This window comes from Urocitellus parryii, chromosome 3, assembly GCF_045843805.1.
Source record: "Urocitellus parryii isolate mUroPar1 chromosome 3, mUroPar1.hap1, whole genome shotgun sequence".
Taxonomy (NCBI): domain Eukaryota; kingdom Metazoa; phylum Chordata; class Mammalia; order Rodentia; family Sciuridae; genus Urocitellus; species Urocitellus parryii.
The window spans coordinates 83,216,817-83,360,995 of NC_135533.1; the positions used below are offsets into that span (position 1 = coordinate 83,216,817).

The 144,179-nt window shown below is 40.5% G+C and overlaps 1 pseudogene; it reads right to left on the bottom strand.

Moving 5' to 3' along the window:
* Positions 1-16,529: 16,529 nt before the first annotated feature.
* Positions 16,530-17,404, bottom strand: LOC113190715 (developmental pluripotency-associated protein 2 pseudogene; annotated as a pseudogene).
* Between the last annotated feature and the right edge of the window lie 126,775 nt (positions 17,405-144,179).

Below are 144,179 nucleotides of genomic sequence, written 5' to 3' on the forward strand. Positions count from 1 at the left end.
GGGGGAACGTATAGCATTCTCCTAATGAGATGCTTGCTATAAATTTAGTTTCAGCTTGCTCATGTATTTGTTCAAATGACCAACTTCTTGGTCAAACATGCGCTTTGCAGGTGCTTCTGCTTAAAAACACTTTTCCACCAAGAGAATGACAGAATATTCAGTTGAATAAGTCAATTACCATCATCTCAATTGCATCTCTGCAGCCTTTCCTGGAATAATAGTCTGTTACAATAACAAACGTGTTGACTCTCTGGAAATGTACGAAATACTTGACAGGTAACTTTTTTTAAATCGGCATGTCTCTGGGAAGGGGAATATATCAGAATCACCTGTGTTTTTTCTTAACCTACACACCCTGCCTCCCAGATACCTGGCCAGAATCTCTGGGTGGAGTGGTAGGATGAGGTATGTGAATAATTCCCCCAGTGGTGCTCCCTCATTGACCACCAAGTCATGTGTTTGAACTTATAAACAAAACAATAAAAAGGCTCTCTCCTCCCATGTGCTCTCACTTAACTTTTAGTGGCCAGATTATCCAGTTTTCTTAATGAAGAATTAACAGAAAACATACTAACTTTTAAAGTAGTACAAAAATAAAATGTATTAAACCTTTCATGATATTTAGAAGTATTTATCACTGATTAGTAAATCTGGACTTTGTCAGTCTTCATTCTCATAATTGCTGTAGATACCTGTTTATTCCTGTAAATATCAATTGAACTTAGACTTAAAACATTCTGGAGTGTAGAAGACACTAAATCTTATCTCATACCAGCTTGGTGTTAAAAGCTTTTGAAGATGATCTCCAGATATCTTTTGATCCTTGTTCTAGCCACAAATACTCTTATTCAGACTTAAGACAAATTTATTCTCTCGAATTCTTGGTCATCCTGCTTTCTAACTGAAAGATTGAAACTTTTTTGTTCTCTTATACCCTGATAAATAAAAGGAAGAAGTCTCTAGTTTTTAGGCCCTCAGGATTATAATTCAGTTTCTTCTAACATTTTACTAAGATTTAACTTGCATCATAAATGCAATACAAACATTATTTTATAATTACAAGCTTAATCTATACTAGGATCTGAGTTTCATTTTAAGTCTTAAACTGATTATAATAGGATTTTAAAGACAGTTTCTGGGTGAAACTGAACTTAATAGTTTATTCTGGCTTTTTCTCTAATGTAGCATCATTACTATAAAGAACTTGTAATTGAGTTCCAAATATATACTTGGGACAACACTAGATGCTTCATGTTCACATTTATCTAATAATCCTATTGAATGCTATGATAACTACTAGTCACTATTCATGGAATACTTCCTAGATATTAAAGACGCAGGCATACTTCATACAGGCAAAAGTAACATCCACATCTTGCCAGTGAAGATATAGAAAATTGCCAAGGTTGCACATCTGATAATGGCAGCATTTGTTCTTTTCATCACTGTAATGCGATACATTCTTGTTTCATAAATGATCCCTTTGTTTTTATCCAGTGCAGTATTAGAATAAGTGACCCACTTTCATGGTGACCTTGAGGACAACAGTTCTCATACACTAAGCTATAGCATGCCTATTATGTTCAAGTTTCATTGCTTTATAGTTACACATTCTACAGACTTCTGTTGTAACCTATATTGATGGGTGATCTGGCAGTGGGACCTTCCATGGTGATCAAACATGCACATGTCAATACAAAACCAAGGACTTTGTTCATCTGCTTTCCTTCCTGCCTAAATATTGAGCTAAAATTGGGAGTTTATTGAAGTCTATTTCCAAGATTTGTTTAGCCAACTCTAACTACTCTATAAGCATCGGTCAAAATGCATGAGAATCCTAGGAAAGGTGATGCTCTTTTTGCACAGCTGCCCTGCAGAAGGGGATCACATGACCAGGCTCATCTTGGCAGCATGCTGGAAGGAACAGGCCTCTCAAGAGAAGCGTCTCTGTCACCAGCCTGAAGGATGTGGGAATGTCACATTACTCACATTTGATTCTTTTCCTGACTTTCTTTAGGCAAATGCCAGAGCAAAATCAAAGCTGTCGGCACCTTCATCTTGTTCACCTTGTTCTCCTGCCAAGGGTGAGGAATAACAGGCTTAAGTCACCAAGTGCTTGTGTTTGGCTGTAAAATGGCAATGGACGATCATTTAGCCACCCTGCCAGCCCATTTTATGGTTCTAATACAAATCTCAGTGGAACCTTTTCTCAGTTTCCTGGCTCCTAGTGGTATTTGGGTGATGGCCAGAGACCAATGTCCCACCCAGCTGCTCTCTGAATTTGAGAGTTGACGGATCCTTTACTTTCAACAACTGTCAGTGATATAGCATCCAAGCACTCCCTGCTTGATCTTTCTCTTGCAAGCATTAATTTCTTATTCTACATCTCGGTAGCATCCAATTCGTAAGTCAGATTGCCTAAGACCCTGGCAGAGGAAAGCTTCAACACTGTTCTCGTCTGTAAGAAAGGAAAGAACCCAGTGGCCTGGACAGAATCCATACTTAAGCTAATGGGAATCTCCTCACAGATCTGAGGAATGGTGGTAAGAACATTATGTTCTTTGAGTGTGGACTTCATTGGTGACTTGGTAAAGGAAGTCTGAGTTGAAGAATTCAGTAGTATACTAGAAGTATTTCAATTAATAGGGTCCCCCCAATTTGTGACACCTACTCATCCCACTTATCAGACTCCTTAAGCCCCTGCTAGGGAAGCAGGAGTATTGTGGCTTGGCAGGGGAAAACTGACCACCTGGCTTCAAATCTTGGTTCCTCCACTTGAGTTCTGTGATCTTGGACAAGTAATTTAACTTCTGCTTCAATTTGTCCATTTGTAATATGGAAATAACAATGTCCTAAGATTGTTTTGAGAAACAACACAAAGGAAGTTCTTGGTGTGTACAAACCTCTTTAGCCATTGTCTTTACTAGTCAAAGCACACTTTACTGTAGTCACAACTAAGGATAGGTCCTTTCCCTGAAACTGATAATTCACTGAAATAGTCAACTCTGCTTTTGTTTCTCTGTAATTTAAGTAACAGTATGGAATCTCGCTTGACTTATTTTCCATGTTCCTTTCAACTCGGATTCCATTAATACAAGCTGGAGTCTTTTTGGGAAGAGATGACTCTGCCTGTATAGTGGGGGAAAGCTGCTTAAAGAGGCCTCTCTTGACCCAATCTTAATGCTTACCTCTTACCACATTTTGATTGCCTCTCATCATCCACCTTCCAACCACAAACCTCATCTAGTTTCTCAGTAAACATAGGCCCTTTTGCAATTCAGTGCTTCAGTGCACTTGTGTTCCTGCATTGCATTTTATTTTCTTGACTGTAACCATCTGGATTTTATTTTTGAACAGTGGCTCATGTGCCCCTAACATAAGCTGGAACCCACGACACTGGCTTCTCCAGCACACCCTCCTGCAACTGCCACCTCTTTCACTCCTGACCTGCACTTTACTTATCCTGATCACTTTTTACCCTGATCCTCACCCAGAACTTGAGTTTGCATTATGAAATGCATGGTACATTACAAGTAGATCTGAAATTCAATGTGTTTCATAATTTTTACATAACTAGCTGATCAAGCTGGAAATAATCACAATCCTGATACATATTCAACATACATGGGAACATTGATATGGTGAATGTCACCTATCATCTAGAAATGTACCCATATTTTGAAAATGAATACTATATCAAACTGACAACCTTATTTTCCAAAGGTGGAATTAAAGTTCTTTAGGGTCTCAGACAAGTCTAGCTAAATAGCACAGTACCCACTGATTACAATGATTAATTATGCAGGTGTTATTTCTGATTGCACTAACTTGAGCTGGAGGCACTTGACTGATAATAAGCAAAGACCTAGGGAGTCCCTGTGGCTTCAGGGTCCCTATGACACAGCCACTGCATGGACCACATAATTCAAGAAGACAATACTCATGTGGCATTTGGCAATCCTTCACTGAGAAATCACAATCGTGAGTCACTGGGATTATCTCCAGGCTTCCCTAGACCCCCAGGGTGCTCTTAGGCTGACCATGAATTTCTGAGAAGCCCATATGCTGAGCTTTTCTAGAAAAGTGTTCACAATCATTCTTGCCAGAATAACTTTAACATACCACTGCTTCTTATCCACTGTGGTACCCAGGGAGGCCACAATTAACAAATACCCATGACCTTGAGAAAGTCAATGGGCTGAATAATAACCAGGACTCCTTGCAATTCTAAGCTGCCTGGATTTCCCTTCTCATCTTTGTTCCCCCAAAGTCTTTCCTCATTGACTCCTAATAGAAAATTCTTCATATTGTGCTCAACAGCCTGTAAATACCTTAAGGTGTCAATGAGCGAGAACTGAAGATTATGCAGAGCTGCCACCCCAGTTCTTTCCCACTCAGCTGGAGAAGGCTTCTGCCAAGACTCAGATGTTGGGATCTTAGTAAATCCTTTACGGATTAAAACTGAGCCACTATAGTCCGTCTTCAGCTGCAGGATGAAATTGAAACTGAAAGGCAGTCTGGTTTTGACAGACTTGCCAGAAGCCTTTGTAAAATGCTTTCAAATTCAAGACTTCATATAGAAAAGACCTTGACAAAAATGTAGAGAAATGTGCAGTTATACATGATTGAGCTCATGAGATTTGCTGTACCACCTAGTGCCCATCTGAAGATAGTTTTTAAGTGCATGATAACTATCCATCATGGAGCGGGGGGGGAAAAAATCCAGCCTCATTCTGATCCCCCTTCCACCAGGGCCAGAGCAGCTCTCCATAAAACTTGAAGCATGGTCCTGAGGTTGGACCTCTCAGAAACTTTGAAACATCTCAGACATAGCAGATTGCCTAAGTTTGAAGAAATGTCTTACGTCCTGTGTTGGCTTGGGTCTCATTTTTCCATGAGAGAATCAAATCCTTCAAGAGAAACCGGTTCAGGATTTTAGTCAAATACTCATGGAACAGAAGTCATGAAGACGGGAAATGTTACACAATTCCCAAGAGAATCTAAAAGGTCAAATTCGAAAATGAATGACCTAACTGCATCTACACAGGGATTCAGTTTATCTACCACGTGTGGAGTTGGTAGCTTTCTAAGTAGCTCTCCAAGAGCTACATTTGTTTGAGGAGATACTTGGTATGACAGTCAAGCTCACACATTGGGTCAAGTCTTTGTGGCATGACCTTAGAACTACTTAATATTGCCATGTCTCTCACCTGTAACTATGAATGTTGAATGAGTTAATAGATGCAAAGATCTCAAAATGGGATCTGGCCCCTGGGAAGAGCTATGGAAGTCTCTTGGTCAAACTTGGAAGTCTAAATTTGGAGCTTTGACTAAAAAAACAACCCAAGGAAAAGTAAGAACAAAGTCAATCATTTAGAACTTAGTCTGGATTAGTTCTCTGTTCTGAGGTGCCCTGGGAATCATGAGGAACTTGGGAACCTAGAATAAGGGGAGTTCAGAGGAAGATGCAGGTGAGATGAGAAAGCAAATGTTTTCTTGAGTATGATTTGGGGCAGCTTTGCCTGTTTTCTAGCTTCCTCAAGGATTCTGTTGGCAAGCCTGGTGTGGTAGCACATTCCTGTAATTCCAGAGCCTTGGAAGGCCGAGGCAGGAGGATCACAGGTTTGAAGCCAGCCTCAACTTAGTGGGGCTGTAAGCAATCTAGTGAGACCCTGTCCCTAAATAAAAAAATAGAACTGGGGAGATGGCTCAGTGGTTAAGTGCCCTTGGGCTCAATTCCTGGTACCCCCCTCCCCCCAAAAAACAAAAAAAAACCACTGGCAGATTCTTACTCATATTCCTTATTTAGCCAGTGTTGGCTTTTGAAAATATGAATTCTCCTAATTTTATTCACTCAAGGCCCTGTCTTGTTTTCTGTCTTAAAGATACTGTAATTCTACACAAACACAGAAATGATGAGGTGGCCACCAGTGTCCGCATAGGAGAGAGTAATAGGCAGATTAGGCAGATTAACCTAAACAAAGACAATAGTACTTGACTGTGAAAAGCATTACTTTTTGTATTATAAAACAAAGCACAGAAAAATAATATGGAAGTGGTATATGTAGAGTGCTGGTGCTAATCAGTTTAGAATGCTGCCGGACCATCCAGTGGTTTTTGAGACCCTTCAGCCTGGTTGATAAGATACTTTCAGCACCTGTTCCCTCCTGGGCTTCCTAACATTCCGGCAGTCTGGACGTTGTTGGTTTTGTTCTACATGGGGTAGATCCTTGGCTTATCTAGATAGGTAAGATCTTTCTTTTTAATGAAAGATCCCTTATGGTAACTTTCAAAGTTGAACATGCAAGGAACTTACTTGGAGGCTTATGGCAGAGATTGTCCAGCCCTATGCCAGTTTAATTATGGAATTGGGGCTGAGAATGTTAAGTTCTCAGGTGGGGCTGATCCTAGTAGTTCCAGGACCATGCTTTTGAGAATCGCCACTCTAGAATGTGGGTCATTAACTGTACATTGAGTCTTATGGGGGAACTTTAAAAGAGGGAAGAAAAACTAGTGCCTGGGTCCCACCCCCAGAGATTCTAACTTATGCAATTTTAGGGAGGCCTGAGCACTGGAACATATTGTAAAAAGCAATATTTATAGGCATGTTACTTATGACTAAACCAGTTGCGATTTAGGGGGAGAAAACAATTTACTGTATAATCCCAAGATTTTTATCTCGAGGGTATATCATAGAAGGGAGGATAAAAATACTTAGTTGCCCCTACCACAAAAAAAAAAAAAATCCCCAGACTTTTCTGAGGATGCCTGTACTGGACTCGTAAGCAAAAGCTTTTTTTTTTTCTGGCTGCCTTTGGGATCTATAGGAAAAGAAACTGCTGCTTGAAGTAATAGGAATACTTGTGCGCTGTCATGGGTGTAATGGGAAGAATAAGATTTCTATGGGTATTAAAATCTTAGCCATTCAGTGTGAGGTGACACCTCCTCTACCTTCTAACTATAGAATTAGGGGTGCTCATGCCCCTATGAATCGAGGGTTTTGTTCACCCCAGGAAAGTGACTCTGGATCAGCTAGATAGAAGTTGGGCTATAAAACCTGTTAATACACTGCAGAAAAGGCTGATAATCGTGCCTCTTGTCGGACTCTCCGAGGCCATGTGAAAAAAGACACTTAACTAGCTGTGGCCTTTACTTTATTTGATAAAGTGTAGTTTACTTTCTACTTGAGGTTTTTATTGACCATAATAATTCTAATTGAAATAAACATTTTGATTACAGCTCTGTTCCGCAACTGCTTAATAGGGAACTAAAATAACTTTCAATAATCATTTTGTCCAAATGGGATTCATTTAGGCTGACAGTTATTCCAGGCATTTATTGGCATGCGGCAGGCTGGGAGTGTTTCCGAGCATAATTACGGGAACATTTTACACTGGGGTTAACCTTACCAAAATGACAGACTGAAAAGTAGTGTAAAGGAGCAAATAAAACCCATAATCTGCCATAGAAACTCATAAATGAATCCCCTTTCTCCACTGTCTCTGATGCCCAGGGCTCCAGTTAAAATTAAAAGGAGTTTTCTTTTGAAACTGACAGTCTGGCTGCAGGAACACTTTTTAATGAGGGGTACACTGCAAACCTGGTGCACGTCGCAATGGGGAATTTTGTAGCCACTAACTATTTGGATTCAGCTTGGAGACCTGGCTGTAGGTGGCTTGGCTGGGGGAGCAATATCTTCCTTCTGTCCAGCAAGAGTTCCAGGTCTTATCCCTCAGCCAAAAGGAAGAACGGTTCCTTGTCTTATCTCCCTAGATAAAGGGTCAAAGGGGACTGAAAGATCAGCTTGTTTGGGGCATTGACCCTTCTATCTTTTCTTTAGTCTTCAGTTTCTAGCCCGAAATAAATGAACTTGGCTGGCTGAAATCGGAAACCAGCATCCTTGTGGATGGGATTAATAGACAAGACTAGCTTTTCCCAAAGACAGTGAATCATCCCTATTACATCTTGTTGTTCATTGTTGCCAGCAGAGAATGTTCAGTCTAGTGGGCAGTTAAGTTCCAGATCACTTCTGTGCCTGGTGTTTCTTGAGGGATCCAGGCTCTTCTAGACGAAAGATTTCACCCAATCTCCAAGAGGTTCAAGGGTGACCTTAAGTCCAACACAACTTAAGTTCATGTTTATGTGTGCTGCTACTTTTTGTCAAATGCCATCTTGAAGAAAAACTGGAAACCCACTGCTGAAAACAAATGTTTTTGAATGACTTAATGACTCACCAGGTTCTGGATATGGCAACAGAAATTTTTTTTGCTAGTTACTGTTCATTAGAACCAGCTGCTATCCTAAGGCAGTCCTCTGCTTTCCAGCTAAAGTGGGAGAGGGGGACACTTGGCAGGCATGTGGGCCTTGGATGTTGTCTCCAGATTGCCTCATGAGCACATTCTAGGGCAACACTTCTGTCTTCGGGGTACTCTGGGTCACCTGGTGGGCTTTCACCTGTAGCCACCTTTCCTTCATAGATTTTTCACATAACCTGACCAAGGCACCTTCTTGTTCTTTGAGCAGGTTTGGCTGCATTTTACAACTAAAATTAACTAGTAGGTCGACACTTGGTACTTCTACAATGACACCCAAAGGTAATAAGATCAACCAGTCATCTGGATTGGGTGACCAGAAGGACACTGCCTGTGGTTAGCAAGTGATTCCTATTAAGTTCTTCTAGGTACAAGTTGTCATCTACTGGAAATGGATTAGGTTCCAAGCTTGTTAATGTTCTGTATGAAATTGGTGTTATTTCACATGCTCTACAAGGGGTAGCAAGCTATTTCATCTAGACTTACACACCTATAGCTCATTCTAAGCCATTTTATCTCAATAGACAAATTCGGTTAGCATTGCCAGGCCAAGTAATACTTATACTGCATTGTGTTATAACACTTAGTTTTGAAAAGTATTGGATTTCCTCAAAGGCAAAGCCCACTACTAGAATTCCAGATGAAATAAATATTCTTATTCTAACTTCATGCAACTAAAAATAGGATCTAGTATCAGTAAGTGGTTAAGCCACATACCAACATAAAGGAAATATTTCCAGACACTAAATTACTTCTAGGAAGCACCTGGAAGAGTTTGCCTGTGAAGTGACACAGGTCACCCCACTACTCTTAAAATTGTCTATAGGCATTCTTGCTTTTTGTGAACCTGAATGCAAACTCGTCTTGTTTGCATAACAGTCTTTCCTTTGTCATACTAGAAGCTGTCAGGTAGTATACACTTAATCTTTTACAAAAGTCTTTGGGAGGATACCACTTCCATAACCCTCTGTGTATTCCCTATGCCCCTAAAGTAAAACACTATGCTTTCATATTATAAATGAGAAAATCAACATAGTCTCTCCAGGGGAATGAGAATGAAATAGACATTTTTCTACCTGCAAAACCAAGGCTGATTTATTCATGCTAATTAGAATTTGTGTGTTCCTTGGATAATCTTGTCTACCTCTTTGTGGACACAAATTTGACAGAACTAGGGCACACAAGACAGTGGAGTTTATTACATTCAACACTTACTGGAACACATACATTTCTCTGCAGGAAGAATCCTGTCCATAAGTTTATGGAAGACCAAAGGTGTGGGAAGAGCTACCTGTGGAGGGGTGCAGATTCTAATCTAGGTTGTAGAGAATATCAAATGAAAAAAAATTATAGAATTTCAATTGTAGAATGTTTAGGCTGAAGTGACTTTTGTGACTAAGTTTTATATACTTGTATTTTTAACAACTATGCATTCCTGGAAATCTGGAACATCTTCATGAGTGTATCAACTTTGAACTTGCATAATTGTGACTTCTGCAGATGATGACTCCTTTTGTTTGCATTCTTTGTGGTTGTTGGGAAGTCCTCGACTTCCCATTGGCTTGATTCCTATCTTGAGCTTGACCTCAGGTCAAGACTATGTACACTGGAGGGGGAACTGTTGATCAGCAGCCTCATAGTGCCATACTGTGTGTGGTTCTTCATTGCACAAATAGCTTGTCTGTGCTCTATTCTACACTTAGAGAATATAAATTGACCACTGATTGTGATCAGTGTTTTCTCATGGGCCTCTGGTTTTCCCCCCTCCCCACTTTGGAAAGAAAGATGTCTGCCGATCCATCTTTAAAAGAAATGCAACTGCAACTGCAAAATGCCTACATTGTTTAAGAAATATTTAAGAAATGTTCACTGGTATCGGTGCTAGCCACGAGAGAAAGGACAGGTTGACATCCAAGAAGTTATCCATCCTGAGCTAGATCTTGCCTTTTCTCATACTTATTGGACACCTGTTGTCCCTTCTTGCTCAAGGTGTCTGTAGTTCTCATTATCTGAACCATTCCTAATTTCTATTCCTGCTATGAGTTGAATTATGGTGCCCTAAATCCATGTTGAAGTCCTAACCGCCTTTCCTCATTTGTCATTTGGAAACAAGGTTATTGCACACACAATTGGTCCTATTGGAGTAGGGTGGGCCCACTGTTGTCCTAATAAAAGGAAATTTTGGACAAAGAAGGGGGATGCCATGTGAAAATTGGACTCATGTTGCCAGAGCAGAGGAACTCTTCAAGTCGGGAAAGAAACCTGGAAAGAAACCCTTCTCAAGGCCCTTCAGAGGGAACATGGTCCAGCCACCACATAAATTTTGGACCTCTGCCTCCAGAGGAGTAAGGCAATAAATTTGAGCCACCCACTGTACAGTACTTCGTTAACAGGAATCCTAGAAAACGGTCTCACTACCACTCCTCCACTCTTCCTCCCCCTTAAACAAAAACACATTAGCTTTCCTATGTTTCTTCCCATCACCATCTTAATTGACAACAGCTTAAATCTCTAAGCTATGCCTGGACTAGCATAAGGGAAGGATCCTGTGCTATGTTCTGCCGCATCTGAACAAGATGAGCTAAGCACACAGCTGCTTACTAAAGGCAGTTGCCGCTGCTGCCCATGGTCCTGCCTTGGTGTGTGTTGGGAGTCGGCAACTTCTACAAAGTTGGGAATAAAGGGAATCTTTGTTCCCCCACATCCAGCAAGTCGCCTACTCTGGCCACGTTGTTGGCATTGAATCCCAACCTGCTCTTAGATTGTTCTGCAGCAACTACAGCTTTTTATAACTTCCTTTTCTTTCACCCTAGAATTTCCTCAAAATCGGTCTTCAATGACTGGAAAAGAACCTCAACCCATTTATTATCGCTTTCAAACACTTTATTCAAACACGAGAGAATCTGCAGGCCCCTCTGGGAGCCTTGATGTTCCGGAGGAGGAAGAGCAAGAGGGAATGCATTTTTTTCTTTCTTGCTCATGGCAGCACCCTGAGGGGCTTGTGCCCAGAGAGTGACATTTGTCCCTGAGAGTAAACTCTAAATTACATCACAAATTAACATTTTAAAATTAAAGCTGGCATTTCTGACCTGAATGTTGGCAGCCACGATCATGCAGAAAAGTAACATCATTTATGACACTGGAAGTTAAGAAGCCCAGTGTTTGAGGTTGTAAAACAGTTTCCAGGCCTGATTTAATATCGATTTTTGCTGTCAGGCTAACTTTAAACATTAAATATTTGTTTAAATATTAAACAGCTTTTTTTTTTAGTCTTCTGTAGCTTTAATTCAGTGTTTTCTATTGTAACACACCCTCCTACCACCCGGGCTAGAGTCCATATCGGACTGACTGATCTACAGCAATATTCTTTGATTTATTATCCTAAAGTATATCATGCATGCAAACCCTGTCTCTGAGAATGACCATCCTGTTGCTGTATAGATATAATTCCTGTCATGTGTTAGTATATTGTAAAGCTATCATATTGGTACATTGTTAGATCCAAGGAGTTGAAGCCTGTATGGAAACCGGGTGACTTCTCACAAGAATACTTATGTTGTTCATTGTTTGGCCAGTAGCTTTAGGGACAAGCACACTGGACTTAGAAGATGGAATAGGGCAGGCATGCCCAGAGGGTTTTTTTTTAAACTAATGCAACCTCTTTGTTTTATAAGTTTTTTGGTGGGGTGGAAGGGAATGTAGGCGTACTTTGACTTCAATTGTACTAAGATAAGGAGATTCTTGTCAATACTTGATTGATATAATTACAATGGAATCTGCTTGTATCTCTGGGGATGAAATGGTGATCATAGTGGAAATGTATGAATTTCAAAATGAAAGTAAAATTCATGAAGTATGCTGTCAGGAACCACTTTCCAGTTAGTCTAAAAATGGCACTAGAAGGGAGCTAACTCATAAATCACCTAGCAAAATCCAGCAAGAATGGAATAAAACAGGAAAGTTATGATATGCACAGGGCAGAGGGGGCAGTATTTTGTTTTAATGGGGAGTCCTTTCCCCCTTGCATCCTTAACTTAGACATCCTGTCTATTTCTTCTGGGGTTTTTGGAATTTCCCCGCTTTTCCTGCAGAGAGAAGGGCAGCCAATCTATGAACTGTGTACTATGGTGATTATAAATCAGGATAATAAATCAAAGAATATTGCTATTAGATCTCATTTCTTATTTGTATTTTTCAAAACAATTGTCTGAATTTTTTTAAATACCATCTACCAGAGATGGAACTTGAAATTCCAAGGACCAAATGGGCTTTCCGTTTAAGGGATTCCTAATTACTACGTCACACCTGTTCACTCATACATTATAATCAATAGAAGAAAACTCTGGCTTTTGAATAGCCCCCTAAATTATGATTCATCTTTGAGTGCTTTCTATAGAACTACCAAGTCCCAACTCACCAAATCCAAGAATGCTTCATTTGTTAGAATAGGGGAATTGATTTTATGAAACTGGGCTTAATCTATAATTCAATTTTTATGCCACCCTCTATAGGGATCTCCTGTGCCTCATCTTTGACAATGGGGAGTCATTTCTGCATTTTTGTGGAAGTAAAGGTGTATCGTCTTAGCCTGTTATGATAATCCTGCCCCAAAATTGACTTCTAAAAAGCCACAACCAAGGGATGATCTTGACCTTTGAGTTGTAGAACCAAAGCGGATGTGTGCATGTAAGGAGGAGGCAGAAAGGAATAAAGGTGAAGATTCCAACTAAACTGAAATCAACATCGTCTTTGTTCTGTGGCTTACAAAGTGCCACTTCACAACTGAGTAGAGCACCACCTGATGAGAATGGGTGGGGGTTATTAAAATACAGATCCTTAGATCCCCTTCCCCAGTTGGAATTCCTGGGTGAGGCCTATAGTTCTTATAACACTGGAGTTTAAGATCTCCCGTGGTAGATCCTATCATACCTACCCAGGATAGGTGAAAAGGAATGGGGACTTGCTATGAAGGGATCAATACACAGAAGCAGAAGAAAGGAAATCGGAGCAAACTTTGACCATGGCCACAACCTCATCAGAGTAGTGATGAACAGAACAACGTGGAGTCATGTTCCTAGAATGGAATTTATGGTCGACTTGATCTATTAACAGTAGCTGCTGATCTCTGAATAGAGATCCCACATTATTTGTTCCTTCATCTGATTCCTCATTTAACTCGAGTTCTTCACACTGTCCTATTGGGCTTCTATCCTAAGAAACTTCTACCTGGAGAGTTGCACTTTGTGGGGCTCTTTGTTGAAAGGGAGCAGCAGCAGGTATTGCCAGTGTCATAACCCAGTGAGCAATGCAGGTAATGCCCCCGTGTTCACCTGACAACATCCCAAGGAAAAACCACCTGGACAAGTGGTGTGAGGAAAAGACAGAGCAGGTGGAGCAAGAACTAGTTGCAAAGAACAACAAAGTGGGAGAAGATACGAAATTGAAAGTGATTTTTTTTTTTTTGGCTTTGCAACATATTACTTATTCGTGTACATACTCTACCTTTTTGAGGTTTACCTGCTGGAGACAGATGGCCTATGGATGGCAAACAGAGGGGTGCTAGTGAATGAATGCATTATCTGCCCCCTTCTGATAAACCAAATGAAACATCCTGAATTCTTACATTCCTGGCCAAAATAAAAATACTATCTGGTTAACACCGGCTGTCGGACAGTCCTGGAGCTGAGTGCTGATGACAGGCTGGGATTTACTGGTGGCAATAAGGCTCCGTGAGATCGTCAAGCAAGTGAAAATAAAGGTGTAATGATTGAATTATATACTTTCTATGATTGAAAATAATATCAGACAACTGACTCCAGTGCCAGACAGATTACATAAGCACAAGTTAAGTGGAAGAATAAAAATGAGTGATTTTCCTCCTTGATTTAAATACAGCACTAAGTAGTGTGCCCTTGAATTTAGCAGATGGCAATTTCCTCCTCCCCAGTAACAGGGGGCATTGCAAATGCAAATGGAGTTAGCTTTGCATTTTTAATATTCCATATATCCATAACTCACAGCTGAGATTTTAAAGATGTTATTGCCACCACTTGGGCACATTTAAATTATTTTGCACCTCTGAACTCTTGCATTAACTTTGGTGCTTAAGATGTTTTAATCTACAGAGGCCTGTGCGAAAGAAATTCTAGTCATTGTGACTTGTGCTCCCAACAATACAGGACAGACTGTCACTTAGCATGTCATGGTTGCTTTCGAAGGACAGCTATTGAAATAACTCCTGCTAAAAGGAAAAGATAAAAACCTCAACTGCTGGATTACAACGTGTGGCCAGCTCCCGAGAACATCTACCATGTCACCCAGAGCCGTGGCATAAGAAAGAAGCCCTACCGTCTGCAGGGAGAATTTCCTTGGCTGGCGATCAATAGGAACCAAATTCCTTTGTTAAAACCTGCTCCTGTAATATGTAACAGGATTAGGTTCTCCTTCTTGGGAGCAGATGACTGGGAAATGGCAAGAAATGTGGAGCCAGCATGTTTCCTTTTTTGTTTATAGCAGCTTTATTCATAACTGCCAAAACTTGGAAGCAACCAAGTTGACTGAATACATGAACTCTGTGGTATATCTTGAATGGATATACTCGTCACTAAAAAAAAATCCATGAAGACATGAAGAGGCCTTAAGTACATATTTTAAAATAGTATTTTAAAATACATGTGTATGATTCTAAATATAAAGCATCCTAAAAAGGGCAAAGTTACAATGTCAGTAAAAAGATCTGATTTATAGAGGCTTGGTGGGAGGAAAAAACAGAACTGAGGAATGGAGCTTTAGGGCCTAGATAATTATGAATTATCATGCAGAATGTTGGATACACGTCAAACCTTAGTCAGTGGCCAGTGTAATGAGGGCCATAATCCCAACTACTTGGGAGACTGAGGTAGGAGGATTGCAAATCCAAAGCTGGCTTTGGCAACTTTTTTTTTGAGGGGGGAGGGGGGTACCAGGGATGCTTTACCACTGTGCCACACCCCGTCTTTTTATTTTTAGACAGGGTCTTGCTAAGTGTTGAGACTGATCTCAAACTTGCAATCCTCGTGACCTAGCCTCCCAAGTCTCTGGGGGATTACAAATGTGTATCTCCACACCCAACCAGCCTCAGTAATTTACTGAGACCCTATATCAAAATAAAAAAATATAAAGGGCTGTGAATATAGATTAGTAGTGTTTTCCTGGGTTCAATCCCTAGTAAAACACAAACACGAATACAAACACACACACATCAAAATCAACAAAAAGCATGAAACCAAATATACAAATGGGGTTGTAGCTCAGTGGTAGAGGCCCTGGGTTTGATCCTCAGTGCCACATAAAGATAATTCATTATAACTAGTAATAATAGGTAGTTAATAATTAATAGGCCAGGCTTGGTAGCACATGCCTGTAATCACAGTGGCTCTGGAGATAGAGGCAGGAGGATCTCAAGTTCAAAGTCAGCCTCAGCAACTTAACAAGGTGCTAAGCAACTCATGAGACCCTGTCTCTAAGTAAAATACAAAAATAGGGCTGGGGATGTGGCTTTGTGGTTGAGTGCTCCTGAGTTCAATCCCTGGTACCCCACCCACCGCCAAAATAATATACCAATATTGACTCATCAATTAAGGAATGTACAACACTAATAGGACATGTTAATATTAAAGCCAGGTGAGATAATGCACACCTATATCTCAGCTACTTAGAGGAGGCTGAGACAGGATTGCAAGATCAAGGGCAGTCTCGGCAATTTAGTGAGACCCTAAGCAACCTTGGAAGAACTTGTCTCAAATTAAAAGGGCTGGGGATGTGATTCAGTGGTTAAATTCCCAATACCAAAAAATAAACAAAAAAGAGGTAGGGGGTTGGGGTTATAGCCCAGTGGTTGAGTGTCCCTGGGTTCAATCTTAGTACACACACAACAAAATTAATATTAAAGAGAAGCATAAAAGAACTCTTGCTCAGTTTCCCCATAAACCTAGCAGCTCTCTATGTAGTTAATACTTGAGTCTGACACAAATGATCAGGAGACACTGAAAATGAAAGACAGTCAGAAACCAGCCCAGCATTCATCAGGCTGTGTGATTTACCTATGGGCTCTCCACCACTTGTCCTGGGAGGGAAGAGGAATATCTGCAAATTTATGTCCTATTTTGGGGCCAATAGTGGGAAAGCAGAACTTTTTGTCTTAATTGCCTTCAGATCAAAATAGTACTTCAACATTGCTTAAGGTGGCATCTTTTGGTATCCTACAGTGCATTGCTTTTTCTCTCTTGTAATAATTAATCCTTTCATCATCTTATTCCTTTTTACACATTCAGGGCATAACATATTATCTTCTAGTCCCGAGGGTGGAAAATACAGGCAGGTAACAGGAAGAGGGAAATCATCCTCTTGGGAGTGTCAGGGACCCAGGTCTGACCTGCATGGAACTGCAGGCGAACCCAGCCTGCTGTTTCTGCAGAAAGAAATTGTCCATGGACCACACACCACCTGACACCAGAGGTTTGCAGCAAAAAGGCCTCCACAGAAGTAGGGATGGGACACGAATTCACAGCCTTGCGCTGATTGGCTCTGGCAGCGATCCTTGCCCAAGATGCCAATATGGACTCCTGAGCTGAATTTACCACTTCAATCATGTTAGTCTCTTCCTCTTTTAACCTTATTATGCCTTTCCTGAAGCCCTGTTGCATTGGCCACTGCCTTCCATTTCCTGGAAACTGGCTTCAATCTGGCCTCCTGAGATGTTTCAGGAATATCATATTTTTGTTTGGGATATGCATGCTTCTGTAGCCTCCAATAAACCTCTATTTTCTGGCCATCAGTACTCAAATTAAATTGTTGGCACCAGTTTCGCAAAGTATCCCGAGAAACCTTATTAATTGGAGGCAAAATGGTCGGCAAGGGAAGGGGTGGTATTTTACATTTAGGTTTTGTTTCAGGAAAGCAGACTTCCTGTTTTTTTCTGCAGTTGAAGAAACACTCGTTTCCATTGGATATTCTTGTTCCTCTGTAACTGGGACCAGTTTTAAAATCACATTTTCCTCATTGAATTGTTCCTCAAGGAAGTTCTCAGTGACCCTGTCATTTGCGCCTGACATTTCCAGGAACACCGGGAGACGGCAAAGACAGCAGGGCAGCTATGCTGTGTGCTCCTCCTGTTTCCTTTCCTTAATAAAAGGAAATATCAATCCCATGTCCATCTAGTGGGATCATTTTTTTTCTGACCTGAGGACAGCAGTTAAATAACTACTAGAGTCAGTCTGTGAATCTTGCTGAATTACCCTGATAGGAAGAATACCTATCTGATAACATTAGGTATGTTGATTCCTTATGAATCTTCTAATTCAGGCTGTGACGGGGGCCAAGTGGCTGCAGAAGTACTTTCATGCTACAGGGGGAGCTGATGAAGGGAGGTTATTTCAGCTGAAAAGTAATGTTTCTACTTTGAGTGTCGTGTTTTTTCCTCCTTTCCCTCCTTTCTCTCCTCCATTCCTCTGGGAAGCTTAATAGGATGCTTAGGAAATAGATTGGGCTTCGAGGGAACTATATGAAGTTAACACACACCTTAGAGACCATGAGGGACTCGATTTCTTTTTACAAGGTTATGCTTACATATTAGATCAAAGCAGACTCAAGTCGCACTTGGACTCATCTACATGGACATTATAACTTAGATTGCTGAAAAGCACTGTTTTGTGGCTATTCACAAAGGTTACAAGGGTCCAGATAGACTTGATGAATATCCAATTCTGTTTAGAATGAATTATAAAAGGAAATAACCAAACATACACAACCTTTGCAAGTCCTGTGGGATTAAATACATATTAATGAGCTAAGCCCAAAGCTACTTACCATGAACCCTTGTGTCTGGTAAGTTCTCCTTCTCCCATCCTTTACTGTATTGGGGTGAGTATGACCCCTGGAATGGCGACTGCTATGGTTTGGGAATGCTGAGTGTGTCCCTAAAACTTCATGTACTGGATCTTGGTCTCTAGTGTGATAATCAGAGGTGATGGGCCCAGTAGGAGGTAACTGGGTCATTAGGGGTGCTACCTTCAGAAGGGATTAATGCTGTTCTTACGGAACTCTTGCAAGAGTAAGTTGGATCACCTCCAAGTTGGCCTTTTCTGCATGTGGCTCTTGACCTTCCTGGTTCTGCATGTTGTGATGCACCAAAGTGGGCCTTCACCAGAGGCCAAAGAGAAGTCCACTTGATCTTGAATTTCCATCTTCCGAATTGTGAGCTTCATTTTTTTAATGAAAAATATTCTGCCTCAGGTATTTTGTGATAGCAATGAAAAATGAACTAATACAGCAGCCATGAGGGAATTTCTTCTACCCTAGTTCTTACACTACTTAGGATGCTTTTGGGCTCTTGTTCATTTGCTCTACTCTCTCCAAGAATCCATACTCTTCTGAGAAGTCTTCAGAGTGTTACACCTCCATCCTCACTTTTTTTTTTTTGCCAATTGGTCTCAAAGAACAAAACCACTTCCAACTTACTCTTTCCCATTACCGTTTTTATTTTCTGTCCCACTGTCTTTTATCACCAGATGATTTTTGCAGTCTCCCCAGAGGCCTTTCCAGGTAAGTCTCTAAAGTTCCACCTTACACAGGGCAACTTTAGCATTCTTTCACTCAAAATAATTGAGTACCTACCAGGGACTATCCTGATGCTGGGGTGAGGAGCAAATAGTACCAATAAAAAAAATTTTGCCTCTTGGAGCTTACATTCTACCGGGGGTGGGGGGGGGTGGGGATTAATTCAGCTGGGTAATCCCATCTAGTATGTGACAAATGCTACAAAACAAAACTAAGGGTTAACAGAGGATAGGAGGGAGAGCTGCAAATTTAACTCATGTGATCACAGTAGGCCTGGTGAAGGGGGTTTAGACTTGAGGGAAGGGAAGTATTCAGCCAAGCAGGTGTCCATGGGCGGAGTCCTTTAAAGAGGAAACAATCCGTGTTAAGACCACCTGGTCAAGGGGCAAAAAGGAAGCCAGTGTGGCTGGACTTATGGAAGAAAATTCCAGGGCATTTAAGGGGTGTACTGTGTAAGCTCTTAAGACCACTGTAAAGACTGATTATATTTTCCTGAAATATTTTTTTAGTTGTCGATGGACACAATCTTATGTAGTGGTGAGGATTGAATCCAGTGCCTCACAAGTGAGGCAGGTCCTCTCCCACTGAGCTACAGCCCCAGCCCTATAATACCTTACTACTTTTTCCTTAATCAAGGACGAATTGTACCAAACACTAGGTCCTTAAGCAATCTGCTTTATCTAATATATTCAAATGACTTATAATTTGTATGTTTTTTTAAAAACTCTGGAAGACACAATTTGTTCCATTTGGCAGTATAGTTTTCAGTTTTTTTCTCTTGTTTTGTAGCCTTTAACCTGACTTGGAATACATTCATCCCAAATCATGTCTAAATGTAATTTCTGTATGAAGTATCAGGCGAAATTTTCTTAATGTGAAGTTCATAAGACATACCTGGAAAGAATCGCCTACAATCATTTGGCAGGTTCAAGTTAGCACTTAAATATTGAGTAAAGGAATAAAGGAGTTAAACGGCTTGATCTAAAGTTAAAAGTTAAACCAAAATTATCTCTTTAAACTATTGGTTTAAAATCACAACTAGAAGGCACAAGATCTGGACTCCTGATTTTGACTACAAATGATACATCTGTTTCGCAATATCCTTTTGCATGCCTTACCTCCGTGGATGCTTGTAATTCTGTAAATGGATCGGATAGGTGATGCTGTCCCCATATTTCAGAGGATGCAAGACTTGCCCACTGTCATATAGTAATGAGTGGAGACAAGGTTTCAACCTGAGGCTTGGACCTTAGGAAGCAGTTCCCTGTGAGTTTCTGTTGCACATGTAGGGTAAAATTAAGGGTTGAGAACTACCTTTCTAAACTAGATGAAAATACTACATTTTATGGCATGGACTAAATATACTATAGAAATAAAAAATGGAAAAACTCCTGGGGCTTAGGTTAACCTGCAGGTGGAGTCCTGGAGGAAGAGGGTGTGAGCTGCACCTTGAAAGCAAGTGTATGAGAGCTGGCAGAACAAGGGAAGAAGGCCAAACCATGCTCAGCACACAAAAGGCTCAGGTCACAAAGCACCCTTTGCTGCATGATGGGACAGCAGATCTTGCTGAGAACCAAAGTGCCACAATTGGAGCATGTGACTGCCAAGTCCACTTTCCTGCCTATGCAACTGAGTCTTAATCCCATGCAACAACCATCTTTTCTCCTTTTCCCAACTACTTTTACCCTCCGATCAGAGCAACTTTCTTTGACTCCCATCTGGAAACTGCATGCTTGGATTTTTGGCAGGTGGGGGCAGGCAGCCCAAGTTGCAGGGCCCAAATAAAAGTGGGACCGTGGGTCTCTCTGGGCAGAAAATACTGAAGACATGGGGGTTAGAACAAAAGTTGTTGTCACTTGGAGAAGTTGAATGTCTATGTGCCAAATGCCAATGTCTCGGCTTGGCACAGAATCACGAGCCACCACACAGCTTTGTAGGTTCAAACAGCAATTCTTTATTCCCGATCTCACACCAGCCTCCACACACGTTCAGGGGCAATCCCAATCTCCCACACAATTCACGTCCTAAATACTTTCTCTCCACGGGAACTCAGCGGGAACTCAGGCAGCAGGCATGCCCTATTCCTAGCAGGAATAATCTTCAACCTCCAAGCATTCTTCTACCACTGAAGCGCATCCCCAGCCCATCTACTTTACTTGTGTCCTTAAATTACCTGCATATTGCTAGATCTAGGTATTAAACAGTCTTACAAATAAAAGTACCAGAAATATCTGACTAAACATCTTACTCTCTTGCTCGGCCCTGGCTCTTGATCACCCTGATCCTGTTCACGGATGCTATAAGCACCTGAAGGCCTCCATATTTCACTAAAATACCAGGTGTAATGTAGCCCAGTGGGGAAGATTAGGAACTCTGCAAATCCATAGGGATAAAAAGTAGATTGGCTTCCAAGAATTGGGGAGGAAAGAGTGTGGGTACAGGGTTTCTTAAGATGATAATGTTTTGGATATGGCTCATGGTAACAAGTGTACACATGAGTGTACTGAATGTCACCAAGTCATACTCTTAACGAGTTCTTGATGTTAACTGTTATGTGAATTTTGCCACAATTAAAGAATAGGGCTGCTTGATTCAAAAGTTGTCAGGTACCAATTTCAACTCAATTCCTCATGAATCGAATAATCCCATCTTCCTGGTGGAATTGCTCTAAAGATCACATGAGACGATGTATGAATAGTGCCTACCACCCATTATGTTATAAATGTTCTTTGTCACCCTTTAAGACAATACAGTGCAAATGGCAGGGTGCTCCCTCTTTGGTGTGAAGATAGGATCTCAGAACAGATTTCATGACTAGAAGAAACCACAGGAATAATGCTTGGGTTTGGGCAAGTGTGGTAGTAGGGGCCAGCAATCTATTTTGACCTGGAAGGAGGATTCAGTCACCTCGCTTTCTTTTGCAAGAAACCCAATCAAATCAAACATCATGTGACATGACTTTTCTAGACTGCACTGATTGGGCAATGTCACCTCACCTTAGAGCATCCAATGTGAGGCGCTAGCCATGCTCTTCCCCTCCCCCTTTTCAGAGCCTCTCCTCCTCTTGTGGTAACACTTCCTTTTATCATATCTGGGGTAACTTTTCTCTGAACCTCAGGTGCTAGAACTTCCCTTCTCAAAATGGTTTCATCACCAGAGTAGATGGATCTCCAGGACAGTGCTCAGAGTGATGCTCCCTACCACCCAACAGAATTTAAAGGTTGGCCCTGCCCTGCACTGAGCCCTTTGTGTTTGATTCCAACTTGGCCACTGTTGAATCCTAGATGAGCACTGGGTGCCATCTGGTAGCACTGTCCTGGAACTGTGCAGCTCTCTAGCATATGGACAGCCATTCTGCTATGACATCTTCTATGAAGGCAAAATTAAGGTAGCTCTTCCTGAGATTACCCTACATCTAGTACACTTATAAATACAAGGGGTGCCACTAGTCTGTATGGTACTATGACCCATTCTTCTAGTCGAGGCAGCCCATCTCCCAGGCTGAGGATCGTCAATCAAAAGCTATACTTCCACCCATGCTGCATCCTCAACTTGGCCCCTTGAAGTATGAACAACCTCCTTAATTATTCATGAAAGTTCCTTAAGAACATGTCACTTAAGGTAAAAACCAGTACTCCTTTAACTCACATTCTCAGTGATGAACTGAATTATTAGACAATAAATCAAAACAATAAATCAAAATAGTGATTGGAATAGAAATAGCACATCTAGAAGTAAAGATTTAATCTACAAACTAATCAGAGATCATACTAAACCTGTATTTTTTCCATCTTAAGGTCCCACTACTAGTCATTACAAAGAAGGTTACTTTTCTAATTTTTCAAGATGGGGAAAAACAAATTTTGCATCCTCTTCTAATTGAGTGGTGTGTGAACTAATCAAACTTGTGCTGTGGCTTCCATTAAGGTTCCAGATGTATTTGGCTGAGGAGAGATTTGTTGAATAGCTTCACCCTTTAAGTGCAGAGGATAAATGGATGGTGACATCATTATACCTTGACAAATAGAAATTATATCGGGCACTTTTCCCCTTTTCATTACCAGGGATGATTTATTTGAGTGGCTTTCAATTCATAAACCTATGGATTGTCTGTAAAGTTTAAAACCTTTTAAATTTGTAACAAGCAATACGGATATTTAATAGCATTCTCAAACTGTGCTATATAACCTTCTTGGAGCTGCTTTCTCAGTGAAGGTGCATTATAAACAGGTGCTCAGAATTTATAGCAAGCAAATTTGTGAGCCACATATGCCTGGTCTGGTTTCCCAACCAACCATAATGCTAAGTTATCATAAGTGACAAGACATGTGACCCTGTCCCATTTCATCTTCATCAAATACAGAATGATTATCAGAAGGTCTTGGAATGAAAACATAGTCAATAGACTTGTATCATGAAAAATAAGTACAGCCTCTCCTGTAACCTTTGTTCTCCCAATGAATCCTGTGATGTTGCTCTAGTTGATTATTTCTAGTGTGGCTCTCTGGCAATGCCTGGAGATTTTCATAAAATTGTTATTACCCAAAATACCATCTCCTTTGCCTGCCCCATTCACTGAAGACTGAATTGGAATGCATGTGTTTAGAGAATCTATTCCTCAGTCTAGAGACCAAAGTGATGAATCCTGGATATTCAGGGATAAGATCTGAATGGATTGCAACAGGAGGTTAAAATCAAAGTAGATTTTGCTTATCTGGGACCAAGTCGGGAAATTAAATGATTTCATGAGGAAGGAGAATGTTCTCGACATGTGCTTGGATTGGTGGAATGTGTGACGATGAGAATGGGGGTGGGAGATGGGAAGAAATTTGGAGAATAAATTGGCAGTAACTTAAACATAAAAGTAGGCTTAAAGGACATTTTTTTTTTTTACCATGATTCCTTTTGTAGTGAGGATGGGAGCAAATTGGACTAAATGGAGGGAAGACAGAATGGGAAATGAGGAAGGAATACACCAGGGTCAGTCAAGATAAGCAGAATCTTAGCAAGTTCTTTGAGTGGGCAATGAAGGGTTGGGGAGGAAAAGAGGTAGAATTGGGCTCATTGGTGCTTTGAGAAAGGAGAAAATGGTCCCCACCTGTGGAAGCCCTTGCTGAATGATTTGCATACCCCTTTTCATGATCGGAGACTGTCCCTATTGTAGTGACCTGGATATTGCCCTGATCCTCGAAGTAACAGAATGTCTTCAGATGTAGGCATGCCTTCCTGCAGCCCCTTGGGTAGAATTACTCTCCTGTCCTTGAAACTCTCTCCTGACCTTTTTTGGACGAAAACTCTCTAAGAGCCCCTCTGCCCAACAAAAGCTCACTTCTAAATGGGCTCTTATGCCAGCCTCTGACTTACCTCCATCTCCCATTTGGGGAGCTTGAGGCTGAGCGGAGGAGCCATCTTGAAGCCTGATTTAAACGTAAAGTGTCTGTTTTATTGGTGTCCTAGGAAATTCACATGCGCAACCTTAAGTTCAGCTGCCCGCATGAGTCGGGGGCGGCATCCACTAGACTTGGAGTGCACAGACAAGGCGAGACAAAGAACAGGGGAAAATGGCACGTGGAAGGCTGTGCAGAACTACCAAACGAACATCTCTGAGCAAAGGAGGGAGTGCTCACAGCCTTGCTGCCACTCATTTCTGAGTGGCTTTGGAGAGCTCTCGACAAACCTGTCAAACCTCCCCATGAGCCATATAGCCAACTCGCTGTCGCACAGAAAACATGACTGTTGTAAGTAGAGGCCTGTGAATGAACCTGTCATGCCTCCCACATCCTTCTGGTAAGCTGCCCAAATCTCGAAGATGAGGCTGTTTCTAACAGAACACATCAGCCCCAATATTTCCTGTGCCTTACATCACATGCTCATCTTTCTGGGAAGATGACCATCTAATCAATGCCAGTGCTACTTTGTTTTTTTTCAAGTGTAGTCATACACTGCTACATATACAATATCTTCCATCTCAAAGATTGTCCCCAGCATCTGAGACCACAATATTACCCTTTACAGCATCTTTCACATTTGTTCAACATATATGCTAATACAGCATGTAGTTCTTGACTCAAACTTAAAGAACTTAAGGTCCATGAGAGCAGCAAAAATAACCAGGAGGTTGTAAAATAAGACCAAGGAGAAAAGGCTCAAGAAATTGAGATCATGTAGCTTTGAAAGAATGATTGGTCACCTAATAGCATTCAGTGGAGTTTAAGTTACTTCCTGAAAGGTTATTGGAGAAGAAAAAATCAAACCACCAACTCCTAAAATACTCATTTCACTCAGTCTTGAATTTCCTTCTTGGAAGTATCTGGAATGTTCTCACTTATTTTGGGGGTGGAAAGTATAGAAAATGAAGAGAATGGGACATATAGGGAAAGCGATTCCACCCTGAAACTCTTGGAGCAGACTTTAGCAGGAAAAGTACATCATTAATGACTTGAGGCTGAGCATATGAAAATTCTGGACTCAAATAGCCTAACTCTTATTGCTTCCCTAAAAATGAAAGAACTTATTTTAAAATGGCTCCCTATCTCCTCTACTCTTTCTATTGATTAGAGCTGAGAGTGATTGGGTCAGGAATGACCAGCCATTCTGGGTATGCCTTTCAGCAGTGGCAGATGGCAGGATTGTGGAGTGTGACTAAAGACCCAGCATAACTCCTGGCACAGAGAGGTCTCTGGAGAATTAACTGAATTGGATTCAGTACCCAGACTTCCTGGTTTTTAAGTGAGATTAAGAAAGATAGTAAACTTTTGAGCCAGTACACTTTCATGAAGCACATGCAAAACTGTTTTGTCCAGAGTGGGTAGGGAGAATTACTGGCAATTTATTTTTTAAATTTAAAATAGTCTAGTTATACATGACAGAAAAGTGATTTCATAGTACAGAGTACAGTCTTTTTAGTCTATAAAAGACACTACTGTCTACATACACGTACTTAAAGTTATGATGACTATCTCATTCCACCATTTTTTTTTCCTACCTCTAGCCCCCTCCTTCCCCTTTGCCCTAACTGGGGTTCCTTTGTTCCTCCCATGCTTCCCTCCACTCCCATTATGGATCAGCATCCACCTATCAAAATATTCGGCCTTTGGTGTGTGGGCTTTTTGTTTACAGATTGGTTTATTTCACTTAGCATGATATTCTCCAACTCCACTATCTGCAAATGCTGTGATTTTATTTTAATGCTGAGTGACATTCCATTGTGTATATACCAGTTTCTTTACCCATCTCCTGAAAGGCATCTAGGTTGCTTCCACAGTTTGGCTATTGTGAATTATGCTGCTGCAAACATTGGTGTGGGTGCATCATTGTAATATGCTGTTCTTAAGTCTTGAGTATAGATCGAGGAGTGGGATAACTGGGTCAAACGGTGGTTCTATTCCAAGTTTTCTAAGGAATCTTCATACTGCTTTCTAGATTGCTGGGCCTACTTTTTCTTCTCTTGGGTGCAGGGCCTGGTCTAATTCCTAGGTCCTTGATTCACTTTGAGTTCACTTTGAGTTTTGTGATGGTGAATGAGGGGCTTAATTTCATCTTGTTTTCCCAGCACCATTTGTTGAAGCTCTTTTCTCCAATGTATGTTTTTGGTGCCTTTGTCTGGTATGAGATGACTGTATTTGTGTCCTCTATTCTGTACCATTGGTCTACACATTGTGCCAATACCATGCTGTTGTTTACTATTGCTCTAGTAATTTAAGTTCTGGTATAGTGATGCCACCACCTCCTTGCTTCTTGCTAAAGATTGTTTGGCTATTCTGGGTCTTTTTTGTCCAGATGAACTTCATGACTGCTTTTTCTAATGAGGAATATCATTGGGATTTTGATAAGCATTGTATTAAATATGTATAGTGCCTTTAGTATTATGGTCATCTTGACAATATTAATTCTGTCTACACAAAAACGAGGGAGATCTTCTAAGGTCTTAGCATTCTGTAGTTTTCACTGTACAGGTCTTTCACATCTTGAAGTTCCCCTTTTTTTTTAAGGCTGAACAAGGAAAACTTTCACATCTTTCAGAGGATTTGTCCACTGATACACAGAAATGCCTTTGATTTATGGTATTTTAATATCCTGCTACCTTGCTGAATTCTAGTTCTAGAAATTTTCCAGTGGAACTTTTTGGGTCTTCTAGATATAAAATCATGTCACTGACATACAATGCTAATTTGAGTTCTTTTCCCATCTGTATTCCTTTAACTGGCAGCAATTAAAGAAATACATTAAACAGAAGTGGTAAAAGAGGGCATCCCTGTCTTACTCCAGTTTTTAGAGGGAATACTTCCAATCTTCATCTAGAATGATATTGGCCTGGGGCTTGGCAATGTTTCAACTTAAAGGGTTGCAAACATCCAGAAAACGAGTTAGTAATTCCCTAAAAAATGATAACAATCAAGTTTACTCTCACATAGCTCTAGAGACAAGGTGGAGAAATGATTCTTTGGCTAGGGTTAGCTGGTATTATGGGTTGATTTGTATCCCCAAAAGACACTCAAGTCCTAACCCTCAATGCCTTTGATTGTGGCTCTATATGGAAATGGAGTCCTTATAGATGAACAAGGAAAGTGAGGTCATTAGGGTAGATCCTAATCCAATATGACTTGGGACTTCTATAAAGAGGAAATTTGTACACACTACAAAAACACAATGCCATCTGAAGATTAAATGCTGCCAAGAGTTAATAAACAAATGGCATCAAATTAAATGCTGTGCCTAGGAACCTATTGGGACATTAGAGAACCCTCAGTTTATGAATACTCTTGGCCCCTTTTATTAAACATTAGAAATTGGCATTATCCATGTAGACACTTTCCTATTTCTAGAAATAATCCAAGGGTCTTACACAAATTGCACATTCTGAGTCCTATGACTGTTCCCTCAGTTTCTGAAAGGAACTCCCCTGGGAAGAATGATCTTCTGTAAACCTGCTGATCAGCTCCCACATCTTGAGAGTTAGTGGTAGAAAGTGCCGGAGAGATTCTCCATGCTGAGCTGGGAATGCTTTCTGAGAAATATTTCCCTTCAGCTCCAGAACCTCTGGCTGTCACTTTTTGTCTGAACCTTCTGAAGTCATTATGTCACACTTGGGATTAAATTCATCAAAGTGAACTCTTTCAAATTAGCTGGCTGAAGGGGAACATAATTGAACTCAATGGTTCCATATTTTGAAAGGAATGCATTTTTATCTGGGCATCTTATTGGGAAAGTGACTTCTAAATGCAAACAGATCATTGTGTCCTGGATTACCTTTGTTCCACATTACCTTACACAACTTCAGGTATTCTTTGGAATGGAATAAATGCATTTTTGTACTGATAGGTATATAATAGACATTTATTACTACACATGCTAAAACAATGATTCTAGCAGTGATGAAAATACACCTGTGAGACAAATGTATAATTAAATGACTATCTAATCACTAAACAAACGATCTGCTTCCATATGGCTAACTGGTTTTAGTTGAATTGGGACAAAAACTGCATAAGAGTTAAAACTTGAGTTTTTTGGTCTTCAATCAGTGATTACTTTTCTACTGCTTTGTGTCTTCAGTAAATGATTAGTATCACATACGAATAAAAGTAGGATTAGAACTCTCGGGGGCTGTTGGAGGCCATGACCAAGTCAAGATGGCGCCTGGCAGTTTGCCAGGAGGAGTGGTTTGTGAGGCAATGCCACCGAGCCATTAAGATGGTGAGGACTCCTTATTGGCTGATTGCTGTATCTGGATGATGCTAATTGAGTCAAGCTGTGTGTAATCAGTTAGTATATATACCTCTGCTGTTCCGTAATAAAGCAGTTCCCGATTCAACCTTTAAGTTGCTTGTCACCTCCCGGTTATTTGGCCCAGCTGGACTACGGCACAGGGCCAACATTTCTAGATTGTCTATTATATTCTGAGTTGGAAAAAATTTTTGTAAGCTTTTCATGTAGTATCTCAGAAGATCATTAATCTGCTCACTTAAGAAATGTTAATACCAGGTTAAGACACCTGGTTTTTGTTATACTTCTTGGTTTCTCTTTATGTGCTAATATTCCAATCATAATTTTTAGTGGCAAACTTGCTAAAGACTTTATCTTTAAAGTAGATAAATTATTTCCAGAAAACTGCAAAATGTAGCTTAAGGAAACTTTCTACTAACCTACTCAGTATCCTTTTTATCTAAGTCAGGTCTCCTAAAGAGATGGAAACATTTGCGAATCAATTGAGGCTATTATGTCCAAAAAGTGTCTGAGGATGGAAAGCTACTTAATAGGAACTAACCTTAAGTTCCCTTTTCCTATAGGGAACATTTTCATTCTAAAAAGTATAGAAAAAGCCTGAGCCAAGACCCGTTTCTCGCTCCACCTTTATATCCCCCTTACCTATTGTGATGGTATGGTCCATTGGTGTCTCCAGGTGAACCGCACCTCCTGGTTGACTCTGGGTGTGGCTCATGCTAACTGGCCAAAGCAAGTCATATCTGATGCAAACAGAAGCTTGGTGTAAGCACTTGCCCATTGGAATGCTTCATCTTGGAACCACAGATCACCATGGAGAGACCCTCCAAAGGAGAATTGAGGTCTCAAAAATAGAGACATCATTTGTATCATCCCAGCTGAACTGTAGACATCACGGAGCAGACGAACTGTCCCTACCATTTCCTGTTCTGAGTTCTCGCACAAGAACTGAAGAAATGCAATTGCTGCTATTTGGAGAGGTTTCTGTGCATCAGTAGGATAATAGGAGCCAATACAAGTATAGGGATTCGGAGCATGAAGCCCTCCACTGCCCGAGTCTGAATACTTGCTTTGTCATTAACTTGCTCCGAGACCTTGGGCAAGTTACTTCTCTGCTTGAGTTTTCTTCATTGCAAAAAGAAAGTAAAAAAATAGAACTAAGTACTTTGTAGGCTGTGGTGAGCATTTGACTGGGATAATACACTTAAACTCTTGGAGCTGATGTAGCATGAACTTGGGTGTGTGGCTATTCTGCTTAGTTCAGGCTCCCAGCAAGATCAGTTTAATAGCCCAGATGCAGTAGGGGCAGTTAGAAGCTGAAGTATAAGAGAATGAATATTTATCCCTAAGAACTGGTCACTGTGTGGGATTGCCCGGATTGGTATAGTGGCAGTAGCCTAATAAATACGGCTGTAATTCTTAAAGTCCTCTCTGCTGTAGAGTATTCCCTACCAGACAGGAGACTATTACATGGTTTAGTTAAGGCTGAAAAGAAGCCAGAAAGCCTTGTCAGGTTTAGACTTGCCCTGATGTGCTATTGCCCTCAATTAGTTTCACAATGTTGAATAAGTCACTGAATCCCTGTAGCTTTTTACTGTCATTCCTGTTAAAGGAGGGAGGGTCAAGCTTGCTGACCTTGGCAGTTTTTTATTGAAATATTTCAAATGTCAGGCACTTGAGGGAGATAGTTGGGGGCAGATGAATATCCATACTTTCACAAGTGTCGGACTGAATACAAAGTCCACCCCACTACAGGGCCAGTTCAGGAGTGACAAAGAACTGCCCTCTCATTTCCCACAACTTTTCCCTACCTTAGCTATCTCCAAACTCTACTTTGGCAGGACTGTCACTTCTTTGCCTGAGGTAGCAATTGGGTCCTCTTTATCATTGTACTTACTGAGCTCATCACTTGGGTGCTCATGTAAATATCTTGTAAAAGAACAGATGTAAACCACTCAAGATTCCAGAAAAATTCCTTGACTCTCTCTTCACCCCCTTGTCTGCTTATCTCCTCTCTGGAGGAAAAAGTTCTTAAAGTAGCAGACCTAGAGGAGGTGACAGTGTGACAGTACAGTTGCAATACATTAGAAAACGGGCCTCTGCATCACAATACTTGACTCCAAATACTACAGAAATAAATTAACACACACTAAAGGTACTGACATAAAAACAAACGTAGACCAATGGTACAGAATAGAAGACAAATTCGCACAGTCACCTTGACAAAGGTGCTAAAACATTCTTTGGAGAAAAGACATCGTTTTTTAACAAGGTGCTGGGACAACTTGTTATTCCTATGTAGAACAGTGAAACTAGACCCTTACCTCTCATCCCATACAAATCGGCTAAAAATGGATCAAAGACCTTGAAATTAAGACCTTAAACGATGCAACTCCTAGAATAAAATGTAGGGTCAACACTCAAGGTTTTGCCTATTCCAAAACGCTAATCATCTGGACCTCAAAGCTCAGGAAATAATGCCAAGAGTTAATAAACCAAATGGCATCAAATTAAATAGCTTCTGCAGAGCAGATGATCAAGAATGTGGAGAGAAACCACAGAATAGAAAAGTCTTTGCTAGATCCTCTTCTGACAGGATTACTATCCAGAATATAAAGCTCAAACTTTTTTTTTGTGTGTGGCAAATAGAACTTCATTGACTTCTTTGGGAGCAAGAAACAATCGCTTCATATTAAATACCCACATAACAGCTGGTGATAATGTAAACTTTGATTCTTGAGACTTACCCAACTTTTCACAAATCATCTTCCTTGTCTAGTGAGGAGCCTGGATTTTCAACCCAAATCTGTCCAGCTAACAAGCCCATTTCTTTTTACCACATCACTTGGACAAGTAGATATATGGATGTCTGATCAATTTCCCAGTATCTTTCAGATATTTGCACACAGAACCCAAGAATACCTCATAGTTGACATTTTAAATATGATCAAACTAGAAACAAACAAAATGCTTACCCTAAAGAATGCATAACGAGGGCTCCTTCAGCACTTAAACATCCATATTATGGGATACTTGGCCAAAAAAAGCTCAAACTTTATACCAAAAAACTGAATAAATGTGCAAATAAATGTGCAAATTAACTAAATAAACATTTCTTAAAAGAAACACAAATGGCCAACATGAAGAGAACATTAAAGGCAAATCAAAATTACAGATTTCATCTCACACCTGTCAGAATGGCAGTCATCAAGGATACAAATAGGATGTGTGTGTGTGTGTGGGGGGGGGGGGAGAGAACACTTTTACACTGTTATGGTAAATTGGAACAACCACTATGGAAACTGGTATGGAGGCTCATCAAAATGAGGTCTGGAACCACCGTATGACTAGGCTTTACCACTTCTTGGCATTTATCCCGAAGTACTAGTCATCTTACTACAGTGATACACGCCTACCCACGTTTATAACGGCACAATTCACAATAACCAAACCATGGAACCAGTCTAGGTGTCGATCAACAGATGAATGGGTAAAGAAAATGTGGTAGATATACACAATGGAGTTTCTTTCAGCCAGAAAGAAATGGCACTTGCAGGAAAATGAATAAAACTGGAGACCATTATGTTAAACAACAAATCATGTTAAACTCTGAAGGTCAAGGGTGGTCTTCTCACATGCAGAAGCTAGGAGAGGATAAAGGAAAATAAAGGTGGGGGTGGATCTCCTAAAAGTCAAAGGACCATCAGAAGAATGGGACCAAAGGATAGGAGGTAGGGGGGAGGCAGGGAGATGCTGGAGCATATTGGCCAAGTTATATTGAGTGCATGAACAAACATGTAACAATAAATATGTACCACTATAATGCACCAACTAAAGTGGGAGTGGAGAAAACGGGCTTCTGGAACTTTGAATTAAATGGTTCAAACTCTTCAGTGTCCCAGTCCTCTACAGGATCAAGGAAAAATTCTTGAAGCGCTTAAAATAAGCGGTCAAGTTTGGTTCAAGGTCATCGGCATCTCATAGACATTATCATAGATTTCAAGGTCATAAGACCATAAATACAAGCATCAACCTAACATGGCCTTAAAATGCAGTGTGTGCTTTGCAGCAGGTTCTGACTTCATGAATTGTCCTTTCAGAGCTTCCATTCATAAAGTTCTTAGTACATACCAAGCACCATACCAAGAGACTCATTCATCTACTCATCCATTTCTTACCATCTTGGGAGCTTTGCAGAGTGCCTCTGAAAACATGGTAACTGGCTTATTATAAAATTGTTGTTTTACTGACAGTTTGATTAGTTTTGATCTAAAACTAAGTTTACAGAGAAATTCCTTCTTGATATTCCTGGGATACTTATACTATAATCCCTGGAAATTTGTCTACTATGTCTATTACTTTTCTAAACAGTCAAGGATTGCAAACAAGATGTTTCATGTTCTTAGGGCTTATAAAATCTTGTTGGATCTTTACGTCAGTCCTACAAGTTGGTTCCCATTTTACAGAGGAGGAAATTGAATCGGCACCTATTAACACAGCTGGTGGGTGCTAATAGTCAGATATATCTGACTTCAAATTCCTGATCTAAGGTTTAGTCCATTCTCTTCCATCTTTACCAAAGTTTCAGTTATTTAATGAGATGGATTTTAAGTTATTCAGTGTCTAAAATCTAATTCATAATGAGTCACTTTTCCACGTCATCAATGTGTGGCGATCCATCATCCCCAGTTTCCAAGGCAGTACTAACATCCTCATGAATTTGCTACCCTGCTGGGTCATAGGGCTTTTACTGAGACTTGTTGTAGTGCCAAGCATAAGATTTTTAAATTAATAAAAGGGGGGATATAATGAAGTTTTCTAATCGAATAAGATTGAGAATCTTTCCACTTTTCTCATTGAGGTGCATGCCTTAAAATTCAGGCAACATCAATACTCCAGGATGTTCCACTGGTGCTCTCCTATTTGATTATCTAGTCGATGTATTTTTCCAAGTCCGCCTTTTTTTTTTTTTAAAAAAAAGCATTGTTTATTTTGGCAGTAAAGATTAATTCCTATTGAATAGTTTACATGTAAGACAGTATTATGTATTACAACGGATGAACCATTCCATGGTCAAGGGAATTGACAATGACTTCTGCAAACACTAGTGGTTCAAGATGTAGAGCTTTTCTTTTTTCCTTTAATGTTTTATTGTTGGTTGTTCAAAACATTACGTAGTTCTTGACAAATCATATTTGACACTTTGATTCAAGTGGGTTATGAACTCCCATTTTTACCCCGTATACAGATTGCAGCATCACATCAGTTACACATCCACTGTTTTACATATTGCTATACTAGTGTCTGTTGTATTCTGCCTTTCCTATCCTCTACTATCCCCCATCCCCTCCCCTCCCATCTTCTCTCTACCCCCTCTACTGTAATTCATTTCTCCCCCTTGTTTTTTTCCCCTTTCCCCTCACTTCCTCTTGTATGTAATTTTGTATAACCATGAAGGTCTCCTTCCATTTCCATGCAATTTCCCTTCTCTTTCCCTCCCACCTCTCACCCCTGTTTAATGTTAATCTTATGCTCTTCCTCCCAACTCTGTTCTTAGTTACTTTCCTTATCAAAGAAGACATTTGGCATTTGTTTTTTAGGGATTGGCTAGCTTCACTTAGCATAATCTGTTCTAATGCCATCCATTTCCCTACAAATTCTATGATTTTTGTCATTTTTTTTAATGCAGAGTAGTACTCCATTGTGTATAAATGCCACATTTTTTTTATCCATTCATCTATTGAAGGGCATCTAGGTTGGTTCCACAGTCTTGCTATTGAATTGTGCTGCTATGAACATCGATGTAGCAGTGTCCCTGTAGCATGTTCTTTTTGGGTCTTTAGGGAATAGACCGAGAAGGGGAATAGCTGGGTCAAATGGTGGTTCCATTCCCAGCTTTTCAAGAAATCTCCATACTGCTTTCCAAATTGGCTGCACCAATTTGCAGTCCCACCAGCAATGTACAAGTGTACCCTTTTCCCCACATCCTTGCCAGCACTTGTTGTTGTTTGACTTCCTAATGGCTGCCAGTCTTACTGGAGTGAGATGATATCTTAGAGAAATGCAAATCAAAACCACCCTGACTGCTAGAGATGGTGAGCATTTTTTCATGTACTTATTGATTTGTATGTCCTCCTGAGAAGTGTCTGTTCAGGTCCTTGGCCCATTTGTTGATTGGGTTATTTGTTTTCTTATTGTCTAATTTTTTTGAGTTCTTTGTATACTCTGGATATTAGGGCTCTATCTGAAGTGTGAGGAGTAAAGATTTATTCCCAGGATGTAGGCTCCCTATTTACCTCTCATTGTTTCTTTTGCTGAGAAAAAACTTTTTAGTTTAAGTCCCATTTGTTGACTCTAGTTATTAACTCTTGTGCTATGGGTGTCCTATTGAGGAATTTGGAGGCGACCCCACATTATGTAGATCGTAGCCAACTTTCTCTTGTATCAGACACTGTCACTGATTTGATATCTAGCTCCTTGATCCACTTTGAGTTAACTTTTGTGCATGGCGAGAAAGGGATTCAGTTTCATTTTGTTGCGTATGGATTTCCAGTTTTCCCAGCACCATTTGTTGAAGATGCTATCCTTCCTCCATTGCATGCTTTTAGCCCCTTTATCAAATATAAGATAGTTGTAGTTTTGTGGATTGGTTACTGTGTCCTCTATTCTGTACCATTGGTCCACCTGCATGTTTTGGTACCAGTACCATGCTGTTCTTGTTGCTCTGTAGTACAGTTTGAACTCTGGTATCGCTATACCTCCATATTCACACTTCCTGCTTAGAATTGCTTTTGCTATTCTGGGTCTTTTGTTTTTCCATATGAATTTCATGATTGCTTTATCTATTTCTACAAGAAATGCCGTTGGGATTTTGATTGGCATTGCATTAAACCTATAGAGAACTTTGTTCTGCCTATCCATGAGCAGGGTATATTTTTCCATCTTCTAAGGTCTTCTACTTCTCTCTTTAGGGTTCTGTAGTTTTCATTATATAAATCTTTCACCTCTTTTGTTAGGTTGATTCCCAAGTATTTTATTTTTTTGAGGATATTGTGAATGGAGTGGTTGTCCTCATTTCCATTTCAGAGGATTTGTTGCTGATATACAGGAATGCCTTTGATTTATGCATATTGATTTTTATATCCTGCCACTTTGCTGAATTCATTTATTAGCTCTAACAGTTTCTTTGTAGACCCTTTTGGGTCTGCTAGGTATAGAATCATGTCATCTGCAAATAGTGATAATTTAAGTTCTTCTTTTCCTATCTTTATGCCTTTTAATTTCTTTCTAATTGCTCAGGCCAGTGTTTCCAGAACTATGTTGAACAGAAGTGGTGAGAGAGGGCATCCCTGTCTTGTTTCAGATTTTAGAGGGAATGCCTTCAATTTTCCTCCATTCAGAATGATGCTAGCCTGAGGCTTAGCATAGATTGCTTTTACAATGTTGAGGTATGTTCCTGTTATCCCTAGTTTTTCTAGAGTTTTGAACATAAAGGGATGCTGTACTTTGTTGAATGCTTTTTCTGCATCTATCGATGATCATGGTTATTTTTAGGTCTATTGATGTGGTGAATAACATTGATTTCCATATTGAACCAGCCTTGCATCCCAGGGATGAATCCTACTTGATCATGGTGCACAATTTTTTTGATATGTTTTTGTATCCGATTCGCCAGAATTTTATTGGATTTTTGCATCTAGGTTCATTAGAGATATGGGTCTGTAGTTTACTTTCTTTGAATTCTTTGTCTGGTTTAGGAATCAGGGTGATGTTAGCCTCGTAGAATGAATTGGGAAGTTCTCCCTCTTTTTCTATTTCCTGGAATAGCTTGAAAAGTATTGGCATTAGTTCCTCTTTAAAGGTTTTGTAAAACTCTGCTGTATACCCATCCGGTCCTGGGCTATTCTTAGTTGGTAGTCTTTTGATGATTTCTTCTATTTCCTCAATTGATATTGGTCTGTCTAGGTTGTCTGTATCCTCCTGACTCGATCTGGGCAGATCATATGACTTAGAAGATAGTGAAGGCATCAGTAAATTCACTATTTTATTGGAGTATAAGGATTCAAAATAATTTCTGATTATCTTTATTTCTGAAGTATCTGTTGTGATATTGCCTTTTTCATCCCGTATGCTAGTAATTTGAGTTCTCTCTCTGCTCTTCGTTAGCATGGCTAAAGGTCTGTCAATTTTTTTTTTCAAAGAACCAACTTTTAGCTTTGTCAATTTTTTTCAAGTGTTTGCAATCTCCATAGAGGTGTTTGCAACGTCAGACTGAAAGGAGTTATAAAGCAGTCGAGTTTGCAGGACTTTCCAGTTCTGACTTTCCCTGATCTCCTGAACTGCTTCAGATGGGTTGTTTAATGGTTAGAGACTGAAGTCTCTTTGACCAGGGTTGGCATTTTGAAAGCTGAGCCATTCGTTTCCCCCCTCGCTGCCCCCAGATTTGAGCAGAGGTTAACTTACTCTGGAAGCTTCCAGGGTCCTAGGCACTGGATTCCTGTGGTCCCATCTATATTGGAGTTTTAGGCCCTGACTGGTCACTGATCCCAGACCCCCAGAAAGCTGCTTTACTGAGGTCACCAAAACTTGCAGAGCTAAATCGGCAATTTTTAAACTTTTTCCTCTTCAGCAACAAAACTGGCCCTTTAAAATTCTTCTTGGAATAAACCAGATCTCTTCATAGATGTAAAGCTACTGTAGCAAAGTAGAGGCGAGTTTCATAAGTCCCACCCTAGGGGCTCCTCTTTCTGAGCCCAGGGGTTCCATGAAGCATGGTTTGAATACTGTTGTAGGCCTACCCTTGCTACAATGAGTCTTGTCACCAGGGGTGAGCTGGATACAAGCTAACATCTTAGGTGATTTGGAATCAGGAGATTGGTATCCATAGCAGGTTAATGGGCTGAGGGGCAGAGAGCTTGGGTTAGTCAGTTTTTGTTGCTGTGACCAAAGTACTCAACAAGAACAACTTGGGAGAATTTAAATTTGGCTCATAGTTCTTCAGGTTCACTCCAAGACTGGCTGAGTATAATGTCCTGGGCCCAAGGTAAGGCAGCACATTGGGGTGGGGGTGCAGTGAAGGAGTGTTTCTGCTCATGGAAGCTAGCAAGCTGAGAGGAAATAGTGAAAAAGAATACAATTCCCAAGGGCGTGCTCTCCAGCATCCCACCTGCCTACAGTTCCCACCCACTTAATCCATCCAAACTGGGATGGACTGATTCCACGACAGCTCTCCTAATCGGTTTACCTTTTGAATATTCTTGCAACACAGGAACTTCTGGGGGGACACCTCATATCCAACTACATCAGAGCTGATGGTAATTTTTTAAGAGAAAAGATGGCTAAAGAGCCATTTTCTGGCTCCTGGTAGTTCTGCCCAGCCACCCTTAGAAAATATGGTAAAATGCTATCATGAAACTGTTTTTCTACTGACCTGTTTCTTCTATGAAAACTAATGTTCTGATGTGATAATTCATTCTTGATACTTCTCAAAACTTATGCTTTCCTGAGTCACCAGAAAAACCTGTCAAGAAATTGGGAACAAAGAAAATTACTCCTGTGAGAACAAAAGCTTAACAATCAGCATAGGCACTATTGATTAGAAGGAATCTACTAGCATCAAACGGTGAGTAAGAGCAAGAACCAGTGACCTACTACTGGAAGGTTATGGCTGGCATGTTGATGAACCTGGTTAGAAGCATGGGGGGATGTCATAATCTGAGATAGCTTGCATGTGGCTGAGGTTGTGTTCATGGTCCTGTCTAGTGTCTGTTTCTTGCAAATAAAACAAATTTTAATACATTTGTATGCATAGACTCTCTAAGTCCTGTAAGTGGTTACAAGAATTAATGAGTTTTGGGAGCCTCATAAGATTTTTAAATTGGCAATTTAGACTTTGATTCTGTAAAGTGCTCTCTTTGCTGGGAGATGTGAATGTTATTAGAATACTACCCAATGTTTGCTAAAGCTTTCATTTAAAATAAGTTCCCAAAAGCAAGAAAAAAAAAGAATTAAAGATCTTATGCAAAGAGACCAATAGAGTGGAGGAAGGGTATCAAGAAGGAGGGAAGGAGAATGGTAAGGCTTGGAAGTACTGGGTTTTGAAATCTATCAAGTTATGTTGAATCCATGTACAGATATGACACAATGAATTACATTTATGTGTAATGCTCTAATTAAAATATCAAAGGAGATCAGTAGAATAGAGCAAGCTGATCAGGGGAAGGGACCTATGAAGGAAAAGGGACAGTACTGAGACTGGTCAATTATGATCAAACTTTGTATGTATGAATATGGCATGAATTCTGCTATAGTTATAATGCACCAATAAAAATAGTTGATTCACCTTGGGTATGTAAATTTTTAGCTGTGTGGGTATACAGGTGTGATCACATGCAAAATGAGTAGTCAGCCAGACTTCTTTGTTAAATCAGAAGCAGTGTTGCTTTCCTTCTTGGCTCTGAGTCACAATGTGGGGGTTCAACATGTAAATAGTGCCAGCATTATCTGTTCACCATCTATTAACATTATGATTTAATTATAATGCTCATGATAGCAGCAGAGCATTTATCATTTGTCATTGCTTTGGACTGGTTTTAAACCACAACTTTATTAAAGGCTTTTTATTAAATAGACTTTAGTTAGGTCATAAAATGACTGTTTCATGAAATCTCATTTATCCTGAAGAAACATCACATATTTATACTTAACATTTTGGGGTCAAACAATAGAAGGAAAGTGAATGCTTGAATTATTGCATTACTGAGGCTGGCTATCACTGAATATGGGCTCAAAATATACGGGTGTCTGTTTACAGCTGGGAGAGAAATTGTGCTTAACTTCTGCCTGTGACAGAAGTTATCTTTATCTAAATTGGCATTTGGATTAGATGGTGTTAGTCAAATTTTTATTACTGTAACAAATGAGAATTTATGAAGAAATACTTGTTTTGACTTCTAGTGTTGGTGAATTTGGTAGTTTGTTGGTGGGCTCCATTGCTTTGGGCCTGGCTTGAAGCAGCACATCATGGCAGGGAGCACATGGAGAAAGCCATTTGCCACATAGTTGGGAATCAAAGTCTAGTGTTTCCCCCTGTTCCCTTTAAGGGAATGCCCCCTAGATGACCATTGGGCCTCCTCCATCCCAACTCTCAAATTTTTTACCACCTCCCAATAACATCAAGCTCAGGACCACGCCTTCAAAATGTGGAGATTTAAGATCCAAACTATGGAATTTGGAGGATGTTCTTAAATTAACTGGATCTGTATTTATATTGTTGTAGGGACAAACGAGGCAAGGCACCGAAGATAGCAGGAAAGTTTTATTTGGCTGCAGCCAGGTTTAGAGGGCACAGCTTTTGCTGTAATCAATTAATCCCCTGAATCCTAAGTTTGGAGAGTTTCATACCCAGTGTGTAAGGGGAGGGGCTCAGAAGTTCAGTCTGCAGAAGCTCACATAAAAGCAGCTTTTTCTTTCACTGTTCTGGGCAAGTTAACTCTTCAAGGACAACACCTGAGAAGGGGAGAGCTTCTCCCCTTTCTTCCCCCTGCCAGCTGTTACCATGGAGCCCATTTGTAACTTATATTAAAAATGTAGACATCTGTGAAGCCCAGCTCGAGGCCAGAGGCCTTGTTTGCACATTTATATAAGTACTATACTGGATGTTTGTGGGGAAAAACTAGTAAGGGGGTGTCCAGCACCTGGAATGCTGGTATCTTCTCGGCCAGTGGCCAAGCAAACAGGGTGAAACGAAAATAGAAGTTTATCTACGTTGAACTCTCTTGCAGAGACTTTTCTGCTGACAGTTCTAAAATCAGTCTGGGTGAAGATTCCTGGAGAGGCTCTTAAGAGAAAGGGGGTGCTGCTTCAATATGGCTTCTAATACCATCAGCCCAATGTGCCATCAAAAGTTCTCAATACTTATCTACCAAACATTATCATTCTACAGGCTGACATTTGTTAAAGATTGTTAGTTCCTATATTGTATAAGAGCCAATAACTAGATTTTTTGGAGGATAGTCATAGTTAAGTCAAAGATGTCTCTAGACAAGGGTTTTATGACAGGTGATAGTTTCAACCTTGTTCACTTACAAGGTGATAAAATGATTGTATTTAATTACTGTTAAGATCATTAAGTCAACTCAAACTTTAATATGAACAGTTTAATAATACTTGATAATTTGAAATATACTGCTTATTATCTATTACAACATAGCCTTTAAAATGTTCAATATTGTCTCAAACACTGAACTGGTTGATTGTTGGCAGGGGGTGGGGGGCGGTATGGAGCCAGGAGTAGTGGTTGGAGGTTATTTTCTGAGAAGGATTTTAAATTCCATAGGTAATTATGGTAACGTCTCTGACCATCCCTGAACCAAAGTAGAGAAGCAGAAGAAATCCTTTTCTGCTCCATATTCTTGGATTTGGATGCCATGGACTGAACATAAATTATCTTTTTTTAACATGTTGGGTGATGGGATTATAGTATTATAACAAAGTTTTTAAAACCAGATTTTGGGCTTTTGATCAACCAGTCAGGGGTGGGAGTGGGGATGTTGTATGGTGACACAGGGACAGCTCAGGTTGCAGGCCCAGAAGCCAAAACTGGCAGAGCAAGACCGCAATAGCTGCCTCAAAGCTGACCTCGGGGTGAAGAAAAGACAATTGTGCCATTGCCCTCAAGATGGCACACAGGCACACATTGTGCGACAGCTAAAGCTCAAGAAGGACCTGGAGGTTCTTATGTGGAAGAAGACTGAACACAATGGGTAATAAAGGTGAACTCCAGTCTACCCAAGAGGCTGGCGCTGCTGAAGGCCCCAGGCAAGAGGGGGGGCCACTGCCTCCTCCAAGACTCAATCCTGAATCCTCAGCCCTCAACTGCACACTAGGACCTTGGAGGTGACCCCACAGACTTCACTGTCTCTCAACACTCTCTGGCACATAGAACTTCAATGGGGACCTGTCTCCTGAACAGGTGATGAGCAGATCCCACTGCATTAGCCTCCTAGGGTGCCAAGAAAGGGGTATTAACTGTCCCCTCTCCAGGGCTTGTCTGTATTGGTTTAGCCCAGAGCAATAAACTTGGCTTTGTTCTACTTCCTGCTATTACCCCTACCGACAGGTGGCTCTGAGCAGACCAGTGCCTGGGCCAGGTGATCTCTGGTGTTCACTAGAGACCTGTCCTATTCTGCTCTGCCTCAGATGACTGTTTCTGTGCATCTGGCCAAGAGCTAAGACTTTTCCTTTGAGACCCTGGGTCTCTGCCTAGCCATTCCTCAGCACTGTGGATACAGCCAGGGAGGAGTTACCTCCTAAGGGTCTCGGTGCCTATTAGTCCAGAATGACTCAAACTACTCAGTGTTGCCTCCATAAATCACTGCCTACTGGCCGGGAACCATGTTAGCCTCAACTGCTGGGATGCCCTGGGCTGGTTGAGTCGCTGACTTTCCAAATCAGAATTTGAACCAACCTGACCGATTCCTGGCCCCTGCTCTCTCTTTCTCCCAATCACAATTCTTCCTGTCCATTGTGGGGCTCCTCTAATTCCAAATTTGTACTTGAGTCTGCTAGACAAATTTGTACTTTGGTCTGCCTGTGGGATCTGCAGGGAACTGTGGTCTAGGCACCTCCCTTTACTTCCTGGGGTGGCTGCAGTTGGCCTATGCTGAGCTTTTGTCCTTGGGGAGTAAGGCCTGTGGCACAGATGGCTGGGCCCCCAGGGGCCCACCCTTTCCTGGCTACCTCACTTCCCCAAGGAATCAGAGATTGGGTCACCAGTGGATGTCCCCAAATGCACCCCAAATGTTTTCTTGATCCCACACAGTGGTGAAGATTCTCTTGAACTACCGATGTTTATTTGAAATAGAAAAATGGTTTGGTAGTTCTTGAACAAATTCATCTCAGCATTGCCCTATGCTATGGTTTGAATATCAATGTTATTCCCCACAGGTCATGTGTTATAGGTGTGGTCCCTGGGGTATTGCTGCTGGGAGGTTGTGTGGACCTATGAGGTGAAGCCTACTGGGAGGTCCTTGGGTCACCAGAGATATGCCTTCAAGGGGCTGTGGGACCCCTGCTCCCTGTCTTAAGCAGTTTGCTTTTACATGTGCCCCTTGTCATTGCCATCTGGTGTCCTCACCACAGGCCCAAAGCAATGGGGCCACCTGATCTAACTTCCAGAACCACGGGCTACACAAACCTTCTGTATATAACAATGACAAATGCACATTACCGGACTGGTTAGATAAGACAAAGAGGCACTCCACATTAAAGGGGCATCTACCTTTATTTTGGGTGTTATGAGTGTTATACATCAGAGGGTCAAGTAGACGGGACAGGAGAAAAGTATTTTATTTTCCCATTGGAAGGAATAATTCAATTAGAAATAATGGAATAAGACTTTGAACAAGAGAACAGAAGGCTTTCCTTGTTCTCTGGAGATGCCCTGTAGGGAGATGGTACTTTCCCAGGACAAGGCTAGCTGGATGTGGAAGATGAGACAAAGTGAATACATCTTCTTGGGTTTTTTGTGGGCTCCAGTGTCTTCCCATGTCCACATCATTGTGTGGCAGCTCCTTCATTTTAGGACTGGTCTGAGCATTGACAGGACTGTCCTCAGGCTCCTATGTACCTAGAGAAAAGGTGTCCCCAGAGCCTACTGTTACGGTCTCGTTGTGAGGTGTCCCCTGAAAGCTCACAAGTTGCAAAATATAAGGTTTAGGAGAAAAGATTTGGTTATGAAAATCTTAATCGGTGAATGGATCCCCTGATGGGATTAACAGAGTAGAAACTGAAGGTGGGTAGGGTGTGGCTAGAGGAGGTGGGTCATTGGGTGTGCCTTTGGATACATGTTTTGTATCTGGCAAGTGGAATCTTTCTGCTTCCCGATCATATGAGCTGCTTCCCCCCTGCCACACTCTCACACAGGGATGTCCTGCCTCACCTGGAGCCCCTAGGAATGGAGTCAGCCTTTGGACGCGAGACCTCTGAAACTGAGCCCCCCAAATAAACTTTCCCTCCCTTTAAAAGACCTGACGAACAATTTTATCACAGAAGCGCCCCGCCTCAAAAAAACCCCACAAAACCCAAATTGAAGAAAGTTTCTCCAGAGAAGGCCAGGCAACCAGCTCACAAGTCCCAATCTCCCAATGCAGTTGCCCCTGGATATGCATATAAATGTAAATGCTAGATTGGGAGCTTAACAAAAATATGGACAAAAAGGAAAGGGACCTTGAATTCCCTCTCTCCCAGTATGTCAGAAAGTCTATTACAAACTTCCTTATTAAGGGGGAAAAGGCAGGAGCAGTTTAGAGATCAACATGAAAATATTTTAACAATGTCAAATATGATTTGAATTAATGTCCACTGTAAGGTTTCAGGGTTATGAATAGCTTTTCAGTGAAACACATAGTTCTCATGACTGTTTTTTTCCTTCCGCTTGTTCACATAATTCTTTAGGCATTATAAAAACAGGATGGAAACTTTTTTGAAAAACATTTTTTAGGTAGTAGAAACCTCTAAAACATGCAGCAAATGTCTATGGCTTGCTTTTGTAACATGTACCAGACACCTCCCTGCCTTTTGATCCCAAAACAGTTGACATTTTTCCTCAAACACTGTATGGACTAATCTACAGTTAAATATATCTTGACCAAAATGGCAAGCTGATCTTAGTTTTCTCTCAATGCTCCTAAAAGGCAGGAAAATGTTTGCTCACTGTCTTAAGTTATGGTGACCATGACGGTCTCCAAAGGACAGTGGCTTTAAAAAGAGTGACATGAACCAACACTTTCATGATCTAGGCAGTCACTCAGACTTAGGTGTCTGCCCTTTCACATGCTCCACCCTAATATGGGGACATGAATTTCGTCCACTATATCGAAGCTGGGTCATAGGTATGTGCATATTCCAGCTAACAGAAAAGACGAAAGACAGAAAATCCAAGGCAAGTGTTCTAAGAAAATGAGATCTGTTCAAGCCATTTTTTTTTAATTGGTGAATACTTGGTCTCTTGAGTTCAGCAGACACCTGGCTACAAATCAGGTTGGGAAATCGTCTGTACTGGGTAATCAAGTGCTCAGGAAGTGAAGAGTAGGTCACAATCACTGAGACTTGGTCATTATTCTCAATGAGAGGTGTCTTAGGAAAAATGTTTTTCCTGTATTGGTAATAAAACTACAATTACATTCAGGAGTGATTGTTAATTATGCTCTGAAGATCCCAATGAACTCTATTTCTATAGCTTCTTTGATAACCAAAGGCAAATATCCCAAAGGCTAGATCTATCTCTTTATAGCACAGTTAAACTGATCTCATTTTCCCCAACTTTTACTCTTCTGAAATTTCTCCTTGAGATCAACAAAGTTTTGGTTGCTGTTTATTTCACTTCTTACCTTTGGTCCACATCAAATCTTGGAACAATTTCTGCCTTTGTGAGTTGGTCAATGTGGTCATTATTTTTTGTCAAATCTAATTTTTAAGGGTCAAGTTTTTGTAGATCCTAATTCTAGGAGGAAATTTTTTTCTTCCATCAAAAGAGCAAATTTAAAATCATGTTCATGTTTGGCCTTCCTTAGAAAGGAATCTAGTACAAAGAGTCCTTGACGTACAACCAGGAATAAGAATATTTAGGTTCAGCCCAGTTATTAATTCTGTAAGTGATCCTGGGTGAATCTTCACTTACCTGTTCCTTAAATGTAAAGTCAATATGCTTTGAAGACCTCATTTAATCTTAAGAGGTCAGGCATTCCCCCACTATAATTGAGCTTTTTAGAATTGGTTGATACTCAGTTTTTGAGTAAATACCACAACTCAGTAGCACTCTTAAGTTGTAAAATACATACTACTTGTTTACTCAACAGATAACATTAGATGGGCATTTAGTTTTAAAGATCTGTGGCTCCAGGCTGGGAAGAGCAGCAGCTGAGCTTTCAAAGAGGTTAGGATGCTTTACAGGTCGTTTTGAGATCACCTTCATGAAAGGTAGAGGCGCAATGCCAAGGAAAGGGTGAGGGAGCTGTATGAAGGGCACGGGTGATAGTCAGTGGCTCTGCCCTAGGACTCTCGTAAGTGGGACAGCCTTGCCACACAGCCTTGCTATGAACCTTCAGAGTGCACTTTAGGTGCCTAATTCTGTGTAGTGTGGAGAGGAAGAGAAGCCATCCTACTCAATGTGAAATCTCTTCAGTGGAGTCCACTGATAAGATGATATTCCTTAATTCTTCATAGCACAGTTAAACTGATCTCATTTTCCCCAACTTTTACTCTTCTGAAATTTCTCCTTGAGATCAACAAAGTTTTGATTGCCGTTTATTTCATCTCTTCCCTTCCCTTTGGTCCACATCAAATCTTAGAACAATTTCTGCCTTTGAGTTAGTCAATGTAGTCATTATTTTTTGTCAAATATAATTTTAAGGGTCAAGTTTTGCAGATCCTAATTCTAGGAGGAAATTTATTTCTTCCAACAATTTAGATCCTTATGCATAACTTACAAAGTGTACAAGATATAAATAAGTTAATAAAGTATTCAAAGAACTGAATACACTTAATATGCAGGATATAAGGAGTCTGGACACAACACATGATACCTCACCATAATCAAGATGATCGATATATCCGACACTTTGCTGTACTTGCATTCCTTTGTTTTTGGTCATAGTGGTATGTGTGGTCATCAACATGCAATCTACTCTTTCTTTTGGTGGGGTTACTGGGGATTGAACTTGGAGCTGGGGATGTGGCTCAGTGGTCGAGTGCCCATTTTGTATTATTTCAGGATCTCACTGTTGCTTAGTGTCTTGCTTTTGCTGGGCTCGCTTTGAAGTCATGATCCTGTCTCGGCCTCCTGAGCCTCTGGGATTGCAGGCATAATCCACCATGCCTGGCTACCCTGTTAAGTATTTTTTTGGTAATATTTACTTATAATGGTGTATTAAGAATTGTAATGCAAAAATATCATAACTTATCATATTTGATTATATATAAGGTATGTTGAAACCAAATTCACATCTTCATACATATATTTTGCATAATGATGAGGGACTCCTTTCACCATCCATGCTATTCCCCTTCTCCCTTCCTTTCCCTCCCACCCCTATTCCCTATCTAGAGATAATCTTCCTCCCTTGCTCTCCCTCCCAAGCCCATCTTGAGTCACCCCCCTTATAACAGAAGTCATTCGGCATTTGTGTTTTTGGGATTGGCTAACTTCACTTAGCATAATCTGCTCTAATGCCATCCATTTCCCTGCAAATGCCATGATCTTTTTTTTTTACTGCTGAGTAATATTCTGTTTATAAATGCCACTTTTTATCCATTCATCCACTGAAGGACATCTAGGTTGGCTCCACAGTCTAGCTTTTGTGAATTGTGCTGCTATAAACATTGATGTAGCTGTGTCCCTGTAGTTTGCTGTCTTTAGGTCTTTTGAGTATAGTCCGAGAAGAGGAATAGCTGGGTCAAATGGTGGTTCCATTCCCAGCTTTCCAAAGAATCTCCATACTGCATTCCAAATTGGCTGCACCAATTTGCAGTCCCACCAGCAGTGTATGAGTGCACCTTTTCCCTCGAATCCTTGCCAGCACTTGTTTTTGTCATCATAGTGGCAGCCACTCTCAATGGAGTGAGGAGGTATCTTAGTAGTTCTAATTTGCATTTCTCTGATTGCTAGAGATGAGCATTTTTTCATATTTGACTGATTGTATATCCTCTTCTGAGAAATGTCTGTTCAGGTCCTTGGCCCATTTAATGATTGGATTACTATTTTTGGTGCTTGTCTTGAGCTCTTTATATTCCCTAGAGATTAGAGCTCTGAGGGATAAAAATTTGTTCCCAGGATGTAGGCTCCCTATTCACCTCACAAATTTCTTTTGCTTAGGAAGAACTTTTTAGTTTGAATCCATCGCATTTGTTTATTTTTTAATTCTTGTGCTATAGGCGTCTTATTAAGGAAGTTGGAGTTTAGCCCCACCTAAAGGAGATTAGGGCCTTTTTCTTCTATTAGATGCGGAGTCTCTGGTTTAATCCCTAGATCCTTGTTCCATTTTGAGTTAACTTTTGTGCATGGTAAGAGATAGGTATTCAATTTTCTTGTGGCATATGGATTTCCAGTTTTCCCAGCACCATTTGTTGAAGATGCTATCCTTTCTCCAGTGCATGCTTTTGGCACCTTTATAGTTATATATTTGTGGGTTAGTCTCTGTGTCCCCTATTCTGTACCATTGATTTACCAGCCTGTTTTGGTACCAGTACCATACTGTTCTTGTTACTATTGATCTATAGTATAAGGTCTGGTATAGCGATACCACCTGTTTCACTCTTCCTGCTTAGAATTGCTGTAGCTATTCTGGGTCTTTCCAGGTGAGTTTCATTATTGCTTTTTCTATTTCTGAGGAATTCCATTGGGATTTTGATTGGAATTGCACTGAACCTGTATAGTGCTTTTGGTAGTATAGTCATTCTAATATTCTGCCTATCCATGAGCAAGGTAGATCTTTCCATCTTCTAAGGTCATCTTCTATTTCTCGCTAGGGTTCTATAGTTTTCATTGTAAAGATCTTTCACCTCTTTTGTTAGGTTGATTCCCAAGTACTTTATTTTTGAGGATATTGTGAATGGGATAGTTCTCCTTGTTTCCTTTTTAGAGGATTTGTCACTGATATATAGAAATGCCTTTGATTTATGGGTGTTGATTTTTATATCCTGCCACTTGGCTAAATTCATTTACTAGTTCTAGAAGTTTCTTGGTAGTTTTTTGGGTCTTCTAGGTATAGAATCGTATCAGCAAATAGTGCTAATTTAAGTTCTCCTCTTCTTAGTTATTCCTTTAATTTCTTTGCTCTGGACAGTGTTTCAAGAACTATTAGACAATGTTGAATAGAAGTGGTGCGAGGGCATCTCTGTCTTGCAGATTTTAGAGGGAATGCCTTTAGTTTTTCTTTAGAATGATGCTGGCCTGAGGCTTAGCATAGATAGGAACTTACCTCAACATTATAAAAGCTGTTATCAGTAGTTTTTTTAGTGTTTTGAACATAAATGGATACTGTATTTTGTCAAATGCTTTTTCTACATCTCTCAATCATATGGTTATTTAAGTCTATTGATGAATTACATTTATTGATTTCCATATATTGAACCAACCTTGCATCCCGAGGATGAATCCCACTTGATCATGGTGCACGATCTTTTTGATATGTTTTTGTATCTGATTTGCAGAATTTTATTGGATTTTTACATCTATATTCATTAGGGATATTGGTCTGAAGTTTTCTTTGAAGTGTCTTTGTCCGATTTTGGAATTGGTGACATTGGCCTCATAGAATTAATTTGGAAGTACTCCATTTCCTGAAATAGACTGTGAAGTATTGGAATTAGTTCTTAAAGGTCTTATAAAACTCGGCTGTATATCCATCTGGTCCTGGACTTTTCTTGGCTGGTAATCTTTTGATGGCTTCTATTTCCTCACTTGATACTGGTCTGTTTAAGTTGTGTATATCTTCCTGACTCAATCTGGGCAGATCATATGACTTAAGGAATTTATCGATGCCTTCACTATCTTCTATTAGAGTATAAGGTTTCAAAACTTGTAATTATCTTTATCTTTGCAGTGTCTGATATTGCCTTTTTAATCCAGTATGCTAGTAATTTGGGTTCTCTCTTCGGTAGCATGGCTAAGGGTCTGTCAATCTTATTTTTTTCCAAAGAAAAAACTTGTAGTTTGTCAATTTTTTCAATTGTTTCTTTTGATTTCATTGACTTCAGCTCTGATTTTTAATTCTTGCCTTCTACTGCATTTGCTGATTTGTTATTTCTCTAGGGCTTTGAGATGTAGTGTGAGGTCATTTATTTGTTAGCTCTTTCTTTTAAGGAATGATCTCCATGAAATGAATTTTCCTCTTAGTACTGCTTTCATAGTATCCCAGAGATTTCAATAGGTTGTGTCTGAGTTTTCATTTACCTCTAAGAATTTAATTTCCTCGATGTCTTCTGTAACCCATTAATTCAGTAGCATATTGTTCATTCTCCATGTGATATAGGAATTTTTCTTGCTGATCTCCAATTTCATTCCATTATGATCAGATAAAATGCATGGTAGTATCTTTACTCCTTTGATTTTGCTAAGAGTTGCCCTGTGACATATGGTTTATTTTTGAGAAGGATCCATGTGCTACTGAGAAAAGTGTATAGGCTTTGATATTGGTTGATATATTCTATATATGTCAATTAAGTCTAAATTATGGATTGTTATTGAGTTCTATAGTTTCTTTAATCAACTTTTGGAAGATCTGTCCAGTAGTGAGAGGTGTTAAAATCACCCATGATTATTGTGTTGTGATCTATTTGACTCTTGAACTTGAAGAGTTTGTTTGAACATACCTGCCCCATTGTTTGGGCATATATATTAATGATTGTTATGTCTTGTTGGTATAGTTCCCTTGAGCAGTATGTAGTGTCCTTCTTTATCCCTTTTGATTTAACTTTGGCTTGAAGTCCATTTGAGTATGGACACCCTGCTTGCTTCCAAGGTCCATGTGAGTGGTATGATATTTTTTTCCCCAACCTTTCACCTTCAGTCTCTTTGCCTACAGGAGACTCATCTGATAGGAAGCATATTATTGGATTTTTTTTGAAATCCAGTCTACTAGCCTAAGTCTTTTGAGTTTAAGCCATTAACATTTAGGGTTATTATTGAGATTTGGTTTGTATTTTCAGCCATATTTGTTTATTTTTGTTATTGAACTTTTTCATTTAGTTTTTCCTGTACTACCTCCCACTGTCAGTTTTCATTGTTATTTTTCATTTCCTTTTCATGTAATGTTTTGCCAAGGATGTTTTGAAGTTCTGGTTTTCCAGCTGCAAATTCTTTTGTTTATCGTGGAAAATTTTTATTTCATCTTCAAACCTGAAGCTTAATTTTGCTGGATACAAGATTCTTGGTTGGAACCCATTATCTTTCAGCGTTTGAAATATGTTGTTCCAGGATCTTCTAGCTTTCAGTCTCTGTTGAAAGTTCAGCTGTTAACTTAATTGGTTTACCCCTAAATGTAATCTGCTTCCTTTCTTTTGTGGCTTTTAAAATTCTCTCCTTGTTCTGTATGTTGGGCATCTTCATTATAATGTCTTGGTGTGGATCTCTTGTGATTTTGTACACTTGGTGTCCTGTAGGCTTCTAGGATTTGGATTTGTTTCATTCTTCATGTCTGGGAAGTTTTCTAATATTATTTCATTGAACAGATTGCTCATTCCTTTGATTTGGAACTCTATACCTTCCTGTATCCCAATTACTCTTAAATTTGGTCTCTTTATGCTATCCCATATCTCTTGGATGTTCTGCTCATGGTTTCTTATCGGTTTGCTGTGCTGTCTACACTCTTTTAGAGTTGATATTTTGTCTTTGTCTATTCTAAGTGTTCTACTCTGCTGGTGGTAACTCTCATTTGAGTTTTTAATTTGGTTTATTTCCTTCATTTCCAGGATTTGTGGGGTTTTTTTTTTGTATAACCTCTATCTCCCTATAGAGTTGATCTTTTGCTTCTTGGATTTGTTTATGTAATTCATTGTCAAAGTGATCTTTCACTGTCTGCATTTGCTGTCTAATGTCTTCCTTGAGACTCCAGACCATCTGAAGTACGCATATCCTGAAATCTTTGACATTCCTTCTGCTGCTGATATTACCTCTTCTACTGTTGAAGTGTCCTGCACTGTTTGTGGTCCTTTCCTTGTCTTTTCATACTGCTCACATTTCTATCCAGCTCTGTGTAGCTGTTAGTCTTTCCCCTATAAATTTATATTGCTCTTGTATAGTTTCAAAATTTCTTATTGGGAACTGTTAACATTGTCTTTCTCCATCAATAGTACATCATCTATGAGCAAGTTTTCATGATTAATATTTAGAGTTACTCTGTCTACAGATGTTGGCTTCAACTAGTTAGAATACAGTCCTTAGTTTCATAAAAGGCATACCACTTCTGGCATAGAGAACTGAGGGTCAGGTGTAGGATGTTAAGGGGGAACGGAGTGAAGGTATGGGGTTAATCTAATCTAGCAACTTTGGAGAACTCTAATGAATAAATGGGGGTAATTTATGAAAAAAATATATAAATTCAAAATCCTATCTGTATTTAGAAAATTACCCTACGGGGCTGGGAATGTGGCTCAAGCAGTGGCATGCTCGCCTGGCATGCATATGGCCCGGGTTCGATCCTCGGCACAACATACAAAGATGTTGTGTCTGCCAATAACTAAAATATTAAACTCTTTAAAAAATTATCCTACGTATAAATAGTAAGTTAGGTTGAAAGTGGGATAGAGAAAGAAGGAAAAGGAAGGAAAGGAAAAGAGGGAGAAAGAAAATAAGAAAAGGGGAGGTGGGGCATATGCAATTCCTCTATATTCTGATGATTCAGTTCTTAGAGTCCTATTTCATGCAAAGTTCTTGGTTTCACATGTTGAGGTTGTGAGGCCCAGAGGGGGAAGGGTAGAGAATGGATGAGAAGAAAGAAGACAAAAAGGCTCAGAATTGTTTTCTTCCAGTAGGTGGCATTGTCTATTCCTAGCTTGAGTCTCTGCATTCAGGGTGGTGGAGGTAGCCCGTGTGAGCAGGCTTGAGCTTCTACCTGGAGCCTCCCTGCTCTTAGTCTGAGTTAGAAACCAGGTCCCTGTCCAGTTGCTGTTCTGCATTGATAGCTACACCTCCCAAAACTGTTATCACATCTGGGGGTAGGGGTGTTGGAAAACAGGTACCTGAGCAGCTGCAGAACCGTGCTGGTAGCCACACCCACTGAAAGTTGGTGAGTAAGGTTTTCCAAGGTGGATTCCGTCTGTTTCCCATGTAGGGTGTTTGAAGTGCATGGCGTGTGCTGGGGTGAACTTGTGCTTTTTCCAGAGCTTGGTGTGGTGACCCACAAAGTCTCTGTGTTCTGCACTGCATTCCATCTGCGATGAGTGCTGTGTGGCTCCACCTCCCCTGTTAAGTTTTGAAGTTCATAGTTCTTTATTGACTATCGACACTATGTCACACAGCAGAGCTCTAGAGTTTATTTATCTAGTACAACGGAAATTTTATACACACTAGACAAATTCCAAATTCTCCCTTCCCCAAAGCCTCTGACCACCACAGTTGTATTCTTTGCTTTTATGTGTTTGACCATATAGATGCCTCATGTAAGTGGAATCAAGTAGTATTTGTCCTTCTGTGAAGAACTTATCACTTAGCATAGTCAGTCCCTCAGTTTCATCCAGGTTGTCCCAAATGGCAGGATATCCTTCTGTTTTTGATGCTGAATAATATTTCACTATGTACATACCACATATGCTTTTTGCATTTATCTGTTGCTACTTGTGTTATTTCTATATCTTGACTGATGTGAATACTGCTATGATAATCATGGGAATATAGCTATCTCGTCAAGATTCTGACTTAATTTCTTTTATATATACACCCAGATGTGGGATTGCTGGATCCTTTCATGATTCCTGTTTGAAAGCTTGGTTTCAGCTTTAATATCTCTATAAACTCCCTCTTTTCAACTTATCAGTTTTTAATCTTTAACAAGCTGTGATCCTTTACTGAAGGTTTTGTGTATTTGAATGTGTAACTCTTTCCTAACTGTAGTATTCATGAGTTGGATAATTTTGGCATCCAAAGCAAAGATTGTGTGACAGAGGCTCAGGTTCAGGCCAAATGGTAGAATTAACATCCTTCATACAAATGGTTCGGTCTAAATACCAGGAGAGGGCTTCCTTCATAGTTTCACATGATCAAAATTCCTGTCTCAAGCCAACAGGCAATATCTTGCTAAATGGACTACACAGGAGTCAGCCATTAAAGTCATGAAAGATAAAATGATGTTGTTTCATCAGTATCCTTCTAAAAAGGGAAATATGAAGTATGGGATTGATTTAGTGAGACCTTGAGTTTGAAATGCCCATGAGATGTTGACATGGAAGAAGTCTGAGTCTAGAACAGATGTCTTAGACATGGAAAAGATCAGGGATAAAGATGACAACAGGGAATTTAATATAGAAATGGTTATACCCTTAGTGGTCATAGGATAGAGAAAAGGGCATTGAATAGAACCTTCAATATTGATGCTCAGAGGAGACCCAGAGAGGGACTCTGGAAATGGGCAGAAAGGTAGGAATATATTGGGAAAACTTGGCATCAGAGTAAAGGCAAAAGGTTTAGGAAGGAGGTAGTGGTCAATGGTGTCAGAAATTCAAAAATATTCTAAAATGTCCAGTGGATTTAACCTAAGCACTAACATTACTCTTGCTGCTACTGGAAATACATTCTCAAACTAATTCTGGGATGAAAGGATTATGTCCACATGTTTGCTTTTGCTTTGCTTTTTCATTGAAAAAGTTAATAAAAACCTAAATAATCAAATTTATAAGCATTGTAAAATCATCTTATCATAGTAAAAATCAATTTTTGAGAATAATTTAGTGACATTTTAGTGTTCTGAGTTGTATCATAATTGACTTTTTTGCATTTCGTCCTTTATGCTTGTTAAACTTTCATGAGCATATCCCATTTTAGTCAGGGGAAAACATCTTTTTTCCCCTTAAAGTGGCTAGGGGATACGCTTGCTGACCAGGCACAATGGGCTTCCTTAGGTCTGGCAGGATGAAAACTGTCCAAACATCCGAGAAGGACTGAGTCCAAGAAATGACCAACAATTTACACAGCACATAATTTCTAATGCTCGACTCCCAGGGAAAGGCAGCTAGTATCTGTCCTGGTGTTTGTTCTACTTGCTCTTGTCTGTCCCCTCCCTTTGCCCTCTGTCTAGGAGAAGAGTGTTTTGCTAGTACTTCAGGGGGAGAGGGGCAGCTTCAGGCCCCACCAGCTCTCACTTATAACAAATTTCCACTTATTTACCACTCTTTGAAAACATAAGAGAACCCTTTGGGTAACAAATGCACAGTGTAAGTGAACAAAGTAGTATTGGTCAAAGTTGGTGTTTGAAAAGTACAACCGGAGGTTCTCAGGATTGGGGGCAGGCGAGTGGGAAATGAGAAATGTTCTCCTATATTGTTACAGCATAATGATGAATTGCTTTTGCTTTTCCAAAACCCGGCTAGAGCTCCTCTGTTCACCTCTATTATCTGCTGCTGGTCTCCAAAGGCATATTACCATATTAATTCATTGTGTTATACAATTTGGTCAAGTAAATGAGCTTACCTTATGCCCTCTTAATGGCATTGCTTTTAATGTTGGCTTCATGGGATACATTTAACAAAACAGATGCGTCAAGGAAATGTATTTAAACTCAATTTGGTTTTAAAATGTCTAGTGGTCTCTCTAATGAGCCAGGTACACCCCTCCCTGCAAAAAAAAAGTTACAGGCAACAAACACACTGTGATAAATGTAGAATCTAAATGTTAATGTCCCCAATGCCCAGGGTGATCAAATGTGTTCTGGAAAGAAAAGAAAGGCATGCACTACAAATGTGCCATTACTACATCCAAAGCCAAATCCATCCTTTGCAGAAAGGGCATAACACACTATTTAGAGGAGTTGGTCTGCGTGTGAGAGACTGAGATTTAATTGTGTGTCATAAGCACTGCCATCCCACTGACTTTGAGACGGCTCGAAATGTGATAATGGTATGGATGGTGAATGAACTATGGCATTAGTTCATACTTGGCGATCTGAGACTCACAGAAGAGTAGAAATGCTTGTAGAGTCTTACACACCTGGGTTGGAATTTTTGCTTCATCACTTTATTAGCTGAGTAATCATGGGAAAGATTATCTGTCTTCAGACTTTAATTTCCTTTACAGTTGGGACAATATCTATGTAGATAATACTAACTGAAGTACAGCAATTGTGAAGTATAGCAATAATTCAGATAGAGGACAGTGCTTGGCACATAGTAGTGTTCAATGAAATATCTTTTGTGTATATGTATTACACAATCTTTATTAACTTACCTCCTAACAATTATTTGACTTTCTTGGATTATTAAACCAATCATTGAACCAATAACTGAACTTGGGTATTCCATCTATAACATAAATGGCTTGGCTTCACACATTCAAAATGGACTTGCCACTGAAAAGCCAAACTGATTGTTTCCCAACATGGTGATCAGGACTGACTGCTGGCCAGTTAGGCAGCTGTAGCAATCAGCCTGATCTTAAGGGCAGCCAAGAACATTAGTCTAGTCTTAAACAGAATCAGTGGCTACAAATTCACAAAAAAATGGCCAGTGCTTGGAAAAATAGCAGAAATTAATGTCATCTCTTGGATGATGTGATCAATAGTTTCCCATGGAAGACAGTGATATCTAAGATTTCACATTTTTTTCTATTTTGATAACTGGTGCGAGCACACACTACTTTTAGGTGATAACTTGAAAAATATAACTTTTCTGTCTTTGGCCATTCTCCCACTCCATCCCCACTGTGTCCTGCATAATATCCCAGGTTGTTCACCCTACCCTCTGTCAGCCAGTCAGCCTGGGTTTTGTTCTTGGCTCTGAAATGTCATTATGCCATTCAATCATCAAAAATACTTACATATATATTCACTCCAGCATTGTTCTAGGGGCTGGATGACATAATATAGTTGATGTACTCAAGGTGCCTATAGACTAGCAGCGAGGTACTTCTCACAAATTTTGGCCTCTTTTATGCCATCCTTTCTAAAGTAACATAAATTTTTATATTTTCAACGTTGCTGCAAGGGTAAATTGGTCAATCTCTATGGGAGGCAATTAGGCAATTGCTTAAAAGGTACTTACCTGCAGCAGTCTGGCTGGGCACAAAATCACGAGCCACTCGAGCAGGAACAAACTTTATTTTTGAAACTGCCGCCAATACCCCATACACGTCCGGGAAAAAGCCAATCCACCCACGCGGCGTTCTCCCGGAACCCCAGAACAAGTTCCTCCCCCGAAATTCCCTCCTACTGTACTTCCCCAACCAATGGGAACTCTCCAGGAGTCCCGTAGGAGGCCGAGGTGAACAGCAGGAGTCCAATATCCATATGAATGCAAATCTTAACATAATATCATCTCAATGGCTAGCTGGTGTCACATATCAACCAAAAATGCCATGCATCATATTACTTGGCTGTGGCTCTTAGCATCTGCCCCCTTCTGTTTAAGCAACAGGCAATGTGGCTAGGGACCGTGCCTGTTAGGTTTGTCCAATTCAACATATGGTTCTTACCCATCATTGGGAAAACTGACCTCTAGGCGTCAGCCTCCTGTCTTGGGTATGATCCAATTGCAGTGGTATCAACCTGTCACTGACTATGGTCCAGTATATAGCCATACCTGTGGATAGGCCTATGCACCAGTGTGGGGCAGTGAGGTTCTTTGCCTTACCTCTGGCCCCCAAATTTGGCCTTGGTGCTGGTGGGGGGAGTTGAGGTTCTTTGCCTCACCTCAGTTGGCCCCCCAAATTAGACCATCACTAGTAGAAGGGAGAAGGATACAGAAATGCCACGACAGGAAAAATTGCAACACTGACACATCAACAAAGATACGCCAGCACTACCATAATTCGATCTATCAACAAATAGAGCACAATGCATACAAGTGATAATAGTCCAGGCAAGATTTGTAGGCAGTTCAAAGCGGAGGAATCTATCAATATGTCCATTTCCTCCCAAAATAAATCAGCTCAGTGATTGAGCATTACTTGTTGAGTTATTATTCATTGATGCATCAGTTTATACAGTTTGTTATAACCATCGAAGAAACTGTAGTTTGGTTTCATCTTGTCTTTACTGGCACTGGGATGGAGATAGGAATTCTGACAATGATGCTAAAAAAAATTATGTAACATTCCAACAGGTACTAAGAACAATTTTTTGAATGATTTACAGTATCCTGAACAGAATTATTAAATATAATGAAAAGGAAAAGTGAAAGTAAACAAATAGATCTGTTAACCTGCTTATTTGTACACATTTTAAAACAATCCTCAACAGCTGTTTACCCAATTTAAATTAAACCATTAAAATCACGTGAATAATAAAAAAAATTCAGATCCATTTATTCATGAGCACTCATCATATGATATATGGACATACGCACATACATACAACACAAAACAGAAGTGTGCACACATAACATACAACACATAAGACAATAGTAAAGGCCTTGTAGCTTTACCCAGGTGAAATCTCCATTGCAATGTTTAAAAACTCCATAGTCAAAAAATAAAACTGATCAGAAAAACATTAACCTAGGTCTGTATGAGCTCAAAAATAAAGTAGAACTTTATGTGGGGGGAAAAAGTAATAATAAAATAGATATTGAAAAAAGCATCCTGGTTAATCACTGTCGCAGATGTAAGAATAGCCAAGCTGGAGTTCTGGATATCAGCTGTTATGGATTTGAGTCAAATCATCTTCCTTTTGGTCTGTAGAAATTGTTTTGGTTAACCTCTCTGGAATCCAAATTGGCTGCTGTTTTCCTTGTGGAAAAACAGAGCCCCGACTCCAGACAATCACTGGGTCAGGACCTTTCCATTGTCCTGTTAGAATATCCTTCCAAAGTACCTTAGGCTTATGTACGTTTTTTGGACACATATGCCTTTCTGCAGCACTAAGTCCTGATGAATCCAAATTTTAAGTTTAGAGTAAAAAGGGTTATTTTAAGTTTATCTTTGGGGGATATATACCCCTTTCTAATTCCCTCCTTTTGTTTTAATAAGTACATTTTAATAGTTTGAGCTTTTTAAACTGTCTTGTCCTTGTGGATTGTATGAAATTCCTGTTATGTGAGTAATGCCAAATGATGAGCAAAAATCTTTAAAAGAGGTAGAAGCATAACCAGGGGCATTATGTTTTTAACTGTTTTAGAATGCCCACAGTGGCAAAATTTTGTAAGCAATGAGCTATAACATCTTTAGTTTTTTCTCCGGCATGAAGGGAGCCCATCAAAAACCCAGAAGTAGTATCAACTGTAACATGCAAATATTTTAATTTTCCAAATTTTGGCAAGTGTGTGACGACCATCTGCCAAATATGGTTAGGTATCAGTCCTCTAGGATCCACTCCAAGATTAACTTGTGGTAAAAAGGTCACACAATTTTGACATTGTTTTATTATGTCTGGCTTGTTTAGTTATTTTAAAATGCTTTTGTAAAGTATTAGCATTGACATGGAACCTTCTATGAAAATTCATATTTTCTTCTATTGTGGAGAAAATATGTAGGTCATATGTAGTTTTATCTGCTAACTCACTTCCCAAACTAAGGGCTCCAGGCAATCCTATATGTGCCCTGATATGTCCTATAAAGAATGGATCTTCTCTGTCCCAGATTAGACTGTGTATAGTGGAAAGCAAAGAGAAAACAGTAGAGGAAGGGGAAATCCTACCAGCATCTTCAAGGGACACTATAGTATTAACTACATAATATCAGAAAATAAATTACAGAATCTTTAAACATCATAGAAGCTTGTAATACTGCATTAAGCTCTACCTTTTGAGCTGATTGTTTGGGTACTAAAAATGTAAAAGTTTGATCAGGGGTAATTACTGCTGCTGTACCATTATTTGACCCATCAGTGAATATATTTAGAGCATTCATGATAGGGTTTTTTGTCATTTTTGGAAAAACTACAGGATGCAAAGACCAAAAAGACAACAAAGGATTAGATGGTAAGTGATAATCATGTGTAAATCTAATGTTTCATTTGATAACTGCCAAGTATTTAACTCATTAGCTAACTCATCAATTTGATCCATAGTATATGGAGTAATAATTTGTTTGGGAGAAATCCCAAACACTCCCTTTGTTGCTTTTATTCCTTTGAGTATTAATTGTCCTACAGCCTCAGGATATCTAGTAAGAATAGTGTTAGGAGAATAAGATAAATGTATCCACAATAATGGACCTTCTTGCCAAAGTACTCCTGTAGGAAAATTTTTTGTTGGTAGTACAATAAATAATAAAGGCAAACAATATATGGAAAATATGCATTTGGATAGGATATGTTTCAATGATTTTTAATGCTTTTCTTGCTTCAGGCGGGGTAAATTTGGATCTGATGGATCTTTTAGAATATCAAACGTCCCAGCTCTCCTGTTGGTATGCCTAGATAAGGCCTTATCCAATTTATGTCTCCCAATAACTTTTGAAAGTCATTAAGTGATTTGAGTTGAAAACCCAATCCATGTCTATTTATTTCTTGATCTATTTGAATTGGTGCTGTCATACCTTGTTCTTGTTCTCTTAAGGCTTTAGGAAAGAAAAGATTGTCTAGCCCTAGTAGTGGGCGCGTTAGGATTGATATTTGTTAATGTCAAACCTAATTGATCTAGGACATCTCGTCCCCATAAACTTATAGGAAGATGATCCAATACATAGGGCTGTATAGTCCTTCACATCCTTCAGGATCCTTCCAATCTAATACCATTGCACTTCTATGGGGATTAGTTGCCACTCCTAGGCCTCGAAGCCTTTGAGTGGCTTGTTGTAATGGCCAATGTTTTGGCCATTCTTGACGAGATATGATGCTAAGGTCAGCACCTGTGTCCAGTAGCCCATTAAAGTCATGTCCTTGAATATTTAATTTCAGCATGGGGCGAGAATCTAAATTTAAAGACGGCATAGCCCAATATACACCTGTGGAGCCTAATCCCTTGGAACCTCTTTCTACAGTACAACTGGAAAATTTATCATGTAGGCTTGGTATTATTAGTAACTGTGCTATTCTATCTCCTGGTGAAATTACTGATATACCCTTTGGAGAACTAGCTATAATTTTTATTTCACCCTCATAATCAGGATAAATTACCCCAGGACTTATCATAAGTCCTTTTAGTGTAGAAGAACTGCGTCCCAATAATAAGCCTACTGTTCCCTGGGGAAAAAGTCCTTTTACTCCTGTGGGAATGATTTGAACTCCCATCTATGGAGTTAGTACTGCTCTGGCAGAGGTGCAGATGTCCAACCCTGCGCTCCCTCTAGTTTGAGGGATTTAATGGATAATGCGTCCTGGGCACTACCTTGATGGTGCTGCTGGGTTCCTCCATTGCCCCGTATATTTGTGATTTGGGGCCCCGGAGCATTGGGCCCCCCAGTTTGTTTTGGCAATGGAGCCTGATGCCTTTCTCCACGATATCATGGGTAAACACTTGGTCCTTGTCCGTTTTTTGATAACGGAATAACCTCTATGGTGGTTTGAGAACGGCATTCATTAGCCCAATGTCTCCCTCTATGGCATCGTGGGCAAATACCTGGTATTCTATTCCTTTGATACCTAGCTTTGTTAAACCCTCCTCCTATGGGGCAACTCCTTTTAAAATGTCCTGTTTGATCACAATTATAGCATGTTTTTGGCCTGGCATCTAAAGCCTGTTGTACTGCTGCTAAGACTTGCCCTTGTTCATTAATGTCTCTACATAATATGTATTTAAATTTTCATGTCTCCATGGTCTAATGACCTCTCTGCAGCAACGATTTGCTCGGTCATAAGCCAGTTGTTTTATAAATGGCATTGCCTGTTCTATATCTCCAAATATTCTAGAAGCTGTTTGAATAAGCCTATCTACAAATTCAGTGTAAGGTTCATTAGTTCCTTGTATTACCTTAGATAATTGTCCTTGTAAATCTCCATGCCCCTGTAAAGTTTTCCATGCCCTAACCGCATCTATAGCAATTTGTGCGTATACGCCAGGATCATATTCAATTTGTTGCCGTTGACCCTCATAAGGTCCCTTTCCTAATAACATATCTAGATTTCTTTGAGGGTAACCGGCTCCTGCATTTCGCCTAGCTGTCTCCATGCAAAATTCCTCACTGGCAACCTTCCATAACAAATATTGTCCTCCATTTAGCACAGATCCACACATGTTAGCCCAATCTGCTGGCATCATGTCTAAGTTGTTAATGGATTCGACCATGCTCACAGTGAAGGGTGCTTGCGGGCCATAGGGTGTTACAGCCTCCTTTAATTGCTTCACTGTTTTGAAATATAAAGCACGGTGAATTCTTTGTCCTCCTGCCTGCTCAAGTACAGGGCATGCTAATCTTTGGGGTCCTGCCTCAGGATTCCGTCCATCAACTACGGGAGTTGAGGGCCGCTCAGCTGTAGATGGAGCTGTTGGTTGAATTACGCCCTCTGGTGATAGAACGGAGTTAGTAGCAGCCTCCTGTTTTAATTCCCCGCCTGATGGTTGTTTTTCCTCTAAGCTTTCTTCAAATTTTCCTGTCTGACTAGCTCGAGAGACCTTCTCTTTTGCTTGACCTAACATGTTTTCTACCATAGTCTGGACCTCCGACAATTTACTTAACAGTCTTTCAGTTTGTTTTTTACTAGTTTCTAATTTACTATAAAGGTAACGCAACCCAATAAGATAGCATAAAACAAAGCCGAAACAGAAAGAAACAAAAACGGAACAAAGAATAGTTGTATCGGTTTTCTTTCTCGGGGCTGAACAACTTCAAACCTTGAGCCAACCATTTTTCCCAGTTTGCCTGAGAAAATTCTAGGGATAGGCAGCTTGAAACAAAAACAAAATAAATCAAAACAAGAACACATTGTTTTTTGAAATGGTCACTCATTCTATCGCCCTCCCTTAGGGGCGAGCAATTCTACTCACCTGCAACTTCAGGCGTCCCCCACACGGGCCACCAATTGCTGCAGTCTGGCTGGGCACAAAATCATGAGCCACTCGAGCAGGAACAAACTTTATTTTTGAAACTGCCGCCAATACCCCGTACACGTCCGGGAAAAAGCTGATCCACCCACGCGGCATTCTCCCAGAACCCCAGAACAAGTTCCTCCCCCGGAATTCTCTCCTACTGTACTTCCCCAACCAATGGGAACTCTCCAGGAGTCCCGTAGCAGGCCGAGGTGAACAGCAGGAGTCCAATATCCATATGAATGCAAATCTTAACATAATCATATCTCAATGGCTAGCTGGCGTCACATATCAACCAAAAATGCCATGCATCATATTACTTGGCTGTGGCTCTTAGCACTTACCACTGGATTTCAGGGTTTTATTTCAAAGTATTTATCCTATAGGTGTATTGCACACATTTAACAAATCTTTATGGGCATAGTATTTTATAAGATTATCTGCAATAAGAAATTGAAAATCTAAAACTTCATCAATGTTTTATGATATGTATTGGTCATAACTTAGACTATAAAACCAGTATAATGAAGAGTCTGTATTTATTGATCTAGAGATATATTATCAAATATAAAATATCCATGTTTGTAAATGTACAAAACTTCTGGAAAGAGACCACTTCCAGCCACTTTATGGCTGCCTCTAGGATGTGGTGCTGGGCAATTATGGCATAGAGGAGGGAAGAATGACACTTCACTCAAGACCCTCTGAACTTTTTTATACCTCATGTTACCTACTCAAAATAACCCCCTTGAGTCAGAAGTTTTTAAATGGAATTATCTGGGTCTCTTATTTTTGACTTCTTCATTCAAGGGATTGCTTCCTTTTATAGTAGGCATATTGGTACTAGACTGACTAGTGACCTGGTTCAGGAGTTGAGTCCAAAAGACCAACTCGCAATAGAACCATTCATTCTGTTTCCACCTCCTGATATCAAAACCTAAGCTGTTTTAATTCTAAGGTCTGATCTTTAGAGAAATAAAGAGGGTTAGATTCCCAAATAGGCCAGCTCTTTTATAAAAGAGCAAATCAAAACAACCCCTCAAGGGGCCCAGTCAACCTGAGCCAGCATAAGAAAGTCCCCTTTGCTTTAACCCATACAAGAAAAGAAACTTACAATAACCAATGTGAATCCATCTACCTTTTGCACAATGTTTCTTAGTTCCTGCTCAAGGTATTTTGTAAAAACGGACCACTCTGCCATGCCCCAGAGTTTCTTTTTAGACTGAATGCTGCCTAATACATAAATTACTAATAAAAGCCAATTTGATCTTTAAATCTGTAGTTGATATTTTCTTTGGCTGCCCTCTCCACTATTTAGTAGTGTCAATGTGATTCCTCATTGTTGGTGCCTGGGACTCCCTACAAAGTAGTTTCAGGGTGACCCAGGTTCTTGATGAAAGAAAACAGAACTCCTCTTTAGGAAAAGAACTGTTTATTCCTTCACAAACATATGTGTTTAGTCAGGAAAACAGCATGATAAACTGCATCAAGGATGGAAGACAATGTTTCAAAAGCAGAGATTGGAAGGGATTACAGAAATAGCTAAAAGGTCTGCAAATAGACAGCTAATATGAATTTGGAAGTATGAAAAAAAGACAAAGGGACCAAGAAGGGAACAAGGAATACTGGAACTGAGTGGCACTGCAGAGGTGACGGCATAAATGGAAACAACCAACAGAAGTTCTTTGCGCTGCGGTGATTGGAGTACTCTAAAATACAGCAATAGATATTACTACTATTTAAACTATTTCTGTGAGATGCACATCATTTATTATCATCAAATATTCAATATTCAATAATTGCTGTACATAAAATGCCTGTCAGCAGGCTGTGGGGGTGATCTAGGACAAGCAGTTGACTCTATGGCTAGACTGAGGATAGGAGGGTCTTGCAACAGTAGGGTCCTTTGCCTATGTCAGTCTTAGAACCAGGAGGGACCATGAAGACCCAGGCCCTGGGAAGTCAGCGCTATGCAGGAGAGACAATAGGAGACCTGTCATTTTACATTTTCAAAGGATAGAATCTCAGTTGTGCATTTTGCAAATGTATAAACTTCCAGGTAAAAGAAATGCAGACATCAAGAAGCCTATTCAAGACCTGTGGGTATTTAGAAACATCTAGGCAATTGTCTATATTTCTTACTATCTGTGACAGTATCAAGCATGTAAGAAAATAGCCTGGATTCATGTCACTCCCTCTTACTAGATTTCATTCAACAGAATTTTCTGACAGTCTCCATCTTTGACATTTGGCTATTATACAAGCCCTTGTGGGGAATAAGAATACACGGGTTATGAATTGGATCCTGCCATTGCCCAGTGTTTCCACAATACCAGGTTGAAATCCTCAGATGAGTTTACACTATTCCTTGTGGAATGCTGTTTGGTAGACACTGACATCTGTCTACATATTTTGCTGAAATAAGTATTTGGGATGCTAAATGTAGTATAAGATACATCAATAAAGAAATGTTTTTAAGTTCTTCCATTGCTTTCTCTATATTTCCCCAGAGTCTGTTACAGGGTCTTGATATAGCTGCAATCTGTAAGTGCCAACCCTGCCCCCACTTTCAACACTGCCATTCATCCAAGAATCCCAAAGCGTTTTTTAATAACGGACTCATTAATCCTCATAACACTCCTTCATTTGACACATGTAACTCTCACTACATGATATGTTGCTACTTACTCTGGATTTAATTTAACAGGTTTTCCCCCGTTGTGGGTAGTCATTTACACTGACCTCATTTTAGTTGACTTATCGCTCAGATTTGAGCAAGTTTGAATGGCCTCATCCCAAAATAACATCTTCTGGCAGATGGAAGAAAACCATCTGAAGAAGCAATTATTATTTTTTAAGAGGAGGTTTCAGCAACAAATGGCCCTATAAATAAACAACTGGATTTTAATCATGGGTGAAGAGAGTGAGACATTTAGCTACTTTATAAAAATGTAAAGTTGAATGCATTTCAAAATTCATGGGAGGGAAGGAACAAAGACTTTAGCTCAGACTGGGAGAAACTAGGGGTAGCAGGAGTCTAACCACTCATGTTATGGAAGTTCTTTTTCACAGTTCCTTTCTGTACTTGCCCTCTTTGTTCTCTGCCCCTTTTAAAAGTCAGATATCAAGATGGTTTTCCGGAATTGTAGAAGTCCCAGGAAGAAGCAGTAGAGCCTGACATCAGAAGTGGAGTGGGTTCCAAAAAAGTGTGGCCAGTTTAAAAAAAAAAAAAAAAAGCCAGGGAGAAAAACATATGGTCCAGAATGGGAAACAGTCTGAGCTGACAAAGATAGCATTTTGACTAGAGAGTAAGTGTGTGGTGGGGGAGATCTTTGGATCACTTTTTTCAGGAGCAGTGTTCTTATGATGGTCTCTACACAATTGATGTTCATTCCTCCATCCCTTTCAAGGGAATACACTGCAAAACGAGACATCTCACAAGCTGACTCCTAACTTCAGCTTCTTTGTAGATATCGCCTCTCAAATCTTGTGCATCAGCGTCCACTTCCTCCTGAGCAATGTTTCTCAGACCTACTGGCCTTCCTGTAACAAGTATTTTGTCTTATTGTGGAACTAATAAACTATACAAGCTGCCTATATATATAATATATATATATATATATATATACTAACACATCAGTTATATTTATAATACAACATGTATTTCAGGATGTAAACCCTCAGGCACAATTACACAAGCCAAAGTATCATATGCCTGTACCTGATCAAAAAATTCACAGGGCTGAGACGACTATGAAGACAGGACTACATAAACAACTCCAATGACATGACTGTTGATGTTGGTGGTGTGACTTAATGAAGTGATCAACAATTCTTTGACTTGACCATCAGCCATTGACAGACATGGTAGTTCCATTTCTGGAAGCCACTGTACAATATAGAAACAAAATACTTTTATATGTACTAGAAACTTTCAGTTGTAAACCTGATTTTTTTGTACCTTTTTATCAATTCTTTTATTCCCTTAAAGTATTGAGATCCTTTGAGAGCATTTGTTATAGTAAATGTCTAGATATAATCTACATAGAAATTAAAGTTCAAATTTTAATGTTAATATCTATTTTAAAATTCCAAAATAACAATCTTCAGAAAACAGTTACTTTTAACAAACATTATTTGAAGAAAAGAGTGACATTGTTTAACATTTTTAAAGTTTCATATCTGACATGAGAATCTGGTTATCTTCAGTTATATCTGCTTCTGCATTTAATCTGATGTTATGTGGTATGTCGCTAGATGCATTTGAAAAAAATCCAGTCCCAGGTGGGAACCTAGGAAAGGCAACAGTATATAATAGACTTTTCAGGTAAATGGAGATATTTTTTGATAACACCTCAGCAAGTGATTCTTTTTGTTTCTTGCATTGTTGACTCTGGAAATAACATCAGTAAACATTTTGTACCATGCTACATTAAAATCCATTAGGTTATGTTGCATCTTTTTCCATGTATGGTTTTGGAACATCATGCATTGGTTATTTGCAAACACTGAATTACACAGCTCTTCCAAATGTTGAAATTTTCTATTATATAAAATAGACATTTATTATTGCTACTGGACCATTAGAAAGGTCCTCGAGTGTAGAGGAAGACTCTACACTGACGAGCAACTTGTGAAGGTTGATATAGCAGGAGTAGGAGCCCCTTTATTGAAGGACAATAGGGGTATATATACATAATTGAATACACAGCTTGTTCTTAATTAACATAAACTAGATACAGCAGTCAACCAATAAGGAAACCTTATCATCTTAATTATACACAGCTTAACTTAACATAATCTAGACACAGCAGTCAGTCATTAAGGAATTTCCATTATCTTAATGGCTCGCTGGCATTACTTCTCAAACCACTCCTCTTGGCAAAGTGCCAGGTGCCATCTTGACTTATCTGTGGCTCTCGACTTTTCCCCCTTTTTTAAATTAAAACAACAAATATGTGGCTTAGGGACAGTGCCTGTTTTAGGTTGTCCAATACTACATATGGTCCTTATCCATCATTGGATGGTCTGACCTCAAATCATCAGCCTCCTGGCTTAGGTTGGTACCATTGTAATTGGATCTTACCCATCTTTGACTACCAGACCAACACACTCGGCCACACCTGTGGATAATGACCATAGTGGTTTTTACAAACACCATAAATCTACAAGAAGGGGAGGATACAAAATGCCACAATACCAAGCCAATTGATGGCTCCAAGTAAGAAACCCTCGAAAAATTGTACCGCAGATGATGCCATCAGCAAAGATACCCTGGCACCATTACAATTTGTTGTCTTAATAGAAATCACAGTCCAGGTAAATTCAAAGCTTGATAGATTGATTAAATCACAGTCCAGGCAAGTTCACAGTCCAGGCAAGTTCACAGTCCAGGCAAGTTCACAGTCCAGGCAAGTTCACAGTCCAGGCAAGTTCACAGTCCAGGCAAGTTCACAGTCCAGGCAAGTTCACAGTCCAGGCAAGTTCACAGTCCAGGCAAGTTCACAGTCCAGGCAAGTTCACAGTCCAGGCAAGTTCACAGTCCAGGCAAGTTCACAGTCCAGGCAAGTTCACAGTCCAGGCAAGTTCACAGTCCAGGCAAGTTCACAGTCCAGGCAAGTTCACAGTCCAGGCAAGTTCACAGTCCAGGCAAGTTCACAGTCCAGGCAAGTTCACAGTCCAGGCAAGTTCACAGTCCAGGCAAGTTCACAGTCCAGGCAAGTTCACAGTCCAGGCAAGTTCACAGTCCAGGCAAGTTCACAGTCCAGGCAAGTTCACAGTCCAGGCAAGTTCACAGTCCAGGCAAGTTCACAGTCCAGGCAAGTTCACAGTCCAGGCAAGTTCACAGTCCAGGCAAGTTCACAGTCCAGGCAAGTTCACAGTCCAGGCAAGTTCACAGTCCAGGCAAGTTCACAGTCCAGGCAAGTTCACAGTCCAGGCAAGTTCACAGTCCAGGCAAGTTCACAGTCCAGGCAAGTTCACAGTCCAGGCAAGTTCACAGTCCAGGCAAGTTCACAGTCCAGGCAAGTTCACAGTCCAGGCAAGTTCACAGTCCAGGCAAGTTCACAGTCCAGGCAAGTTCACAGTCCAGGCAAGTTCACAGTCCAGGCAAGTTCACAGTCCAGGCAAGTTCACAGTCCAGGCAAGTTCACAGTCCAGGCAAGTTCACAGTCCAGGCAAGTTCACAGTCCAGGCAAGTTCACAGTCCAGGCAAGTTCACAGTCCAGGCAAGTTCACAGTCCAGGCAAGTTCACAGTCCAGGCAAGTTCACAGTCCAGGCAAGTTCACAGTCCAGGCAAGTTCACAGTCCAGGCAAGTTCACAGTCCAGGCAAGTTCACAGTCCAGGCAAGTTCACAGTCCAGGCAAGTTCACAGTCCAGGCAAGTTCACAGTCCAGGCAAGTTCACAGTCCAGGCAAGTTCACAGTCCAGGCAAGTTCACAGTCCAGGCAAGTTCACAGTCCAGGCAAGTTCACAGTCCAGGCAAGTTCACAGTCCAGGCAAGTTCACAGTCCAGGCAAGTTCACAGTCCAGGCAAGTTCTGCAGGCAGCTAGCTTAAGCTGTAGCAACAGAAACGGCATCCGAAGTTTTGCCTGGGTTTTCAGCAACACTGGAAATCCTTCCACCCTCATCCTCACCTGCACTGGGATGAAGGCAGGAACTCCTGCAATGATGACTAAAGAAAATCCTGTAGTATTCCAGCAGGCACTAAGAAAACAACCTTCTGAACAATTTAGTCTCAAGGTTTTTTACATTTGAAATAAGCCTTAATGGTGCTCATTATTCATTAGCCCCCAGGTGTGGGAGAACCATTCTAGTTATTGACATTAGAAATGACCAAACTTCAGGGGCACTGGGCGATCGGCAGGAGCCGGCTTCCCTTTGGTAAGAAAAAGTATTTAGTAGTAGCCTTTTGCAATTCCTTTTTTGATAGTCCTTCCTCCTCTGAACCTTTCCTCTTCCTGACTAGAGTTCCTGGGCCCTTATCAATGTATGCCCTAACTGTTCTTGGTTCCACTGGGGTGCCTCCTTCCCTTAGTAATTTACTTAACACCCCTTCCATACTTTTGTCACAAAGACAATACAATACACCAAGAAAAAACAAGACACAAACATACTGCATCAATCCTCTCCATTTTCTCAAAATGGCCATTCTTCCTCTCACCCTTTCTTCCTCTCTGCTTAGGACGGGAGCAAATCTGCTCATCCCTATATAGGGACGGGCAGCTTTTCCTCGTCACTTACCCCCAAGCGTCCTGAGGCTCCCCATACAGGCCACCATCTGCCACAATCTGGCTGAGCAAACTAAGGGGGGGGGGGGTGTTAAGCAACTTGTGAAGGTTAATACAGCAGAAGTGGGAGCCCCTTTATTGTAGGACAGTAGGGGTATATATACATAATTGAATACACATAATCTAGGCACAGCAGTCAGTCATTAAGGAATCTCCATTATCTTAATGGAGAGATGGCGTTACTTCTCAAACTACTCCTCTTGGCAAAGTGCCAGGTGCCATCTTATCTGTGGCTCTCAACATATAGTATCTGCAAACTGGGTAGAGGCAGGGAACTATATAACTAGATTTGGGGAATTATATTCGAAAGGATAGATGTGTAGAAAAGTCAGTCCCTCAACAGTCTGACTGGTCTTACTGCCCTTGAATCTGCTTCCTATTCTTTCTCGCACCTCACACTGCCCACAGCAAGCTCTATAGGGGAGATAAACTCAAGGGTGTTCGTGATGAAGACTACGCCATGTTTTAAAGAACAGAAAAGTTTATTGGAGAAAATCCACCATAAAATATACTGAAGTTAGAGGCCCTCAAGTTCCACTTTCCTCGATTGCTTGAAAAGAATATTAACTGACCAAGAATGTGACAAACTTTTTCTATTTCCCCTCTTCCTTCCTTTCTTCCTTCACTAATCAGTATTAAGGAATGGAAAGAAAAGTTTACCCTATGGCAGTATAATTCGAATTGAAACTCCAATTATGAAGAAATTGGTACTCGGGTGGAAAGATGTCCCGGTTACTGAGGTCATCTGAGTCCCAGCCCCATACTCCTGTGTGACATCAATTGTCCCAGGGTCAGGGGAGGCCCATCTACAAAGGTCTCAAGATATAAAGTACACTTCCTCTTCAAACCGGCTCCCTGGAAGAGAACACTATGATATAAGGGGAAAATCTGTTCACCCATTTAAGTTACTTTACAATGAATTTACCCTGGAGAAACAAATAACAGATGATACATTCAAGTTGATCCAGCGAATACTCATTGGCCCATGCTTGGGCCTGACCCTATGGTTATAAAATGCAGATGCCTGGGCTCTACTTTCAGAGTTTAAGGTGTAGCGCTCTGTTTCTCAAACTTGCTTGATGAAAGGAATCGCCTAGTGACATTTGGCAAAGTGATTAAGTTCTTTCCTCTGGACATTCTGACTCGGTATGGCTCATTGGTATTTTTATTTTTTAATTTTTATTTACGTTTTTTGGTATTGGGAATTGAACTCGGGAGCACTTGATCACTAAGTCACATCCCCAGCCCTATTTTCTATTTTAGAGGCAGGGTCTCACTGAGTTGCTTAGTGCCTCACCATTGCTGAGGCTGGCTTTGAACTTCAATCCTCCTGTCTCGGCCTCCACCATGCCTGACTCAGGATGGCCCATTTGGGCTGGAGAGTCGGAACCCCAAAATCTCGGGTGATTCTGATGCAAGTAGTCCCAGAGGTTATTTTAAGAAACTATAAATCAACCTCATTTTTAGGCCATTTGATTTCCCCTCTTTAATTGCTTCCTTACCACTGCTAAACAATTCTAAGTATGGAGGCATGGACTCATAACCATCTCTAGATTTTTCTAGAAGATCTTATGTTAAAAGATGAAAAAAGTCCTGGTGGAGTGTGGGGATAAATGTAATCCCCTCTTGGCCTCATTTCAGAAGACTTAAAAAATAAATCTTCAAATGTCCTTTAGAAAGGATGGTTTTTAAGGCCTGAAGGGAAGCAGGAGTTCCTAATTCCAATTTGATTCTTTGAGCTGCAGCTGGAACCCACTCTAGCCCTTAGTTCTGGTTCTGGGACAATGTGGTGTTAGGAATATATAGGATTTATTGCTTGAAAAATGCCAGAAAATCGAGAATTTAAATCCCTACTGATTTATGCCTAGCTTGTCAAAGGCTCCTGAGCTTTAGAAATGCTGAATGTTTTAGCGCAGCTCTGAAGTGTGAGCTGTGTCTTGCTTTTCAGCTGATTATTAACAATGGTGTCACTAGTGCTTTAGTGGCTCTCAGCTGTAACCTTTAAACTTGGTCCATTCCTGCTTTGTGCGGTGCTATAAATTGTGATTTAAAAAAAAATTTATAATAGGAACATTCTCTGACTTTTAGGGTCAGTGTTTGACACCCACTACCTGGGGGATGGAGGCTTAAGCATCCTTTATCTATGTTCACACACTGAGCTGTTTTCTTGCTGAATGCTGAATGCTGAAAGTGTGCAGTAAGTCTTGTCTAAAGAGTAATTCTTTACCAAAGGGACAATATCCGCATGCTCCTTTGCCTGTATTTGTGGCTGCTCATTATAGATCCTGGAACAGCTGGTGCCAAAAGGACCCTCCTCCCCCACATGGTTACTGTAAAAGATTTAAATCATCCCTTTTATGTAGCACCGAGTAAGGAAGCACAATATGCAGCGACTAAGTATGCCATTTAAATTCTTTTCAGGCAAAGGTTAAAAGAGGTGGGGGAAGAAGTGGGGAGAGCAGATTGCCAAGGTAGCTTTATTCAAATGTTTTTGATAGGTTTCTAAGATACATGTCTCTTCTTCGGAAGCGAATGCATTCATGTCTTAAAAAGAAAAACTGGGGAAATGTTAGCTCTTGTGCTGGTGAGCGCGTGAGAAATGCCCAAAGAGTTGTTTGTGCACAGACTCGAATATCAGGGTTTCTTTATTGTTGAGCTTGGAGGCTGGGAATCACGGGGAACGTTTCCATGACAACTAATAGATGGGATGTTTATTTACTGAGTGGCAGGGAATGACGGTGTCAGCAACTGACATTTTAGTTTCTTTCTCCCCTTTTTCTCCCCAGTAAAGACTTTTTTTAGTCAATGAAAATGGCAACAGCATCCTCCATTTTATTCGGCAGAGCTTCTATGGCAAAAGTAAACAAGAATTTAATTTGGCTCAGTTATTCCACAAACCGTACTTTAGACCCGTGGTTTTACAGGCTTTGGAGAGTTTTTACAGCCGGCACTTGCTGGTGAGAAGATGATTTGCGAAGTGAAAAGCAAATTTCAGGTTTTATTCACTTGAAAATGATCTAACGACTGCATTTTGAGCTGTCTAAATTTACGTAGGTCTCATTAATGTCCTTTAAATTCCACATGACCTTGTTTATGGTCCTACTGATATATTCATAAAAAGGGTCTATTAAGACTTACCATGGGACCATAACATCGGCAGAGATGAGATGAGGCTGCAGGGTGGGCTGGGACAATTCCTCACTGGTTATAAATAATGATCTATTCCACTTCGGTTATCTGCCTGTAGCTTGTCTGCCCTCTAAATTATCTGCGGTCAATATTTAATGCTGAACTGGCTTCCTCCTACTACCCAGCTGGTGTGTGCTCAAGGGATCTAAACCAATGTTAGCGTTTGCTTTGAGAACACAATTAGGAAAGCAAGCTGCTGTAGGGGGTGAGGAGTGGATATTCATACGATGCATACTCAAGCAGAGAATTGGCGTTTTTCTTAGTCCTGGTTTTATATTCTCTCTGCTGCCACTCTGATTAATTTGAATAATTGAAATTTGAGACAACTCTGTAGCTTTTCTCAAAAGGCAAAAGTAACTAATGACTATGAGGAGATATAGAATATTGTTACCTGAAAACATCCTTCAATTTCCTATTCTCAGAAATTAGCTTTTCTCAAAACACTTATATTCTGTCACACATTTGTTACAGGCTCATTTCTCACATGAAAACGGAAGCAGTTTGAAGGCAGGGGTTGTTTTACTCATCTTTGTGCAGAGTATAGCAGTTTCTGGTACAGCGGGCATTTGAAAAGTGGATAACATTATTACAATGCAGACTTTGCATCTAGCTCCTGGTTCGAATAGGGCATTTCTTTTCTGGTCCTGTTCCTTTGCTGGTCCTGTTCCTTTGCTGTGCCCCTCCCATGTTATTGCCATGTCTAGGTCTCCGGAATGCATAGATCATCATCTGAGGGTGAAAGACAACGTTTGTCAAGGAGACATTCTTCTGTTTTGCAGTGTATACATTGTTAGCTATTTCTTGCTGTGACTAAAATGCCAACAATAATAACCTGGAGAAGGAAAAGTTGACTTTGGCCTCATGGTTTTAGGTTTAGTCCATCATTGCCGACTCCATTGCTCTGGACCTAGAATGAGGAGGGACATCATGGTGGAAGGGTGTGGTAGTGGGAAGCTTTTAAGCCTATGATAGCCAGGAAGTAGAAAAGGGGTACAAAATACGTAATTCTCAAGGAACGCTCCCAGTTACCTACTTCTTGCAGGTTACCTACTTATTCCAGTCATGCCCCACCTGTCTACAGTTACCCTCAGTAATCTAATCCATTTAATGGGCTAATTTTAATAATGTACTGATTAGGTTAAGGTTCTTGTGATCTAATCACATATCTCCTGCATTAACATAGTTTGGATGTGAGATGCTCACCCCAAAGATTTTATCACACCTCTGTGTGTACACACAACCCGTCCCCCCCAAGTAATACAATGGAAAAAGTAATAGAAAAGAAGCAGATGGAGGCTACATCTAGCCACAAAGACTATGGGAAAGAAGGAAGAACATCGAACTTGGGTTTTCTGTAATTAGTTTAAATATCTTTGGGTCTCAAAAACCTCCCTTCTATGAAGGATTTGGACCAGATTAAACTTTCTCATTCAATGGACATCAATGTCTACAGGGTGTAAATAGCTCTCCTGAAACATAAATAAATAAAAATCATTGTTAAATTTCAATAGGAATTCTTTCAGTCCCATAGTAAGTGTAAGAGGGCTAAGGGGGTTACAAAGTCTAAGAGGACTTGGGAAACGGGTGTTTCTTTCTGCTCATACAATGACAAAGTAGCTGAGACTTTTCACTGTATAAAGAAATTTATTTTTCAGTTCTGGAGGCTGGAAGTCAGAGATCAAGGTGCTAACATTTGGTCTGAGTGCCTTTTGCTGGGTTCGAAGAAGGCAGAAGGACAAGCTAATGGAAACTAGCCCATTGCTTTGGGGCTTTTTTCCTGGCCCTAATCCTATTTACTTGTGATTGAATCATGAAGTTTTCTCCCATCTTTTAAAGATACATTTTTAACTGGTACATTATGATTCTGCATAATCATGGGATTCACTACATCATATTCATGCATATAATATATAATTTGATCAATCTCATTCCCTAGATCTGACCCAGGATCTTCTTGCTATACTCTACTGATCTACCTTCTCTCATTATTATTTTAATTAAGGCATTATATTTACATATACAAGATTACTTGTGGTATTTTTTATACATGGACATAGCACAATTTAGATTTCATTCCCCAGTTCTTTCCCAAGCTCTCCCTTTTCTGTCTTCTCTACCCTAATAGTCTATTTTTGTGAGATTGCCCCCCCCCCCACTTTTTATTTTTTTGTACTGGAGATAAAACTTGGGGCACTTTCCCACATCCCCAGCCTTTTCTTTTTCTTTTTTAATTTTTACTTATTTAATTTTGAGATAGGGCCTCACTAAGTTGCTGAGGCTGGTATTGAATCTTGCAATTCTCCTGCCTTGGCCTCCAGCTTCCCTGGGATTACAGGTGTGCTTCACCGTACGGGGCTACTATTTTCTTTAAAAATACCTTTTTTTCCCCTCTGTAGTTCCTGCATGTAAGGCTACACTTAATACTAACACTGGCAATAACTGAATTTAGAGGGAACACATTCAAACCATAGCAAAGTCCATAAGTAATGGTATCACTTTTTTCCAAAGTTATTTGACAATTAAACACTTTGGTCAGGGAACTCTCTAAACTTCCATGGGACACTGAGGGGTGGTGTTAGATTTCCATTGTTGTGACAAAAAAAAAAAACCAAGATAAACAACTTGGAAGACACAACAGTTCATTTTTGGCTTATGGTCTTGGAGGTTTCAGTCCATCATTATTTGGTTCTGTGATTTTGGGGCCTATGGCAGCACAGTACGTCTTGGTAGGAACTTGTGGCAAAGAAGGATATAACTCTTATGTGCAGGAAGCAAAAGAGGAGACTGGGGTCCCAATATCTTCCTCAAGGGCATACCTCCAGGGACCTAACTTTCTTTAGGCTCTACCTCTTCAAGTTTATCACCTTCTAATGTGCCACAAACTGGGGTCCAAGCCTTTAACACCTGGGCCATTGGGAGGGGCACTCAAGATCCAAATCAAATCCAAAGCAGGGCTCCTGAATTCTGGTAGTTCTTTCCTGAGGTGGGGGATGATGGACATTTGGAGTCGTGCTTGTTTTGTCAAGTGTCAATCACATTTTTGAAAACCTCATATTTCTTCAATATAGTAATTTGCCAGAAAGACCAGAGACTTAGAAAACTGAGGTACTAGTGTAGGTAATAAGAAAAAATCTGCCACTCACTGGTGGTTTGTCTACACTTAACATGTTCACCAATGACAATCGGGTCACCCTTCCCCCATATACAGTGAATAGAGTTTGGAAAAATTAGTGACTTCAGCAATATCTTCTATTTGCTCAATTGGAAATTTTTCCTATGTGAAGCTCCTTTAGGAAAAGGAGAAAGATAGAGTAGTATATTTGACCCCCACCCAGAAGACCCTTGCCATAATTAAGCTTCTCTTATCGGATCTGCAGAGGTTATTGTGGTTGGTAGTTTCCTTTTTCTTGCAAATGGTATGACAATAGTCTGCAAGCTTGTTGTATTTTTTTAAAAAATGCTATTTTCTTGGTTAAAATCTTGTGAAACTTGTTTCTAGTCTAGAGCATGGAACAGAAAGCAATTGTCATGTAAAACCTCCAAGCCCCTCTTCTCACTGGATATTAAGGTCAAAGAATTTCCAAAATCTTGGATGGGAGGAAGAATTCTTAAGGCAAGAGACACCTCTGAACCTGTCGTCTTTAAACCTGCTTCCTGAAAATTCCTCAGGTGTCCAGCCTCTTCTGTCCCACATCATTTGGTGACCCAGATGGCACAGTAGAGATGAAGATGGCTTTTCTCTCTTGGGTTCTGGCTTCCCTGGGATGTTGGAGGACAATGCGTCTCCTTGGTGCACCACAGGCTACTCTTTGCCTGTGGGTGAGGTGACTTATCTGGCACCCTGGAGCTGCCACCCCAGAGCACAATAGAGCCCACAAGAAATAGGAACCAGAATTGGGGTATCTGAAGCACCACCCAACTGAACAGGTAGGACCTGGGTCCGTTTGTGGTAGCCCATCAGACTTCCCCATAGAGACCTAAGCAGGTTAAAGAGAGGCTTGATCAACCTCTGAGGGGGCTGAGTAACCTCCAAGAGGAGTTGGAGCTGAAAAGGACTCAGAGTTGCCTGAATAGTCTGTTCCGAGTCAGTGGGCAGAAGGGAAATTGTGACTCCTTTTTGATTTGAAATTTATGGAACTTTGGGGATTTGGGCAGTAGAGAAATTTTGCCCTGACCATGTGTCGCAGTCCAGCTGGGCAAAGTAACCAAGAGGTGACAAGCAACTGTGAAGGTTGAAGAAGGAACTGCTTTATTTGCGGAACAGCAGAGGTATATATAACTGATTTACAAAAAGCATGACTCAATCAGCATCATCCAATCATAGCATTGCTCCCCTACAGATACAGCAATCAGCCAATAAGGAGTCCCCACCATCTTGATGGCTCGGTGGCATTGCCTCACAAGCCACTCCTCCTGGCAAACTGCCAGGTGCCATCTTGACTTGGTCACAGCCTCCAACACCATGTCTGTGTTAAAGTTTGTGAATGAGATGAACAAGGGACAGGTTCTGATCCAGCACAAGGGCCCAAGTGAGTGTAGAGTCCCAATCCACAGTTCCTTGGTGCCACATACAGTCTGTGGCTTCCATTAACCAACTTCTAGGTGGAAGCTCCAGGCCAGGAGTTGACACAGACCTGCAAGTTAGGAGAGGACCCTAAGTCCTCAAGAGGGGAATGGCCAGAGGCAAAGCAAGTCTTAAGTGTGCAACATGGATGCAGGGCAGAACATACGAGGAACGGAGGAAACTCTCTCAATGTATGTTAGAAAAACTTTAAGAAAGGTTTTTAATGGTAACCTTTATGAAGTGAGTTTCACCCCATAGTTAAAAAAAGGTTAATGGTAACTGGGGGGTAAAGCTTTCTCCACAAAGGTTATATGCCTCACAAATTAGAATGGCCAGCCTGTGAGGTGGGCTGGCCACCTCAGAAGTGTCATTGGCAAGGTACCTTTTAATTTTGGTACCAGGAATTCAACTCGGGGGAACTTGATCACTGAACCACATCCCTGTCGCGACCCCTCGCAAGCAAGGAAAACACGACACAGGATTCTTCTTTCAGCAGTTTACTCAGGACCCTTGAAGCATGACGAGAAAACAGGAAAAGAGAGCAAGAGGTCGGTCTGCCCTAGCTTAAGTACCCAGCCCTGCCAATGAACTAGCACCACGTGGAAAAGTCTAATAGGTACAGCGCAGCGGAAGCAGGCCAGAGCCCAGCCCCACAGCCTTACAAGGAGTTGTTTACCTCTAACAACTCTAACTGCTAAAGAAGCAGAAGCAGGAAACCAGCACCATTTTCAGGGTGCGGTCGCCAGCTCCCAACAGTTCCCCCTTTTCTAATTACAAGCAACAGGTAAAAGTAGAGGTCCTATCTCCATTGTGCAAAAGTGGCCGTAAATAATGGCACACTCCTGAGGGGCGCCTCCCCAGGCGAGTCACCATTCCTACCGATGCCTTTTTCATGGAGGTGGGGCATCAACATCAAACCCACATGCAATAGGACGTGCTTTTCTTGGGACTCAAACCTAGAGCTCCCAAGTGCAGTGCCTTGCCTCACACCCTGTGCTGTGTCGATCACTTGAGCATGGTGAGCCATGCTTGAGGGGACTGTCCTGCCTCCAAAGCAGCAAAGGCTTGTATGAGCATAAGATTCCGCACCCGCTGCCGCCTGCGCATACGAACCAGACACCACAGGCACAATACAATGGCAAGTACCAGGACCACAGCCAGTGCACCCATGCCTGCCCATTGTTTTAAAAAACTAAAAAATTTAGATAACCATGAGATTACATCTTTCATGGGAGCGATGTGGACACGCGTATTATTCACTCTAACAATTTCTTGTCTCAACATCATAGTCAGGTTATCAAACTCTGCTGACCAGACCCCTGTAAGCATAGCTCCCAGTTGTCTAGACAAATTAGCGGCCCTAGTCAAGTTATTGAAAGCTAAGGGAGTAATGCATAGTCCATCCATGGGCAGTAAACACCCATGAGTGAGTACTTGACTCAAAATGTCCACTTGGTCTTGTAGTAGATCTACCCGCTGGTTTAGAAGCACAATGCCATGATGTAGATGTTGATTCATCATAGTCTGAGTTTCCATGGCTGTTGCAGCAGTACCCGCAAGCTTGTTCACAGCATCAGCAGTAGGCACAGCAGTAGCGAGAGCCGCGGCGGCAGTGGCCGCCGCAACAGCAGAAGCTGCAACGGCCGCCACAATGGCTGAAGTTATACCAAAGTCTCTTTTGTTTCTTTGCAATAATACAGGCAAATTATCATCATCAATAGATACAGGTAAAGGCAAGTAGGAGGGCACACGTACTACCACAACAGAGTCCTCCAAAGAGGCATTCCAGCATTGTACAAGTCTACATGTCTGGTTAGAACAATTGAGTAAAGGAGATGAATAATTGAACACCAATAACATGAATGGGGGCCATACACACACAGGTGTTGGTGTAAACCTAAATAGGTCACTGCAATTGACTTTCACTTGCTCTTCGAAACTACCAGCAGAAGTATTGTAAGTGTAGTTACATTTTTGAACACTACCTCCATCAATAAATCCGAGGGCATTAAGTTGTGAGCAGGCGCCCAAACGAGTGCATAATACCCAGGAGTCAAAAGGATTCGAGAAAGTAGCTTGAGTAGGATTATTATAAGTGAAATTGAACCCTAGAAAAGTAGCATTCTTGTAGGTGGTTGTTAAAGAAAAGGTAAAGGTTTTGTTAGAATTAATAAACTGAGGGGTCAATGAGCCCTGACATCCAGTCCAAGCTGGTGAACTAGTTTTTATGGCTTTACTACGGGGCAACAATGCCGGTTGTTGAGGAATAGAAGTATTGGCTCTCAATACTTTAGCAGGAAAAACACCATTGATTACAGTAGCATTACCATTTGAGCCCCGGGAACCATCACTATCAAACCAGCCCAAAGATTGATTGGTTAACATAATACAAGGTATGGAATCGGAGTAATTAACATGTACAGAGAAACACAATGTGTCAAATAATGAAACAGTAGAAAAGTTATCAATAGCTGCTACAGTATCCATAGGCAAGGTGGGCCAATCCATGGTAGCAGAGCCATTAGTAGTGAAGAAAAATGGAAGTACACCAGCCTGAGAAGTAATGGGCAATGGATATGGCCACGTCTTTACCACCGCCCAGAGGAGTCGTTCTGCAGTCCAGACGACCTCGTATCCGATCATCATCAGGAGAAGCATCAAGCACCTCATCTTGTTCATCTTCATTCTTCCTTCCTGACGGAGCTTGAGGAACTTTCCTCACGAGGCGCTCTGGCACCCACAACAGTTCCGTTCGGTCCTGTGGGAAAACACAAACAGAACCTCGTGCCCATGCCAGCACGGGATCAGGCCCATACCATTGTCCAGAAAGTACATCTTTCCACTTAACGTACCCAAAGTTCGGGGCAGAGGGCGAACAGTGCCTAGTCGCAGCAGAGCGCCCTTGGATGTCCAGATTCAAAAAATTAATAGTGAATAGAGCCAAGGAGAGGTGCTCTTTCGGGGTGTGGCCTAAGCCAATTCCCCCTTTTTGTTTTACTTACATCTCTTTTAGAGTCTTATGAGCGCGCTCTACAATACCCTGACCTTGTGGATTGTAGGGTAAACCATGGACAAGCTGGATACCCATCTGGTTGCAAAAGGAAGAAAATTGTCGTCCAGTATATGCTGGACCATTGTCCATCTTAATGGTCTGTGGTAATCCCCAGGCTGCCCAGGCTTCCAAGCAATGCGTGATAACATTTCCAGCCTTTTCACCAGACAAAGCAGAAGCATGGATAATGCCAGAACAAGTATCTACAGACACATGGACATATTTAAGTTTGCCAAAGTCGGGAACATGAGTGACATCCACTTGCCATATAGTTAAAGGCTGCAAGCCAAGAGGATTTACGCCCACAGAAGGGGGATGATGTAAAATGATACAATTAGGACAATCCAATACAATCTGCCGAGCATCAGCATGGGAGATAGTAAAGCGCTTCTGGAGTGCTCGTGCATTAATATGAAATTTACTATGAAAGTTTCTAGCTTGATCTAAGGAGGAAACGGGGAACATCCAAGAAGGACGAGTAGCAAGATCAGCTTGGGCATTGCCAGCAGAAAGAGCACCCGGTAAACCTGTGTGGGCTCGAATATGCAAGGGGTAAAAACAGGCGGAGCGATTCCAAATCAATGTTTGAAGATGGAGAAAAAGGGAAGACATTACTCCTGATGTGTGTATGGGACCCACTGCTTCCAACACCTTTAGAGCTTGAACTACATAAACAGAACCTGAGATTAAATTAAAAGGAAACGGACATTGTTCAAATACTTTTATGACAATTTGCAGCTCCACCCATTGTGGATTGCCAGGAGCAAACTGATGTAGGATAGGAGGTTGATCATTTACCACATAGGCTCCAATACTAGTTTTAGATCCATCTGTAAAGATATTTGCAGCTCCTGGGATAGGCGTAGAAGAAGTGATTTTAGGGAAAATGATAGGATGTTCTTTAACAAATGTAATAAGAGGGTGTGAAGGATAGTGATTATTTCTCCTAGAAAAGAACATCGTAATATAGCCCAATTATCCAGGTTAGCACACAAAACTTGAATTTGTTGACACGTATAAGGGACAATCACAGACATAGGAAGAAAACCAAAAAATTGTATACTTTGTTGTATCCCTAACATAGCTAAAGAAGCAACTGCATCAGGATAATACTCAAGGGATTTTCCAGGGGATATACGTGGATGTATCCACAACAAAGGACCATCTTGCCACAAAACTCCAGTAGGTTGCCGTACAGTGGTGAGCACACATAATTGAAGAGGCTTATCCTCTTGAAGCCTGCAAAGGCTAGCATGTTGTATAGCCTCTTCCACTTTAAGCAACGCTGACCTGGCTTCCTCAGTAAGATGTCGCGGGGAAGTAAGATCTGAATCACCTTTAAGAATTTCATACAAGGGTTTTAATTCAACATTGGGAATATGCAAGTAGCCCCTAATCCAATTTATGTCACCCAATAATTTTTGAAAGTCATTTAACGTATGTAAATTATCAGTCCTAAGAGTTACCTTTTGGGGTGTAATAGTCTCACAAGAGATACTAGCACCAAGATAATCAATAGAGTCTCCTGTCTGTACTTTATCAGGTGAAATAAGCAAACCCTTTAATTGTAGTAAATGTACTAAATCAGTGTAAGCCGCCTCCAACATACATTTGGTTTTGGCTTCCAGCAATATATCATCCATATAATGTATACACTTTAGCAATGGATACTTTTGTCTGAGTGGAGCAATGGTTGCTCTCACAAACATTTGACACATGGTAGGACTATTGGCCATGCCTTGAGGTAGAACCACCCATTCAAACCTCAGATCGGGCTCCTCATGATTGCGCAAAGGCAAAGTAAAGGCAAAACGTTTGGAGTCCTGAGGATGTAACGGAATGGAGAAAAAACAATCTTTAATATCTATGCATATCACTGGCCAATATTTAGGAATGGTTGAAAGTAAAGGCAAACCTCTCTGAATGGGCCCCATAAGCTGCATTTGAGCATTAATGGCCCGTAGATCATGTAATAACCGCCACTTTCCAGATTTTTTTGATAACAAATATGGGTGTATTCCATGGAGAAGTGGAGGGTTTTATATGTCCCAACTTTAATTGTTCTTGTACTAAAGTATGAGCCGCAGTCGATTTCTCAGAGGAGAGCGGCCACTGAGGCACCCACACCGGCTCCCCTGATTTCCAGGTAATGGGCACCTGGTCCTCAGCGGCCCTTAAGAAAAACCCAGCCCATGCCTATTAAATTTTTGTTGAGGTTCTAATGGATGTCTACGTCCTTGCAATTTTTTTCCTAATCCTAAACCTGGTCTATATCCCATGTCTTGCATTATCTTCTGGGCAACTACTGAGTATTCATTACTAAGTTGAAACCCCATGTCCTTCATAAGATCACGTCCCCATAGGGAGATTGGGAGATCAAGCACGTATGGTTGAAAAGTGCCAGAATGTCCTTCAGAATCCTTCCATGATAAATGCCTACAACTGACTTGTGGAGCTTGAGCGTATCCTAAACCTCTTAGGGATTGATCTGAGATTTGCACCGGCCACCCTTTTGACCAGTCCTTTTGTGTTAACTTTAAAGTAGGACGGTCACTCATATCCAAGGACAAATAAACACAATTCCCTCCGGTGGCTCCAATCTCATCACTTGTCCTTAAAAAGGAATCAGCAGGAAAATAGGTATGTAAACTGGGTAAAATTAACAATTGAGCAATCCGGTCTCCTGGGGAAATGGACACAATACCTTTTGGAGCTTCCACCATAACCTTTACTGCTCCCACCGTATCCAGATTAATAAGCCCAGGGAAAATGTGAAGGCCTTGTAAAATAGAGGAAGCACGCCCAATTAACAAACCCACAGTGCCAGGTGGCAAAGGTCCTTTAAAGTCAGTTTCCACCAGTTGGATTCCCATTTTAGGTGTTAATACGAGTCTGGAGGCGGAACAGAGGTCCAATTCCGCGGCACCTGTAGTGGCTCTCCGTGAATTTTGGGATGGCGCAGGGACGGCCATGACTCATTCTCCATTGTCCCATTCTCCATTGCCCCATATATTTGCGGGCCCTGGGGTCGGGGGCCCCCCCGGCCGTTTTTTGACATGTTTCTATCTTGTAAGGGCTGACCATGTATATCTTTGACAGACCTACATTCATTAGCCCAATGCTTTCCCTTTTTACATCTAGGGCACAAGCCGGGTTGACGGCTAGCAGAATTGGACTCAATTTTAGATGCTCCCCTTTTATTAGGACATTCTCGTTTAAAATGTCCTTCTTGACCGCACTTAAAACACTTTCCGGCAACAGGGCTGAACTTACGAGAGAGTTGAAGAACAGCAGCAGCAAGGCCTGCATTAGTTAACGGCCCACCTATCTCTCTACAGACTTTCATCCAAGCCTCTATACCTTTATCTTTATAGGGAGTAATAGCTGCCTTACATTCTTTAGTACATTGCTCAAAAACAAGTTGCTTAATCAAAGGCATGGCTCTATCGGGATCACCAAAGATTTTTCCCGCAGCATCCACCATCCTAGCAACAAAGTCTGAGAAAGGTTCTGTAGGGCCCTGTATAATTTTAGTCACATTGCCAGACACTTGTATCCATGCACGGATACAAATGTTATTAATCTGTTCATATACTTCAGGAGGATATCCCGTTTGTTGATTGGCAAACCTGCCCTGCCCCAAAAGCATATCTTTATCCCAGGCGGGGCGTCCCGCCGCATGATTTTGGGCAGCCTGCTTTACCGCACCCTCTAGCATAAATGCTCTCCAGTCCAAATATTTGCCTGGGGAGACACAAGCGCGCACCAGACTAGCCCAATCTGAGGGGGTCATGCAAAATCTGGTAAGCCCCTCTACCTGAGTAAGAGTGAAAGCAGCATCTACACCATAAGTGCGAACGGATTCTGCCAAGGTTTTAATTATTTTAAAATCTAAAGGCTCATGGTATCTTCCCCTATTAGCATCCTGAAAAACCGGGTACGCTAGTCCCATGTCTGTATTAACTGTTCTCCAAACTTGTGTATGAAAAGTTCTCCCGGAGCTTTGGACTCCCCCCACATATGGGGGCGGTGCAACAGGCACTGCATCTTCTAAATTCTCAACCTCCTCTTCAGAATTAGATTTATCAAAATTAGATTTATCCCCCTTCTCACGGTAGGCTTTCATGCTTTGTGTCTCCCTTTTTTTCTTTTTCATTTTTATCTTACGTAATTGCTGTAACAATATATCAAGGTCCTCAGAACTCTCTGAGCCGCTTGTGTCCTCGGGTGTTTTTAGTTCCGTCAAGTCTGGATAGAGCCTTCTCCTATTTTTATTTTCAGGCTCTTTTGCCTTTTCAGTACTTACTCTTAATACTCTCTGCCACTTCGCTATGTGACCCCTCAGATTTTTCCTCATGTAGTTGTTCAAGAACGGCCTGACCCTCACCCACAGCTTCCTGGCGTTTACTGTCTGCTATACATCCTCTAACCAACTTCCAAAGTGGTATAACGCCACCCTCTAAAGTACCTTGCTCATAAGTGAAATCCAGATCTTTCCCTAATTTGTCCCAGCTAGGAATTGTAAGACTCCCCGAAAAAGCAAACCAAGGAGCCGCTATATCAGCTTCTCTTAAAAACATCTGCAAAGTGCTCTGCTTTACCTTAAGTCCTTTTGAACGTAGCAACCCATCCAGGGCCAACAAAATTGGGCTTGAAGAGGTAGTGCCCATAATGTTTTCAAAGCTATAAAGAAAGTGAAAGTACAAAAGCCCCGCTCTCTTTATCTACAGAGGAGCGCCCCGCTATTTGCTTGTGGATTCCCACTTACCTGGGAAACTTACCGGTGCACCACCCTGGCTGCTGAAAGTTCTGAATCCCGGGTTCGAGGAATATTCATCCCCGTACGGGCCACCAATTGTCCTGACCCCTTGCCAGCAAGGAAAACAAGACACAGGATTCTTCTTTCAGCAGTTTACTCAGGACCCTTGAAGCATGACGAGAAAACAGGAAAAGAGCGAGCGGTCGGTCTGCCCTAGCTTAAGTACCCAGCCCTGCCAATGAACTAGCACCACGTGGAAAAGTCTAATAGGTACAGCGCAGCGGAAGCAGGCCAGAGCCCAGCCCCACAGCCTTACAAGGAGTTGTTTACCTCTAACAACTCTAACTGCTAAAGAAGCAGAAGCAGGAAACCAGCGCCATTTTCAGGGTGCGGTCGCCAGCTCCCAACACATCCCCAATCCTATTTTGTATTTTATTTAGAGGCAGGGTCTCACTGAGTTGCTTAGTGCCTCACTATTGCTGAGGCTGGCTTTGAACTCATGATCCTCCTGTCTCAGCCTTCCGAGCCACTGGGATTATAGACATGCACCACTACACCCGGCTGCAAGGTACCTTTTAATAGTTGTCATAACTCTGGACACCCAGACCAATTCCCTTATATTGTTGGCAAGAGTGCAGAAACCAACCCCCTTAGTTGAGAGTCTATCTGGAAGGACAATCTAAGTTAATGTTAGGTCTTAGAAGCCAGTGTAGTCTGAGCTAACTAAATGGAACTAAACAGAAAAACTTGGCAAAGAAAATACAGAGGAAACCAGTTTTCCCCATGGGCCAGCTGGCCTGGACCATGCTGCCATGGGGCTTCAAAAACTCACCAACCATCTTTGGGAAACCACTATCCTCTGACTTGAAAGCCTTTCCTGCAAAACAGTGTGGTTGCATATTGTTCCAATATGTAGATGATCTGTTGGTGGCCAGAACAACCAGAGGACTGAGTGAAAGGGACACAGCTGCTTCTCTCCCTTCTATATAAGGCTGGTCTACAAAGTTTCAAAGAAAGCCCAAATCTGTCATTAAGTACCTTCATTTTTATTTGACTTGGGCACAACGGCAACTGGGCCCCAAAAGGAAAGGGTGATCTGATCAATTCTGGTCCTTTCAACCCACTATCCAGTTAAAGTTCTTGGAGGCTGCTGGATTCTGCTACAAATGGATCCCAAACTTCTTATGGCAAACTCCTGCTATAAAGCCACAAAAAAGGGAAAATGGGATCCTCTCTGGGGGCCAGCACAACAAAAGGCCTTTGAGGACAATAGGTGCACTGAGTCCTTATGTAGATTAGGACTCCCTGATCTCACAAAGCCTTTCTTTCTGTAGTCCACATACCATCTGAAATAGCTATAAGAGTCCTGACTCAAAGGCTACTGGACAGTGCCATGTCCCCAGCATATGTCTAAACAGCTGAACTTTGTAGTCAAAGGCTGGCCACCTTTGTTTACGGGCTTTGCAGTCATGATCCTTCAGATGTTAGAGGCTGACAAGCTGAATATGGGACGGGAACTAACACTGTTGAAATACAAAGGACAATATTGGCTGACTACTGTGAGGGTAGTCAGATACCAGGGTATGTTTCATGAAAAGCCATGTCCACATTAAAGTTGTCTGAACTCTAAACCCAGCAACTCCACTGCCCACTGGGACTGGGCAAGATGTCACAACTTCACTGAGGTCATAAAGTTTTCGCCAGTAAACTGGACCTGACAGACCAGCCCCTCAAGGACCCTGATGTGGAGGGCTTCAGATGGAAGTGGTTTCACAAAGGATGGGGTACATCTTGCTGGATATGCAATGATCACTCTGGACTCCAAGATTAAGGTGCCGCAGTCTGGCTGGGCACAATTCAGGAGCCACTTGTCAAAAGAAATGAACTTTATTTTTAGAACACACACACCAAACCACACAGCTCCTCAGGAAAAACCTTCAGAGCCCAACTGCAACCACCTGCTTTCCCCAAGCCTCTCAACCTCCCCCACTCCTCCTGCTCTTGAGGCTGATTGGCTGGGTCGCGTGGGCAGAGCCAAAAAAAGTCCCCCAATGAGCAGCTCCATGGTCTGAAAGGGCAGGGAAACAGCCCAATGAGCATCACCGCAGAGGAGTCAATCAGTTGGCAGCTAGAAGTTTGCTGGGGCCACTGTGAGCCAATCACTGGCAGCTGGAAGTTTGCTGGGGCACCTTCGGCTGTGGCTCTCAACATCTCCCCCTCTCTATTTAAACAACAAACATGTGGCTTAGGGACCATGCCTGCCTTAGGTTGTCCAATAGTAGATATGGTCCTTACCTGTCATCTGAGCTGACCTAAAGGCGTCAGCCTCCTGTCTTAGGTTGGTACCATTGCAATTGGATCTTATCCGTCATTGACTACCAGTCCAGCATACAGCCACACCTGTGGATAGGTCTTTGTACCAGTGGGGGGGGGTGAGGTTCTTTGCCTCACCTCTGTTGGCACCCAAATTTTAGCTGAACAACCATGACAAGCAGAAGGAAGATACACCAAGCCAACTGAGGCTCCTTTTGGAAAAATTGTACCACTGATGACATCATCAGCAAAAATACCCCAACACTACCACAAGTCACTGCACCAACAGATAGTTCACAATGCATACAAGTGATACATAGTTCAGACAAGTTCTGCAAGCAGTTCAGTGATGGCTATTGCAGAAGCTGTAGATTGGTTTTATCTTTGTCTTCCTGACACTGGGATGAAGATAGAAATTCTGGCAATAATGGGTAAAGAAAAAATTATGTAACATTCCAGAAGGCACTAAAAGAAAACAATTTTCTTAACAATTTACATTATCTTGAACAGAATTATTAAATATAATGAAAAGGAAAGGTGAAAGTAAACAAACAGATCTGTTAACCTCCTTTTTTGTTCACATATTAAAAAAATCCTCAACAGCTGTTTACGCAATTTAAATTAAACCATTTAAATCGCATGAAAAAAATATTTGGATCCATTTTTTCATGAGTGCTCATCATATATGATATATGGACATACGTACATACAAACATACAACATAAAACACAAGTGTGCACACAACACAAAACATAATAGTAAAGGCCTTATAGCTTTTTACAGGCGAAATCACCATTGCAATGTTTAAAAACTCTATAGTAAAAAAATAGAACTGATCATCAAAACATTAACCTAGGTCTATATGAGCTCAAAAAACAAAATAGAACTTCATGATGTAGGAAAGGGTAATAATAAAATAGATATTGTAAAAAGCATCCTGGTTCTGTCGCAGATGTAAGGATAGCCTAACTGGAGTTTTGGATATCAGTTGTTATGGATTTGAGCCAAATCATCTTTTTGGTCTGTAGAAATCGCTTTAGTTAATCTCTCTGGAATGCAAATCGGCTGCTGTTCTCCCTGTGGAAACACACAAACAGACCCCCAACTCCAGACAATTACTGGGTCAGGACCTTTCCATTGTCCTGTTAGAATATCCTTCCAAAGTACCTTGGGCTTATGTACATTTTTTGGACACATATGCCTTTCCGCAGCACTAAGTCCTGATGAATCCAAATTTAAAAAGTTTAGAGTAAAAAGGGTTATTTAAAGTTTATCTTTAGGAATATATACCCCTTCCCAATTCCTTCTTTTTGCTTTAATAAGTACATTTTAATAGTTTGATGAGCTCTTTCAACTATGCCTTGTCCCTGTGGATTGTATGGGATTCCTGTTATATGAGTAATGCCAAATGATGAGCAAAATTGTTTAAAAGAGGTAGAAGTATAACCAGGGGCATTATCTGTTTTTAACTGTTTTGGAATACCCACAGTGGCAAAATTTTGTAAGCAATGAGCTATAACATCTTTAGTTTTTTCTCTGGCATGAAGGGAGCCCATCAAGAATCCAGAAGAAGTATCAACTGTAACATGCAAATATTTTAATTTTCTAAATTCTGGAAAGTGTGTGACATCCATCTGCCAAATATGGTTAGGTATCATACCTCTAGGATTGACTCCAAGATTAACTTGTGGTAAAAAGGTCACACAATTTTGACATTGTTTTATTTGTCTAGCTTGTTCCTTAGTTATTTTAAAACGCTTTTGTAAAGTATTAGCATTGACATGGAACCTTTTATGAAAACTTGTAGCCTCTTCTAGTGTAGAGAAAATATGTATGTCATGTGTAGTTTTATCTGCTAAATCATTGCTCAAACTAAGGGCTCCAGGCAATCCTGTATGTGCCCTGATATGTCCTATAAAGAATGGATCTTTTCTGTCCCAGAGTAGACTTTGTATAGTGGAAAGCAAAGAGAAAACAGTAGAGGAAGGGGAAATCCTACCAGCATCTTCAAGGGATACTATAGCATTAACTATATACTGACTATCGGAAAATAAATTAAATACAGAATCTTTAAACATCACAAAGGCTTGTAATACTGCATTAAGCTCTACCTTTTGAGCTGATTGTTTGGGTACTAAAAATGTAAGTTTGATCAGGTGTAACTATTGCTGCTGTACCATTATTTGACCCATCAGTGAATATATTTGGAGCATTCATGATAGGTGCTTTTCTTGTCATTTTTGGAAAAATTACAGGATGCGATGACCAAAAAGACAATAAAGGATTAGATGGTAAGTGGTTATCAAATGAAACATTAGATTTGCACATGATTATTGCCCAAGTATTTAACTCATTAGCTAACTCATCAATTTGATTCATAGTATATGGAGTAATAATTTTATTGGGAGAAATCCCAAACACTCCTTTTGCTGCCTTTATTCCTTTGAGTATTAATTGTCCTACAGCCTCAGGATACCTAGTAAGAATAGTGTTAGGAGAATAAGATAAATGTATCCATAATAATGTACCTTCTTGCCAAAATACTCCTGTAGGAATATTTTTTGTTGGTAGTACAATAAATAATAAAGGCAAACTTATATCAATTCTATCCAAATGCATATTTTCCATATGTTTCAATGATTTTTAATGCCTTTCTTGCTTCAGGTGTTAACATGCAGGGTGAATTTGGATCTGATGGACCTTTTAGAATATCGAAGGTCCCAATTCTCCTGTTGGTATGCCTAGATAAGGCCTTATCCAATTTATGTCTCCCAATAACTTTTGAAAGTCGTTAAGTGATTTGAGTTGATCTACTCGTATTTGAATTTTTGGTGGACGGACCATGGTTGAGGATAATAGAACTCCTAAATATTTAATTGTACTTTATCTATTGCTCTCTAGATTATAATTTTAATAAATTTGTAAGTGTGGCATAACATTCTAGCAATGTGTTTTTATCTTTATGTGCCAATAACACACCATCCATATAGTGAAATATTTGTAGTTCAGGATTTTGATTTCTAAGTGGCTGGATTGCTTTGTTAACATAAATTTGACACATAGTTGGACTATTAGCCATCCCTTGAGGGAGTACTTTCCATTCACATCTCTGATCAGGACCTTCATGATTTAGTGCAGGAATAGAAAATGCAAAATGCAGACTATTCTCGGGATGAATTGGAATTGAATAAAACAATCTTTAATATCTATAGCTAAAACATAGCAGGTTTTTGGTAAAGCAGACAATTGGGGAATCCCTGATTGAGCAGGTCCCATAATAACCATCTCATTATTAATGGCTCTTAAATCTTGTAATAATCTCCATTTACCAGATTTCTTTTTAATGACAAAAATGGGAGTATTATGGGGAGATACGGAGGGTTGTATATGTCCTTCTGCTAATTGTTGTTTGACCAGGTCATGGGCTGCTTGTATCTTTTCTTCAGTCAGGGGCCACTGAGGAACCCATATTGGTCTTTCTGATTTCCAAGTAATTTTGATTGTCTCAGTGGCCCTTTCTGAAAATCCAACCCATGTCTGTCTGTTCCTTGATCTATTTGTATTGATGCTGCTATACCTTGTTCTTGTTTTTTCTAATCTTTTTCCTTTCCTAAAACCTTGTCTAGTCATAATAGTGGGTGCACTTAGGTTTGACATTAACAAATAACATCAACCAAATTGATCTAGGACATCTCGTCCCCATAAATTTACGGGAAGATGATCCTATACATATGGCTGTATAATTCCTTCACATCCTTCAGGATCCTTCCAATCTAATACCATTGCACTTCTATGGGGATTAGTTGCCACTCCTAGGCCTCGAAGCATTTGAGTGGCTTGTTGAGAGATGATGCTAAGGTCAGCACCTGTATCAAGTAGCCCATTAAATTCATGTCCTTGAATATTTAGTTTTAGCATGGGGCGAGGATCTAAATTTAAAGAAAGCATAGCCCAATCTACACCTGTGGAGCCTAATCCCTTGGAACCTCTTTCTACAGCACAACTGGAAAATTTATCATGTAGGCTGGGTGTTATTAGTAACTGTGCTATTCTATCTCCTGGTGAAATTACTGATATACTCTTTGGAGAACTGGCTATAATCTTTATTTCACCTTCATAATCGGGATCAATTACCCCAGGACTTATCATAAATCTTTTTAGAGTAGAGGAGCTGCGTCCCAATAATAAGCCTACTGTTCCTTTGGGAAGAGGTCCTTTTACCCCTGTGGGAATGATTTGAACTCCCATCTCTGGAGTTAGTACTGCTCTGGAGGAGGCGCAGATGTCCAACCCTGCGCTCCCTCTAGTTTGTCTGATGAGGGATCTAATGGACAATGTGTCCTGGGCACTACCCTGATGGGGTTGCTGGGTTCCTCCAGTGCTCCGTATATTTGTGGTCTTGGGCCCTGGAGCATTGGGTCCCCCTGTCCATTTTTTTGGCAATGGAGCCCGATGCCTTTCTCCATGATATCGTGGATAAACACCTGGTCCTTGTTCATTTTTTTTGATAATGGAGTACCCTCTATGGTGGTTTGAGAATGGCATTCATTAGCCCAATGTCTCCCTCTATGGCATCGTGGGCAAATACCCGGTATTCTACTCCTTTGATACCTAGTTTTGTTAAACCCTTCTCCTATGGGGCAATTCCTTTTAAAATGTCCTGTTTATTCACAATTGTAGCATGTTCTTGGCCTGGCATCTAAAGCCTGTTTTACTGCAGCTGCCACGACTTGCCCTTGTTCTAAAGCCTGTTTTACTGCAGCTGCCATGACTTGCTCTTGTTCATTAATGTCCCTACATAATGTGTTTAAATATTCATGTTTCCATGGTCTAATGATATCTCTGCACCAACTATTTGCTTGCTCATAAGCCAGTTGTTTTATTAATGGCATTGCTTGTTCTGTATTCCCAAAAACTCTGGTAGCTGTTTGAATAAGCCTATCTACAAATTCAGCATAAGATTCATTAGCTCCTTGTATTACCTTAGATAATTGACCTTGTAAACCTCCATGTCCTTGTAAAATCTTCCATGCCCTAACCACATCTGCAGCAATTTGTGTGTATATGCCAGAATCATATGCAATTTGTTGCTGCTGATCTTCATAAGGTCCCTTTCCTAACAACATATCTAGATTTCTCTGAGGATAACCAGCTGCTGCATTTTTGCCTAGCCGTCTCCTTGCAAAATTCCTCATTGGCAACCTTCCATAACAGGTATTGTCCTCCATTTAGCACAGCTTTACACATATTAGCCCAATCTACTGGCGTCATGTTCAAGTTGTTAATGGATTTGACCATGCTTACAGTGAAGGGTGCTTGAGGACCATAGGTTGTTACAGCCTCTTCTAGCTGCTTCACTGTTTTGAAATTTAAAGCATTGTGAATTCGCTGCCCTCCTGCCTCAAATACAGGGCATGTTAATATTTGAGATCCTGTCTCAGGATCCCAACTATCAACTGCGGGGGTTGGGGGCCTGCCAACATATGGAGGTGGCCTTGCTAGTTGGACACTTACGTCCTCTGGTGATAGAAAGGTGTTAGTAGCAGTCTCCTGTTGTAACTTTCCCCCCCGATGGCTTTTTCTGCTCTACACTTTCTCTGTCTGACTAGCTTGAGAGACCTTCCTTTTACTTGAATATTTCTACTATAACTATAATACAACCCAAGAAGATAATGCCAAACAAAACTGAAACAGAGTGAAACAAAATTGGAACAACAAAAAATCATTATAGCCTTTCTATCCTCCTGAAATGTCCATCCATCCTTTCTCCCTATCTGTTCCTCAAATGTGAGCAGTTTTTCTTCCATCTTACACATCTCCAGGGACAGGCAACTTAAAACAAAAGTGAAGCAAAACAAAAGAAGAATCTTAAAATGGCTACCCATCCTCTCACCCTGCCGTCAGGGGCAAGCAGTTTACCTTATCACTTACCCTCAGTCGTTCCCCGTACAGGCCACCAAATGCCGCAGTCTGGCTGGGCACAATTCAGGAGCCACTTGTCAAAAGAAATGAACTTTATTTTTAGAACACGCACACCAAACCACACAGCTCCTCAGGAAAAACCTTCAGAGCCCAACTGCAACCACAGGCTTCCCCACAATCCTCCTGCTCTTGAGGCTGATTGGCTGGGTCGCATGGGCAAAGCCAAAAAAAGTCCCCCAATGAGCAGCTCCATGGTCTGAAAGGGCAGGGAAACAGCCCAATGAGCATCACCGCAGAGGAGTCAATCAGTTGGCAGCTAGAAGTTTACTGGGGCCACTGTGAGCCAATCATCAGCTGGCAGCTGGAAGTTTGCTGGGGCCCTTTCGGCTGTGGCTCTCAAGATTAAGGCAAAACTTCTACCTCAGGGAACTTCTGCACAAAAGATGGAACTTTTTGCTCTGACCCATGCACTCCAATTGGCAGCAGGAATCTATGTGAATGTCTACAGACTCAAAGTATGCTTTCACCACCCTTCATGGGACCTTATATAAATGGGCTAATTTACTGGGGAGAAAAAGGCATAAAATATGGACAGAATTCTTAATCTTCTAAACATAATATGGGCACTCAAAAAAACCAAAAACCTGCAGATTACATTGCCAGGCAACAAAAAGGGGAACACTGTGGATCTTGGGGCAACCAAAGAAAAGTCAGAAGCAAGGTCATTGCCTGCAGCAGGAAGGAAATCCAGTTCTAGGCTTAAATGCTGTCCTTCTGCCTGACCCTCTAACAGAATGGGACCAAGAATATTCCCAGGATGTCTGTAGAGGTTATTTTGGTTGGTAGTTTCCTTTCTTGCAAATGCCAGGCTTGCATGCAAATGGTGTGACAGAGTCTGCAAGCTTGTGGGTGTTTTTTTTCCCCCCTCTTGTTTTTTTTTTTTTTTTTATTGGTCGTTCATAACATTACATAGTTCTTAATACATCATATTACACGGTTTGATTCAAGTGGATTATGAACTCCCGCTTTTACCCCGTATACAAATTGCTGTATCACATCAGTTACCCTTCCATTGATTGACATATTGCCTTTCTAGTGTCTGATGTATTCTGCTGTCTGTCCTATTGTCTACTATCCCCCCTCCCCTCCCCTCCCCTCCCCTCCCCTCCCCTTTTCTCTCTCTACCCCTTCTACTGTAAATCATGTCTTCCATTTGTATTCTCTTGACTTACCCCTCCTTACCTCTTAAATGACATTTTGTATAACCCTGAGGATCGCCTTCCATTTCCATGCAATTTCCCTTCTCACTCCCTTTCCCTCCCACCTCTCATCCCTGTTTACTGTAAATATTCTTCTCAAGCTCTTCGTCCCTACCCTGTCCTTGTTTACACCCCTTATATCAAAGGAGTCATTTGGTATTTGTTTTTTGGTGGGACTGCAAATTGGTGCAGCCAATTTGGAAAGCAGTATGGAGATTTCTCGGAAAGCTGGGAATGGAACCACCATTTGACCCAGCTATTCCCCTTCTCGGTCTATTCCCTAAAGCCCTAACAAGAGCATGCTACAGGGACACTGCTACATCGATGTTCATAGCAGCTCAATTCACGATAGCAAGACTGTGGAACCAGCCTAGATGCCCTTCAATAGATGAATGGATAAAAAAAATGTGGCATTTATACACTATGGAGTATTACTCTGCATTAAAAAATGACAAAATTATAGAATTTGGAGGGAAATGGATGGCATTAGAGCAGATTATGCTAAGTGAAGCTAGTCAATCTTTAAAAAACAAATACCCCCTCTTGTTTCTTGTGGAAAAACTTGTGAAACCTGTCTGGTCTAGAGAATGGAATAGAAAGCACTTGTCATGTAAAACCTCCAAGTCTCCTCTCACACTGGATACAAAGTTCAAAGAATTTCCAAAATCTTGGTTCAGAGGAAGAATTCTCAGGCAAGTGCCACCTCTGAACCCTGCAGTCAATAAACCTTCTTTCTAAAAATTTCTGAGGGGTCCAGCCTCTTCTGTCCCACTTCATTACATCCTCCAGCCATGCCCCACTTGTTCAGTTACCACTCAGTAATCAATTACGTGGATTAATGTACCAATTAGGTTGATTTTTAATAGATTGTTTCTCATGATCTAATCACTTATCTCCTGCATTAACATAGAATCTTCAGAGGGACACCTCACATCCAAACCATATCACCATTTGTGTGTGTACACATACAAGCAAGTAATAAGATACAAAAAAGAAAAAAAGCAGATGAGGGCCACATATAGCCACAAAGACTGTGGGAAAGTGTTATAGTTAATAAGCTTCATCCCGGGGTTTCATAAACTGACTTCCAGGTATAATCAAATCAAGCCTTTATTGAAGCACACAGGTGGAGGCTGACCAGAACTTAAAGCTGTTCCCCTGATCAGCCCCGAACAATTGCAAGGGCACTCCTTATAAGCCTGAAAACCAAAAAAGGGATGTTCAGGTATCTAGCCAATGCAAGCAAGCCAGGTTACAGAAGCAGGAGAGTGCAGTCAAGAGGCGGGAAGCCTAACCAATCACAGGTAGCCCAGTCACTCCAGTTACAGAAACGGAATCCCATTTCCCTAGTTACAGAAACAATGCCCCATTAGGTAGTTCCATGTACTTAAAGGTTTCTATAGCAAAAGGAAAAGAACATCTTGCCCCAGTCATGACCCTTCTACTTGGCATGGTTGTTTTACAGGATGAAGTAATAAAACAAAATGGAGTCACATTTGCTCCTACTATCACTAAAGGAGGAGGAATTTTTCTGTAAATATTTTTGGGTCTCAAGTTCCCTTCTATGAAGGATTTGGACCAGATTAAACTTTCTCATTCAATGGACACCAATGTCTACAAGGTGTGGATAGCTCTCCTGAAACAAAAACAATAAACTCATTGTGTTTAAATTTCAGTAAGAATTTTCAGTCCCATAGTAAGTGTAGACCAAGTCTAATAGTGCGTAGGAAACACGCGTTCCTGTTCTTCAGTGTCAATCTGACCAGCAAAAGCTTGATGTAGTCCATATCTTCCAATACAACAAAGTAGCTGAGACTGGGTAATGTGTAAGATCAGAAATCTACTTTCCAGTTCTGGAGGCTGGAAGCCTGAGATCAAGGTACTGACATTTGGTGAATGCCTTCTTGCTGGGTTCTCATGGCATAAAGCAGAAGGACAAGCTAATGAAAACTAGCCCATTGCTTTGTGGAGCTTTTTTTTATAAACCTTAATCCCATTTACTTAGAATTCATGATTCAATCACCTTTCAAAGGATACTCCTCTTTTTTTTAATTGGTGGATTATAATCATGCACATCATGGAATTCGTATTCATGCATGTAATATAACTTCATCATTCCTCAGTTCTTTTTTTTCTTCCCTCACCACAATCTTGCTTTACTGACTTACCTTTTATTTTATTAATCAGGACACTATGATTATGTATCCAAGCAGGATTACTTGTGGTATTTTCATACATGGACATAGCGCAACTTGGATTTCATTCCCCAGTTCTTTCCCAAGCCCTCCTTCTGTCTTCTCCATTTACTCTGTCTTCTATTTTTGTGAGATCACCACTTTTTCTTTTGTACTTGGGGTTAAACTTAGGGGCACATGACCACTGAGCCACACTCCCCAGCCTTCTTTTTTTAAATTTAAATTTTGAGATAGGGCCTCGCAAAATTGCTGAAGCTGGTCTTGAATTTTACAATTCTCCTGCCTCGGCCTCCAGCGTCTCTGTGATTACAGGTGTGCTTCACCGTACTGGGCTACTTTTTTCTTTAAAAATTCCTTTATTTCCCCTCTTTAGTTCCTGCATGTAAGGCTGTACTTAATACCAACAATGTCAATAACTGAATTTGGAGGGAACACATCCAAGCCATAGCAAAGCCTATAAGTAATGGTATCATTTTTTCCCAAAGTTATTTGATAATTAAACACTTTGGTCAGGGAACTCTCTAAACCTCCATAGGACACTGAGGGGTGGTGTTGGATTTTTTTGGGTCAGTGATGGAAATCTAAGATAAATAACTTAAGAGGAAAGGTTTGTTTTGGCTTATGGTCTTGAAGATTTCAATCCATCATGGGTTGGTTCTTTCCTTTTGGACCCGTGGCAGTATAGCACATCTTGGATAGGAACTTGTGGCAAATAAGACTATTCCTCTTATGTGCGGAAGCAAAGAAAAGAGGAGGCTGGGGTCCCAATATCCCCCTCAAGGGCATTCCTCCAGTGACCTAACTTCCTTTCCTTAGGTTTTACCTCTTGAAGTTTCTGTTGCCACCCACTACTGCCACAGACTGGAGTCCAAGCCTTTAACATCTGGGTCATTGGGGAACACTCAAGATCCAAGTTATAACAGGGCTCCTGAACTGATAGCTCTTTCCTGAGGGGGAAATAGTTTGAGATGGACACTGAGTCATGCTTATTTTGTCAAGTGTTCCTTAATCACATTTTTGAAAACCTCATATCTAAAAAATATTTGACCTGATAAAGACCAGAGACTTAGAAAATTGAGGCACTATTGTAAAAAGAAAACTGTGCCACTTGTAATTTGTCTACACTTACCATAGTCGCTGACAATTGGGTCACCACTCCCCCATATAGAATGAATCAGGTTTGGAAAAGCAGGTGACTTCAGCAACATCTTCTGTTTACTCAACTGGAAATCTTTCCATGTGAAGCTCTTATAGGAGGAGAAAGTTAAAGAATAGTATACTGATTTTTTTTTTCCCTATTGCCATAGCCTTCCTCTCTCTGCTTCAGCTATGCTATTGATTTGTTATAAACAGTAGAAATTAGTAATTGTCTACAGGGTAAAGTGCCCTGACTACAAATAGATGAAGTTGATCCAGGAAATAAGGAAGTAGATCAGGGCAATTGGTATTTATTGAGTAGCTATTATATGGTAAGCTTTGTTGGGCATTTTGCATCTGCACTGGGGTTTTGGAATATTATCCCCCTTTTATACACAAAAAGCCATCAGGGTTTTGGAGGTCAGGATGAAAATATATAAGTTTTGAGTCCTTTGAAAGAATCAGAAGGATCAAGAGTACAATTGCAATTATGATTAAACAAAAGAGCCACATGACTTCTGATGCTATACAGATCTGTGACCACATGATGAACCGATGAAGTGAGAGGTTGAGGGCCAAGTGTATCTTTATCCCAGACTTCGAGCTCCAGAGGGCATGTCGCAGCCTGTAGAAACTAACAGTCTTTAGGACATAGCAAAATTAGACATTCCTGGGCTCCCTAATATTGCTATAAAGGGCTATTTCTGTTCTTTGTGACAGATTTCATGCTCTGCTCTTTGTAATGGCTCAGATAATGTCATTATACAGTGAGAAAGAAAAATGTGGAGGTTTAATTGGAAAACTGGCAATAAGAGTTACCAAGAATTACTAGTAATCATGCATTTTTCTTCTCTCTGCTTTCTTGCATTAATTGTCTTTTAAACTACTCCAAATGGACAATATCCGTGGCTGGTCTTCCACTTAATGTAGCTAGGAAGGTCTGGTGAATGCTAGGGAACTTTCTCCCCCTTCAGAAACGATGTTGGTTTTATATTTCCATATTACAACGTCAGCAGGTTCTGGTTAAGTCTAATTGCTGTCCCCTCTGCAGCACCTGTTCATTTTTTCTTTAACAATGCTTATGGGCATTCATCTGTGGAATTATTCCAGAGATGGGACTATGATTTGAACAGTGACACATTGAATCTTTAAGCCATTTGGAAACCTGAGTTTTGGATCACAAATATTAAGGCTTTCTAAATTTCGAGCCTTCCTGCTTAAACAGACCTTCCTTCCTTTGCTTTTTGACTGGGTGTGCCTACAGATACTAATTAGTCTTAGAATTTGCAAATCTTTTTTAAAAGAAGAGCATTTGGCATTGCCTCCAGAGTGCAAGCTTGGAAATGAGGAAATCATAAGACATTGGAAGCAGAGGGGATTGTTTAGAGATAGTCTCATCTAGAAGTTTTTGAATCTCATGGATTCTAAAGATTGTCTGGAGCTGCCACAGTGAATATTGGCTCCAGCTGTCCATAACACTATAAATGAGTAGCTCTTCTTTTTATAGGAAGTCCTTATGAGATTCCAGATGAGGAAAAATGTCTAGATAAGGTCTTGGACAAGAAGTTCTAACTTTTAGGTGGAATCTAGTAGCAAACACTGGAGCAAACCTTTCTGCTCAACTTGCCATCACATAATTTTTCCCACTCAACAATAATATTGGTCAAAGTTCAGACTTATTTCAAGTGAGTATGTCAGAGCTATGAGATTTTAAACCCTGAAAGAATCTCTTTCCCTCATGCTGTTGTCCTTAAATGATTTGTTTTTCTCACATTGTGTTGGCATATTAAGCAAGATACACAGAGCAGGCTAAGAAGGGGCAGGAAAGAAAACATGGTCAAATTGGCTGTGACCTTAAATAACTTCTGGGAATTTTAGTGTGTAGGACATTGTTTTTCATTTTCAACATCCTCTCCACCCTTGTCTTCTCTAAACTCTAGGAGTATAAAACCTAGCAACTATGTTTCTGCACTTCCTTGACAGGAGGGTCTTGGTTAGATTCCACCAAAGGGGGGACTTCTTGGATATTTAGCAGGCAGAGAAAAGAGTCGCTGTCTTCCTTTATATGCATAAACAGGCAGCTGATACAGGATTTTGCTGGTGGCTTAGTTAAGAACATCCTAAGAATAATCCATCTCTGGCTGGAGACAGCTGAGATGATGAGCAGTAGCTCCCAACTTTGTTGCAGGTTTTCCTGGGAATTAAATGTTTATGCTGTCAAAGCCAAAACCCTCTATCTTATTTCTGGATTTCTTAAAAGTGGTCTTCCTTTTCTGTGCTTTCTTGATTTACCAATAGCTGTGTCTCCTCTGAGTCCCTGAATCAAACTTCTTGCTACTCAAAATATCAACAGCAATTTCCATCTTCTGGGTTGCAGCCTGATAGTTCCAGTATCTTTAAGGGAAGTGGCATGGAGGGAGGCAGATAGATGGCAAGGAAATTGGTATATCTGAAGCTGGAAGGAGAAAATTGATATCAGGGTAAAGGAACTTCAGGATGCTGAGATTCCTAACTTTACAGAATAAATGTGGGGCATGGGGGGTGGGGGCTGGAGTTGTGGCTTAGTGGTAGAGTGCTTACCTAGCACATGTGTGGCCCTGGGTCAATCCTCAGAACCACATAAAAATAAAATAAAGGTATTTTGTCCAACTACAACTAAAAATTACTTTTAAAAAAATGGGAGCGTGGGTTAAAGGGAAGCAAAGGAATAGTATAAGCCAGCTGAGGTTAATGAAGCCTGCTACAGGTCTGGGAGATAACATTTAAAGGTGCTGCACTTGTCCAAGTTCATAGTCAATACTGAGTCTCCCCAGTCCATAAAACTTCCAGTTGGGGTGTGGATTTATGTTTCGTCTTTCAAAGAACATCACATGCATGTTTTCCTTAATTCCATTAATATTATCAATCTTTAAGTTCATACACAATATTTCAAAACCAAGATCCATGTATGTCCTGTGAAAGTACTTTGCAGTAACTAGAAATGGTTCAAGTTATACTACTGTAAAAAATGAGCCTCAGATCTCATGTGACCTATACTATAACAATAGTTTATTTCTTACTAATGATTCATGCCCATTGTAGGTCAGCTCTGCTCCATCTTTTCATTCCAGGGACCCAAGGTTAAGGAGCAGCCTTTGTTGGGAGCCACCTCCCAGCAGAGATGGAAGAGAACATAGGTCTGCAGTGGCTGTAAATCTTCTGCCTGGAAGTGACACGTGATGCGTTGTTTCTGTTTCTGTTTACGTTTAATTTTGGAAAGCAGTTCATATGGCCAAGCCTAACGAAAATGGGTAAAAGAATATAATACTCCCTCAGGGAGATTCATCAAATATCTCTGAACAATAATACATATCCACTTAGCTAGTCCAATGGTCCATACTCATTTGCAAGTACTAGAATTGTTATAAAATTAATGTGATGGCGTTTCCTCAGTGTGAGCCATTGTGTACATCTCCTAACTCCAGTCCTTCTCATGGCCATGGGAAGGGAATAGTGGAGGGTGGGTCAAAGGCCCTACCACTAGTGGAAATGCATTATAAATAAAGGACAATAGCATCTAAAGGAAAATTCTAGAAACTTATAAATGTAAATCCAAGTAAATTTTCTGTGTTGGCAGCAAAAATCTTAAATTACATTCTAAAGTCAAGAATGACCTTTTCAACAGACATCTTAAGCAAATCTGGTTTTTCCATACCAGGAGAGGGACTGTTTCCTGGCACCATGGCGACACTTTGTTGCAGCTGATTTAAGGGTGAATAAGTCAGATCTTGCATTTCAGGTTCAGATGCCCATATCTACCTGTCTGTCAGCCTCCTACCTTCTGTTCTTAAAGACTCTGCCTCGGGGGTCAGGAAACAGCTTTGTAAATCTGAAATCGCCTGACCATTTCTCAGGACCCAACTGCACTGAAAGGTTTAAGAACAGAAGGAAACTGTACATTCTCCAATCCCCCATGTGCTTCTGGCCCTTGGCTCTTGTGTTGAGGAAGAAATGAGAGTCATCATCCATTGTTTCCTCACCAGAGTTACTATGGGGCACCTCCCAGTGTTGCCCCTCTACCTGACTTTGATTGGCACTGTGAATGTGTGGGCAGCAGAGGTTATCCCTACTTTATATTCATTTTCAGTGTTGTAGAGATCTAATTATTCTGAAATGACGACAAAGCATGCTTTTCCTTATCTTGCAAGTGACTTGTCTTCCCTTGGTTTGGAAGCCAACAGTCAGTTCTGGCTTTGTACCATGTTTTGTCTTTAGTGTGTATCTCATGTTCACTACCCCTGCAGCCTCTTTTCCTAGTCGGTTTTGGGGGTTATTCACTTCTATGTATTATTCAGTAAAGAGCATGTTTTGTATTTCAAAGGCCACTAAACGGCACAGCCCCTTACTAGATGAAGAACACCATGGCATCACTAGATGGACTGACCTTTCCAGAAGGTGATACTGAACCCTCCTGCCTCCTCCTGCTGCCTCTGGACTCTTCCCAAATGAATGCAACTCTAAAGCACAGCAGTGTCCTTTAACATTGTTTTCTGTCCTAGTCCTCTAAAGAGGATAATGTCTTTCCAATTTTTTGTACCTTTTTTCATCTTGCCTCTCATGAATGTCATGGAAGAAAATTCGAATAGCGCCGACTGTAAGGATGGGCACTTCTTGGAAACAGTAAATTTCAGACCAATGGTAAGAATAGATCTGAAATGGTACAAATGGGGTTCAAGGATTAAATGGGGTGAGGCTTGATGCATTTGCTTCTCAACCCTCAGATTTCATAAATTCATGTGTACTGTGTTGCTTAGACAAAATGAGAGGAGGAGAAAGTTACCAGGAAAGCAATTTCTAAGACAAATTGTTCCTTTCGCTCAGTCGGTGCTCTATTTGGATATCTAAAGTGTGGCTTTCTGAATGCCTGGAGTTTTTCTTTGGCGGCAAGACAAGCTAACACTGGGCCTGGAATGGGCAAGGGAGGAGGGGGAATAACAACAAAGAGATTCCTTGCCAAGAGTGTGGAGGAGGAGAGTGGCAGAGCCAGCCTCCTGACTGGCACTGCAGGGCTCTGAAGCCCGGGACAGCTGTGAAGCCTGTCACCTTGGGGGGAGAGGACTTCTCCCCCTGGCTCCTGCCCTCCCTGCACATTCCCTCTTGCCGAGTTTGTTCTTGGCTGATCCTCCCTCAAGGCAAGAAAGCCAGGTGCTGGGGTGGAGCCAGGTTAGACTAGAAGTTCATCCACCATTGTGTATTAAAGTGGAGGGGAAAATGTGACAAGGTAAGCTTAAGGGAGTTTTGATTACATTTTGGGGCTGAAATGTGGAAGGCCAGGCTTTTTAAGGTAATAAGGGAGTTACTCAGAGTTTTTAAAACATTTTTTAGTTGTCAATGGACCTTTATTTTTTAATTAATATGCAGTGCTGAGAATTGAACCCAGTGCCTCACCCATGCTAGGCAAGTGTTCTACCACTGAGCTTACAACCCCAGCCTCAAGAGTGTTTTTTTTGAATGTTGGGGATTTTTCATCTCCCCTAAAGCAGTATACCTATGTATTAGCTCCTTTTCTGCTGTAGATAAATGGATTTTTATTTTTCCCTTGTTTTGCTGTGAAATCACTTAACTTTTGCTTTTGCAAAAGGACTGAACTCCAGGTTTTTGTATGGAGGGTTTATGAAAGAATGGATCTGATCTCTCTAACCCTGGTAGTGTTGCATACACGGAAAATAAAGCCACGTATGAAGCTATCGTGAACTTCGAAAAGCCAAGGAGCTTCCTCATCTCACAGGAGAATTGAAGGGGTAGGGTTTTGACCAGTCTGGAGATCTCTTGGTTCCCAAATTCAATTGGCAACAGACAATGAAGTGGGGAGGGGGGCAAAAGGACAGTCAATGTAGGTAATAAATAATTGGGTCTGATCAAAGATGGAGGCTGATTCAAGAGGAAAGGAAATAAAAGGCTAATATCTCCAAAGCCCTCCCTGCCTCCTCCTTCCACCTATTGCCAAGGCTACCTGCATCCAGGGAATTGGAGAGTTGTTCATGAAGTACTTCCTGGGCAGCTCCTTTCCTGCCTGTTTAGGCAGACACCTGGAGAGGCACCCCTGAATGCCTTCTTGCCCACCTTTTGGTCACTAGTCGGGCAAGATAAGGGGAGAAGGAAGGCATGAGAACAAAGGAAATAGGAAACACATAAGGGACCCCAGAGATGGGTATCCTGCCCCTTTTATCTGCAGAGAAATCTGTTCCACCCTTTATTTTTTGTGGTGCTGGGAAGTGAACCCAGGGCCTTGTGCATGTGAGGCAAGTATTCTACCAACTAAGCTATATCCCCAGCCCTCCATTCTATCTTTTAAATAAAACTTGCTTTCTACATTTGCCTTGGTGTTTCTTCCATGTTCAATCTTCAATATCCGGGGAAACGGGACCCTGCTTTGATTATCATCACTGGCAGCAGCAACACACAAAAGACTGAACTGAAGTTGACACTTCTCTGACCTCCAGTGTCGTCAGGTATAGCTTTCACCTGGCACTAGAGTAGTTATCAGCTCTTTCCAGTACAAAACAGCCTATGATCTCCAGACACTGTATTTGCCCTCTTTACCTCTCAGTACAACTCCAAGCACCCAGCAATCTCTGGAAGGTTGGGTGGGAGATGGTTTATTTTCTAATTTTTCCCCTCTATTTTGAGGGAAATGAGTAGTGGTTTTAAAGCATTAGCCCAGAAAGATTGATGTTAATCCCATATCAACAATTCAATGATGTAAAAAGCCCCAAGAAAATTGAAATCCTCTGAATGTTTATGTGCAATAAGCATAGAACAAAAGGACAAAGCAGACATAATTTGATCAAAGAATAATTTTTGATAACAAACTGTTACAAGATAAAATGGATTGATTTGACTGGTAATGAGCTCACCTTCATTCCATGTATTTAAGCAAAGGTTAGAAAACTATTTGATTAGTTTCAAGGTATAAAAGCAGCAATGAGTATTCTATTTCATTATTTAAGAACTTCTGAATTCATGAACCCCTAAACCTGATTTTAAAACTGTGCATTTTTGTTTTTTTTAATCAAAACCTCTTGTACATGATAAACCAGTAAACTAGCTCCAGTCTTCCATGTGAAGTTTCCAATTAGGACTTTAGGGCTCCACCCTTAAACATGATGGTTCTGTTAAAGATAAACACATTTGAGGATAACTTCTAACATGAAAGACAAGAGTCAAAACAGACGATGTATTAAGAAAAAAATACTAACAGGCAAAAGAAACTCATATCCATAGAATGAAGAGCATATTTTATGAAACAATGAATTGGAGACTATATGAAAGGAATATTCAAGACAACGATTTTTGAAACTTGCAAACATGGAAAAATTCACAAAGATTTAAGACAAAATTGAAGAAACCTAGGAAGTTGAAAGAGAAAAATTAGTAAGAATTAGTTCAGGAGATTTAACATTTGAATATAAAAGAGGTCCAGATAAAATAAAAAGGAAGTCATCACAAATAATTCAAAGAAAAATTCTTCAGAATAAAAGCACACAAATTTCCAGTTAGAATGGGATTATCAACTATGTCCTTTAATACATTTTTAATAGATGAAAATTTACCCATACCAAGTTACAGAAGTATAAAATTTCAGAATACTGGACCAGAGATAGTATACTAAGTTTCCAAAAAGGAAAGCAAACCAAGCAAACCAAAAACAGGTCTTACACAAAACACTGCCACATACACAAAAAAATCAGAAAAATATTACTATTATAGTAATGAATGCACATGGATTTATGAAGTTATTTACCATAAAGGGAAAATTACTTCCAACCCAGAATCTTATATCCAGCCAAATTATCAATTAGATAATGCTAGATGTGGAATAGAAGCAGTAGGGCAGGGACAGGAGAATAAAGACTTTCATATGTTCAAGATGTTTTACAAACAGAAAATGTCTAGGTGGCATACACACCAGGGATGCTAGAGCAATGTTCACTAGAGAAATTCATAGTAACAATCCCAGCAGCAGGTACCAACTTCTCCCGTTGCCTATCATACTATAGGGAAGAGCACAGTCTGGAAGAGTGAGATGTCAAGACTCTGGATGAGACACACACTTCAGCTTTGGGACCTTTTACACTGCATCATTAGGGAAGCAATAATGAGTTCTCTGTGTAATCGGAGATCAGAATATAATGGGGATAGTGCTTGCCAAAACCTTATGTCCAGCTCTTATGCTAAGACAACCATTAGTGGTAAATTTAATGTCACTTGCATTTGTGGTTAGAAAAGCACAATATTTTCCCTGGAATGATTGGAGAACTGAGATTCAAACACTGCCGATTAGAACTGGTGTCTTGAAGCATCAGGAATGTTCTGTTTGAATTGAGCTTTGAAGAAAGCTCTTTTTCTGGGAGGTCAGTTTACAGGATGTTTGGGATTCTAGATTAATATATAAAATTCCAATCACTTATTAGATCTAGTAGCTGTTTCTTGGGATTCTACATAATCGTCTATGGTATAGAATTGTCCATTCTACAGAGTTGATCATGCTACCTGTGACTATTGACTTATTTTATATATGATGTGCCATGTCTTATTTTTATTACTCTAGATGGAAGCTCTAGTACAATGTTAAAACAGGTGTGTTCTTGTTCTGCCTTTATGGGGAAAATCACTTTCACTATTCATTATGTTAGCTAAGGAAAACTACAGGAAGTTCCTTTCTATGCTTTGTTTTGACTTTTTTTTTTAAAAGTGGGAATGAATGCAGAATTTTCTCAAATATTTTTATGCATATATTGAAATGATCACCTAGGTTTTTTCTCTAATAATGGAATTCATCATATTCATAGGCTAATAGATATTAACTATTGATTAATCCTGAAAAGTTCTTACATAATTTTACATCTATAAGTCTTGAATTTATAATCTCAAAATAGTCTAATTGCACTGACTTGTGTATTTTTGTCAACAAAGAATATAAACTAATTCTATATCCCTGAGAAATATTGTTAATAAAGGTACACAGGCAGTGCATAGAGAAAGAATAATTCAAATGGTGCTAAAACAATTGAATGACCATGTGATATTAAACCAGCTTAGCACAAATCTTGGAATAAAACCAACATGGTCATGTTATTCTTTTTAACTTATTGGATTTGTTTTTCTAACTTTTATTTCTGTTCATAAAGAATTTTTGTCCATTGATCTCTTGTATCATCTTTAGTTTTGGTTTCATGTTAATAGTAGCCTCATGGAGCTAGTTGGGAATTATTTCTCCTACTTTAATTTTCTGGAAAACTTATTTAGAATGTTTTCCCGAATGTTTGGTAGGCTTCACTATTGAAATCATCTGGGTCTGGAGTTTAATTTGTAGAAAACTAATTTCCTGAAAAAATCATATTTTTTGATTTCTATACCATTTTTTCTGTTAAATATTCCACAATGAAGTTATTTTGTTATATTAAAATATAAAAAAATTCAAAATCTACGAATTCTATATTAAGATATATCCTACTGGAAGAAGTTCATGAATGTGTAAAATCTATGTGGGTATAAATGTCTTTGAGATATATTATACTACATATGTTTGCATTCTCTTTATATTCTTTTTAGATATACATGACAGAGTGTATTTTTATATTATATATACATAGAATAAGTATAACTTGTTCCAGTTAGGATTCCATTAATGTAGTTTTATATGATGTGGCGTTACATTGGTCTTGTATTCATACACAAGATAGGAAAGATATGTCCAATTCATTCTACAGTCTTTTTTTTATTCCTACCCTCACCCCCTGCCATTCCCTTCATAGCCCTGTCTCATTCAGTGAACTTCTAGTATCCACATATCACAAAGAACATTCTGCCTTCAGTTTTTTTGGGACTGGCTTATTTCACTTAGCATGATATTCTCCAGTTCCATCCATTTACTGACAAATGCCATAATTTCATTCTTTATGACTGACTCATTGTGTGTGTACCACATTTTCTTTATTCATTCATCTGTTATAGGGCACCTAGGTTGGTTCCATAGCTTGGCTATTGTGAATTGAGCTGCTATAAACATTGAAATGGCTATGCCACTGTAGTATTCTGATTTTAAGTCCTTTGGGTATAAACCAAGGAGTGGAATAAGTGGGTCAAACAGTGCTTCCATTCCAAGTTTTCTGAGGATTCTCCATACTGCCTCCTTCATTCCTTAGTCATTAGTCCCTCTTTCCCTGATTAGTCTGGTCAATGATAATTTTATTGATCTCCTCCAAGAACTAGCTTCATTTGCTTTTGGTCTTCTATTTCATCTGTTTCCATTTTGATATTGATTCCCCCATCTCACCCTTCTTTCTGATTGTTTATTTTCTCTTTTTCTTTAGAGGTATACACTGAAGTCATTAATTTGCTACCTTCTCTTTTAACATGGAAATATTTTTTAATACAGGTACCTATTGTCTATGATTATGAACTTTAAGAAAAGTACTACTTTTGTTGCTTGTTGAGAGCCACAGCCAAGTCGGGATGGCGCCTGGCATTTTGCCAGGAGTGGTCGAGAGGTGACGCCAGCGAGCCATTAAGATGATGATAATTAAGTTAAGCTGTGTATAATTGCTGTGACTGGATGATGCTGGATTGAAACAGGCTGTGTATTGTTGTGTATAGACCCCTGCTGTCCGGCAATAGGGCAACTCCTGCCTCGGGTGCCTGCTACTTTGGAGTTCTCGCAGAGGTCCTGTGGGTTGAGTTTTCGCGGAGCCCAGTGGGGGGTGAGAGAGTTCCCGGGAGGTGCTTGTGGAGTGCTAGTGGAGTTTGGGCAATAAAGGAGTTCCTGTTTGAACCTACGAGTGCCTCATGGTGGCTCGGTTATTTTGTGCCCAGCCAGACTGTGGCATTTGGTGGCCCATGCGGGGGACGCCTGAAGCTTGGGGGTAAGTGAAATTGCTCACCCCTGAGGGAGGGCAAGAGAATGGGTGACCATTTCAAAAAACAATGTGTTCTTGTTTAGATTTGTTTTGTTTTTGTTTCAAGCTGCCTGTCCCTAGAACTTTCTCAGGCAAACTGGGGAAAATGGTTGGCTCAGGGTTTGAAGTTGTTGGGCCCTGAGGAAGAGAGAGAGAGAAACCATGGATACACATATCAAGAAAATAGAAAAACTGATACAATGATAAAATGTTCCGTTTTTTTGTTTTCTGTTTTGGTTTTGTTTTGTGTTATCTTGTTGGGTTGCGTTATCCTTGTAGCAGAAATATGGAATTAAAAATTAGTAAAAACCAAACCGAAAAGGTGTTAAGTAAATTGCTAGAGGAAGGAGGCATTCAGGCAGCGAGCACAGAGAGAGCACAGGAGGCGGCAGCCCAGCTTGAGGAAGCAGCAGATAAGTTTTTCTATCCAAAAGGAAAAGATAGCAACTAGGATAACTTTATCAGACATAAATAGGGAATAGCTTTCTAAAATACTGCTTAGCGTTAAGTTCTTAAAGTAATTTTAATGCCATTTTAAGATTTTGAGGAAACTAGGCTTACTTTGAAAGCTTGAGAAAGGAAGAAAGGAGAAAAAGGTGTCTGTACATGGCAGATTGAGGCAAAGCTTCTTAATGGAGTAAAAAAAGATTTAAAGAAGCTGTCTAAAGGATTGCAGAGTCCTTAATAAAAGCTTTTAGTTGAAGGGCAACCATGTAAACTAACATTAAAGCGATTTAAACAGAATCTAAGCCTCATTTAAAAGAGTGAAGCTGTAGGTGGTAAAAAGTCATTTAAAAGTACAGTATAGGTGATAATTGGAAGGCTTTAAAAGGTTAAATTGAAGGTGGTTAAGATGCCTTCATGCCGGAGAAAAAACTAGAGAGATTATAGCTCATTGCTTACAAATTTTGCCACTGTGGGCATTCCAAAATAGTTAAAAACAGATAATGGTCCTGGTTATACCTCTACCTCTTTTAAACAATTTTGCTCATCATTTGGTATTACTCATAACAGGAATCCCATACAATCCACAGGGACAAGGCATAGTTGAAAGAGCTCATCAAACTATTAAAATGTACTTATTACAGCAAAAAGAGGGAATTGGGAAGGGGTATATATCCCCCAAAGATAAACTTAAAATAACCCTTTTTACTCTAAACTTTTTAAATTTGGATTCATCAGGGCTTAGTGCTGCGGAAAAACATGTGTCCAAAAAATGTACATAAGCCCAAGGTACTTTGGAAGGATATTCTAACAGGACAATGGATAGGTCCTGACCCAGAGATTGACTGGAGTCGGTTCTGTTTGTGTGTTTCCACAGGGAGAACAGCAGCCGATTTGGATTCCAGAGAGATTAACTAAAGTGATTTCTACAGACCAAAAAGAAGAGGATTTGGCTCAAATCCATAACGGCTGATATCCAGAGCTCCAGCTTGGCTATTCTTACATCTGCAACAGTGGTTCTCCCACACCTATAGGCTAATGAAACCAGGATGCTTTTTTCAATATCTATTTTATTACTGCCCTTTCCCACATCATGAAGTTCTATTTTAGTTTTTGAGCTCATACAGACCTAGGTTAATGTTTTTCTGATCAGTTCTATTTTTTGACTATGGAGTTTTTAAACATTGCAATGGAGATTTCACCTGTAAAAAGTTACAAGGCCTTTACTATTATGTTATGTGTTGTATGTATTATGTGTGCACACTTGTGTTTTGTGTTGTATGTCTGTATGTGCATATGTCCATATATCATATGAGAAGCGCTCATGAAAAAATGGATCCAAATATTTTTTATTATTCACATTACTTAAATGGTTTAGTTTAAATTGGGTAAACAGCTGTTGAGGGTTGTTTTAAAATGTGAACAAAAAAGGAGGCTTACAGATCTGTTTACTTTCACCTTTCCTTTTCATTATATCTAATTCTATTCAGAATACTAAATTGTTTAGAAAATTCTTTTTTATTGCCTGCTGGAATGTTACATAATTTTTTTTTTTTAGCCATCATTGCCAGAATTCCCATCTTCATCCCAGTGCCGGTGAAGACAAAGATAAAACCAAACTACAGCTTCTGTGATAGCTATCACAACAAACTGTATAAACTGATGTATCAATGAATAATGTAACTCAACAAGTGATGATCAATCAAGGAGTTGATTTACTTTGGGAGGAAATGGACATATTAATGGATTCCTCTGCTTTGAACTGCTTGCAGAACTTGCATGGACTAAGTTCACAATGCATACAAGTGATACAATCTGTTGGTGCAGTGAATTGTGGTAGTGCTGGGGTATCTTTGCTGATGGTGTCATCGGTGGTACAATTTTTCCAAAAAGAGCCGTCATTTGGCTTGGTGTCCTGGCATTTTGCATCCTCCTCCCTTCTGCTTGTGATGGTCTAAACTTTGGGGGCCAACAGAGGTGAGGCAAAGAACCTCACCCCCCCACACTGGTGCAAAGGCCTATCCACAAGTATGGCTGTATGCTGGGCCTGTAATCAATGATGGGTAAGATACAATTGCAATGGTACCAACCTAAGACGGGAGGCTGACGCCTTGAGGTCAGCTTATCTGATGACGGGTAAGGACCATATGTACTATTGGACAACCTAAGGCAGGCATGGTCCCTAAGCCACATGCTTGTTCTTTAATTAAACATAAGGGGGGAGATGTTGGAGCCATAGCTGAGTCAGGATGGCGCCTGGCATTTTGCCAGGAGGAGTGGTTGAGAGGTGATGCCAGTGAGCCATTAAGATGATAATTAAGATAAGCTGTGTATAATTTCTGTGACTGGATGATGCTGGATTGAAACAGGCTGTGTATTGAGTTGTATATAGACCCCTGCTGTCCAGCAATAGGGCAGCTCCTGCTGCCGCCCCCTGCTACTTTTGGAGCCCAGTGGAGGGTGAGAGTTCCTGGGAGGTGCCCGTGGAGTGCTGGTGGAGTTCGGGCAATAAAGGAGTTCCTGTTTGAACCTACAAGTGCCTCATGGCAGCTCGGTTATTTTGTGCCCAGCCAGACTGAGGCAGTTGCTTTCAATAAATTCTGATGTTTTAATTTCCACTCAGGTTGAATTGTTTAATTTCCCTTTTTATTTTTTTCATGAGTTATTTTAGAAATTTTATTCCCAATACTTAGGATTTTTTCAGGTACTTCTGTGCCTTTGATTTCTAATATTCCTTGTGGTCAAAGAACATACTTTGTGACTTGATTTTTTTAAATTTATTGAATTGTTTTATAAATCAGAATACTGTATGTCTTGGTGTTTCATGTGTACTTGAGAATGTATATCTGGCTGTTGAGTGGAATATATAAATATAAATTAAATCAAATTGGCTGACAGTTGCGCTCAAATTTCTTACATCCTTACTGATTTTTATTTATTCTTAGTCCACTCATTCTATTATTGAGAAAGGGATGTATCAATCTTTGGTTAAAACTTTGGATTTGTCTATTTCTTTTTTCATTTTTATAACATGAATTTAAAATAAATTTTCTTCCTCCCTTCTGAATATACCAGGGGCACTCTACCACTGAGCTATACCCTCAGATCTTTATTTATTCTGAGGCAAGGTCTCACTAAGTTGCCCAGCCTGGCCTTCAACTTGCAAAAATCCTGCCTCAGCTTCCTTAGTGGCTGGGATTATAGCCATGCACCACCATGTCTGGCCTTTATAGTCTACCTTAAAGTGAGACAGTATAGAAACTTTGCAATAGTATACTTCCATGTCTCCTCTCTTGTCTTTTGTGCTATTATTGTCATTCATTTTACCTCTCTATATGCAAAGAAGTCGGAGGTGCACTCCTCCTGGCCTGGAAGAAGAACAACAAAAATCCAATGCCCCCACAAAAGAGCAACCATAGTTGAAAGGAGATGAATTCTGCCAACAATTTGAACTTAGATTCTTCCACAGAGCCTCTAAACAAGAACTCAGCAGCTGTGTTGAGTCTTGATTTTATTTTTTGAGGCCCTAAGCAGAGAACCCAGAAATGCTGCTGTGCCAAAATTTCTGACCAATAAAAGTATGGGCTACTAAGGACACTGCTCTAAACTGCTATGTTTGTGGTAATTGTTACATGCAACAGAAAACTAATACATCCATCTACCAAGTTTTTAATGTTACTTACTATACTTTTCAATTCCTGAAATTCCATTTTTGTTCTTTTTCAAGTTAAGCCTTTTCAAGAAAAATCTTAACTTTGGGATATGTAAACATTTCCTATGAAAGATACAAAATTATAAGCCAGAAAAGAGAACATTGGTAAATTGGTCTTATCAAATTTAAAATTCCTACTTTTTGAAAGATATCATTAAAGAAGATTGCCCCCACCGACCTGCTTACCCATGCCCTCCTGACTAGCAGACCCAAGCCAGAACCCAGGCCCCAAACCAGGAATGCCCCCACTGACCTGCCAACCTCCTGGAGCCCAGGCCTAGGACTGCCCCACCAAATTGTGTGGGGGCCCAGGTTAGGCCCAGGACTGCCCTGCCAAATAGCAGACCCACCAGAGTCCAACCCCCACCCAAGGCTGCCCCAGCTGACCAGGTGACCTGCCGTAGCCCAGGGATAGGACTGCCCCTGCTGATGCATGCTGGGGCCCAGGCCCAGTACCACCCCAATGACCCACCCGGGAGCCCAGGCCTAGCACCTCCATCTTCGAGTACTTCAGCCACAGCCATAGCCCTCCCAATGCTGTAGCCTCCACCTTGGGACAACAGACAGGGCCTGGAGGCAGCTGTCAGGCATCCAAAAACCATTGTAAGACCCACCCTTTCAGCCCCATCTCTAAAAGTGGTTGCACTCATCTTGGAACATTCCCCACTGCTAACTTGAGTTACCTTTGCTATTGCAACTACCACCTTTAGTTGCAGTAGCATCCATCATGGGACACCAGCTGTGGAGTATAAACCCAACATCAAGGTAAGGTGCAGGTAATCTACATAGACACTACAGTTTCTACCCTGTAATGTTGTAGTATCTCAGATCTGCACTTCAAGAAAGAAACATAGACAATATGAAAAAACAAGGGAAGAACGTGCTCCAAACAAACCAAGATACTATAATAGAATCCATGGATGGCAGAGTTGATAAAATGTGAGGAGTTCACAATGTACATAATTAAAATGATCTGTGAATTAAAGAATGACTTAAGTGAGCAAATACAGGCAACCATTGATCACACCAATAGAGATAAAGGAGCAAATACAGGTAGCAAAAAGATTCTAGGGAAAAAAAAATCAGAAATCCTTGAAATGAAGAAAATGATAAATGAAATTAAAAATGCAATAGAATGCATCACCAACAGACTAGATCACTTGGAAGACAGATGTCAGATAATGAAGACAAAGTATACAATATAGAAAACAAAGTTAACCACTCAGAGGAAAAATGGTAAGAAACCATGAACAGAACATCCAAGAATTGAGATAACATCAAAAGAACAAATATAAGATTTATTGATAGAGGAAGGCACAGATACTCAAACCAAAGGAATGAATGTACAATCTCTTTAATGAAATATCAGGAAATTTCCCAAACATGAAGAATGAATTGGAAAATCAAATACAAGCAGCTTACAATACATCAAGTGTTTAAAAACAAAACAACTCTACACCAAGATCCATTATAATGAAAATGCCTAGCATAGAGAATAAGGATAGAATCTTAAAGGCTGCAAAAGGGAAATCGGATCACATATGGGGGGGGGAGTGTCACTTTGTGTTAACAGATTATTTTTAACCCAAACCCTGAAATCCAGGAGAATCTGGAACAACATATATACCAAGCTCTGAGAGAAAACGGATGCCAACCAGGAATCTTATACCCAGCAAAATTAAGCTTCAGATTTGATATCAAACCTTTCATGACAAATTTAAAAGTTTACAGTGAGAAAGCCTGCACTACATTCTTAGCAAAATATTCCACAAGGAGGAAATGAAGAACAATGAAAATCGGCAAAAGGAGGAACTAAAGGATAAAGAAAATTACACACACACACACACACAATGGAATATTACTCAGCATTAAAAGATAATAAAATCATGGCCTTTGCAGGTAAATGGATGGAGTTGGAGAATATCATGCTAAGTGAAGTTGGCCAATTCCCAAAGACCAAATGTTCTCTCTGATAAGTGAAGGCTTATTCATAATGGGTGGGGGGCATGGGAAAAATGGAAGAACTTTGGGCAAAGGGGAGGTGAAGAGGGTATGGGGGCAGAAAAGATGGTGGGCTAAGCTGTACATTATTACCCTGGGTACATGCATGGTGTGACGTTACTATAAAAACATGTTCAATATTACTAGTTACCAAATAAATGTCTTAAATTTCTAATTCTGTATTGAAATATTCAGTTGTATCCTCTTTTCAAACAGTTATTTTTAACATCTTTATCTGAAAACTACAATGCCAGAATTTCTATTTTCTATATATATCTTCTGGTTTTCATTCATGTTTTTATTGAGTTCCTGGTTAATTTCAATTAGGTCCCAAATATTATTCTTTAAAAATTGTTTATTGTGGAATTGTTATCTTTTTCCAGGCACTTCAAATTCCCAACAATATTGCCAGATCATCTTAGTCTAATTCCAAGGACTGACACGATTCAAAGATGGGTTTCACTCTGTGGGAGGGACTTTTACAGTGTGGTCTTTTGTGGTTCTAATGCCAACCCTCTCACTAGACTCTGGTTTTCTTGTCTAGTTCTCAGAAGCTGTCAAAAGCATGGCTCACCTTCTCAGCCTTTCAGTCATGTCTTTCCCAAAGTAACACCCCATACACACAAGAAAGCGGCTCTCATAGTTTATGTCTCTGGATTTTTATCTTTTTTCCCAATTTTTAAAAAGAACTACCTAGCTAATTAAAAAAGGGTATTTTATTATTTCACATTTCATTTGACCCTTCCAATTCTGTTAATAAAGGTAAAGCTTTGTTTACACAAAAGATAACAGGTTGGTGCATGAGTAATTACAAGTCCAGAATTGTTATAGTGAAACATTAAAAGGCCATGATTTCAGAAGTTCTGGGGTCTGTTAAGCCCTGTGCTTGGGAATGGTGGTGACTCCTGCAATAGGGAAGGAGGTGGGGTTTAGAATTTGCCTATTTGACCAATCGGGAGGGCAGCCAATGAACATAGTAGTACTACACTTTTTTTACTTTTAAATGTGCATTTTTAATTTTTAAAAATATACTACAAACATTCTTAAGCTTGCTTTCACACTTCTAAAAGATGTCTAAGTTCTGATTTTCTAAAGCTTAAAGAAATTTATAACATTCCATCTTACTAGATTGAAATTTTGTGAGAAGAGTGAAAATTCCCAACCCCAAAGACTGTTAGTTTGTGATCTGAATTATACATCTGATTGGTCTAACATTTTGGAGTTTGAGAGGGCATGGTGTGATGGTGGTGGGGCTGCTAAGCAGTGAAGGTCTTTATTCAAGCTGGACAGACTAGTTTTCTGAACAGCATATCCTCTTAAGAATGTAAGATTCTCATTTTTATTTCCCAGAAAATTCCCTACACCCCAGGAAGCAGAAGACAGATTTTTCTTACATAGGTAAAGTTTTCAAGATGAGGGACACAATGGGTTGGATTGGTGAGATTTCCTTTGTATGTTTGAGCACAAGAATTCCTGGTGCAGGATCCTAACTGTAAGGTCCTTGCTTAGCATCTGGATGGCCATCTTAAGTAACAGCCAACATTTTTAGAAAAATTTCTCTTTCCAGCCCAAGGGCATTTCTGAGAAAGACTCGCCACTCCCTCATACCAACCCAACCCTTCACCACCCACATTCTTTCCTGCCCAAGGGCATATCACCACTCCCTTGTACCAACCCCACCCTTAATCACCAGCATTAGGACCTGCCTAGCTCTAATCCCTGAGCCTACCCCCATGAAAGTCCTGAACCCCAAGCCTGTTTTACCTTTCTCTGTCTATGGAGATATGTGCCTTATTTGTCAGCTCTGATAAATAAACTCTTGCATGTACCTCTGCCTTGTCTTTCATTTCTCGTTTGCCTTCTCCCGGTTCCGTTCCTCGCTTTCCTTTAGTTGAGTTGGTAGAAATTTTCATACACTACACCCAAGTTCACAGGGGGAAAGGAAAACAAGCCTGTAGGTTTGGGGTTGTTTGTTTTACTGTGATTTGAAAAATAAACACATTACCCTGTCTGGAGTCACTGGCCACATTTTCTCTTAGGACTCTTAAATTACTGTCATGGAACAAAGAGGGAAAGACCAAAGTTAAATACAAATCCAGCCAGGCATCAGGAGGCTCTTTCCTCAGTCTCCAGAATCCTCAGAGACTGTCCAGACCCCTGGCTCCCTTGGCAAATCCACTCCCTGAGAGAAGCCAAACATCCTCTGTTGTTACCTTTCCAAGAAAATGTGGGGAGAATGACATCAGGGAAGAGTCAGAATAGATAATGTGAAACAGCTGCCTCCTCACCCCCTCAGAGAAGCTTGTCTTTAGGTTTGCAACCTTTCTTCATGCACAAAAATAATCTGTGAAATCTAAAATAGACACACAGATTCTTGGCCTCATTTGTGGAAGGTGCAATCTGCTGGGTCTGAGTTGGAGCCCAATGCCTGCTTTTTTAACATAGGTTAACTGTGGACTTTTTTTTTCTTGGAGAAAACCTGTGGTAGATGCTGAGCTCCCAGGATCCAGAAGATTCATTTATGATATTATTAAGCGTAGTAGCACTTTCTGCCTGTTTTGAATGAGCTGGCATTTCTTTCAGGCGAATGTGGAGCTCTCCTGCTTTGGGAATAAAACTGTAAGGATGAGAATCATCTTCAATGGTTGTTGAAGACTGTTCAGAAGTCCTAGGAGAAAGCTTCAATATTATGCTATCCATCAGTGCAAACATAATTTAGTGACATAAAAGTGTTCAGAAAAGTGAATGAGTTAATACTCAGTTGAATGGAACACTTCTTTAAGATCAGACTTCTTTATAAAGTCATCACCATTACTTATATGATCCAAACTACATTCTCTTTGGCTCTTGATAATTCAGTTAAAGCATTTATTTATATCATAGGATTTTGTGTATGTATTTGCCTCTCTGATCAGAAGTATTAAAAATACTTTTAATCTTTGTATTAAGCATACAACATGTCTAATGGGGGAATGACCTAGAAGGTGACCTATAACTATTGATGTTCAGTTAAATTATATACTTCTTTCCTAGTCATTCAACTCCACAAAATATGGCAAATATAATGCATGGCATTTTTGATAAATTTGATATTTAAAGACTAATGTTTTCTAATTATGAATCATAAATTGTGAAAAACGGAAAGTAAATATTACAAAAATATAGTTTCAAAATGAAAATGAATTTTAGGATAATTGTTCTTAGAAATGTAACTGAAGTGTGTCTATCCTTTCACTTTTTTTGGGGGAAAAAAAAAACCCTGAAAATAATGAATCCCTAATTTTTATTTTCCTAGCATCTATTTTCTCCAGTTCTATTAATAGTACATTAGAACAATATTTTATATAGTAGTATAATATTAAATCATGTATAATTTTACTACAACCCAAGGTAAAATTAAGAAATTGGATGTCATGTTTCCAAAAGTATTTTTTTCAGCTCTGAATTTAAAGATCTTGGGTGAAAGGTGTTATTTGTTTTTTATAAGCCTCAGTTATCTATTTTTGTGCCTTGGTACATCTAAGGATCAGTCATTTTTAAATGTAAATATTGATTCTCAATATCTATGCATATCCAATGTCTTATGCATCACAGATTCACCCATGTGGGCTTCAACAGTTCACATGGGTGCAACTCAACAGTGACAGTCTGTACCTCTCCCTCCTGCCCCAGAGCATTGGGAGAAACTGCCCAGTGCCTACTCATGGTGGAACTGGAAGTGCAATCTTAATAATGCCCCACAGGGTCAACCTATGACCAGTGGAAGATGGGAGCCAAAGAATAGATTCTTCCCCTGTTCTCCTTTTGAAAAGATGGCTCTGAAACACATTTTGTGTGAATGTTCAGATGGTCCTGGAGGATGAAGTCATTGGTTGCTTCTATTGGTTGCTTCTGTTGGCGTACAACGCAAAGACATATCCTTGTCTTGGCCTGCCCTGCCTGCCTTCCTTTCCCTCCCCTTCATCCCTCACCCCCTCACTCTTGCTCCTTAGAATTATACTAGTCAAATATTCACATTGAGGAACTTGAGCAAAGATGAAAGTTTAGAGTAGTGACGAGAAAATACCAAACTATTGTGCATTTAAAAGTTGGTTTGAATGATCTTTGAAATTCAGTAAGTGATATTTCATTTAGGCTAATATAAAAATGTACCTTGGACTAATGACCATATGATGCCTGATTGTCCTTAAAAGATCTCTTTTGCAGTTTGGGTCCAAACAAGGTCCATTCATTGTACTTGTTCTGTTTTGGATTTCTCTAATTAAAGTTACCCCATTTCCTCTTCTAATTGGTCATCTTTCTTAAATAAAGAACTTTGTTTGGAAGAACATACACATTTTGAATGTGTGTGCCATTTTTTTTTTCCTTTCAGTAATTACAAGAGAACTCCTAAAATATCACTCAAGATTTTTTTTCTTTAATAAAGATTCTGTACATCTTTTTCTTTGAGGGGTCAGAAGTCCCGTATGGTAAGAGAACAGGTCAGCACTGAAATGTGTATTTTACATTATTGTAAAGCAATGGAAATATTAACCCAAACTTGACAGATATAATTAGGGAAATTATAAAACTTCATAATTTTTCTAAGTACTCAACCAATATTTTTATTGTCAGAATTCTAGAATCCTAAATTTATCATGGAGCCTAGGGGTCATCTACTCTAACACTTTTGCTTTGTAGGTGAGCAAATTCAGGCTTTGAGATGCCAAGTGACTCCAAATCAATATTACTTAGGAAGTTAAGGATACCTGGCCCAGAATCTAGGCTCTGGATTACCCAGTCCTGGGTGTACTCATCGCCACAGCACTCCCCCACCGTGCAGCCTGACCTGGTTTAGGCTGGCAACATTTTTGAAGCAAAGATGAATCTTTCTTTTGCCCAAGACCATTCTACCTTTAATGAGACATTAAGTACATCACAGGTTCAATTCACAAATATGCTAAACTAACACTAAAATGTATCTAAATGGTTGATAGGTTCCTGGAAGAGTGACACTTGCTGTAGACAATATTCTTTTTATTATTTTGAAATACTGTCTATGAACTCAGTTATCTATCATGCTGACTTCCACAAATTTCCAGTTAATATTTATGAAGATTCCTGCGATTACGAGGGGAAAATAAGAGTGTGAACTACAATAAAACATACTTAAAATATAATTACATATGTGATAAATAAAATAACCTGGACTGAGAGCAAAGATATTTCACATTTTTATAGGAATTGGTGACAAATTAAATCCTTTGTCAGCAAACACTGAACTTTTTGCTTACATATGTGAAAAAGGCTTAATATTATTAGAAAGTATATTTTTTAATTTTGTCTTGAGATGGGGTCTTCCCATGTTGCCTGGGATGGCTCCAAACCCCTGTGCTCAATGATCCTCCTGTCTCAGTATCCTGAGGAACCAGGGCATCAGGTGGCTAAAAAACAGGTAGTTTTATATAAGCTAAAGACGAATAAAAACTAGAAGCAAATAATGGCCCAACCAAGTGAAGGCTGAGCAGCATCTCATTTTGACAGGCTAAAATGAGAGGTTAAAAAAAATTCACCAAAAAATCAATACTAAGTTATTTAAGTTTTCCCCCAAAGAATCGTAAAATCAAAGAAGGGCTCTACTGGTTAAGAGAAACTATTTTAAATGATCACGGACATGTCTTTTATTTTATAGCTAATTTTTTTCTCAAATTTTTTCATAAAAACCCATAATGTCTATGATCATCATAATGAACTAGGCTAAGATTTATCTAGTTGGATTCATTGTTTTAGATTAATTTCATTTCAATAAGCTCTTTCCAACCAATTAATCTCTTAAAGACATAACTTTCCTGTGTTCATATGGAATTTCGCTGGTGATATACTCATATCTACAACCACAAGAATGGGATCTTAATTATATTCCATGCATGTATAATGTCAAAATACACTCTCCTGTCATGTATATCTAAAGAACAAATAAAAATGAAATTAATCTCTTGATAAGGATGATGCTAATGTTAAAGGCTATACTATTATGTATACATGTATTCATTTAGGGAAGCTGGAGGAACCTGCGTATTTGAGAATGGGGAAGAGGCAGCAATGTGCATTTGGAGCAACTCGCAGATTCCAATTACAGAAGAAGAGGAAGAGAAAAAGCAAAGGGAATGAACAATGGCGATGATAAGTGGGGTCTGAGGGGGGTGGTCATGAAGCCTGACCATTTATCACATGAAATATTGGGTTGAGCTGAGGTTGAGTAATGTTGGACACTCCAAAGGCCCTACCCTCACTCCCTGAACCTTGGGGTAATCTTTAGACATTACCATTAATTATTTAGACTCAGAAGGCTGCAAAAACATCTTGATTCATTGGCAAAGTGACAAGCATATGGTGTGTTTTGCAAACCCCTAGCTTTCTGTTGCGAGGAGGCTAACATTAATTTCTTACAAATCCTACAGGGACTTTCCAAGCCAGCCGTTGTTAACATAGTTCAACATCAAAGTTGGAGAGCTTGGAGTAGTTCTGAAAAATAAGTTAGATACAAATGAGTAGCTTTATACAGGCTGGTGACAAGAAAGCTTAGGAGGCACCATAGCTTTCCTGCAAGGAGCGACAGAGTGTGGGACATCTTTGCAGCTTGATTGATAGTCAAGGTGGCAGACCTCTTTAGTGGGTCCTACAGGATGGTGCTCAGAATCTGGTGTCTCCTGCAGGGCTTGGCACTCCCAAAGCCGCGATTCAGGCAAGAGTCCCAATTCAGATTCACTGAGCATGTGGCATGATTGTGATCAGGCCTCCCTTGGCTTGAGGGCGCTGAGCAGCCTGCCCTCTCTGATACACAGCTGTTGGAGGGCAACCCCTGTGGAAGTGCTAGAAGTGGGAGAGAATGAACAGGGAAAGGCTTCATTACAGAAAATGAAAGACATATAAAGCTCCTCGTTGTCTTCAGCTCAGATACATATGGTGTTTGGAGCTTAAATTTGAGGCCCTGTGATAAGGAGTCCAAAGTTCACTGTATTCCAGGGGTAGATGAATATCAACTCTGTGATGGACATCTAATGACAATATTTTACTTCCTGCCCTCTTTGTTAGCTCCCACACTGCCTCAAACCTCCATCTGAATGGCATGTTTTGAATTTTGGTTATGGAACAAGTTTATAGCAGGTAGTTTGCACACAAATTCTGTCTATTGTGGCAAGAAGGGCTAGCAATTATGGCACAAGCAAACAGAACTTCTCTGAGGAATTAAGAAAAAAGAGCTGTTGATAATACCAGCAAAGATAGCAAATGATATCAGCCATTCAGTTGACTCAGTAGGAAACAGAATGGGAAGGTAGAAGGAAGCAGGATCTGTTTGGAGATTCCATCTGTTCTTTAAGCAGCCAGGAATGAAAGAAGAGATTTTGAATAAGTCTAGAATTAACAGTGTTTGGAGAAAAAAAATATTCTGGCAAAAGAAACTAAGATGCCCAACCTGAGCTGAAATGGTGTTTCAGATTGTTCATAGGCAATCAGACCTCTTCTACTCTAAAACCAACACACACTTTAAGAGGAGAGTGGTCACCTGATCCATTTCAACCTGCTTCAGGCAAATGTACCCATAAATTACCCAAGAGACAGGATCATTGGTCATATTTTTAAAAGATCTGTCTGAAAAACTCTTATATCCAACCCATACCTTCTTGGTTACAAGTAAACCACTTTCCCCCAGTGTGCATAGGGCTGGGGAATTCATAAGATTAACCACACCCCTGTTGTCGGAAAGCCTTTTGTATACTGTGCTCCCCCTATACGATTCCAGTGTGAATATTTCTCTACAGTGCTATTTTACAAGTATGTAAGTACCTGTTAAGCATTTAAAAGTGAACTCTCCCTATATTTCATGCTCCTTCACAATGAGGGTCTCACCCTTACCCCAGAACATTCTAGGAAAGCACCAATAACATTATAGGTAAGTACCAACATACAAGATATCCACCTAACACATGACTCATAAAGCTCATTGTGCTTTATGAACTATTCTGGCATTATTGCCAAAATATTTTGATGCCATCCCCTTTGGTTCAGCCCTACATCCCTCTCATCTGTGGATGTCACCTTCCAGCTGTCTATTTCTCATCTTCAGAAACAGAAGGTACACTATAGAATAGGGGTGGTATTTTATGTTTCCACTTAAGACCTTGACATGCCCATCCGACAGGTGTGAGGGACTGGCTACCCCTAGTTCATGAAAGCTCACTTCCTCTTCTCTGCCTCTTGCAGGCTGCTTCACCTAATAGCCCCTTCTCGAAGAGAATCTCTTCTTCCTTTGGGACCCTGCTCAACTATAATCTCAAACCCCACTGATGGGTGATGTCCTGAAGATTCTCTTAACATTGAATTTACCTCAAGGTCTGAGGTCTGAGGGACCAAGGCAGGAGCTTTATATAATGTTTAAAAATACTGGAGCTAACCCACTACTTGGCACATAGGTATTTCATAAATATTTGCCGAATTAAATACTGGATTTTGGAAGAAAAGACACTCTCTCCACATGACAGTCACTAATAGAGATATTATGCCACAGGATGTCACAAGAGTAGAATTGGGCAGACCCCTAGCCCCGACCCCACACCATTATCACTTGATTTTTTTTTTTTTTTAAATAGGCACCTTCACTACTTTTCTTTCAGGATAGAGATTCTAAGTTGACCTAAATGGTTTGAGATGAAGTCTCTTCCCTCAAATGGAACTTTTAAACTGTGCCATCTACTTCTTGTTCTTCCCTTCTGGATAAAGTCAAGTGGTAGGGCAAAGGTGTCAAGGAAGGCTCTGGCCCCGGGGAGACTAGTGGGCAAAGGTTGCAGGATGGGATGGATTCATGGCTGTTCTGAGCTGTGGAAGTGGGAGTAGCTGGTCGAGTTGCCTCCCCTCAGCTGCTCTGCAGGGTGCATATAAAATCTCGGCAAACAGTCCCTGTGTGCTTATAAAGCCTCAGGTCACTGACAATTGCAATGCTCATTTGCTGTGGCCAATTTAGCGCTAATAAGCTAAAACTGGGCTTCAGGGATTTGTTTCCATGGCATGTAAACTCACTTTAGAAACACATTTCCCAGCCAGAGATTGCAACCTAATAGATTTTTTTCCCCTTCTCCATTTTTGTAAACTGACTTGTAGCTCATTTTGGAAGCATTTCCCCATTAGCCAAATCACCAAGGCCATTTTTGTCAGCACCTGAACTCCACCAGGGGGCAGCTACCCAGCCAGCCACATCTGCAGAGACTGGGGCTGGAGAAACACCAGAGCCCCAGCTTTGCCCCCGGCTGGGCAGTGTGGGGATGTACCCCATCTTGCTGGGCAAACTCACTTCTGCCAAACTGAGTGGCTTTTGCATGTGTGCAGCAAACTTGGGCCACATATTGGCCCATATGGATGCTGATGCAGGCCCAAGGTCAGGGGACCCATACAGGCTTTGGTGCTGCTTTCTCTGAGGACCTCTGCAGGCTGACCCCTGAAGACACCCATTTGTAGCACACTTGGTGCCTCACAGATGGCAGATACCCACCCTCTACTGGAAAGCCCCCCCTCCCACGCTTTGAAAAAGCTGTGGATTATTTCAGTTCATCTTGAGCCAGAAAAGTCACTCCATTTGTGACTTGGTTCTTGGTGACTTGGAACTTCAAATTCCCTTATCGTGGCAAGAGTTCCTCAAACATGGGGCCTCACAGCTCCCACATATGTGGAACAAAACAGAAAGGGGACCATATTCTAAAGGCACAAATGTCCCTCTCTCCCTACATACAGTTCTGGTGGATTTAAGAGACCTCAAAGTCACACTGTGGTCACCTGTCCTGCTTAGGCTCCATGTCGTCAGATTTGCCTGAAACTAGAAGTGCTGGTGTTCCTTCCGTCCTCTCTTGAAGCCTGGGGACACAGAAAGAAATGATCCTAGTTCCAACCAAAGCAACATTTTCCCAGAAATTTGGCAGGTACATGGCCTCTCTGTCCCTATGGGCTGATTAGGGAATGCAGTCGCCTGTTTGTGATGTGCCAGAACCCTGTTAGGAGCTTGATCTACCTTGGAAGTTCTGCCAAAAACTTCTCTCTAGTTCTGGGCACAGGCATTTGGAGACACCTCTGGGGCCAACTTTCTTTCATTACATTCAGCTAAAATGCAGTCTGTCCTGAGGGAGAGTACAGAGAGATGGGGGATGGGGTGCCGTGGGATAAGTCACAGCTGAGAGCCCAGCTCCACATTCTCAGTTCCTGTTAGAGTGTGGCTGCAAAGTGGTGATTCTTTATTACCCAGGAAATGGGTAACAGGTCCAGGGTGCAGGCTAGTCACTCATCCAAGAGCTGCAGGGATGGTGGCCAGTCACCCAGGCACTACAGTGGTCACAGACATCTGCCCTTCTGAGATGGTGCTGGTCCTCTAGCCTGGGAGCTAGCCTAGGACTGAAAATGTCTATTATCTTCCCTGGAGGATGGTTTCATTGTGTGTTCTGTGTGTAAGAGACAGAATGCTGTGTATGTCTTGCTGGGATTCTTTTTATTTTTGATTGGCTTTCCTGGAAGTTGAGAGTAGAAGAGTGACTACCAGAGGCTGAGGAGGGTGGGAAGGAGGAAGAGACGGGGAGACAGTGGCCAGCAGGTACAACATTACAGTTAAATAGAGGAACAAGTTCTGGGATTCTTCAACCACTTCCTAATCTCCTAAATTTCATGCAAAATGCACAGATTACACTGGAATCAAATGATTTGCTGTAGACTAATTCTGGCAGGTGCTCAGCCTCTCTGTGGCCTCCACTTGAGGCCTTCTCTCATTGCCCCTCACCCACTGGGCAAAACCCAATAATTGCCAGGGCACAAGCTGCCTCCTTCTTTCCTAATGAATAATGGCAGGAACCAAATCCATCTCTGCCCGTGAAGAGCAGAGCTCACCCCAGGTACTGCTGAAAGGAAACTGGCACATACCACAAGCACCTGGTGACCAGATCCCCCTTGCTGCGGGGGCTCTCTTCAACCCAGCTGGGAGGCAGGCACTAGATTGTTGCTGGGTGGTTGGAGAGATCCCTGCACAAAGAGGAAGGCCAAGTCCTCATGAGGGGTTTAGGGAACATGCAGTGTCTTTCTCTGATCTCCAACTGCCAGACTCGCTTGCTTTCTCATTTAAAGAAAAATAAGTCTTATTGGGCCAGAAGTTGGAAGGACTGTATGTTGTTACTCCCTGCCAATGGCCAGGGATCTATCAGGCAAATCATTTTCCACTTTTGTGTTCAGTTTTTCTCCAGCTCTGACTCTATCCCATCCCCATTCACCCCTGAAAAATGGTGGCAACAATTACTTCCTTAGGAGAATGGGGTGGAAATGGGTCACAGGGTTGGTGTATGTGGAATCCCATAAGGGAAATGGGCCACACACGTAGGTATCATCTCAGGGCAACCAGAGAGTCGGGGAGATGCTGCTGCTGAGAGGTGACGAGGTTGGTGTTAGCCCTGAAAAGCTTTTGGAACGAGGCTTGCTTTTGTCAAAGCCACATAGTTTTGGAGGTTCTTTTGGGGCATATTTAAAGGGGAGCATTGGCCAGATGACAAGAGCTAAGGTTGAAACGTTGGCAGCATGACATGTGGAAACACTAAGGACCTGGAAGGATGTCTATTCTGAAGGACACAAAAGTAAGTTCTTAAGCATTTTGAAGGGACTGCTGCTTAGGAGAAGGATCAGAGTTATTTTGAGTAATTCATGACAGGTGAACATTGAAAGGAGCCAAAGTTTTTTTTAAAAAATACCCTACAAAACTTAATGGAAGATATTTTTGACCACTAAAATTGCACAATTTTCCAATTCAGTGAAAAGGAATATGGATTGAATACCGACCATCAAATGAAACCTTGATGATCTGAGTCGTAAATATAAGGTTTTCTCATGTTAAATCTAAACCTTCTGACAACTGTACTTAAATTACCACCTGTCTAATAACTAATCTTCATCATTGTTCAAGAAAATTTGCTTGAACACTCTGCAGACAATGTAATCACGGTGTTCTTTCCCACTCCCGTGTGCTTCACAATTCAAGATGCCTTTGCCCCTTCTGAATATGATATTTAGATTTATATGATATTTATATTTAAAAACCTTGGCTTAGCCTTACTGACTTTTGCTTGCTCAATTTTTCTGACCCACTTCTCTATATATTTAGTTAGTGTTGACTGTACCTCATTGCCCCATTGTTGATTTTAGTGGTCAGTTCTATTTATTCTGAGGAGTGCTGTGGTAGATAAGACTCAGGGGGTGGGTGTCCTAAACACAGAGGGTCATCCATGAGATTGGGCCATGTAGCCTGGGGTGAATTCTGTAGGAATCCTGACTCTCACTTTGCAGTTGTAAAATCTAAACCAGAGTATTTGTATATATTTTTCTCTTTATTTCTTTCTCTTTCTTTGGTTCCAGGGAATGAACCCAAGGGTGCTTAACCACTGAGCTATATCTCAGCTCTTATTTTTAGAGACAAGGTCTCACTAAGTTGCTTAGGGCCTCACTAAGTTCTGAGGCTGGCTTTGATCCTCCTGCCTCAGCCTCCCAAGCCGCTGGGATTACCTATGTGTACTGCTACGCCTGGCTCATTTGTAACATTTCTGATTCATTTTAAGCCAGATTAGATTATTTCATATTCCACAGCTACATCAGTCTCCAGCAGTTGTGGTCTCCTTTTTTTTTCTTAATATCACCAGACCACTCAGAACATTCTAAGACGTTCATTCTTGCCACTGAACTTCTCTCCTATGAGCCCTCTACTTACTTAGGATGCAGACCCAGGTCTCTTCCTGCCTGCTCTGAGCAGCATTTTAGATTCTCCACTGTGTTATTGTGCCACTATCTTATTCATTCCTCTTCTATATCCTTCCCATTTCTCTAACCCGAGGGTGTTTAGCTGGGTCTCTTCCCATGAAGAATTAAAGTGAGGAAAGCTGTAAGTAGAATGTTGCTCAAATCACTTCAGTGTAGTTCTTCATGGATGATATATTATATAATATTAACAGCAAAGCATTACCATAACTGTTATGCTACTTTCATGATTAAAGTCCTCAACTTAGACAGCAGGTCTGGGGTCAATAAGAATTCAGTCTGTCCTTGAGTGACCTCTGCTGGTTGATTTAGGATACAGTCTCATTTAAACCTTTGGATTAAAAAGTAGAGAGGAAATTCTGAAATGATGGACAAAGAAGCCTCTAATATGGAATTCTCGTCCATCACTCTTGTCGGGGCCTTAGTGCAGGTGCTAAGGCACCATGAAAATCAATTACTCCTCGTGCAGCCTAAGGAAGGGAGAGGGCAGGGATTTTTATGAAGGACTTACACAGGAGGAAAGTGACTATCAGGAAAGTTAAAACCACTTACCTAGGACACTATCGCTAGTGAGTAGTAGAACCAGGATTCCCCAGAGCAGTCCCATCCTCAGCCCAGGCTTCACTCTGTCCTGAAGTTTCCCCACCTGCCTCCCTCCAGGTGACTCCTTCACCACCAGAGATGTTGGGATGGTAAATGAGGGTGCATGACAGGTCCTTATATAGGGGTTGCTTGGAGAAAAAAGATTCCATGTAAGGATGAGATGTTGCTATCAGCTCATATCCATAACAAAACAAGGAACCTTCTCTAATCTTCCTTTTAGTGTGGCCCAGGGGCTAAGTCTTTGTCTGTTTGTAACAGTTTTTCTCTACTAATTTAGGCCAGAAACCTAGCTTTCGTTTCTGTTAGAGTCTGTAAACAAGTCTGGATGGCGCCTGGCAAAATGCCAGAGGGAGTGGTTTGTGAAGTAAGACCAGCGAGCCATTAAGTGTGGAGATTTCTTATTGGTTGACTGCTGTATCTAGTTTATGTTAATTAAGATAAGCTGTGTGGAATATATATATACCCCTCCTGTCCTACAATAAACGGCTCCCACTCCTGCTGTATCAATCTACGCAAGTTCCTCATCACCCCCCCCCCCCCAGTTATTTTGCTGCAGCCGGACTGCGGCACGTTTCTATAGTCAGTTTGCATCAGGTGTTTGGCAAATCATCTTAGTTATAAAATTGTGAAGAAAATACATGTCAATACCCCCAAAGAGTAATACTAAAACAAGTACCCAGCTGCTGCCCTGGGTACAACAATGTTTACCCTCTTGTATCTACTGTTTAGGAGTTTTGTAGTCGAGGAAGAGCTGCCAATACAAACGCTTCCCAGGTATGAAATGGGTAGTGGTGAAGAGAGGTAAACTTGTGGAAAAGATAGAATGCAAGTTTCCAAGAAAGGTGGGGCTTAAATAAGGAAGAGCCTAGACAAGGGGTAATAGGAGGAATACACGGAGACAGGAGGCAAGAGGCCTGCTTGGGAAGCTGGAAGTAGACCTCATTGTTGTGGGTAGAAGCAGTAGATGAAGGACTTGAGGCCAGAGAGGGAGACTGAGGCCAGACTGTAGGGTGAGGGGATTACTTCATGAAAGGGGTGGCAGATCCTCCTCGTGACTTGGGGGGGGGGGAATCTAAAAAGTATGGATGTGTTCTATCTGGCACAGAAGCCAGAACTGAAAACCATTCATAGTCCTTGCCTATGAATGTTAATTTACGTTTGAAAGGAAGTTAAATATCAGTTTAATAATCTTTCCCATTATTGATCTCTACCGCAAGCTAGGCACTGTGCTGAGCACTGTATAGGCCTCATCTCACTTTACCCTCTAATTTCCCTGTGAATGGATGTTATTGTTAACCTCATCCTACAGACAAGCTATTTTAATATCCTTGAATGTACCCATGAACTTGTGAACTAGCCATATACGTGCCTAAGTTGCAACTTTAAAAATGTTAAGATGATGCTTTCCTTCAAGTCACAATCCCTCTGTTATAAATGATAGTTTATTCTTGCTCCCTAAAGTGGAATTGATCTTTCTTTTCCCTGAGGAGACAAATATGCAGGGAAGGCGATAAGTTTTTCATTGAGCACTCTTAGAATACTTTGGATATAAACAAAATAATTTGTTTAAGAGCTCACCCTTTGTAAGGCTGAGCTGCTTTTCTGAGTTTGTCCAGGTGGTGGCGCTACTTCACCAGTGATTTCACATCTCTTAGTTTTTGATAAGTTTGGAGGAAAGGAAAATTCTGGAATCCTGGATGGGCGTATGGTTTTTAATCTATGATGTTATCAGGATGCAGGATTTTTCAACAGTAGATTTCATTAAGCAGTACAAATGGGAAGAAATAACTTACAAAAATTAAAGCTCTGTTTTCAACAATATTTAGGCTGTTTTTCAGAACTGCTGTGAAAAAATTGTTACCAACTAAAAATCTATCACATTTGGGGGTGAATTTTTCCTCACTGCAAATGAAATGCCATGGAGAACGAAATTTTAATGTTGCAACATCAAAAAGAATGCCAAATACCCTATAAAGTAGAGGGTACATGCTAACCATCTAAGCCTAAGTGTAAAATAAACTCAGATCTTTCAAAATTAATATGAACTCTTCTTGGCAAAGTGGAAGTTTTCTCTTTAGATATACATCCACAAACTTCACCAGGAGATTTTTGCTTTTTTATTGTGGCCTTATCCTTTCCCCTGAAAGCCTTTGAAGTGGTTATTTTAATATTTGTTATGTTAGTGAAAGGAACTGATTTCAGTCCTTGTACAAGTTTCCAGGCCAAATGATTAAATATTTGATGTTTCTGTATCACTCCCTTCTGAGGACCAGGGCCCTGCTTTGTTTTATTAGCAACACTAAAACCAGCACACCCGCCACCCTGGAGAAGCGGGGACTGCATCATTTATCGTCTTGGACGTAGCATTAAAGCATTATTCCCATCCCCAAATAGTGTTCTCTAAACATTCTCTCTGATTACACAAAAATTTTAGTTTGTCTTGCTAAGCCGTATATTTTAAAATGTAATTTTCAAACAATTGGGCTCAGGAGCTTGTATCCAGGTAAAAACTTCAGTCTGGTGTGTCCAGAAGCAAAATTGCCTCCTAATAAATACAGAGTGTGTGACTGCAGGCTTGGGAGGTCTGTTCGTATTTGTGGGAGTTAACAGTCTAAATTCCAAGGGAATTCAGACAACAGACACTTAAAATAACACCAGTAAAGTCACATTAACCGCAGTACCACTCAACACAGCCCGTTTAATGTGGTGTGATTTTTATTAGGCAATGTGTTGTACATTAAACCAGAAAACAAAAACAACTAAATAGGCAAAACTTGGTATAATCCCTTTCTAAATGCTTAATGAGAAACAAAGCCAAGAAAACCAGTCATCTGAATCTGGTAACAAAGAGATTTTGTGTAGTCCTTTCCCCAGCAAGCTCTGTGGTCAGATGGTCGTTATCAGCTTTGACGTTTCCAGAACTCACTCCAGTGGCTCTTGGCTGTCACTCCGTCACCATCAAGATGGCCACTCATGCCAGCAGGAAGCTGGCTCACTTTGCCTGGGTTCCCCAGTGTCACCCTGCAAGGGAAGTGGTTTGTTTCTTGGCAGAGTTTATCTTTATTTACCCATGTCTCAGGTCGGCAGAACAAAAAACCCACTGCATTATAATGTCACAGGGCCATCAGCTTTTCTTGTCTCACCAGCCTGGGTTTCTACAGTGGGTCCTGTTCCAATCAGAAGTCCTCCCCAGCCAGGTCTAGTTCCAGGGCTAGTTCCTGCCAGGCTTTCAGGAGAAATGGGGGTGGACTCCGTGGGCTATCTTATAGTGAGTTGTTGCCTGTATCAGGAATAAAAAAATGCCTGTCCTACTTTCTCATCCATTAGGCTGAGAAGTCCAAAGTCAGTCTATGAAGAGTGTGTACAAAGTATCCCTCTTTGTTAAACCTTCTGACACCCTTCATTGGAAGTGATCAGGTATCCCCAAAATGTATTTATCAAATGAATATGTGATATTTCCACTGTTAATATTTATTTCAGTGTCCTTTCTGGAATAAGCTGACCAGCCCACTTCTCATAAGCTGAGAGATTTGAGCAGAAAATATATATGGTTAATTTTACTTCATTCATTAAATGAGATCTCTATGGGAAAGAGGATCTAATAAATAAATACATTTGTAGATACTATGATAGGAATAAAATATAGCATATTCTAGATTTTCTTCTCCTTTGTAAAAAGGACTTTATTTACTTTTCTGTCTCATTGATGGATATAAGCCATAAGTGGAAAAAAGAAATTTTTTAATGTGACTCCATTGTGAATGGTAAGTGTGGTGGTGCTTTTTGTCTTCACTGTTTTGGATGAAATTTGTGATTAGTAAGGTTAGTAATCATAGTAATTATAACAACCTAGTGTAACTGCTTGACGGGTCTTATTTAAAATGCAGCCATGAATTAACTATTTGTTATCAAAAGTGTTCATAATTCCAAGCATCAAGTTTGTGAAATCTCAATCTCTCTCCTCCCTTCCTCACTCTTTCTTAAAAGATTTGATGTCAACTTCTTTTTTTAAACTGCTGCAGTATTTTTCTTAGTTTTATTGTCTGATGACCACCCCTAGTTATTTACTAAAAGCTATCTTTGATATTTCTTCATCCCTTCCCATTTTCTTCAAGATGTAGCACATGTTGCCCCTGAGAAATTTGAATCGTTTTTGTTTGTTGTGGCTTAGGTTACCTCTCTTTTTCTTGGAGTCGTTGTAGCTGATAATAAGAAAAAAAAATGAGACTGCTCAAGAGAATATACCACTTTAAAAGATATTTTCACCAACCTAATTCCCTTTCTAAATAATGTTTCTGTTAGTGATTAAATAAGGAGCTTAAGAGTGTCATAGTGTCTATAAATAAACTTGAGAACATGCATTTATAAAGAGCCATATTTTTACAATCTCATCTCCACTAAACAAAACAATATTTTCTGGCACCTGTACACTCAGTGTTTCATGTAGTTCTTATTATGGAATTTCCTTTCTCCTTTTGAGATTGAAGATAATTACTGAATGTGATAGAAACTTTATAGCCATTAAAAATAGAACAGAAAAATGTTACCAGAAGGCAAGTTGTTCAAAATAAATATGAAACAGGACTTGGGTCTTATCTTACTGCTTGACTTTGCCTTATTGTAAAACAACATAGATTTCTTTTCTCTTGATTCTTAAGAGCTTAGGAAAATGTGACCACATCATTGCTTAGATTTTTTTATTTGGTAGAGTCTAGCATTATGTAATTGCACTTTGTTATGTTTAAAATAGCTGAATACTAAAATTTTCAAATGGCTTAACCTAAAATTGGCCTTTTCAATCAGTTTTGGCAGTGCTATATTTAGATTTGGGATGGGTTTAAGTAGAAGGTATGGGACCCAAAAATATAATGATAAAAGCAATAATCCATCTGCCCCTTTAAATTTTTCTAGTCATCAAGAATCTCCTGACTTCTTCATTATTGGGTGAGAACCATCACATTGGAAATCAATGCATGGGCTTTTTGTGGGTGCTTTTCCCACCTAAATCTGCTGCAGCTTTCAAAACTCCTTTCTATTTTCTTTGGTTACCAAAACTGCCCAGAACTTTAAAGGAAAAAAAAAAAAAAAAAGAGTGGTAGCATATGGCAAATCTGCAGAGATCTTTTGTAATTTAAATCTGAATTAGATCACTTTGATCTCCTCCATATTCATCCTTTCGTAACTCATATATAAGATCTGTCTTTTCAGATTATTTTACTGTGTTCTTTGATTTAATTTTGCCATCCTAAATATAACATGATATTCACAGACCCCTTTGTGAGATTAGAGTTCTGAAATTAATTTCTGAGTTGCTAGATGAAAATAGGGCCCTGCTCCTGGTCAGGTTTAAAATGTAAATTGTGCTCCCCTTCCCCAGGGTCAATGAACTTCAATTTCTGGAATTTCAAATTCATTGAAATGATAGACCAAGCAGTCCTTCACCAAACATAACAAGACTGCTGTTAGCTAGCAGTTTTTGAGTATTATGTCTATGCCAAAAGTTTGTTGTTTTACATGCTATATGTTGTGTAATCAAAAACTTTGAGCTAGACACTAAAGCATTTCCATCTTCCTGACAAGCTGAGAGTCTAATGCCTATATGAGATGTTCAGTAAGACACAGCTAATAATGAAGCAGAATTTGAACTTAGAACAACATTTGGCATTAATGTTACCCATAACCGAAGTGATTCAGGTGCATTTATCTTGTTTAGTCTTCGGCAATCCCTCGAGGTATTATTTCATTCCTATAAACTTGATTCACTGATAAGAAAACAAAAAGATGCTGCGTTTTGACACTGTGGTCCTGGGGCATTATTTTCCAATATGCATTCAGCAGTAAAAAGAATTTCATCAAATAAATTTGGGAATGATGATTGTCTCAACCCCTCATGCTAGCCCCTGATTTGAGTCTTCACCATGCTTGCTAGTTGCTCTAAGACATCCTACAGTACCGCTTCTGCTTAATTTTGCTTAAACCAGTATTTCTCAGCTTTATCAAAGATTCTTTTATGTGCTTTTAATATTCTGCAGAAAACACTTTGAAAAATACTTATGATGCTAGAACATTCCAAGATGGCGGGTAAATGGCTGGGACCCCCAAATGTTATTCCGCTCCCAGAATGTTGACAACCAAGACTAACTGGTCAAATTTACATGATCTGCTGAAGGTAAGTGTAAATGACAATAGTGACCCTTCCAAATAGGGAGTGTTTGCCATTGGATGTGCCTTCTGACTTAAAACTGGGTTCAGGGGTCAGAAAGTATCCGCTGTTGGGCAAGGGGCATATCCAACAAGCAGGGAGGCAGGGGCTGTGGTTACCTCTGGGCTCGGCAGGAATGCTCAGGGACAAGCAATCTCATTGAACTCATGCTGCCTGTTTCCGAGCCTTTTCTGGAAACATGACCCTTGTCATGAAACAGGGGATACAGGATAACAGAGCCTTCTGAGGCAACTTTGTGGCTCCAAATTCGGGCCTTTCATTCCAAATCGGGTTGTCAAGGATCAGCAGCTCAGCTTGGGAACAGTTTGTGAGTCAGTACTAATCAGAACGTGTTCTGGAGAACTTGATTCTGCCTGCTGATAAAGCTCACAGATCCCCCTCGGATGCCGGAGGTGCTGCCCACGAGGTTGTGAAATGGAAAATGGCTCTGGGAATTTTGCCGAATAAGGCTAGAAGAAGCAGATCCTTGGGGGTGGGGGGTGGGGTAAAGAGAGGAGACCCGAGGTGATGGGTGGCATGGTAGGGGGTGTTCTTTGAATAATTACAGTGGCTTTCAAGAAAATGTTAGCATTTATCTTACTGCGACATTTGCCTCATTGAAGCTGAGCTGTTTTTCTCTCTTTTCAATGAGATATTGAGGGAGCGCTGAACTCTGTGATAAATGTTAACTTTTTAATGAAAACCCTTGCACACTGTGTCCCAGAGGCAGGGCCTGTGTGGGCTATTGAGAGAAGCAGGCTCAACGAGCTGCTGCTCAAAATTCCAGGAGGTTAATAGGCAAATCAGCCTAGAAATGGAGGAACCAGCTGTAGTTCTTCTTCTTTCCTGGCTTTTCTTACAAATCAAGGCATCTGGGCACCATCCTTATTCACAAATATCTCATTTTTCAACTTCTTGGGGGGGGGGTAGCTAAAGGAGCCATTTGGTTTTTATTATTATTAATGGCCGCCTCTCTCTTGACAGGTTCCAGATAGTCTTGCCAGTTCAGGTCACAGAGGTGGGCTGGGAGGTGGGGATCTCAGGTGGAGCCCTTGTCTGATATTGCTGCTGCGGCTAAGCTGGAAGGTCATGTCACCCTTTCATCCTTGCCTTCTGATGCCAGTTGTGTATAGGTATGGAATATGTCAGAGAGAAGGTTCTAGAGACTTAAGATCTGAAAAGTACCTCGATGAGGCCAAACTCATGCATTCTCAACTGTAACACTACATCAGATTTACCTGGGATTTAAAAAAAAAAAAAATGTGGATGCTGGATCTGTCTCCAGAGATTCTGATGCAGTTGGGTTGGGGTGCAGCAGGAGCATTGGGATTTTAAAGAGCCACCTTGAAGATCTGCAGCAGTGTTTGGGTTAGCCTGATTGTTCTCAAGGTGGGGTGGTGATAGATGTCTCCTGTCCTGAATACCCATCCACTGCTTCCCACCATCCTGTACCAGTTTCTACTCCAAAAATAAAAGCGTGAAGGTACAGTTGTCATTGCAACCAAATAGGTTAAACACATTTTACTGGGAGAATTCCTTAGATCTTTGAATATAACAGTCAATGCATGTTTTTTAATACCAAAGGGGATAGGGAAGAAAACACTTCCCACATCTATTGGAGCCTAATATCATGGAAAAATTTAGAGGGCCTAGAGACCTAGACATCTACGGATCCCCTCCTTGAGAAATGCTGCTTCTGATCCAAGAGATTAGTCTCCTAAAGCAGGCTCACGTGCCTAGTGTGTACCTCGCATATTTGGCACCCACAGGGGTTACTTTTAAAACTACTCTTCTCTATGTAACATAATTATTTTCAGTAACAGCCATGTAATAATCATGTTTAGTTGTTTTTTTCTTTAGTTCGAAAGCAAACCCTTGAACATTTAAACAAAAGAATAAATTTCAGTCTAAAAATATTCAAATTTAATTATTTCATGATTGAACTAAAATCTGCACTTGCCAAACAAAAATTTTACACCTCTTAATTCATAGTTTCATTCTCGTAAATTCTAAGGAAAAACTCCAAGTAGTCAAAAAGAATGACAGATTTGAATGAACTCAAGTTCTGTGTTTCATCTTTATAATCCCTTACCATCACTGTTTGTTTCAAATCTATCATTTAGGAGTGTAGCACAAGGGGGCTGCGGACACAGAGCTCAAAGTGAGATGGGATGGTTCTAAACAACTGTAAATTTCTTCTAGAGAAGGAATGTATGTTGAGTTCATGTGGGTCACAGCTCTCCTGTATAACTGGGAATTTAAAATTAACTTCCATGTAGAATATATATACACACACACACACATATGCTTTAGATAATATCTGCATATATACACAGAAACTTACACTAACTTAATATGTATTTGTGCGTGTACGTTTTAAGCAATTGATTTTTATCTGAGGAGCAGCATCTTGCCACTGTCTTTGCTTAGCATTAATAGCACATGGTAATCACATTGGCTTTAATAAATTTTATTGTTTGACATTATCTACAGTGCACCCCTTTGCTGCTTACCCTCAGAGAAGATTACTTCATCTTGGTATGTCACTTGCGTGTATCCAAAGGCACAAAATCTAATGGTGGAAGTTGGAGCTAACACTTAGGTTTTTAGATTCCCACATCAGTACCATTCTGAGTACCACATGCTGTGAATAATACATTAGTTTCTAAAAAGCGATCAAAACGTTAGGTGAAACTTCTGGATCCCTCTATAATAAACACTCAAGGTAACTCAGTCTGAAATGTAAGAGTCAATATGTCTACTAGACCATTTGGTCCTGTGCATATTGAGTTTCAGATCATTTCAACCCAGAGGTCTAGGTGATATGTGTCCCTTCAGAAAACAGAGATTGCTTTAATAAGGAGAAAATTGTTATTTCATTTTATTAACAAGCTTGTATCATACTGAAAAATTCATTGTCTATGTTCAGTTTGAATATTGTATTCATTATGTTTCCTAATCTGTGTGATTACTACCTGTGTAATTTGATGTCTGCATCTGCTATCAGTATTCTTTCAGCCCATTATATTTCCCATCTTTTTTCGTAATGGAGGATAAGATTGGGATGTGGAAAATTGCGGCAGATTGCCCAAGGCAAACTGCAACCAGCCAGCAGCTGGATGGAGCAGCAGAGATACGAAGTAAGTTGCGTCGGGAATCTGAGAGGGGCGGTCTCCAGGCCTGTGGTCTGCTGTGATGACCCTGGGAAGAGTTGGCCAGTTTTCCAACGTGGGAATTAGGTATCCCCAAATTACCCCTAGGAACTCAGGTTGGCATTATCCATTCAGGGAAGTTATTAGATAGAACATGTGAGGTAGAATTGGACAGTGTATTGCTTAGTAAACTGTTATTTAGGGACCCAGGGGTGAGAAGTGGATACTGGAACAAATCAACAGATTTGTAGCAAATAATTCTAAGGTAAATATTAAGTTCACAATCCAAATCACAGAACAACAAAAGGGTCAAGCTAACCCATATCCTTTTCTTTTGTCCCCCATGCTGATTATAAGCAGCCATTTCATTTAACAGGTAATGAGTCGGGTGGTCTACCCAGTGAAAAGAGAAAGCATTGACGTCAGATATGTCTAGGTGTGAATCCTAAGTCTGATTCTTACTTCAAGCTAACTAGAACTCATTATTACTTTTAAATAAGGGGAAAATATCTACCTCATAGAACTGTTATTAAACTATATTGAATCATATGTGATTATGCATGCAGCATGGATCCTAATAGTTCACATTCTCAAGGCAACTGGGGCAACTTCTTGGCATTTAATTGGCTCATCCACATTAGATAGAAAATTCCAAAAATCAATCCTTTCTGTCAACCCTTAAAACTGTGAATATTGTTTTGGAGGCTAGAGTGGTGGTCTAGTTAGGAGTGAAAGCTCTGGAATCACCCAGACCTGAATTTAGAACTTGCCTTGCCTTGTCCTGTCTCTGTGACTTTGGAAAGTTTTTTCTCATTATAGTTTGAGACTTTACTTTCTGCACTGTGGAACAAATGTTGGTATCTGCCTTATAGAGTTGTTAGGCAATTCGCCAAGCATTAACTAATTTAACTCTATATCCTTTCCTTTTTTTTCCCTTAAGTAATTAGTTTAGGACTGGACAAATAGACTTCCATCCTCTGTTCAATTTGGTTATTGAAATCACTGTTAATTCCTGGCATTAATGACATCAGTAAATGCCCAGGTCTCTTTTTTTTTTTTGGACTGGAGGTTAAACTTCAAGGGGAGATTTACCACTGAGTTATATCCCCAGGACTTTTTTTTTTTTTTTATCTTGAGACAGTTCTCCTAAGTTGCTTAAGTTCTCACTAAATTGCTGAGGCTGGCCTCAAACTTGCTATCCTCCTACCTCATCCTCCAGAGTCACTGGGATTACAGGCAAGGGCCACAGTGCTTGACCTATGTCTCCTTTTTATCTTTTCCCAATTTCTTTCTGCTTACCCTACCCTTTCCTCCTTTACTGACCTATTTGTTTTCTTTCCCTGCACAACCAGGATTTGTAACAAATACTGGGGAAAACAAAGATGTTACTTTTCCTCCATATCAAAATCACAATCTCCTACTTCCCACCTGCTGTGACAAATGGGAATCCCTTTGAAACCAAGCCTGGTAACACAGTGAGGACCAGTTGTAGGCCTGTCCCTGCTTAGGTCTATCAGGCACCAGTGTAGTCTGCACAGAGGAGCCAAGTGGAAGGGAAGCGCTTGCTCTTCCCCCTTAGCAGGGCCACCAGTCCTCTGCAAAGGTCTGTACTCTAGTATTCTGCTTCCTTCTGTCCCTAGGAAGTTTGGAGGGGACTTTCTGCGAGGAGCAGAATTCCTTTCAGGGACTCTGTAAAGGGTGAGCCTTGTGACCTTTTTATTTACTGGCAGCCTCCACCACCACACTGATACCAGTCTGAGGAAGAGGCTGCAAAGAGAGCATAGGAGAAGACAGAATTTTAGGCAGGGCTCTAGGACACACTAGCTGCATAATTCTGAGCAGGCTTTTAAATTCTGAGTCTCAATTGCCTTGGTTATAAAGTGGGGATAGTAATGCTGTGTACTATGTAGAGTTGTTAGAAAATTAAACAAATGATGTATATCAGGGGCTGGTGGCAGAGCTCAGTGGTAGACTGCATGCTTAGGATGAGTTAGACACTGAGTTCAATCTCAAATAAAAATTAAAAGTTCTTTTTAAAAGCAACTGAGCTGGGCATGATATCACTTGCCTATGATCCCACCACTCCTTAGAAGGGTGAGGCAGGAGGATGGCAAGTTTGAGGCCAGCCTCAGCAACTCAGGGATGCTACCATTTCAGTGGAGAAAAAAATTTTAAAAATCACAAATGTTTTTTTTACAGTTTTGTATATATTAAATTTATCATATTCAGCATGTTTATATAATTATTGCGCAGTTATTTACCTTCAAGACATGAACATACCCAAGAGCACAAGGAAGTCATATGAAAAATCTCATCACAATGACATTTCAGAGGTTTTATCAAACATGGATGAACAGGCAGTTGTGTAAGATATCATCTATTTGATGCTTGCAGATCAGTTACAGGTTTTGTCTAAAATTTCGGTACATGCTCATATTATCTAGTGACTCCTGTCTAGAACTTCTATACAGATGATGGAAAATTTCTGTTTCTGCTCTGTCCCTTATGGTAGCCATGGGCCACATGTGGCTATTGAGTATTTTAAATGTGGCTTTTGCAGCCGAGGAACTAAATTTTTCACTTGCTAGTTAACTGAGATTAATTTGGCTCCATGTGGCTGGTGACTACATCTTGGACAGCACAGCTGTGTGTTAACTGTCAATCAGCCTTCGATCATCTCTTGCAGCAACTGATTTCAGCTGGGTGATCTCTTTTGCTATTTCCAGCCTGGTGTTCTCTCCACCAGTTCAAATGAACTTCATCTCATGTTGTTCTCTGCTTTAGTCATATCTTGTCCTTCTTGTCCTTCCTGTATGCTTTGCTGTTTCTTGTTACCTATGCTCACTTCTCATCCTGCTCAACTCTAGTTGTCTGTCATTATTGTGTATCTACCTTTTGCCGTGCGTATCCCCAGCTCCTAGTGGAATGCCTATTTAGACCCATCAATAATATGATAATCTGTATATGGAAAGCATTTCTTGGGTGGCACTCGACCCATGACCAAGACAGAGGACAGTCTTTCATCCTTCAGGACTGGCATGCAGTCCCTTTTGCCATATTCTTTTTGGCACTGGGAATTGAACCCAGGGGTACTTTACCAATGAACTATATTCCCAGACCCTGCCCCTTGCTTATTTGCTGTTATTTTAAAACAGGATCTCATTAAGTTGCTTAGGGCCTTACTAACTTGCTGAGGCTGGCCTTGAACTTTCAACCTTCCTGCTTCAGCCTCCAGAGTCTGATTATAGGCATGTACCACCATGCCCAGCTTGCGATATTCTTTTGTGGGGGCACAGGAAATTGAACTTGGGGCACTGAACCACATCCCCAACCCTATTTTTTTTTTTAAGCATCTCTGGGTTATAGTAATGGTGCTAGAGTCCATAAGTGACAATGTTCCCCCATGTCTCTTCAGATGTCTGGCCCTCAGCAACCAGCTCTCTTGCAGAACCTTCTTGAGTGGGGACACAGATGAAGACACTCTTAGGTAGAGGTGGAACTGGGCTCAGAACTTGGCTCTTGTCTTTAGGTGCCCATCCTAGTCACCAGATGTCACTGCCTGAGCTCGTCCTCATTGGCCAAAGTCATCGCACTAGTCTCATCCAAAAATGGGTAGATTACTGTTTCCCAAGTTACCCAACAGGGCTGGTACGGACCCAAGGAGACAAACTGGAAGAAGCCTCTTGCCTTGCTCGGCACGTGCATGGTGAAACCGTGGGGGACTTAATACACTAATTCTGGAGGCCGCCCCTCGGTCATCTTTCTCCCCACACCTGCTTTCCCACCATCGTGTTGCTCTCCACAGGGCCACACATTGCTTCTACTTTAACAAATCTGACCAGCTGTTTTCTTTTGGTGTCTTTTTATTGCAGCAAGAATTCCAAGAGCTGTGGGGGGAAGGCTGCTGAAAAACGCCACAGGTCTCGGGCCTCACTTCAAAGCAGCTTTTCATTCTTCACACACTGTTTGCAGGAACCTCCTCTGTTCTCTCCCGGGAACCAGATTCTCGTGGAGATTTTCCTCAGTGATATCACTATTTACGGAACTCTGGCCCTGGACATCATGTTTATATCTGATCTGTACATGTCCACATGGCCCATAAAGTTTATAAGAGGGTTAGAGAGCTTTTCCTTGTTCATAAATCAGCCTCCCTCTAGGAGTGGGAAAGGAGGAGGCAGGAATGAGAGGGGAAGGGTGCCTGAGCCTTAGGGAAAGCAACAGTTAGCAGATGCTGGCCTGGAACTTGGGATCCTCTTGCTTCTCTCCCTTGGGGTCAGATGGACAGCAAAAGAGAGAGGGCACATGTGGTCGCCTGAAAGCTGGCTGCCACGGACAAGAAAATGACAGGTTCTGAATCTCTTCTGCGTCATGTTTAGGTAAATCAGGATATTAATAGTGATACTCATGGGGTGGTTCTCGGGATTAAACAAGATAAGAGATAGAAAGCATTTAGTACGGAGCCTACATTATTAGGAAAAGAAATGGTGATACATCGTATTGGAAAAAAGTGACAAGACAGTGGATAGATAATTTAAAAAGTTCTTGTATCTCCCAGGAATCCCAAACTGATCTCCTTAGCTGCCCCTGGAGTTGTTCTCCCCAGAAAACCTGAGGAGTTGTTCTCCTCAGTGTCTCCTGCCATGGGCCATCTGATACTTGCAAGCCCTCAATAAGCACTGGTATGAATATAACCCTTTTCAGGCATGGTTTTCACATTTTTCAAAGCTGAAATTGGTTCCATATCAAAGTATAAATATTAGGAAATATTTTAGTATTTAAAGTAAACATTTTACAAATAGCTCCCCTCCACCCCCAACCCCGCTTGGAACAGGAAAGGTCTGCAGGCCAGTGAAGGTGCACTGGAAGAATAATAGATCAATAACAATTCACCACCGGTCCCACAAATTCCCTTGGCAGTTTCAACCAATCAGGGTTCAGGAAAGTCATTATAGGATGTGTCCACCCAGGCAAGGCAAAGGAGAAAAGATTGTGAAATTATGTTTTGAATTGCCTCCAACTATCAAAATAGGTAACCTGGAGTCAAAAAGAAATTTGATTCCTGAATTATTTATCATTGTCTTGAGGAAATTCTCATCTCTGAAATCCACCCCCAACCACTCCCTCCCCCCATGGCTTATCACTCTCATGATGTAGCCAGAGTGATCTTTTAAAAATGCAAATCTGAGTAGCCAGGCTGTTTATAAGCCTACGGTGATGACTCGTTGCTTTTAGGTAAAACAAGGCCTTCATGCCCAAGCAGGACCCAGCCTCCTCTGAACCTCCCCAGCCCCTCTCATGCTTTCAAGCTTCCCTTGCAGCTCTGTCTGCAAGCCGCCTTCTTCCTCCTCTTGTCTAGTTAACTCCTATGCCTCCTTCAGATCTCATCCAAATACCGCTTATTCTTGAAAGCTCCTTGATGCTACCCAAGTCCCCCAAGATTAGCAGGACTTCCCATTTTCATGCTGCTTCCATTTTCATGAAGAGATCGATTGTGCATTTACTGATATCATGTTGTCCATCCAGGAGGTGACTTTTTTTTTTTTTTTTTTTTTTGAGAATAGGGCCTTTGCTAGTGTTTTCCACTCTCTGAGCATCTTAAGTACCCAGAGCCAATTAGGTGCTCAAGAAACATTTGTTCCATAAGTATCTGAATCTCAATGTCAGTGAAATCTATCCATTTCTTTTCTTTTTTTTTTTTTTTAAATAGTCGTACTAAGTTAATGAGACTGGCCTGGAATTTGCAATCCTCTTGCTTCAGCCTTCTGAATAGCTGGGATTACATGTGTACACCACCATGCAGGGCCCATTTCTTCATCTTGAAAGGCCTTGATGAACAGAATGTGGTTTCCATCCAGAAAGTTCCCAGGTTGCCTAGAGGAACTGAATCATAACATTTTGGCAATTGAAAGCATGTTGAATTTTATGAGTCCAACCCCTTCATTGTAAAGATCAAGAAACTGAGGTGCAACAAGGTGAAAGTCACTCTGCTATTTATGTGAAGTAGAGGCTCAGATACAATCTTTAAATTCATGACCAGGCACACTTCTCATTAAGCCAAATAAATACCTAGTTCACACATAACTGAAATAGTGAGTTGCTTGTGCTGCCACCCCCATGCCAGCCAGAGCCTGTCTCTACCTGTGAAGAGAAGGCACCACCCTTCACAGTGTGATCACTCTTCCCTATTCTGACACCACTCCTGGCCCTGGCTTTGAACTCTGGGTTGCCATGGCAACTGTTCTTCATGACCATCACTGCTGTTTCCTAGGATCACAGGATCACCTATACCGAGGTAGATGGCTGTCAGGCAAATCATGACACTTTTTTTTTTCCCTGAGTCAAGAAGGCTAAAGTCCTCAGATCAAGTTCATATTATTTGGAGGTTGTGTGTCGGGGACA